This window comes from Carcharhinus amblyrhynchos, chromosome 1 (assembly GCF_965287045.1).
Source record: "Carcharhinus amblyrhynchos chromosome 1, sCarAmb.v2.hapA, whole genome shotgun sequence".
Classification (NCBI taxonomy): domain Eukaryota; kingdom Metazoa; phylum Chordata; class Chondrichthyes; order Carcharhiniformes; family Carcharhinidae; genus Carcharhinus; species Carcharhinus amblyrhynchos.
In genome coordinates, this window is record NC_137324.1 from 129,938,401 (window position 1) to 130,082,579 (window position 144,179).

General features: G+C 41.8%; 1 protein-coding gene, 1 long non-coding RNA gene and 1 other non-coding gene across 4 annotated transcripts; 2 read left to right on the plus strand and 1 right to left on the minus strand.

Moving 5' to 3' along the window:
* Nucleotides 1-12,092: 12,092 nt before the first annotated feature.
* Nucleotides 12,093-60,146, minus strand: LOC145350285 (uncharacterized). The gene is made up of 3 exons (XR_013888172.1): nt 60,057-60,146; nt 55,299-55,394; nt 12,093-12,406 (listed from the first exon to the last, which is right to left on the minus strand). It is a non-coding gene; the product is annotated as an uncharacterized LOC145350285 (long non-coding RNA).
* Nucleotides 28,141-28,339, plus strand: LOC145351023 (U2 spliceosomal RNA). Its single transcript, XR_013888297.1, has one exon. It is a non-coding gene; the product is annotated as a U2 spliceosomal RNA (small nuclear RNA).
* A 99-nt stretch (nt 60,147-60,245) lies between the features above and the next one.
* On the plus strand, nt 60,246-97,577 carry rnf175 (ring finger protein 175). 2 transcript variants are annotated; one of them, XM_080192563.1, is made up of 9 exons: nt 60,246-60,375; nt 65,102-65,142; nt 67,631-67,772; nt 74,038-74,192; nt 86,099-86,206; nt 86,811-86,931; nt 87,037-87,170; nt 93,835-93,936; nt 95,760-97,577. In XM_080192563.1, the coding sequence occupies exons 1-9, from the start codon at nt 60,325-60,327 to the stop codon at nt 95,878-95,880; spliced, it is 975 nt and encodes a 324-aa protein (XP_080048689.1). In that variant the 5' UTR covers nt 60,246-60,324; the 3' UTR covers nt 95,881-97,577. The 2 variants fall into 2 exon arrangements, with proteins under 2 accessions (XP_080048689.1, XP_080048698.1); XM_080192572.1 differs by lacking the exon at nt 86,099-86,206.
* The last annotated feature ends 46,602 nt before the right edge of the window (nt 97,578-144,179 follow it).

Below are 144,179 nucleotides of genomic sequence, written 5' to 3' on the forward strand. Positions count from 1 at the left end.
CTACGACACGGACGTGCTTCCCACTGCATGTTGCCCAGCATTGAATACAATTCTCCAGCAGAGGCCTAGTTACAGCTTTAAAAATTTTGCATAATTTCCTTGTTTTTGAATTCCATTCCTTCATGATTAAGATCTTATATTTTTAAAAACAACCTTCTAATGTCATGTCACCTTCAAATATTTATGTGTATAAATTTCCAGGTCTTTCTGTTCCTGCCCCACTTTGCAATTGCACCATTTAGTTAATATAGCCTTTTTTCATTCTTCCTACCAAAATGTAGCACCTCATAATTCCCTGTGGCAAATTCAATTGACACATGTCTACCCATTTTGCCAATCTATTACATAGGATTATATTGCATAGGATAAGTGGCATAATTCTTCCTGATAAGTTTGTGCTGGTGTTCATGCTCCACTCAAGCCTCCTCCAATATTTCCACATTTAAATCTACCATCCACAACAAAAACAGAAAACATTGGAAAATCTCAGCAGGGCTGACACATCTGGGCAGAGAGAACAGAGCTAAGGTTTTGAGTCTTCATCAGAGCTCATAACCATTTATTTCCTGCTCCCTTAAATGCATCAATATTGTTCACTTCAAACATTCCCTGTGGTAACAAGTTTCACATCCTAACCACTTTTTTGTCACAAAAGTTTCTTCTGAATTCCTTCTGGGATTTCTTGGTGATTATCTCACATTAATAGTTTTTAATTATGCTCTTCCCCACTAATTCTCTCTATGTCTTCCTGAAGTCTGTTACTTTCCCCTTTCTTATTTATTATACTTTTGAGTTTTATATCATCTGAAAACTTTGAAATTATACTCTGGAAACCCAAATCCAAATATATATACCAAAAAGAGTAGTCATCCTAATATCCAGGGAACAGCACTGTAGATTTGTTTCTAATTTAAAAAAGAACCTCTGCTTTCTGACCCTTATTCAATTTTATATACTCACTGCCATTGTTTCTTTAACTTCATGTACTTAACGGGTTAAATTCATCTATTAAGTTTATTTAAGTGTGTCAAAAGTAGGCTTACATTAATAGTGCAACGAAGTTACTGTGAAAATCGCCAAGTCGCCACACTTCGGTGCCTGTTCGGATACACTGAGGGAGAATTTAGTATGGCCAATGCACCTAACCAGCATGTCTTTCAAATTGAGGGAGGAAACTAGAGCACCCAGAGGAAACCCATGCAGACATGGGAAAAAGGTGCAGACTCTGCATAGACAGTGACCCAAGCCGGGAATCAAATCTGGGTCCCTGGTGCTGTGAGGCAGCAGTGCTAACTACTGTGCCACCATGCTGTCCACAATGTAGTGAGTGGATGGAATTGATATAGATAAGCAACGACCTAACTGAATGGGGAAACAGGCCTATTGGGCTGAATGGCTCACTTATGTTCCTATGTTCCTATTAAGAACAAACTGAAGAAACAAGCCTTATAGCCAAATTAATCTGACCTAGTGCTCATACTTAAGAAATCTCCTCCCATTTGATCAGCCTTTTCAAGTTTGCTGATGACACCAATGTGGTCGGTTGAATCTCAACAATGATGAGATGGAGTACAGGAAAGAGATAGAGTGTAATGAGAATAATCAGTGTCAATGTCAGTAAAAGGAGACAGTCATCAACTTCAGGAAAAGTAGTGGAGGACAAGGCCCCCTCTACGTCAATGGGGAACGAGGTGGAAATGGTCGAGGGCTTCAAGTTTCTAGGTGTCCAGATCACCAACAACCTGTCCTGGTCCCTCCATGCTGACACTATTGTTAAGAAAGCTCACCAGTGCCTCTACTTTCTCAGAAGACAAAGGAAATTTGGCATGTCCACTAGGGCTCTCACCAACCTTTACAAATGCACCATAGAAAGCATTCTTTCTGGCTGTATCACAACTTGGTATGGCTCTGTTCGGTCCAAGACCGCAAGGAGCTACATAGAGTCATGAAAGAAGCTCGGTCCATCATGCAAACCAACCTCCCATCCAATGACCCTGTCTACATTTCCCGCTATCTCAGAAAGGCAGTCAGCAAAATCAAGCATGCCACTTACCATGGACATACTCTCTTCCACCTTCTTCCATCAGGAAAAAAATACAAAAGTCTGAGGTTACATACCAATTGACTCAAGGACAGCTTCTTCCCTATTGCCATCAGACTTTTGAATTGACCTACCTTGTGTTAAGTTGATCTTTTTCTACACCCTAGCTATGACTGTAACATTATCTTTTGCACCCTCTCCTTTCCTTCCTTAGGTGCGGCATGCTTTGAGGGGGTTGAGCTGTGAGGAGAGGCTGAATAAACTAGGCTTGTACTCGTTAGAGTTTAGAAGAATGAGGGGAGATCTCATTGAGACGTATAAGATGATGAATGGGATGGATAGGATAGAGGTGGAGAGGCTCTTCCCGCTCAGAAAGGACAGTAGGACTAGGGGGCACAGCCTCAAGATAAAGGGGGGGCGGTTTAGAACGGAGTTGAGGAGGAACTTCTTCACTCAAAGGGTGGTGAATCTCTGGAATTCTCTGCCCGTTGAGGTGGTGGAGGCTGCCTCGCTAAATATTTTTAAGATGCAAGTTGATGGATTTTTGATAGGCGAGGGGATTAAGGGTTATGGGGAGAGGGCGGGAATGTGGAACTGAAACATGACAGATCAGCCATGATCTTATTGAATGGTGGGGCAGGCTCGAGGGACTGGATGGCCTACTCCTGCTCCTATTTCTTATGTTCTTATGTTCTTTGTCTGTATAATGTACAAGAAATAATACTTTCCACTATACATTAATACATGTGACAATAATAAATCAAATCAAATCAAAGCCTCATGTCAGCCATCAATATAAACTTCTTTTCTCCTTCACTCAAGTATCTTGCTTTTAAAAACATGTAAGCTATCTGCCTCACCAAGATCCTGTGACAGCGTATCTCATATTTTTCCCATTGAATTCCTCCCTGTTTCTCTGTAGGGTTTATTAGTAATTACCTTGTTTTTATGGCCCCAGTTTTTGGATTCTCCCACATACTCTCCATATGTACCTTGACCTCTACCTGGTCATCTCTAAATCTTCTCGTCTTCAAAGAAAAAAAGCCAACTTTTTCAGTCTTTCCTGATGGCTTTAATTTTTAGTTCTATTGCCATCCTTGTAAATCATTTTCACACTTTCCCTTGTGCATCTATGTCCTTTTTAATGGTATGGGGTCCAGAAATATGTACAGTGTTCCAACTGCAGTCTGAGCAGGGCTCTATACAGCTTAATATAACTTTCACACTTTTGAATTGTACACCCTTAGAAATAAATCCCACTACATTGCCACTGCAATTTTAATTGCCTTGCTGACTTGTGATGCTGCATTTAATGATTTAATTTACATCCCAAGATCCCTTAGCTCTTTTTCAGCCTTTTTTCTTTTCTAAAGTCTCGGTAATGTTTATATTGCTCTTACTAAAGTGCATGACCACACATTTATCTCTGTAAAAGTTAATTGGGATAATATAATCTCAACTCCATGTGCATTGTTTTTTTCTCAGGGCAATGGAGAGATGAACACTTTAATGAGCTGTGATCAATTACAAATCAACATGTGGATTCATTTCACAAATAACTCCTGGATAAACAGAGTATATTGCTTTTAAAATCTATCTGATAACATAAATCACAACAAAACAAACCTTACTAACCCTATAAACAAACTATTTCTTTTCTGACCACTAGTTTTCCTGAAACTGTTCACCATAAAGCTCAAATTTCCTAACCCAGCGAGAAGCCAAAAGCTTGACCTTTGACACATCCTTACATTTTTCTGCCTGGTGATTTGCTGGCTAAGGTGCTCATCAAACATCATCCTAGCCTAGTTGATAAGTTAGTGAGTACATCCAGTTTCCCTTTGGCATCCTGTGTCTCATGAAATGATGGTTTGCACCTTAATGTCAACTCTATATTAAACATGGCCAGGTATGGCTGAGGAGCCCCACATGACCCTGGAATGGTGACCTCTGCTTTCATTGCTGCAGTGAGCTGAGAAGGTGAACATTTTAACCCACCCATATATAGTCTGATGCAGTTTGACACTGGCACACTACATCATGCAAACACTGTACCATGTAAAGTTGATGTTTATAAAGTGGTATTTAAAAAAAAACTATTAGCAGATGCCTTGGAAGAAATACATTTGTACTCCCATTGCTTTTAATCGACCAACACACATCACAAGCAAATCACAGCGAACCCTGATATTGTGGACAGGGAGAAGCAAAATACTGCAGATACTAGATATTTGAAATAAAACAGATCAGGCAGCAATTGTGGAGAAAAAGGCAGGGTCACTGACCTGAAACATTAATCATATCTATTCTCTCTCCAATGCTGCACTAATTGCTGACTGTTTGATGACATATCTGTATTATGTCTGAGATACAGACTCCAGAGTTCATGTCTCTCACGTGTCCCTCCAAGCAGCAGTGTGATTTCCCAGTCTCCAGGAGCCCTGTTCTTCTAGTTGGATTTGTTTATAAATGACAGCACCACTCTCATTTTAAACAAGTGTTAATATTAACTAATATGCAAACACAGTAACAGTTTGCCAGCCAACTCCAAACAAAGTACCAGCATATGCTGTTACCAGTTTAATCCCACTGACATACAAAAGACTTGCTGTAGCCTCTGTGAAGGGATGAGGGTGTAGAAAGCATATGCTGGATTGGCATATGTAGGAGGTTGTCTACATTATGATCTTCACTGGGATGGGAATGCAATGGTTTGGTGCTAACCTGTTAACACGCACGTGGCACTGCGGAGGTGCATGTATCTCAGCTTGGGTTGCAACTCGACCTCTCCTCACCGCGGCCAGTTCATTTCTAAAAATGCAGCAGAAATTGGGTTTGGAGTAACCTCCGGACATCCTGGCTGAAAAGAGCACCAATCTCTGGAGAAGTCCTTGGGTTAATTCTCCAGGACCAAAATTGATGTGCAGTGGGATTGGTGAAGACTGGAATGTTTTAGAGAATAAATGGGAGAAGGACACATTCATGCCAGTTTGGTGATTTATCAATAAACTCTGGTCTAAAACCGAAAGCTCTGCCATATTAAGCATTTCGAAATCAGCTCAGAAAATATCTGGAAATAGTTCAAGAAATGGAAATACCATAAATATGTCCCATGTGTACATGTTACGATTTATGAACTCAATTTACAGACAAGGAGTAATCCCCCAAATTATTTTTATGAATGAAGGAGCAAGGTGTTTTGAATTAGTGAAACGCAGATGGCAACAATAGATAAAATACCCAAACCTTCAAACATCACATCAAACCCGATAGTCTCAAAAGATATTCATTCAGCTATCTGTTTTGACTGGCTGATGCGGCTTGACAGATGTATTGGAATATTTCCTAAGTCGACACTATGCACGGCAGAAAAGTAGTGATTTGAGAGTCCAAGGACACAAATCATCAGAAGACAGTAGACTGGTACAGAAAGCGATCAAAAAGCTAGTGGAATGTTGCTCTTTACTTCTGGGGGGCTGAAATGCAAGAAAGGAAGAAGGTATGTGTTGTTCATACAGATCCTCCTTCAGTCCGCATCTGCTCAGTTTTGAGCACCGCACATCAGGAAGGATATGCTGACTCTGGACAGGGTGCAGCACATCAGAACATAAAGAGGGTGAAGTGTGCCATTTGACTCTGGTCCTTCCTTAGGTAAGGAAATGAAAAGTGCACACTTCTCCAGCTGCGGCCTCGCCTTGGCCCTGTATAATTGTAATAAGACTTCTTTATTCTTTACTCTGATCTCTTTGTAACAAAAGCTAGTATATCATTCGCCTTCCGAATTCCTTTCTGTACCTAAATGCTACCTTTCTGTGTTTCCTGTGTAAGAATACCCAGGTCCTCTGAATGCAAATATTTCCCAAGCTCACGCTATTAAAAAAAGTCTGCTTTTTAATTTTTCCTACCAAACTGGATAAATTGACATTTTGCCACATTTTATTCTACCTGCCATGTTCTTGCCAACTCACCTAACCTGTGTATTTCCCCTGCAGTCTCTTGGTATCCTCCTCATCACTTGCTTTCCCACCCAATTTTATATCATCAGTAACTTGGATAAGTAATACTTAGTCCCCTCATCTGAGTCATTAATAAATGATTGGAAAGTGTTGGGGCCCAAATACTGATCCTTGTGGTACCCATTATCCCAACCAGAAAATTTATTCCCATATACTTTCTGTCCATTAACCAATTCTCAATCCATGTGAATATATTACTCTATATTCATTGAGTCCTAATTTTGTGTAATTAAATCTTACGTGGTACCTTATTGACTGTTTTTATAAATCCAAATCTACCACATTCACTGTTTCTCCTTTATTCATCTTACTGGTTACATAGTTAAAAAACAACAGACTCATCAAGCACAACTTTCCTTTCATATATTCTTCTTGACACTGCTTAATTATATTATATTATTATTTCTAAGTGTGGTAATTGTTACCACACTCAAACAATAGATTCTAGCAATTTCATTATTATTGATCTTTGGTTAAATAGCCAATAGTTCTCCATTTTCTTCTTCCTCATCTCTTAAATAGCCAGAGTTAAGAGTGCTACTTTAACATTCCTGGGAACTGTTCTACAATCTGAGGAATTCTAGAATGTCAATACAATGCATCCACTACCTCTACAGCTACTTACTGAAGGGGTGGCACGGTGGTTGGCACTGCTCCTCACAGCACCAGGAACCTGGGTTCAATTCCTGGGTTGGGTCACTATCTGTTTGGAGTTTGCACATTTGCCCTGTGTCTGTGTGGGTTTCCTCCAGTTGCTCCAGTTTCCTCCCACAGCCCAAAGATGGGCGGGTTGGGTGGACTGGCCATGCTAATTTGCCCCTTAGTCAGGGGTACTAGCTAGGGTTAAATGCATGGGATTTTGGGGATAGGGCCTGTGTGGGATTGTGGTCAGTGCAGACTCTATGGGCTGAATGCCTCCTTCTGCACAGTAGGATTCTAGGATGTGGGTTGTTGGGCCAGAGGATTTGTCATCACGCAGTCTGATTAATTTCTCCAATACTATTTTTTTGCTTTTACTGATTTCTTTGAGTTCCCTATTCTTGCTTGGCTACCTATTATTTCCAGAGTATTTTTGTGCTTCCGGATGTGAAGTATTTGTATTATGCCTCTGCCACCTCCTCATTCAATGTTATAGAATAGAAACATAGAAACTTACAGCATAGGAGGCCACTGAGCCCATCATATCTGCACTGGCTGAGAAGTAGCCAACCAGCCTGATACCAGTTTTCAACTCTTGGTCTATAGCCTTGTAAGATTACAGCACTTTAAGTTCTTACCAAAGTACTTTTTAAATGTTGTCAGGGTTTCTGCCTCTATTACCCTCTCAGGCAATCAGTTCCAGATCCTCATCACCCTCTGGGTGAAAAGATTTCCCCTTAAATCCCCTCCAAACCGCTTACCTCTTATCCTCAATCTATGCCAGATGGTTCGGGACCCTGTACCAAAAGGGATCAGGGCTTTCCTATCCACTCTACTGAAACTCTTAGCATTTTACACATTTCATGAAAAGAGGGAGCTAGAAAACTGGTGAACACAGGTCAGTTAGCCTGACATTGGTCATCTGAAAAATGCTGGAACCTATTTTTAGGGGAGGTTGAACAATGCATTCAGAAAATCGTAATCTGATCAGCCGAAGTCAACATGATTTTACAAATGGGGAAACATGTCTAATAAATTTATTAGTTTTGTTTTAGGATAAATGTTGAGGATAAATAGCCTGGTTCTCAGGCTTCGCCCCATCAACAGTTCTGCTGGAGATAGACCTGTGGTTTAATGTGGGGTACTTCTGTATGCTAAGAAAAATTGGGCTATTTTAGTTTCCAAAGAGGTTGTTTCTTCGAACTAACCTCAGATGTCTGGACTGTCTGCTCAGCCAGTTCATTTGAAGAGGGATGATACAGTGCAGTTCTGATATGCTTTATCCCATTGGAAAACATGACATTTTGAAATCCAGCGTTTGTAGAGCCCATGCCACTATCTTTTTTTGTTGAGGAATGCTTCAGCAGTCACGGCTATTCAGCCTCTGATCTTTGTGTAAGTGTTCTCCAAGGCGGCCTTCACGACACACGACAATGCAGAATTGCTGAGCAGAAACTGATAGCTAAGTTCCGCACACGAGGACGGCCTCAACCAGCATCTTGGGTTCATGTCACACTATCTGTAACCCCCACGACTTACCTGGGCTTGCAAAATCTCACTAACAGTCCTGGCTGGAGACAATACACATCTCTTTAACCTGTGCTTAACCCTCTCTCCACTCACATTCTGTACCTTTAACACTTGATTACCTGTAAAGACTCGCATTCCAATCATTATCTTGTAAATTGAGTTTGTGTATTTATGTACCCTGTTTGTGAACATAACTTCCACTCCCCAATGAAGGAGCAGCACTCCGAAAGCTTGTGGCTTGTGCTATCAAATAAACCTGTTGGACTTTAACTTGGTGTTGTGAGACCTCTTACTGTGTTTACCCCAGTCCAACGCTGGCATCTCCACACTGTGTTTCTAGGGACCAGTGCCTCCTTTATTGCCCTCACTTTCTTCTCTGTAAAATGCAATCCCTGGGCATTGACATAGTGGCCAAAGCTACTTCACTGCCCTGGAAGATGGCTCTTCCCATTGAATTAAACAAATTGTAAAATCATAGAGGGCTTAAAGTGTTAGTGCCCTTTTACCAATTGCACAATTTCTGTGAAGGAGCTTGAATTGGGCTTGTTTGGGGACACAATACTGCGTATCAAATTATAGGTTTGTGTCTCACACATACTTAGTAATATCACCTTCTTCTTTCACTCCTCCTCAATCATGTTAACTTTGAAAAAATACTCTAAACACTCAACATACTGTATCCAATCTTCATCAGAGGAGTCAAATGGATCCAATCTTCCAAATACGAGAATCCTTGCAGTTCTTTTTTTAACCTCACAAGCTTGTGATTGGACCAGGTTCTATGCTGACAATGTTGCAAACACACTTGCTGCTTTTTACCTTGTTGCAAAATGTAGTAACTTGGCTTAACAGTTATTAATGAACAAAGAACATTTATTCACCATATCAACTCTGTAGAGCTAATGCAGATTTAATGCTTACAGTCATGCATCCAGAATCTAACTGCTGGGACAAGCCCAGACACTTTGAAGCCCCAACTCGGTGCCTGATTATTTAGCCCAGATCATGGAACCCTTTCAGAGATCACCCCTTAAAGGGATCAGACACAACACACACTGATTCCCTCCATCCACCATTTTCTCTGGGTCAGGAAATGTGGTGGGTCGTGAACTGATGTTCTCGTAAAATTGTATCAGTTTCACTATTTAACTGCCTGCTCCAAACACAATTTTCCCACAGGTTGTCATCTCCATGGAGGCCAGTATGTTTTCGAAAGCTGTGGGACCCATGCCAGATAAGCCAGTTTGTGAACCATGGGGGAAGCCTGTGAACCATGGGGGAGTCAAAGTTAAACATTTTTGATGACTGCAACTGTCATAATTAGATGCTGTTTGAAAAGTTAAATGTATTATTAATGCAGTGATAGTGACCACTAGTACTGTGCAAGATGCATTTACAGTACCTTATCTAGTTGATGAATTCCTCTTTTCCATTCAATGGTATAGCAAATCAGATACTAATGTATGCAGGAGATCCTATGGTCTGATTTTCACATTCACAGGACACAGATGTCCTGACATCTACTGAAACTTTGAAACACTCTTCCATTATACACGATATAGGGGACCAATGATATCATATAATATCACTGGCATGTCTTTGAAAAAAAATCAGTCATTCAAAATTTCCTTGGAAAACTTGCCCTCCTTACAGGCTCACAAAACTGTCTATCAAGCTGCCACTGAAGCTCCCATTAAAAAATCATTTTATCCACTTAACATCTCCTAATCTTGTCCAAATAAACAAAAGGACTCAAGTTGCTCCGCTGCCACCCAGTAATCTCCCGATGGTGTCAGTCTGCTCTCACATCCACTGCTCTTTGGTGTCCCTGCTGGTCTCAGTTTGTTCTTGCTCATGCTGCTACCAGTGCTCTTTTATCTCATGCTGGTCTCCCTTTTGTTCTCACTTTCACTGCTCTGCTGCTGTTCTTTAACCTTCTCACTAATGTCGCTCCATTCTTGCAGTAATGAAAGAATTTAGTGGGGTGTGGTAGTATAGTGATTCTATTTTTGTTCCAACATGCCCTACTTCTTTTCAGTTTTAACAATCTACACCTTTTTTTAACCTACGATGATAGTAAAAGGTAGTTCATTAGTTAGTGGACAGCTTGAAACTGCAACCATTTCAGCTGTAAAGAAATCCTAACTTAAATGGCATTCATTTTATTAATTGTAATAAATCATAAAATAAAACTGTAGCCTAACAAAATTAATATGAAACAGAAATCTAGCAAAGCTTTAATACTGACCAAGAGAGTTGATTAGTACACATGAATACATCCTGGAGTGATAAGAGAAAACAGTATCATTAATCACATGTCTCAAACAAAACAACATATAGCTATAGTTCACCATATCATCAATAAACTGTGAAATTAAAAGATTCCCCCATTCTCCCTTTACCTCTAACCCCATTCCTGTTAAGTATTATTTCTCTCTAGTCTTCAATTGTGCCAATCCAAATACTATGTTGCTCTTTTTTGTAACTGCTCTGCCCTGTGCCAGTGTATTCCTGAAAAATCTGATTGTTTCAATTTTGGTTATCTGTGGAGTTAAGGGTCAAGACAAGGTGATTTAAAAGAGTGTCTCACCCTTCTGAGCCACATTAACCATTCATATTGTGCTGTTGTAATTGAGCACAGCAGAGACCAGTTCTTCAGTGCAAATTCACCGTGCATTTCTGAAAGTTCATTGTCATGATCCTTGGCTAGACCCCAAGTTGTTGATGAGGTCCAATTAGGGACCAATAACATTTTGTTTGAGATTCAAGACACTTACTAATAGAATAAAGATTCTATGGATTTGAATGAACAAAAATAAACTTTACTTAACAAGATCAGCAAGTTAAAACAATTTACAATATCCTGTACTATAACATTCACAATATGAGGCATATATGAATTAAAAGGTAGACTGTGGTTGGACACACTATATTACACAATAAACGGAAGATGCAACCAAGCCAGATTTCATGGATTTCTCAGCAACTCACACAGTTGTTAGTTAAACTGTGATTCAACCAATCTCACTGAAACTTCATCTCACTCACAAGGGTTTCTAATCTTTACCTTCAAAGATCTCGCCTTGGAATTCTCTCCAAATGTCGCTCCAACTCAGACAACATCAATCACTGCCCACCCTTCAGGATTTCAATCTCGCCTTCCAAGATTCTGTTCCCCTGGATTCCCAAATATGTACTCACACATCAACTCACAGGCATAACTTGAATAATTAATTAATGAAAAGCCCACTTAGGATGCAAGATAGAAACAGGAAAATTTTGCCACAGAATGGAAAACATTCTCCCTTTATCTGGGCGCAATTAACTGAAAGAAAGTAATGTACATCCTAGTGGGGAAGTCAGGAAACTTTTCTATTACCATTCTGTCTCATGATAGCCTTGGAAGAACTTTAATGTCCAATTGCAATATCTTTAAAACAAGAATCAAACACTTAGTGGTCGGCACGATGGCACAATGGTTAGCACTGCTGCCTCACAGCATCAGGGACTGAGGTTTGATTCTGGCCTTGGGAGACTGTCTGTGTGGAGGTTGCATGTTTCTCCTTGTGTTTTCTCCAGGTGGTCCAGTTTCCTATCACAGTCAAGTTCAAGATGAGTAAGTAAGGTGGATTAGCCATGGTAAATGCATGGGGTTACTGGGATGGAGTGGAGAGGACGGTCTGGGTGGAAAACACTTTTGGAGGGTCGCTGCAGACTCAATGTTCAGAATGGCCTCTTCATCACTGTAGGGATTCTATGGTTCCATTCCCAATTTGGCCAAACTATTTACAAACATTGCTTGTTTGTTCTATATTTTAGAGGCCCTTATATTTTTCACAAAATAATCTGATGTACAATGTCTCAGTTGATTTTATTCACAATGTTTCCAAATCAAAATCACAGTATTGATTTTCTCAATTTACAATTCATACACAGTAGTGAGCAGGACCTCCTTGACTGCTTTTAACTGGTTTATTTTCATATAACATTTAAATATTCCCCTAAAGTAGATTTTTGGTTCAAATGCTTGAAAATAACAACTCATATCAATTTACCTTCATCAGTTCCAAACTCAGAAAAGAAGTGATGCCCAGGCTTGGTGATTTTGCATGGTGTTTGAGATGGAAGTGCTTGTATTTTGATGGTAACAACACTCGGTCTTGAAAGGTAATAAATGATTCTGAAATAAATAAGTAAACACTTTCATTCATAATGATCATCATCATCATCTACATTTTAAGAGGTTTTACAATCAATGAAGAATTTCTAAAGTGTATTTAGTGTTGTAATGTAGGAAATGTGGTGGCAAATATGCATTCAGCAAGCTCCCACAAACAGCAATTAGATTATGACTCAGATAATATGGTTTTGTGATGCTGATTGGGGTATTAAAATTGGCCAGACCACCAGGAACAACTCACTGCCTCTTCCTCAAACTGATGCCATGGGATCTTTCACTTTGTATGTTTGTGTGCACTTTCACCCAAGCAGGAAGATGGGATCTGTTTCGGAGTTTCATCTAAAGATAGCACCCCTGACATTGGAATGCTTCCTTAGTGCTGCACTAGTGTGTGAGCCTTGATTTTTGTGCTCAGAATAGATTCAATCCAGGTTTTTTTGGCAGGCAAAGCCTATCCAAACTAGCATCATGCTGTGATAGTTAATCTCAGTAGGTAAATTATTAATTTCCTAAATCTCTTGCATGCCATCAATATTCAGGCAGTGCTCACCAATTTAACAGCATAGAAAACAGAGAATGCATTATGGTTCTGCTCAAGAGCCCAGTGAAAAAGGTTAACTTATTTGCATGGATATAAAATATATAGAACACATTGCATGACAGAGGGAGATTCAATTGAGGCTTTCAAAAGGTAATTGGATAAGCACCTGAAGATAAAGTATTAGCATTGTTATGGGGAAATGGCGGGGGAGTGGGACTAGCTAAATTACTCTTGCAGAGATGTAGCAGGAGGTCATCGGCAAAAGGCTTCTTTTTGTGCTTTGACCATTCTCTGGTTCTATAAGATATCATCAGGCACAATTCTGTCATCTAACATAAATTAAAAAAGAACTTTTTCAATTGAAAAAGAAGCAACCAACAATTTATTTTTTGTTCCAAGTCCTTTTAAAATTTGCACATTTGTCTACCACTAGAATTGAAAATATTCTCACATCTGGAAGTAGAGACTCCCAGATAATGTAAAATAATAACCAGAATGTTACTGTAATCAGCATTAATTACGGGATGCCTGACATTTACAGTCCATCTATTATCTGATATTGTTTTGCACAGGTTACACTGATTTCCATTGTCCAGCATATATTGTAATTCCTTCCCTGGTTTCTGAAAAGCAAATTTGATTTGTTTCTCCTCATTTATCCATAACATCATATGGACATCCTAGTTGGCTTCACAGCAACACTCTGACCCCACCTGCACCCCGAACACCCCTATCCTGATCCCTCACCACCAACACCAGTTTAAGTTTTTTAAAGCATTATTTGATCACTAATTGTGTTATCAATGTAATGAATTGGGTGGCAGCACCTATCTTCTCCACTGCATGTGGCTGAGATAATCAAAAGCCTCATTGGAGTCTAGAGAAAGTGTTTGTGAGTATGATGAGTTGTAGTATAGACACCAGGCAAGGCGGTGGTTCAATCATTAGTCTTGACTACATCACAGATTCCCACCTCTGCAGCTTTTTGTACCATTTTTAGAGAAGGATTAAACCATTCTGACCAGGAATTTCCAGTCTCAATGTAGATGGGATTGGGAAAATTCAGCTTCATCTTTCCATTACTAGCTTTGGAGGCAGGGGATGTAGAAATATTGTTGTCCAGTGACAAGGCAACTGAGCTGTTGCATTCTCTCTGATCATTGTGTTCCTGCAAAGTAATGGAAAGATGAAGCTGAATTTTCCCAATTCCATCTAAATTGAGACTGGAAATTCCGGGTCAGAAACAAATCCAGAGCTCCCTAGATGATGAAAGAAATGGAGATTAAGATGAAGCAAAAAAAAGGTGCATTTGACAGATGTCAAATACAGCTGAAAAGCAAGATCAACGTGGAAGGTTCGGAGAAGATTTGAAAAAGGAAGTAAGAGCAGAAAAGAGAGAGTATCAGAAGAGACTGGCAGCTACCATAAAAGAGAGTCCAAAAGTCTAGACACATAAATAGTAATTGAGTGGTCAAAGGAGGAGTTTGGCTGATGAGGGACCTAATAGTTAAATTAAACATCGAAGGAAGGAGCATGGCTAAGTTACTAAATTAGTACTTTGCACCTATCTTTACCAAGAAAGAAGATGCTGCCCATGTCATGGTGAAAGCGGTGGTGGTTGAGTTACTTGATGATGTAAAAGTGATAAGGAAGAGGTATCATATAGGCTTTCAGTACTTTTAGTTAATAAGTCACTAGGACCATATGAGATGCACCCATTGAGGGAAGTAAGGGTGGAAATACAGAGGGACTGGCCATAATTTTTCAATCTTTCTTCAATACAGGGGTGGTGTTAAACCCTTGTACAGAAAAAGGTGCAAGAGTAAAAACCCAGCAACACTAGTCAGACAGTTAAAATTCAATGATGAGGAAGCATTAAAAATTATAATTCAAGAGAAAATTAATAGTTCCATGGGCAAATGCAGGTTAATTAAGGAAAGCCAGCATAAATTCATTAATGGAAAATCATTTTAATGAACTTGCTTAAGCTTTTTGATCAGGTAACAGAAAGGATAGATGAGGATAATGTTGTTGCTGCAATGTCCCTGGACTTGTAAAAGGCATTTGACAAAGGGCTGCACAACAGATTTGTGAGCAAAGTTTGAGCTCATGAAACAGTAGGAACAGGAGCAATATGGATTCAAAAATGGTTGATGACAGGAAATGGAAAGCAGTGCTGAGTGATTGCTTTTGATTTGGAGGAAGGCTTATGTGAGCTTCTCCAGGGATCAGTGCCAGGATCCCTATTCTACCTGTTATATATTGGAATGACATAGTTCTTGGTGTAGAGGACACAATTTCAAGATCTGCAGATGATATGGACCTTGGAAGTATTGTGAACTGTGAGAAGGATAGTGTTAAACCTCAACATTATATTGGGCCTAGACAGGTTAGTAGAATGGGTGGACAAGGGGCAGTTTAAATTTAATACTGAGAAGTGTGAAAGTGATTCACTTTGTTAGAAAAACTGGGGAGGGATAATATAGAGAGTCCGATTCTAAACGAGGTGCAGGAGCAGAGGACCTGGGAGTATACATGCGCAGATAGTGAAGATGGCGCGGCAAATCGAGAGAATGATTAATGAAGCGTCCAGGATCTGTGCTTTTATAAGGGCAAAGTACAAAAGGAAGGAAGTTATGATAAACCTATCTATAAAACATTTGTTCAGCCTCAACTGGAGTATTACGTTGAGTGAAAGGATGCAGAAAAGATTGATGAGAATAGTTCTTAGATGAGCACCTTCTGTTATGTTGATGGATTAGAGAGGTTGGGACTGTCTGCCTTGAAGAGGTTGAGAAGAGCTTTGATAGAGGTTTTTCAAATCATGAAGGATCTTCTGGACAGTGGAGATAGAAAGAAGCTGTTCCCATTTGGTGGAAGGATTAAGAATTCAGAGGGCATTGATTTACGGCGATTGGCAAAAGAAGCAATGATAACATGAGGAAAAACATTTTAGCACTGTGAGCGCTCTGCCTGCAAGTATGGCTCAGTCAGGCCTTTTAGAGCCACATGTGTGCAGTTTTGGTCGCCGTACTTACGCAAGGATATTTTGGCCTTGGAGGGAGTGCAGAGGAGGTTTACTAGGCTGATACCGGAGTTGAGGGGGTTGAGCTATGAGGAGAGGCTGAATAAACTAGGCTTGTACTCGTTAGAGTTTAGAAGAATGAGGGGAGATCGCATTGAGACATATAAGATGATGAATGGGATGGATAGGATAGAGGTGGAGAGACTCTTCCCGCTCAGAAAGGACAGTAGGACTAGGGGGCACAGCCTCAAGATAAAGGGGGGGGGCGGTTTAGAACGGAGTTGAGGAGGAACTTCTTCACTCAAAGGGTGGTGAATCTCTGGAATTCTCTGCCCGTTGAGGTGGTGGAGGCTGCCTCGCTAAATATTTTTAAGACGCGGGTTGATGGGTTTTTGATAAGTGAGGGGATTAAGGGTTATGGGGAGAGGGCGGGAATGTGGAACTGAGCCACGACAGATCAGCCATGATCTTATTGAATGGCGGGGCAGGCTCGAAGGGCTAGATGGCCTACTCCTGCTCCTATTTCTTATGTTCTTATGTAGGCCAGACCAGTTAAGAACTGTGATGACTTCAGCGAGGCTAATGAGGTTGGCTTGCTAGAGTATGAACTACCTGACGAGTCCTAGCCATCAACAAGTCCAGCCAGAGGATGATCGACGGGGTTGTCCATCCTAATTGTCTGCCCCTCTACTGTGGCTACATTCGCGGCCTGGTGTCCCTGAAGAGGAAGCATGGGGTGTCCACAGGCGCAGTTGACACCTTCCGCGCCCACTGGGCACCACAGGGGCTGGGGTGCATTATCGACCCTGATAATCACCTTTTGATTTAATGTCTTAAGTTTCCTTTTGACTTTGGTTTTTGTTTGGGCCATCCCCCCTTCCTTTCTGGGGGGCTGCCCCTTCTAATTTGTCCCTAAATTAACTTGAGTTCGTTTACTTGTTGGATATGCAAAAGAGCTATCTGATAAGCCCTAATTGATAGTTAAATCAGGGAGACTCGTGCTCTCTATTTAAAGCAGGTGCGTCAGTCTCCCAGCTGCATTCTGCAGGGAGCAGCTGGAAAACTGCCTGTGTACAGATGTACGTGTAAATAAAGTAACTTGGTGATGGGACTTTTGCCTCTGTGGAGTTATTACAGAACGACAAATTTCCTTCCCCCAAAGTGACAAAAATTAAACAGCAATTCTCATCCATAAGACCATAAGACTTAGGAGTAGAATTAGGCCACTCAGCCCATTGAGCTTGCTGTGCCATTCAATCATAGAAACATAGAACATTACAGCACAGTACAGGCCCTTCAGTCCTCAATGTTGTGCCGACCTACGTCCAATCCCAAGATCAAGCTAACTCCTCTCTATAATTCTGGAGTGCTCCATGTGCCTATCCAATAACCGCTTGAAAGTTCCTAAAGTGTCTGATTCCACTATCACAGCAGGCAGTCTATTCCACACCCCAACCACTCTGAGGAAAGAATCTACCTTGGACATCCCTCCTATATCTCCTACCATGAACCTTATAGTTATGCCCCCTAGTAACAGCTACATCCACCCGAGGAAATAGTCTCTGCACGTCCACTCTACCTATCCCTCTCATTATCTTATAAACCTCTCTTAAGTCGCTTCTCATTCTCCTCCACTCCAAAGACAAAAGCCCCAGCTCCCTCAACCTTTCCTCATAAGACCTACCCTCCAAACCAGGGAGCATCCTGGTAAATCTCCTCTGCACTCTCTCCAATGCTTCCACATCCTTCTTATAATGAGGTGACCAGAACTGAACACAATATTCCAAATGTGGTCTCACCAACGTCCGGCATAGTTGCAGCATAACCCCACAGCTCTTAAACTCAAACCTCTTGTTAATAAACACTAACACACTATAAGCCTTCTTCACGGCTCTATCCACTTGAGTGGCAACCTTCAGAGATCTGTGGAAATGAACCCCAAGATCGCTCTGTTCCTCCAAATTCCTTAGAACCCTGTCATTGACCCTGTAATCTGCATTCAAGTTTGTACTACCAAAATGAATCACCTCACACTTATCAGGGTTAAACTCTATCTGCCACTTTTCGGCCCAGCTCTGCATCCTATCAATGTCTCTTTGCAGCCTGCAAGACCCCTCCACTTCATCCACTACTTCACCAATCTTGGCGTCGTCAGCAAATTTACCAACCCACCCTTCAGCCCCTTCTTCCAAGTCATTGATAAAAACCACAAAAAGCAGAGGATCCAGCACTGATCCCTGTGGTACACTGCTAGTAACCGGCCTCCAGTCTGAAAATTTTCCCTCCACCATAACCCTCTATCTTCTATGATGCAGCCAGTTACTTATCCAATTGGCCAAATTTCCATCAATTCCACATCTCCTTATCTTCTTCATGAGCCAACCATGGGGAACCTTATCAAACGCCTTACTAAAATCCATGTATACAACATCCACTGCTCTACCTTCGTCCACACACTTAGTTACCTCCTCAAAAAATTCAATCAAATTTGTGAGGCAGGACTTACCCCTCACAAAACTGTGCTGACTCTTTCCAAATGGTCATAAATCCTATCTCTCAGGACCCTTTCCATTCACTTACCGACCACCAAAGTAAGACTAACTGGCTTATAATTACCAGGGTCATTCCTATTTCCTTTCTTGAAAAGAGGAACAACATATGCCACTCTCCAGTCCTTTGGCACTATCCCTGTGGATAGTGAGGACCCAAAGATCAAAACTAAAGGCGCTGCAATCTCATCCCTCGCCTCCCAAAGTATCCTAGGATGTATCCCATCTGGCCCAGGGAACTTATCCACCCCTAGGTTTTTCAAAATTGCTAATATATCTTCCCTCAGAACATCTATCTCCTCCAGCCTATCAGCCTGTATCACAAACTCCTCCTCAAAAATATGGCCCCTCTCCTTAGTGAACACTGAAGAAAAGTATTCATTTAACACCTCACCTATCTCTCCTGACTCCATGCACAAGATCCCACTACTATCCTTGACTGGCCCTAACTTCACCCTCGTCATTCTTTTATTTCTCACAGAAGAGTAAAAAGCCTTGCGGTTTTCTTTTATCCGACTCACCAAGGACTTCTCATGCCCCCTCCTAGCTCTCCTAACCCTTTCTTTAACTCATTTCTAACACTCAAGCGACCCAATTGAACCTTGTTTCTTCATCCTTACGTACGCTTCCTTTTTCCTCTTGACAAGTCATTCAACCTCCTTTGTGAACCATGGTTCCCTCACTCGGCCACTTCCTCCCTGCCTGCCAGGGACATACCTATCAAGGACACATAGTATTTGTTCCTTGAAAACGCTCCACTTTTCATTTGTGCCCATACTTGCGTTTCTGCTCCCATCTTATGCTCCCTAATTCTTGCCTAATCGCATCATAATTACCCCTGCCCCAATTATAAACCTTGCCCTGTCGTGTGACCCTATCCCACTCCATTGCAATAATGAAGGACACCGAATTGTGGTCACTATCTCCAAAGTGCTCTCCCACAAACAAATCTAACACTTGGACCTGTTCATTACCCAGTACCAAGTCCAATGTGGCCCCACTTCTTGTTGGCTTATCCACATATTGTATCAGGGAACTCTCCTGCACACACCGTACAAAAAGTGTCCCATCCGAACTATTTGACCTATAAAGGTTCCAATCAATATTTGGAAAGTTAAAGTTGCCAATGATAACTACGCTGTGACCTCCACACATATCCATAATCTGCCATTTCCTCCTCCACATCTCTATTACCATTTGGGGACCTATAGATAACTCCTAACAATGTGACCAATCCTTTCCTTTTTCTAACTTCAGTCCATATTACCTCAGTTGGCAGATCGCCCTCGAAATGCCTTTCAGCAGCCATTAAACTATCCTTGATTAACAATGCTACTCCTCCACCTCTTTTACCGCCTTCCCTACTTTTGCTGAAACATCTATACCCTGGAACTGCCAACAACCATTCTTGTCCCTGTTCTAACCATGTCTCCGTAATGGCCACAACATCATAGTCCCAAGTACCAATCCATGTTCCAAGTTCACCTACCTTATTTCTGACTGATATCTTTCTTATCCCCATTCTCCTGTCTTTTCCCCATAACCCCCGATTCCCTTATTAATCAAGACCCTATCTCTGTCTTAAAGACACTCAAAGACCAGGTCTCCACAGCCTTCTGCGGCAAACAGTTGCACAGATTCACCACTTTCTGGCTGAAGAAATTCCTCATCATCTCTGTTTTGAAGGATTGTCCCTTTAGCCTGAGGTTGTGCCCTCTGGTCCTAGGTTTTCCTACTAGTGGAAACATCCTCTTCACATCCACTCTATCCATGCCTCAAAGTATCCTGTACCTGTCATCCTTCTAAAGTCCAAAGAGTTACAGACCCAGAGTCCTCAAACGTTTCTCATACGACAAGCTCTTCATTCCAGGGATCATTCTTGTGAACCTCCTCTGGACCCTTTCCAAGGCCAGCACATCCTTCCTTAGATATGGGGTCCAAAACTGCTCACAATACTCCAAATGGGGTCCAACCACAGCCTTATCAGCCTCAGACGTACAACCTTGCTCTTGTATTCTAGCCCTCTCAACATGAATGCTAACATTGCGTTTGCCTTCCTAACTGTCGACTGAACCTGCACATTAATCTTAAGAAAATCTTGAACAATGACTCTCAAGTCCCTTTGTGTTTCTGATTTCCTAAGAATTTCCCATTTAGTAAATAGTCTATGCCTCCATTCCTCCTTCCAAAGCGCATAATCTCACACTTTTCCATATTGTATTCCATCTGCCACTTCTTAGCCCACTCTCCTAACCTGTCCAAGTCCCTCTGCAGCCCCTCTGCCTCCTCAGTACTACCTGTCCCTCTAAATATCTTTGTTTCATCTGCAAACTTAGCAACAGTGCCTTCCTCCAAATCATTAATATATATTGTGAAAAGTTATGATCCCAACACTGACCCCTGAGGCACACCACTAGCGACCGGCTGCCATTCCGAAAAAGTTCCATGTTCCGCACTAATAAGGACGGCCTCAACTGGGATCTTGGGTTCATGTCACACTATCTGTAACCCCCATGGCTTTCCTGGGCTTGCAAAATCTCACTAACTGTCCTGTCTGGAGACAATACACATCTCTTTAACCTGTGCTTAACGCTCTCTCTACTCACATTGTTTGTACCTCAAAGACTTAATTACCTGTAAAAACTCGCATTCCAACCATTATTTTATAAATTGAGTTGTGTCTTTATATGCCCTGTTTGGGAACAGAACTCCCACTTACCTGACAAAAGAGCAGGGCTTCGAAAGCTAGTGGCTTTTGCTACCAAATAAACCTGTTGGACTTTAACCTGGTGTTGTGAGACTTCTTACTGTGTTTATCCTGAAAAAAGTCCCTTATCCCCACTCTCTGCCTTCTCCCAGTCAGCCAATCCTCCATCCATGCCAGGATCTTACCCTTAACACCATGGGTGCTTAACTTATTTAACAGTCTCCTATGTGGCACCTTGTCAAAGGCCTACTGGAAATCTAAATAAATCATGTCCACTTGTTCTCCTTTATCTAACTTCCTTGTTACTTCTTTAAAGAACTCTAACAGATTTGTCAGACATGACCTCCTCTTGACAAAGCCGTGCTGACTCAGTCCTACTTTATCATGCACTACTTTATCAAGCACTCTGCGATCTCTTCTTTAACAATGACTCTAAAATCTTGCCAATGACCGAAGTCAGGTTAACTGGCCTACAATTTTGTGTCTGCTGCCTCCCTCCCTTCTTAAACAGTAGTGTTACATTAGCTACTTTCCAGTTCTCTGGTACCCTCCCTGCCTGCACTGATTCCTGAAAGATCACCACCAATGCCTCCACAATTTCCTCAGCTATTTCTTTTAGAACGCTGGGGTGTAGTCCATCTGAAAATGTATTCGTACATTATGACCCCAAGAAGGAACTGGTACTCACCTGTGACACATCCCCATATAGAGTTGGTGCTGTCTTGGCTCCCCACTCACCTGACAAAGGACCAGCGCTCCGAAAGCTAGTGGCGTTTGTTACCAAATAAACTGTTTGACTTTAACCTGGAGTAATGAGACTTCTTACTGTGTTTACTCCAGTCCAATGCCGGCATTCCCACACAGGTGGCAGAACAGACAAGAGTGGCCAATAAGTATGCCTCCAGGACCGTGACAATGGCAGAGTGAAGATATGCCCAAATTGAAAAGGAAGGACAGGCAGTAATCTTCACAGTTTAAAAATTTCGCCAGTATTTATATAGGCGAAAATTTACTATCATAACAGATCATAAACCCTTGCTGGACCTACTAAAGGAATACAAAGCAGTGCTGCCGATAGCATCAGCCCAAATCCAGTGTTGGGCATTATTGCTGGCGGCATTTTAGCATTGATTGGAGCACTGACCAGGGACTAGAGTGGGCAAATGCCGATGCCTTAAGGTGGGTACCATCACCGGACACCCCACCATTGGTACCCAGAATGGAGGAGACCATGATGACATTAAACTTTCTGGATACCCTTTCGGTGGATGCACACAATATGCCAGTGGACACAGAAAGAACCTGTATTGGTAAAGGTACTGGTGCTAACAGGGCAGCTGGAAAGACTGCTCCATTCACAGTTCTACCCATACTGGAGCAGGAGGAAGCAAATCACAGCGGAACACGGGATCCTGCTGTGGGAAGTACAGGTCATCATCCCAAGGCGGGGCCGTCGGGACATTCTGGCCGAACTACGCCATAGACACCCTGGAGCATCTAAAATGAAGGTGCTGGTTGGCCAAGTCTGAACACAGACATAGGGACACCGGTAGGGCAATGTCAGAAGTGTCAACGGGGCAGAAGGCGCTACCGACAGCCCCGCTGCACCCGTGGGAATGGCAAGAAAGAGTATGGTCATGACTCCATGTCGGTTTTGCAGGCCCGTTTATGGGGTCCATGTTTCTGGTGATAATAGATGCCCATTCCAAGTGGTTAAACATCTACAAACTGAACTCGGCAAACATGACGGCAACCATTGAGAAACTGCGCACCTTGTTCATAACGCACGGGATCCCAGAGGTATTAGTTTCTGATAATGGTTCAGTGTTCACGAGCCTAGAGTTCACCAAATTTATGAAATCAAATGGGATCTGGCTCATCTAGATGGCACCTTACCAGCAGGCATCAAATGGGCTAGTGGAGAGAGCAGTCTAAACGTTAAAGGCCGGGTTGAAAAAACAGTCAGCGGCCTCGTTACAGTCGAAACTCTTGAGGTGATTATTTGACTATAGGACTCCACACACCACCACGGGAACTGTGCTAGCAGAGTTAGTGATGGGCAGACAGCCCTACACCAGACTGAGCCTGTTGTTATCAAACCTGGGACGAAAAGGTGGAAAGACCAATGCAGGAGCCATAACAACACGCGCTGAGAAAGGCATTTTGAAGCAGGGGAGAGTGTTTGGGTCAGAAATTATGCAAAGGGACCTGCCTAGGTAACCGGAACAGTTGAGTCGAGGACTGGACCAGTATCCTACAGAGTACGCGTAGGCGCGGCAGTGATAAGGAAACACGTGGACCAGTTTTGGGCCTCAAGCTCTCCACCTGGGGGGAAGGAGTGTGATGACTTCAGCCAGGCTAATGAGGTTGGATTGCTAAAGTCTGAGCTACGTGATGAGTCCTAATTGATGGTTAAATCAGGGAATCTTGTGCTTCCTATTTAAAGCAGGTGTGTCAGACTCCCAGCCTGCATTTCAGTAGGGAGCAACTGGAGAGCTGGCTGTGTACAGATGTATGGTATAAATAAAGTAACTTGGTGATGGGACTTTTGCCTCCATGGAGTTATTACAGAACGACAGATTTCCTTTCTCCATAGTGACATTAGTGAACCAGATGGATTTTTATAACAATGGTTTCATGGTCATCATTATACTTTTAATTCCAGATTTCTATTGAAATCAAATTTCATCATCTGCCGTGATGGGATTTAAACCCAGGAACCCAGAGTATAATCCTGGGTCTCTGGATTACTATTCCAGCAACAATACCACTACGTCGCTGTCTCCTCTTTTGAATAGTAAATCTGCCTGGTTATTACTGTCAGCTAACTCCCGATCATTGATGTGCCTTCACCTTACAAACAGCAATTTGTCCTGGATGCTTAGCAACAATATCCCAAATCTTTGGGGGTTCAGAATGTTAAGACTTCCCTTCTTCTGTGCAGAAGTTGCATTTTTGACAGATAGATATGGGAATTCTGTGAGGGAACAAAGCTACCGCCAGAATTAATGGTGATTTTATTGTTGGCGATGCAAAGGCACAGCAATAATGTCAGTGTTTTGGGGCAGAGTATTGCAATGGGCATTCAGTGAAGATACATCATGTTTTAAGTTTAAGTTTATTTATTATTAATGACAAGCAGGTTTACATTTACATTGTAACTAAGTTACTGTGAAAATTCCCTAGTCACTATACTGCGATGCCTGTTCGGGTAAGCTGAGGGCCAATTTAGCATGGCCAATGCACTTAACCTATATGTCTTTCAGACTGTGGGAGGAAGCAAAGCACCCAGAGGAAACACACTCAGACACAGGGAGAACAGTGACCCACACCGGGAATCAAACCCAGGTCCCTGGTGCTGAGAGGCAGCAGTGCTAACCACTGTGCCATCATGCTGCTCTGGAATCCAACATATGGCAACAGCATAATACTGTTATTGTCCATAAAACCAGAACCCATTTCCATCAATCCTAGCAGAGGTTGATTATGGTGTGGTTTTAACAGAAACGCAGAATACTGTAGATGCTGGAATACTCAGCTTTGGTGAAAGGCCATCAAGCTGAAGCAACAACTCTTCCTATTTCCACAGATGCTGCCAAACCTTCTGGGTAATTCCAGGATTTTCAATTTTTATATGGCTTTAATAAGTCATTTGGGCACTGCCTTTTCCACCTACATATCGCTGGAAGCCAATGGGTAACTGTAAGATTGCAAGATTGTAATATCTTTGCTTTGAGACTCCATAATCTACTTATTTCAATTTATTAATTGATAATCTTTTAACTCGGCCCTTTATTAATAATGTCACTGGTGTATGTGGGGTGTGTAGAATTCCGCCAGGTACTGTGTTCAACTAATCAGTGAATATCTAATCTCTGCTCAGTATACTCATCAAACGATCTTTCCACAAGGGTTAGTGAATGTGTGAAATATCCTGCTGGAATACTTCCTACACGCACCTCTTGCATTACTACAACAGCTACACATTATTCTGACACTGTCGCTTCTGCAATGAAATGAGTGAGGAATCGGAGGTCCATACGGCTGCAGTTAGCGGAACAGCATTTTACGACTTTCAAAAATGCTGGAAGGAATCCTGAGACCCAACTCTGAAGAGTGAGTCTTGAGCAGAGTCATCCTGTAGATGGCACTAAAAAGAAGCAGCGATCTCAGTGAAACCCTGCATAAATTCTGCACGTCCCTCAATACCGAGGAAAGGCCGCGAAGCTACAAGCGGCGCCGGTGACTTGAGTTCTCACTAATCGCATCTTGGCCGGTTTGCGGCTTTTTTCTCCATGTTCAATTCTGACAACCGGCTCCCATTCAGCTCTGTGCACAAAACTCAGCTTTCCTCACACTAACCTTAAACGCCGTCTCTCCTAATAGGCTCTAAACATCTCCGAAAAGAAAATAATTCCTCCAGTGACTCGAACTGCACCAAAGTGTCATAAACGTACTGAATTATATTATTATGTTGTAAACATGACCGCAATACATCTACCCTACATCAAAGAAACAAAGCGAACAAGTTGTGAAACCCCGCAGGTAGGGAAATTATTCAAGCCATTATCCCCTGATTCATTGAGAATTAATCATTTCCCCAGGTACAAGTTCAGCTTCCTTTGTAATCAGTACTGCTTCTAACGGAGTGCACCCTCACCATTAACTGGTTCCACCATATTCTTCACCCACAATCATGCTTATATTTTGCCAAAGTTTTCTGTTGTTTCCAAATTATATCTGTGCGATATTGGATGGACATCAATGAAGTCTCAATGATCCCATGAAGTTCATGGCATCAGGTAAAACATGGGCAAGGAAACCTGCTGCTACCTACCAACTCCCTCAGCTGGTAAATCTATTCTGTTCTATGTTGCACATCACTTGGAAGAAGCACTGAGTGTGGCATTGGTGCAGAATGGATTCTGGGTAGCGGACTTCCATGTTCATCACCAAGAGTGGCTCAGTAGCACCATGACTGACCGAGCTGGTAAAGTACTAAAGGACATAACTGTTAGACTGGCTCTGTGGCAGGTAGTGAGGGAACCAACAAGAGGGAAAAATATACTTGACCTCGTCCACTAATCTGCCTGCCTGCCATAGATGCATCTGTTCATGGTATCAATGGTAGGAGTAACCACTGCATAGGCTTGTGGAGACAAAGCCCTGTCCTCATAGTGAGGATACCCTCCTCCATCATGTTGCCTAGAACTAGCACCGTATTAAATGGAATAGATTTTCAACAGATCCAATAACTCAAAACTGTGCAACCATGGGGTACTGTGGGCCATCAGCATCAGATAATATGCAGGCTTGGGCTGACAAGTAGCAAGTAACATTCACACCATACAAGTGCCAGGCAATGACCAACTCTAACAAGAGAGAATCTAACCATTGTCCTTTGACATTTAATGGCATTACCATCACCAAATCCCCCACTTTCAACCTTCTGGGGGTTACCCTTGACCAGAAACTGAACTGGGCTAGCCATAGCTACAAAAGCACATCAGAGGCTAGGAATCCTGCGGCAAATAATTCATCTCTTGATCCCCCAAAGCCTGTCCACAATCTACAAGAAACAAGTGAAGAATGTGATGGAATACTCTCACTTTGCCTGGATGGGTGCAACTCGAGCTCGACACCATTCAGGACAAAGCAGCCACTTGATTGCATCCCATCTACAAACATTAAATCCTTCCACCACCGACACACAGTAGGAGCAGTGTGTACTATCTACAAGATGCACTGCAGGAACTCATTAAGGCTCCTTTAACAGCACCTTTCAAACCCATGACCACTATCATAAGGAAAGGGCAGCAGATATATGGGAACACCAACACCTGGAAGTTCCCCTCCAAGTCACTCACCATCCTGATTTGGACATACACTGACCTTTCTTCACTGTCACTTGATCAAAATTCTGGGACTCCCTGACAGCACTCTGGGATAGGACCTGAGTGGGATTGTCAATGGCCTCCTTCTACACTGTGGGGATTCCATGATACACCCCCACATGGATTGCACTGGTTCAAGAAGATAGCTCACCACTTTCTCAAGTGCAATTAGGTAATAAATGCTGACCTTGCCAGCCCTATGCCTTTTACAATAAATACATTCTATTTGTAGAGATATGTAAAATGAGGAACCATCATGGCTGTTGAAAGGAGTCAAATATTCTGTCATTGGGCATAATACAGTATTTGGAGTCAGTGGAATGAATGTGTTTTTAATTGGATGCTTTCCCAGATGATTCAAATTCCAGTGAAGGCAATCAATATGACAAAGGGGGTTTACATATCTGGCCTCTCAATGCAAAATACTGTGAATCTGGCATTCCAACTTTGGAATTTGCAAATTATTTCCTTTTTCACATTCCTGATGTCAAAAGCACTAAAGCCCAAACTATAACAGCATCAGAACAAAATACATTGTTATTAATGAGCAAATCGACTAGCATTTTATGGCAGGAAAGCAATATCCTGTGAATTGTGAATTGCCACAAGTTGCTGGCCAATTTGCACCTCTATTATTTCATGAAAACAGCATCTTGTCCTTAACCAACCCATGCCTTCATGCATTTTCACTTGAATTGTCCATTAACCTCACAACAGAGAGATAAGTCTAGTAATTTACAGTGTTAGCAACCATTTAATGATGTGATGATTGCTAAAGATTGGTAATCAACCTTTCCTGCCCAGAAAACGAACAATTCTAAGTGTGGAGATACATTCCACATGAAATATTAAAAATGTCAAATTTTAAATGTAATTTTTCAATCCAGTCTTTCTTTCCCTTTCGTTTAGTCTTTCTGTAGCCAATTTGACATTAACATTGCTTGTCTGACCTGTAGTTCACCAAGGTTCTAGATGCGGTTACCCTCCTTGCACTGTTATCAGCTTGCACTTTCAGCAAATCGCTTCTCAGCCTTTTGGCTAAGATAAAGTGTAGTATCGACATCCTGCACTTGGTTGAAGTCATTAGGTTACATTTCAGCTTCTTTTGAAACAATTTTTTCAAGCGGCATCTCGGGCTTTTGGCACAGATGCAAATAAGATCAAGCCTTGGAGGAGGAGCTACACCTACTCCAATCAGCTTGGATCATGTAGATCAAACCCAAGACAGGAGGTGAGAGCCCCGTCTTGTCAGCTTGGATTGGGAATGTCTCAACTTGTTGGGACTCTGAATTGGCTTTAATTTGACAATTTGATTGGAATAAAGTAAACAAAAAAAAAACGTAGTGATCAAGCATTTTGAAAAGTTTACTATCCATAAACAATTCTAATTGACAGGCAGCTGTGAGGTACACCATTCCAACAAATGATGGGCCATTGTGTAGCTGGATCTATAATGTTATTTTACTCTCCTTTATTAACTACAACCTGCTCAACAGGGGCAATTCTCCCATCCCGCTGCACCAATTTTTTTGTGCAGCAGGTTAGGAGATTTAAGCGATGCCAGTTTAGCGCAATCCACGCTGAGTGTTTGGGCTCGAGAGCATCTCCAAAGGCTGATTTTCTGGCGTGGATCTGCATAACATATACAGCCCTACATTTCAATATTATTTAAATGGCATTAACAGGCTCGGGACTGAAATCTCTGGGCCTGCTAGCTTCTCCCCCCCAACAGGAGTATTTCACTCCAGCAGGGATTATTATAGTTTTCCACTCCTGACACCGCTGGAGTAAGGAGGGGGCAATCAGGGCCCCCTAGAGGGTCAGGCAGAAGGGAGGTTGCTCCCTGGGCAGGCCTGCCAGTAGAAGGGGGAAGAATTGGTGGAGGGGAGATTGTGGCTGCATGAAGAGGATTTGGATGGGGCATGTCTGGGGGACCAGCGATCAGGCTGTGGGGAGGATTGCATGGCCTGCATTGCGGGATCGCGGAAGTGGCCAGTGATCAAGCTGGCCTGCAGTCGGGAGGCCCGCAGACAGGGGCCACTGTGCACGCACTGATCTTGGTGCTGACAGGCCAGCAGAAGCACAGTGGCCCTCTCAGCGCTATGCTGCCAGCATCCCAGGCGGGAATAGGTCCAGCCCCCGGATTTTTTATGGGATTTATGCTAGTGTACTCAGCAATGCACAGAGTGTGGGAGATTCTTCTCTAAACTTCCACTGGAAAAAACAGCGTGATTTACTCCAGGTTTCACATGAATTCGACATTTAGAATTTTTTGGGAGAATCACCCCCCCAATATTTCTGTATTCGGTTCTTGCAGATTCTATGTTAGTGGGATTAACAATGACACTTTGACGGTAATTTGACTGAATGTATCATGATTTTCTAAATGTCCTGCTACGACTCCCTTGATAATGGATTTTAGTGCGTTCCTAAAGGCAGATGTTAGATTAACTTGTCGATTCTTTAGTTTCCTGCTTTCTGTCAAACTCTCTTGAATAAGGTATTTACATTTGTGGTTTTCTAATCTTGTCTTCATAACCTTATTTTATTTAAGTGTAAGACTCGAGTTTCAGATCAATGTTTCTCATCCTCAAATTGAATGTGAAATTTTACCATGATCTGATCACACTTATCTAGTAGATCTTTTACTATGAGATAATTTATTAATCGTATCTTATTATACATTATCAAGTCTAAAATAGTCTATTCCCTGGTTGGTTCCAAAACCTAATAGGCAGAATTTTGCACTCTATGCAAAGTGCTGGTTGCTGGCTGAGGCAGGAAACTGGCCTGAGCTGAGTTTTTTCTCCAGATTCTACGGCATTCCGTGCAATGCCAGCTCCACAGAGATTGGAGTGCTCTTTAACGTGCACTAAGATGATACTTCCCTCCCATCCCATGAACATGGAAAAGCAACAATTCCCAGCACCCCCCACAACCCCTGCACATAAGCAGGGACAATCCCCACAACCACTGGGGCAGCCCCCTGCCCCCCGCGCCCCCTCTCCACCCCACAAACACTGGGACAACACACTGCCCCCCCCCCTCCAAAATAAGGGGAAATCCTTCCCACAAGCACCAGGGCAACCCCCTCCCTCCCTCCCACCCACACATAAGGGAAACCCATAGCAATGGAGCTCCCGAGGTGGCACTGCCAGGGCACAGTCCAGACACATCTCCCCAGGAGCTATTCCTAACTTTGTGTCCCCAGTAGGTTCCCCTCAGCTGCTCAATATTTTTAAAAACTTGTTTTAAAACCTCGCCAACATGGCAATACATCACTGGGGGGGAGTTCTTTATATGGGCGTACATATAGCAGGGAAACCTTTTAAGTACATGTATATTGACTAAAATAGATTTAAATGAGGTGCCTGCCCAGAACCTCATTACGTAATTGGTGAGTGATGACGAAAATCACAGAATTCTTTGCCTGCAGCAAATTCTATCAATCCCCCACCCCCTCCGTACTGTTCTAAGAAATTGTCCTGAATCCATTTTAACAGCTTATTTTCCAAGCTAACTTTGGCAATTTGATTCATCCAAACTATATGAAGATTACTGCAAAATATGCCTACAAGCTCCTATTATATCTTGATTTTTGCTCCGTCCTACAGTGCAGCGACTACCAGGGAGCTTATAAACCACTTGAACCTGCAACTTCTTTTGCTATCTATCCTCATCCAAACTGATTCTACTTTGATCCTCTGAACCAAGATCATTTCTCACTACTGTACTGATCTCATTCTGGCTTAACAGAGCTACTCCACCACCTTTTCCTTCCTGTCCTTCCTGTCAAATGTCCTTGAATATTCATGTGCTAGCAGTGGTTTGCAACCATGTTTCTGTAATGGCTATCATATCATGCTCATTTATGTCAATTTGTTCGATTAATTCATCATCTTGTTATGAGTGCTGTGTGCGTTCAGATACAGTCGTTAAATTTGTCTTTTTACCAGTTTATATTACTCTGGCCTCATTTGCTAGTGCATGCTTATGTTCATATGCTCCATCTCTTCATGTCACATTCTGGTCATTGTTATTTGTAGCAATAACCTGTTTTTGCTAGGGCACTTGTCCCAGTGGCATTCAGGTGAAGACCATCCTAATTGTATAACTCCTTCTTTCCCTGGTACTGGTGCCAATGTCCCATGGGTCAAAACCTATTTCTCCCACAACAGTCTTGAACCATGTTTTCAACTCACTGATCTTGTTGGTGCCGTGCTAATTTATTCGTGGCTCAGCTTTGTGTTTCTGCTTTTTAATTTAGTTCTCAGCTGCTCATACTCCCTTGGCAGAACATCTTTCTTAGTCATATCAATGTCATTGGCACTAATATGGACCATGCCAACTTGATCTTCCCCCTCCTCTCAGAATTTCTCTGCAGCATTGCAGAAATGTCCTTAACCTTGGCACCACATCCTTCAGGACTCACTGTCAGTTGCAAAGAACAATATCTATCGGGCCCAATTTTACCATCAAGTTGCACCCGTTGTCAGGCACAAAAACTTGATAAAGCTGGGTGTGAGGTGAATAGCGCGATCCAAGTCCGCCTCCATGCCGGTTCCCTCTTTACCGTGTCCCAAAAATGGCCGTGAGCGGGACCGCGCCCAAAATGGGTGCAACCAACATTTAGACGCATTTGCATGCATTTAAATTGACTTAATGGTCTGCACACCTAACCTTACTGGCACTATTCCTTTACTACCGTGTTCGCCCATCCAGAATTGGCATGAAACGGATATGCTTCACAAAAGTCCGATTCGGGCACTCCAGTTAATGAGGAGGTAAGTGCCAAGCATCCAACGGCACTCTGCTTGAGATCAGTGGGGAGGGAGGGGGATCTGCTGTCACTCTGCCCGAAATCAGTGAAGGGGAGAAGGGGGGTCCACTGCCATTCTGCCTGTGATCAGTGGGGGGAGAGAGGGTCCACTGCTACCCTGCCTGTGATTAGTGGGGGGAGAGAGGGTCCACTGTCACCCTGACTGTGATGAGTGGGGGGAAAGGGGGAGGGGCTCACTATTGGTCTGGGTGGCAAGAGGGGGTGGGGGAATAAGGGGGTCAGTAATGTTGTGGGGATGGGGCAATGGGGCCAGGGGAGGCATTATCCGGCCTAGGAGGAATGTGGCGGGGAGCCACATTCTGTCATTTCTTTCCTGCGCATGTGCAGTTGGAGGTGCCGAACAGAACTACAGGATTTTAGGCGCGATAAGTCCCACCCACAGGCTTGTGCAGCGCAATTCAGAATCGCTGATATTTTTTCAGGCAGAGTACGTATGGGGGCATCTCAAAATGGGTCTAAAAGTTGGATCTGAAAATCTCCCAGTTTCAAGTCTGCCTAGCACTTAGAATCAAAATGGTAAAATAGGGCCCATCCTCTCTAACTACATTGTTCCCTCTAACAACTACATTTTTTTGTTATTCCCACTTGAATAACCTCCTGCACTATGGTGCCATGGTCAGTTTGCTCATCCTCTCTGCTGTTCCTGCTCACCACCATGCAAATTGCAAGAACCTTAAACTCGTTGGACAATTGGCCTCTCCAATGCTACCTTCTGGGTCCTCATATCTGCCTCTCTTAAAATCACATCTTCCTAGTCCTGACCACAAACCAATTACCTGGGCTAAGGCATGTGATTGCCTGCATGCATAAAGTGTACAGGTAAATTGCCCCAGCCCTGATGAATCACAATGTCCAAATCTCAGACTCCAGCTCAGCAACTCAGAGCCCAAGTTCCTGGAGCTGCAAACACTTGTGGCAGATGTGGCTGTCATTGATCAAACTGGAGTCCACCAGCTCCCACGTATTACTGCAATGCGTCACCTGCCCTGCCATCTTGGTTTTGTTTGTACTTAACTAATTAACTTTCAAGTTTAGAAAGCGGCCTGGGAGGGATTGTGATTGGTGCAGGCTCAATGGGCCTCTTTCTGCATAGGGATTCTATGATTATTGCTCAATGATTATCTGTAGTGAAATTATGGAGTTAGCTAGTTATCCCCTAAATTTAATATACATATATTTCCCCAGTACCAGGTTAAACTACTTTAGTGTGGGAAAACACTTAAAACTCACCAACTATGTACCTGCAAATCTAGGTAATGCCTTCATTTTAGATTTCTGATAGACAAGGGAATTAAGAGTTATGGGGAGAAAGCGGGAAAGTGGAACTGATCCACTTCAGATCAGCCATGATCTTACTGAATGGCAGGACAGGCTCGAGGGGCTAGATGGCCTACTCCTTCTCCTATTTCTTACGTAGTTATGTTCTTCACCTATCAGCTCTTGAGTCTTGTTCTCTCAGCTCCCTCTTGGGCCATTTCTTCTTTGTAAAAGGCTTGAACAACACCTCCCCACTCACTGCATAGAATTCCTTTACTTAGAAATTCCTCGCGTCTTTCAGCATTCAATCTCCAGCTGCCAACTCTGTGCAACTTATTTTATGCATATTTATACATGTTTAGCTTCCACAGAGAGGAGTCAGCCACTGCTGGCTAGGGAATCAGTTTAAACTAGTTACCTAATGAACTACACTGTGGGTGCCATAAGGTAGGGACTTTGTTTATCACAAAGACTGAAAATAAACTACAATTTATTATTACAGTTAAGTTAAATGCTAAGTGAAAACTTGATTATATTATTGAAAGAGTTCAACCCCTTGTCACGGCCTCCACACAGGCCTTACCTCCTTGGCAATGCCCTGGCACACTTATAGCACCCAACCAGCACTGATCGGTGACTGGTGGCTATTGCCACTGTGCCTGATGGGCACTGCCAGGACATCTGGTGAGCACTGCCAGCAAGTCAGGTGGCCACTGTCCAACAGGCATCACCTGGCCATGCCCTCAACCACCCAAAGGCTTCAATGGTCTCCATCGCCGCTTGTGGGAACATTCCAGGAGGGAGGACAATCACATGCTGAACTTACTAATGAGATGGAAATCCAGTCATCTCATGCTAACGTGCTCTGGGCCCTTTCTGGGTGTGATCCAGTTTGCGCCAGTAGAAGGGGACTGGGACAACTGCAAACCATCTAGTGCTGGTTGCAGAACTGATTTTTAGGCCCGCACACTATTTTCTGAGATTAGGGCGATCTGAGTCAGTCGTGGCGAAGTGGGAAGGTTGCCCCCTCAATCTCATTGCACTCCTTTTCCAGTTACCTTTAGAAAAACTCACTTCACAGTTGCACAGAACTTAATAATATTGCTGGTGATTAAATGCAAAAAGAAGTTGAAAATGCTTATACTTATATATTTAACGTATTCAGCCTGAGAAAAATCTCCTAAAATGATAAACAATGGGGGGTGGGGGAGGGTGAGGGGGAGTCGGGGGGAGGGGCACGCAGGGTGGGAGTGGGGTTGAATTAGACTATCATGGCTTTGCACTCTTGCCTTTCAGCCTCACTTCTGTATTTGGACACAGTTTATCCAAAGAAATGAAAGTCTTTTGTTTCTTGGTTGCAGGGCTCCACTGTATAATGTGTTTTGGCTGTCTCAGCCTGGTTCCTATTGTACTGGGCTTGGATTCATAGTACAAAATTGCCACTAATTGACAATTTCACTCAGAAGCATGTGGAATGGAACAAAGCAGCTCAGGAGAGGGTGTTCTTCTGAGGTTGCAGTTAAGACACAGTATCCAGGAAATTACGACGAACAACTAGTAGAAATCCTTATGTATCACAATTTCTCTCTTTTATTCTAACAGTGGCATTTATTTTAAATGGGACTGCATCTGTAGTGAAATAGTGGAGAGCAGAATTTGATATCAATGCATTTGACGTTTATTTGATAACAGTAATTTCCACTCTTTCTAAGTTTGGAGTAAGTGTAAAGCTGCTCATAATACTGTACATGTACAGAGAGTTATTGTGGCTGAATGACTAAAATACAATTACAGTTTTACTGCCTAAGCTCAGCACTAAAATTCTTCGAATAAAACAAACATTTTTCTTTCAAAACATAATGGATAATCTCTCAATTGGACTTCTCTACCTTTGCTTGTTGAAAAATAGATTAGAAAGTTCAAGTTGCAGTGCCTAATGTCACTTTGATAATTGACAAATCACAGAATCCTACAGTGCTGAAGGAGACCATTCAACCCATCAAGTGTGCCCTTACCACAGTCCCATCCAGACCCTACCCCGATATATTTACCCTGATCATCCGCCTGACCCTAAGGGGCAAATTAGCATAGCCAATCCACCTAAGCCGCACATCTTTGGACTGTGGGAGGAAAGCAGAGCACCCACAGGAAACCCACGCAGACGCAGGGAGAACGTGCAAACTTCTCACAGACAGTGAGGCAAGCCAAGAATCGAACCTGGGTTCCTGGCGCTGTGAGGCAGCAGCGCTAACTACTGTGTCACTGTGTTGTGCAACTATACAGCTACAGACAAATACAGCTTCTACACTCACGCATTAGAAAGAGATTTGATTTTATGTTTCAGTTGTTTCCGAACACATATTTGATCATTCTAAATAATATTAGTATATATCATTTCATGATGTGCAATGGATGGAAGAGGCAGAGTAAGAACCAGTTGGGCCAAAATTAAAGAGATGGCACTAATGCTCAAACAGTAAAGTCAGCCAGTCAGGATGGGATGTATCCGAGATTATTGATGAACGTAAGACTTGAGATGGCAGCCTTCCTTAACTATGCAGCAGCTCCTGAAAACTGGAACACTGCAAATGTTATATCCCTGCTCTAGAAATGGATAAATATAGTAACTACAGACCAGTCAGATGAATTGTAACAGTGCAAAAATAATCAGAGACAAACTTGTCACCGAATATTATGGGTTAATAAATGACAGATTGCATGAATCTGTTAAAGGTAATTTATATTTGTCTCACTTATTACATCTTTGGTGAAGTAACAAAGGAGGTTGTTGCAGGTAGTGTGGTTGATGTTGTGGATGATATTGGAGACCTATCATCTCAGCCCCAAGACATCTCTGCAGGGCTTCCACAGGGCAGTTCCACTGGGTCCAACTATCTTCAGATTATCTTTTCTCCATTATTAGGTCAGATGTGGGGATGCTTGTTGATTTCAGTGTTGCAAGTTCTCTCCAAGCCACACACAATCCTGACTTTGAACTGTATCACCATTCCTTCATTGTCACTGGATCAAAAACCAGGAATTCTCATTGCAAGATCAAGTGGGTTGGTGGGGGAGTGGGATTTCCAGCCATCTGCCCTCTCACCCACCCCAAGCCTGTTCCCCCATATAATAAGGTTGGGTATGCTGTCAGACCTTAGGTCTACTGAGACCCCTAAGTGGCCAATTAACTGCCATTTAAGGGCCTCAATCCATTTCTACCACAAATTTTTGGTGTCCATGGGAAGAGGATAGGACTTAGGAGCAGGAGTAGGCCATTCGACCCTTTGAGCCTGATCTACCATTCAATAAAATCATGGCTGATCTGGTTGTGGTCTCAGCTCCACTTTCCTGTAGGCCCCCAATAATCCTTGATTCCTTTGTCTAACAAAAATCTGTCTAACTTAGCGCTGAATAAATTTAAAGATCCAGCCTCTACTACTTTCTGCGGAAGAGAATTCCATGCTCTAATAATCCCGAGAGAAAAAAAATCCTTTTCTCTGTATTAAAAGGGAGATCTATTTTCTTAAAATGTACCCCTTTGTTTCAGTTTCCCCACAAGAGGAAACATCTTCCAGGCAGCCACCTTATCCAGTCCCCTCCCTTGATTCAGATTATAAATAACTGAGGACGCAGCACTGAGCTCTGTGGCAGTCACTAGTTACAGCTTGCTAATCTGAAAAAGCCTCATTTATCCCTACTTTCTGCTCCCTATTAGCCAACCAATCCTTTATCCATGCTAAAATGGATGTACTCTTATCTTATATCTTATGTAGCAACCTTTGAGATGGCACCTTATCAAATGCCTTCTGGAAATCCAAGTACACTGCATCAACCAGATCCCTTTTATTCACTTTGAATGTTACTTCATCAAAAAAGGCTACGTGAAAACAATTCCCCTTTCACAAAGCTACGTTGGCTCCATCCTTTCTTTAGTCAAGGAACTATTAACTATTTTCTAATCCATTGAAATCTTCCAGAAGTTAAAGAATTTTGGAAGATTGTAACCAATCCACCTATTATCTTTGCTGCCAACTCATTTAAGACCTACAGTGCAGGCCATACAGTACTGGAACTTGTCAGCCTTTAGGTCCAATAGTTTTCCTTGCATCATGTTCCTGAATCCCTATAGTGCAAATGGAGGCCATTTGCCCATTGAGTCTACACCAACTCTCTGGCAAAGCATCTAGCCCAAGCACACCTCCACACCCTATCCCCACAACTCCACGCACTTACACATTCATCCCCCTAACATTTTGGGACACTAAGAGGTAATTTGCATGGCCAATCCACCTAGCTCACACTTGTGGGAAAAAAACCAAAGCACCCAGAGGAAATATACAAAAACACAGGGAGAATGTGTAAACTCCACACAGACAGTTGCCCAAGGCTGGAATTAACGGCAGGTTCCTGATACTGTGAGGCAGTAGTGCGAACCATTGTGCCACCCTCTATATTGATGGTGATTGTTTTTGGTTCATCCCTCCCAATCACCTCTTGATTTTCAATTATCTTTGGGAAGTTTTCTAAATCTTGTGAAAACAGACAAAAAGTATCTATTTTTGTTTTCCATTATCAACTCCCCCGGCGCATTCTCTAGAGGACCAACACTAGCTTAGCTACTCTTCTCTTCAAATACTTGTAGAAACTATTAATATTTCTTTTTATATTACTCAAGTAGTTTTCTCTCATATTCTGCTTTCTGCCTCTTTATTATCTTTTCAGTGATTTTTTTTGCTGGTTCGTAAAGTCTGTCACTAATTTAATACTATCCTTGATTTCCTTATTTAGCCACAGACCTTACTTTCTCACTTCCTCAGGTTTGGGGGTGCAAAGGGGGGGATACCTTGTGCCCATCAGGGGCATCCTCCCAAGAACAAACACCTCCCCTACCCCTCCCCAGGGCCTCTCTAACCCAACCCACCACCCCACTTCCCCACCCCTCACTGGTCTCTCCCAGTTGGGTCCACCCAAAATCCCTGGATTTATCTCAAGTCCTGAAGACGGCTCTTCTTCTTTTGGACCATTTGTATTTCCAGCAGTGGCCAGTTGTGGTGCAGCTGGGATTACAAAGCTGCCAACCAATCAGACTGGCCAGCAACATTCCCTCAGCACTGCACTGACCTAACAGTTTACAATGGGTTCTCAAGTCCCTGAACGGGGCTTCATGACACAATCCTGACTCGACTTAAAATGCTGGAGGACCAAACACAAGTAAGTTCATAATGAAGTAAAAGCTCTTTTTACAACGAATTTTAGTGCATAACAGTGCTAAGAAATTACTGCACTGAATTACATTATAGATAGCTACATATTTAAATTGTCATGAATATTAATAACAAATAAATGTTCTAAATCATAATAGGCAGGGCAACATCCTGTCTCACTATAATCCTTGCCAATCTCCACAGATGTAGTGTTGGTAGTCTTTCCCAAATGAGTAGAGAAATATTTTATTTTCTTTGGCACTGTGCTCTGAGAGATTGCAATTCTCAAAGCTTCCTATTGCCTTTGCCATATTTAGAGATGTAAGCAAAAATTTGTAAATTTCAAAACGCCTTGCCTTTCATTATAATCCTCAATCATATACTTTACCCCACATTATGATGTCAACAGTCATATCGATCCAGTGATCATTAAAGGTAAAATGTAAACTGAATAATCAATCTCCAGATTTAAAAAAAATCATAGAGTAGAACCATAGAATCCCTATAGTGCAAAAGGAGGCTATTTGGCCCATCTCGAGTCTGCACCGACAACAATCCCACCCAGGCCCTGTAACTCCGGTAACTCCACTTATTTACCCTGCTACTCCCCACTGACACTGGGGTCAATTTAACGTGACCAATCCACCTAATCATGAATTCCGACATATAAATATAATATTAAGAGAAAAAACAATAAGGCAGGTGGATAAATCATAAACCTTGTGAGGAACATTCGTTGAAAGACAGAAGGTGAGTTTTTAACCCCTGGACCATCTTACTGCAGCTTTGCAAACAAGACTGCAATGAGGCAGCATGATGGCACAGTGATTAGCACTGCTGTCTTACAGCGCTAGGGACCCAGGTTTGATTCCCAGCTTGGGAGCACTGTCTGTGTGGAGTCTGCACGTTCTCCCCGTGTCTCCTTGGGTTTCCTCCGAGTGCTCTAGTTTCCTCCCAGTCTGAAAGATGTGCTGGTTAGGTGTATTAGCCATGCTAAATTCTCCCTCAGTGTACCTGAACAGGTGCCGGATTGTGGCGCATAGGGTATTTTCACAGTAACTCCATTGTAGTGTTAATGTACTTGTGACACTAACAAATAGAACTTTAAACTTTACATCGGGCCAGTTCCAAATATTATATGCAATGCTGGTTAGCAGGCCTTTTGTGGATAAACTATTATAAATAGCACAATATTTTCCAGACTTCAATGTGTATTGGGCAATTAGGTTTTAGCAAATAGAAAAATGTAATTAATAAACTAAAAGTAGAAAATGCTGAAAGTACTTAGCAAGTCCCACAACATCTGTGGGAAAGAGAAACAGAGTTAATGTTAATGGGTGGTTTGGTTCTGGAGGGGGTCACTCCACAATTTAAGAGTTGGCAGGCAGGGAGGGAATTGCTCATCGCCAGATAGACAAGGAGGACCAGGCAGGTAATGCAAAGCATCTTATAGGTTGTTCTCACTACTACCAATGTGCATTGGTGAAGTAGGGATTGAATGTTTTCCAATCAAACAGGATGATTAGATTCTCTCTTGTTGGAGATGGTCATTGCCTGGTAGTTGTGTGGTGCGAATGTTATTTGCCACTTGTCAGCCCAAACCAGCATATTGTTTAGATTTTGTTCCTTTCGGACATGGATTATTTCAGTATCTGAGCAACAAATGGTTGGATATTATACAATCATCAGCGAACATCCCCACTCCCGACCTTATGGCGGAGGAAAGATTACTGATGAAGCCACTGAAGATAATTGGGCTGAGGACATTACCCTGAGAAATTTGTGCAATGATGTCTTGGAGCTGAGATGACTGATCTTCAACAACCACAACCATCTTCCTTTGTGCTAGATGTGAATCTAGTCAGCGGAGAGTTTTTCCCGATTCCCATCGATTTCAGTTTTGCTAGGGCTCCTTGATACCATAGTAAGTCAAATGCTGCCTTGATGTCCAAGGCAATCTCTCTCATCTTACCTGTGCAGTTCAGCTCTTTCATTGACCCTCTGTCAACTGAGTGGTTTGCTAGGCCATTTCAGAGAGCATTTAAGAGTCGCATGTAGGCCAGGCTTTCCTTCCCTAAAGGACATCAGTGAACCAGATGGGTCTTTATAACCATTGCCAATGGTTTCATGGTCATCATTAGACTTTTAATTCCAGAGTTTTTTAATGACTTCAAAATCTACCATCTGCCACGGTGCAATTCGAACACAGGTCCCCAAAGCATTATCCTGGGTCTCTGGATTAATAGTCCAGTGACAATACCGCTCCGCCACCACCTCCCCTTCCTCATTGTTTGCCACTGCTCCCAGCTCGGTATCATCACATGGTAAGAGTTGATAGTCTTTCATGCTGAACAGTGCCAGAGCCACTTTAAGCTGTTATTCCAGGATCTAGACATCTATTGAAAGATTTTTATTATGATATAATGTCTACTTGTACGCATCTATGTTTTAGCACTTACTTAGCTTTTAAGATTGGAATTAGTAAAATTGGATGAAATCTTAAACTGAGGCCATTTCTGCCCTCTCACATAAAATATTTATATGTGTATATTATACACATAATAGGTTCCATGATATTATCTGAAGAGAAATCTCCTGAGGTCTTGGCCAATATTCATCTCTCAACCAACACTAGTGGAAAGAGATAATCACGTCATTTATTTTGTTGCTGTTTATGGGACCTTGTGGTGCAAGTTGGCTCTCTACATAAGAATAATGACTATACCTCAAAGGTTCTGCATTGCTGTGAAGTGTTTTGGTGTGACCTGAGGACATGAAGGGGGGGTTTTATGTACAAGTTTGTTCACTCATTCAAGATGTGGTGGTAGTGGTGGTGGTGGTGGTGGTGGGGGTGTGTGTGTGTGTGTGTGTGAAGACTTGTTTTCTCATAAATAAAGCTATCACTTCATTTTAAACGACTGAGTAACCGATCACAAATTTTGCCAAATTAGAATTGGCTTCCATTGCAGGTCCACAATCCTTCATCCTGACTTTCCTCCTTTTAAGAACATAAGAACATAAGAAATAGGAGCAGGAGTAGGCCATCTAGCCCTTCAAGCCTGCCCCGCCATTCAATAAGATCATGGCTGATCTGTCGCTGCTCAGTTCCACATTCCCGCCCTCTCCCCATAACCCTTAATCCCCTCTCTTATCAAAAACCCATCAACCCGCGTCTTAAAAATATTTAGCGAAGTAGCCTCCACCACTTCAACAGGCAGAGAATTCCAGAGATTCACCACCCTTTGAGTGAAGAAGTTCCTCCTCAACTCCGTTCTAAACCGCTCCCCCCTTTATCTTGAGGCTGTGCCCCCTAGTCCTACTGTCCTTTCTGAGCAGGAAGAGTCTCTCCACCTCTATCCTATCCATCCCATTCATCATCTTATATGTCTCAATGAGATCTCCCCTCATTCTTCTAAACTCTAACGAGTACAAGCCTAGTTTATTCAGCCTCTCCTCATAGCTCAACCCTCTCAACTCCGGTATCAGCCTAGTAAACCTCCTCTGCACTCCCTCCAAGGTCAAAATATCCTTGCGTGAGTACGGCGACCAAAACTGCACACAGTACTCCAGCTGCGGCCTCACCAATGCCCTATACAGCCACAGCAAGACCTCCCTACTTTTATATTCAATCCCCCTCGCTATGAAGGCCAGCATCCCATTCGCCTTCCTGCCCACCTGCTGCACCTGCAGGCTGGGTTTTTGCGACTCATGCTTTGAGTTCTACCTGTATGATATACCACACTAAAATTCTAAACAGAAAAACCTGCCCTAAAATCTAACATTAGGATGCCATCACCACCACTTCTGTATTGCTTCTTAATTAATCTGTCTGCTTAACCACTGTTTGATTACTTCACTATTTAGAAAGTGAAAATGTCAAATCTCATTACAATTTGCTGCCGTTCTATTATTGTCTTTCGGTATGTATTTAGCTTGAGATGGTGATGAATAGCTACTATTAATTTGTTGTTTATTGTTATTGATTTCAAACCACTCTTTAACAGTCTTCCCTTCGGCTTTTACATGCACCTTGTACTTCTACTGCTCTCCTGTGTAACTTCACAGCTAAATGTATTTGCAAGAAAACAGAAGGTGACTTCCCTGGAAATTAAGATTTCTGTAGAAAACAAAAGGGAGTGGAAAGAGGAAATTATGTGTGCAATAAATTTCATCACTGGCATAAAAGCAACTTACTGCGGTTGCCGGAAAATAAAACCAAAAGAGAAAATCTGGAAAACCTCAGTAGGTCTTGTAGCATCTGTAAGGCGAGAAAAGAGCTGATGTTTTGAATCCAGATGACCCTTTTCAAAGCTGAAATGCATAGAAAGTGGCCGATATTTATACTGCAGGGTGAGGGAATGAAAAATGAGTCATAGCCGCAAAAACAAAGGGAAAGGCTGCTAATGGCAGTCCACAGAGAGAATAGAAGGTGTGAATGGCCAAACAGCAGAGAAGCTGAAATCAGAGGCATACAGAAATCCAGAGAGAACAGCAGTACTTCTTCGGGGTAGGTATTCCTGGAAGAGAAGTGGCAGTGAGTTACACTGGATAAAAGCAAATTACCGCAGCCGCTGGAACCTGAAACAAAAAAAGAAAATGCTAGAAAATCTCAGCAGGTCTGACAGCATCTGTGAGGAGAGAAAAGAGCTGAAGTTTCAAATCCAGATGACCCTTTCCTCTCCTTACAGATGCTACCAGACCTGCTGAGATTTTCCAGCATTTTCTCTTTTGGTTTCAAAAGACAAACCAAATTAAATCCAGGTCTGGATTTAATTTGTTCAGACTTATTTTATTGTTGTACTGTTTACTGTTGAACTGTAAGGGTTCTTCTTGAAACAAGAGTTTGGGCAGTGGCTGTCACAGGCTGTCACAGTCAGTTATAAAAAATAGCAATGTCAGTCAAGTAGAGCTAAAAATATTTGGTGCTGCAAGTGGAGAAGTTATCACACTGGTACCATGGGGGTAATAGGTACTCTTCTGACATTGCAGCTGAGCTCAATTGATAAGGTAGAGTTGTGGAAGCTTTATTTTCTGTCCAGGTCTTTGATATCTGGCCTGCAAGTGCTTGATCATGAGAATAGATCCCTCAAGTTGAAAGCCTTCTAACCTCTAGCAGCAGCATTCCAGATCTTGTCCAACGCAGCAGAAGGTGGTAAGAAAGAGAAGTGGAAACAATGGTGCTCCCTTGTTGTCAAGGAAATGGGAAGACATCTAAATGGATGAAGGCAGTGCAGAGTTAAACTAGAATGCGAAGAAGAAATTTCATCACTCAGAGTGGTCAGAATGTCAAACCCATTTCTAACCTGTGCCTAGTAGATGGTGGTCAGGCTTTGGGGGTTAGGAGCTGTCCTCTGATTACTGACCTTTCTATCAATGGAAGAGTTTTTCTCTTTCTACTCTTTACAGACCTTTCATAATTTTGAACACTATTGAATCTCCTCTCAACTTTCTCTTCTCTAAGGAAAACCAGCCCAACCTCTCCAATCCACCCACGCCACTGAAACCCTCATTCCTGGAACCATTCTTGTAAATCTTTTTTGCACCCTCTCTAAAGCCTTCACCACCTTTTGTTAGGAGAAGTGTCCATAATTGGCTTCAATACTCCTGTACTGGATGAGCAGAAATTTCCTCCAATTGAATATCGAGAAGATTGAAGCATTGTTCTTGGCTTCATTCCAAACTTTGTTCCCTAGCTACCAACTCCAACCCTCTCCCTGACAACAGTCTGTGTTTAAGGAAGTCCTTTCACAATTTTGGTGCCACATTTGACGCTGAGATGAATGTCTGACCTCATATTGGTGCCATCACTAAGACTGTCTATTTCCACCTCCATAACATTGCTCGACCTCACCCCAGTTTCAGCTCATCTGCTATTGAAACCCTCATCCATGCCTTTATGAGCTCTAGACTCAAGTATTCAAATGCATACCTGGGCTGGTCTCCCACTTTCTATCCTCTATAAGCTTAAGACCATCCAAAACTCAGCAGCCCATGTTTAATCTCGCCATAGTTCCTTCTCCCCTATCGTCCTGTGCTCACTGATTGACTTTGGCTCCCAGTCAAGCAATGTCTTGATTTTAAAATTCTCATCCTTGTTTTCAAATTCTTCCTTGACCTCACTGCTCTCTATCTCTGTAATCTCCTCCAACTTCTACAACTGTCCAAGTTAGCTGTACTCCTCTACTTCCAGCCACTTGTACATTCCCAATTGTAATTGCTTCCCCAGTGGTGCCATGCCTTCAGCTGTCTAGGCCGTAAGCTCTGGAATTCTCTCCCTACATCTTGGCCTTTCTACCTCACTTTTTTCCTCTAATGCTTATGTCCTTGGTCATCTGATCCATCTATTTATGCAGCTCAGTGTCATTTGTTGTTTTATAATGCTCCTTTGAAGTGCTTTGGGGCATTTTGTTATGTTAAAAGGTGTTAAATATAAGTTGATGCTGCTGCTGCCTCTGAACCAGAGTTTTACATAGGGTCATCATAACCTCCTTCCTTGCTTTTGTACTTGGAAATATATCACCATTCCTTCACAGTCGCTGGGTCAAAATCCTGGAATTCCCTCTCTAACAGCATTGTGGGTCAACGCACAGCACATGGACTGCAGTGATTCAAGAAGGCAGCTCACCACCACCTTCTCAACGCAACCTGGCATGGACAGTAAATGCTGGTCAGCCAGCGATGCCCACGTCCCACCAACAAATTTAAAAAAGTATGCCTCTGTTTCCCAAGATCTGTATGTCTTTCTCAGTCTGCTCTGCCACCTTTGACAATTTTGTAATACTTAACTCCAGTACATCAAGTATCTGGTCTGGCCAGAATTCCCAACCAGTTCAATTGATTAATTAAGCTTTCCAATTGTTATTTCTTTAGATATAACATAACTTTTCTGCGATGACCCAGTATAATTAAGCTGGATGGGAGTAAGATGCTTCAAATAGGATTAAAATTATTCCAGACTTACTTTGCTTAATATTTAAACAAATATTTTTGAAAGTCTCACAAGCCTTATGGACAAGTTTAGATTTTGCTCTACACTTATTAAAAACACATTTCTCAAATTTTGCAGTAGCATGTCATAACTTACATCAGGAAGATGCCTGAAAGTTTTCATTTATGATGCCAATAAAGCATTGCAGAATCTAATTATAGTTGAACACAAACTATTTTCAGCAATACAGATGTCAGCGAAAAATACCAGGCCTCGGATACATCATTCAGGCTGTAGATGCGTTAGTTTAATTTTCATAGTTTTCCTCCTGCATCTACTGTCTCCTTGAGTGGTTTCAGAAACTCTGCATTGGTTGGAGTCAAATCAGCACAAAGAAAGGTGGTTGTGGTTGTTGGACGTCAATCATCTCAGTCCCAGGACATCACTGAAGGAGTTCCTGAGGGCAGTGTACTGGACCCATCCATCTTCATCTGTTTCATCAATTACTTCCTCTCCATCATAAGGTCAGAAGTGGGGATGTTCAGTGATGATTACACAATGTTCATTCGCATCATTCACAATTCCTCAGCTACTGAAGCAGTTTGTATCCATATGCAGCAAGACCAGGACAACACTCAAGCTAATAAGTGACAAATAACATTTGTATCACACGTGGGCCAGGCAATGACCATCTCCAATAAGAGAGACTCCAAGCATCTCTCCTTGACATTCAATGACATTACCATTGTTGAATTCCCCACTATCAATACTCTGGGGTTATCACTGAGGTAAAACTGAACTGGACTAGCTATATAAAAATGGCAGCTACCAGAGCAGGTCAGAGGCTTGGAATTTTGCAGTGAGTAACTCACTTCCTGATTCTCCAAAGCCTGTCTACCACCCACAAAAAAACAAGTCAAGAGTGTGATGGAATACTCTCTATTTGCCTGGATGAGTGTGGCTCCAATAACACTCAAGAATAAAAGCAAATTACTGCTGATGTTAGAATCTGAAACAAAAACAGAAAATGCTAGAAAATTTCAGCAGGTCTGACAGCATCTGTGGAGAGAGAATACAGCCAGTGTTTTGAGACTGGATGATCTTTTGTCAGAGTTCAAGAAGGTCAACACCATTCAGGACAAGTAAGTCTGCTTGATTAACCTCTCACTTACTACTTCAAATATTCATTCCCTCCACCACTGGTGCACAGTGGCAGCATCTACAAGATGGGCCAGGAACTGGCAAATGGAATTTAATGTTGGCAAGTGCGAGGTGGTCCACTTTGGTAGGAATAAGGTAGGAAGGACTATTACTTACGTGGCGAAAAATTGCAGCAGGCGACGGTGCAGAGGGACCTCGGGGTCCTTGTGCATGAGTCGCAAAAACCCAGCCTGCAGGTGCAGGAAGGCTAATGGGATGCTGGCCTTCATAGCGAGGGGGATTGAATATAAAAGTAGGGAGGTCTTGCTGCGGCTGTATAGGGCATTGGTGAGGCCGCAGCTGGAGTACTGTGTGCAGTTTTGGTCACTGCACTTACGCAAGGATATTTTGGCCTTGGAGGGAGTGCAGAGGAGGTTTACTAGGCTGATACCGGAGTTGAGGGGGTTGAGCTATGAGGAGAGGCTGAATAAACTAGGCTTGTACTCGTTAGAGTTTAGAAGAATGAGGGGAGATCTCATTGAGACATATAAGATGATGAATGGGATGGATAGGATAGAGGTGGAGAGACTCTTCCCGCTCAGAAAGGACAGTAGGACTAGGGGGCACAGCCTCAAGATAAAGGGGGGGCGGTTTAGAACGGAGTTGAGGAGGAACTTCTTCACTCAAAGGGTGGTGAATCTCTGGAATTCTCTGCCTGTTGAAGTGGTGGAGGCTGCCTCGCTAAGTATTTTTAAGACGCAGGTTGATGGGTTTTTGATAAGCGAGGGGATTAAGGGTTATGGGGAGAGGGCGGGAATGTGGAACTGAGCCACGACAGATCAGCCATGATCTTATTGAATGGCGGGGCAGGCTCAAAGGGCTAGATGGCCTACTCCTGCTCCTATTTCTTATGTTCTTATGACCCTGCAGATATTCACCAAGATCCTTCGATCGCACCTTCCACACCCACAACTTCTCCATGTAGAAAGACAAGGGCAGCAGATGCATGGGTCACCACCCCCTACAAGTTCCTCTCCAAGCTAGAAACGATCCTGACTTGAAACTATATCACCATTCCTTCACTTTGGGCGGTTCGGTGACAATGGTTAGCAATGCTAACAGCGCCAAGGACCCAAGTTCGATTCCAGCCTTGGGTGACTAGCTGTGTGGAGTTAGCACGTTCTCCCTGTGTCAGTGGGGTTTCTTCCGAACGCTCCAGTTTCCTCCCAAATTCCAAAAATTACAGATAAGTGGATTGGCTGCGATTAATATGCAGAGATTACAGACTTAGGGCAGAGGATTGGGCCTATATAGGGTGCACTTCCAGAGGGTTGATGCGGACCCAATGGGCCAAATGGCCCCTTCTGCATTTTAGGGATTCTACTCTATGATTTACTATCGTGGGGTCAAAATCCTGGAACTCCCTTCCTAATGGCATTGTGAGTGTAACTACTACAGAGATTCAACAAGGTAGCTAGCTCATCACCACCTTCTCAAGGACAGTTAGGAATGTCCACATCGCATAAACAAACAAACAAAATAAGCAGACACATAACTGGTCACAATTTGGCATAATATATATACCTTACACAGAATCACACAATTGTTGCAGCAGGAGGCCATTCTTCATGTCTGCACAGACTCTCCAAATGAATAACTGACCTATTGTCATTCTCCTGCTTTCTCCTTATAACCTTGCACATTCTTCCTTTCCAGATAACTGTCTAATTCCCTTTTGAATAGGATAATTGAACCTGCCTCCCCTTATCTCTCAGGCACTGCATTCCTGACCCCAACCATTCATGGCATGAAAGAGTTATTTCTTATATTGTTTTTGCTTATTTTTCCAATTGCTTTAACACCCACTTTTCTTCAATCCTTTCACCAGTGGGAACAGTTTCTCCCTATCAACTACATCCAGATCCCTTGTGATTTTGAATACTTCTATCAAATCTTCTCAGTCTTATTTTTTTCAGAGGAAAGCAGTTCTAACTTCTCCAATTTATCTTCATAACTGAAATTCCTTGTCCCTGAAAACATTCTTGTGAATCTTCTCTGCACTCTCTCAAATGCCATCACATTTTCCATAAGGTGAGATGCCCAAAACTGGATACAATACTCTACATGAGGCCAAACTAGCAGCTTATCCAAGTTCAACATAACCTCCTTGTCCTTGCATTCAATTCCCCTATTAAGGATACTGTATGTTTTATTACCCACTCTCTCAAACATCCTGCCATCTTCAATAAGTTATGCAGACATATATTCACGTTCCTCTGTTTTTGAACCCCTTTCAAAATCATATCCTTTATTGACATTGTCCTTCAAAATGAATTTCTTCACACTGAACTTCACTGTACAACCATTCCACCAACTTGTCTATGCGCATTTGAAGTTCTACATTACCTTCATCACAGTTCACAATGCTTCCAAGTTTACTAATATCTGCAAATTTTGAAATTGTTTCCTGTAAACCAAGGACGAGGCCATTAATATATATCAGGAATAGCAAGATTCCCAACACTGATCATTGGGGAACTCCACGACGAACCTTATTCCAGCCAGAAAAGCATCCATTAATCATTGCTCTCTGTTTTCTGTCACACAGCCAACTTGGTATCCACGTTGCTACTTTTCCTTCTATTAACAAAAGAACAAAGAACAAAGAACAACCCAGCACAGGAAACAGGCCCTTCGGCCCAACAAGCCCGCGCCGCCGCATCCTCCTACACCTACCCTGCCCTGCGTGTCTGTGAGTGGAACCCCTAACTTAGCCAGATTCAGGGGATCATAGTGTCAGTTTGGGAAACCAATCAGCCTAAGAGCACATCTTTGGGGTGTGGGAGGAAACCGGAGCGCCCGGAGGAAACCCACGCAACCACAGGGAGAATGCGCAAACTCCCACAGACACAGGCCCAAATCCATGTATCTGCACAGCTAGCAGTGATAGTCACTGAGCTGTTGCGGCGCCCGTCTACCGGTCCAGGATCAAGCACACACACCGGCACGAAGTACTAGGCCACTCCCGGAACCTCCAAGAGCAGCCCACGCACGACCCACCGTGTGCATGCCCCTTGTTTGACAACAAGGTGGACCTCCACCTGCGGAATAAAAAGACAAAAACGTTAACATATAAGTCTGCATTTCCGGTGTCTCCCAAGGCTCTGACCCTATTTAATACCCCCTACTATAACCCTCCATCCTTGATTTGCTCATGTGTCTATCTAAGTAAACCTTAAACAAGTCCAACGTTCCTGCCTCCACCACCCTACTCGGTAACGCGTTCCATACCCCCACGACCCTCCGCGTGAAGAACCTTCCTCTCACATCCAAATTATACTTCTCCCCCCTCACCCTTAGATCATGACCTCTCGTAATTGTACCCAGTCTAGGGAGCAGCCTCTCACTACTGACTCTATCTATTCCCTTCAGTATCTTATATACCTCTATCATGTCTCCCCTCAATCTCCGTCTTTCCAAAGAGAAAAGTCCAAGTTTCTCCAACCTTTCCTCGTAACTCAGTCCTTCCATGCCAGGCAACATCTGGTAAACCTCCTCTGCACCCTCTCCAGAGTCTCCATGTCCTTCCGGTAGTAAGGTGGCCAGAACTGGACGCAGTACTCCAAATGCGGTCTAACCAACGTTCTGTACAACTGAAGCATTAGACGGCAGCTCCTATACTCTATACCCCTTCCTATAAAGGCTAGCATTCCATAAGCTTTCCTCACAACCTCCTCCACTTGTGTCGCAACCTTCATAGACTTGTGAACCTGCACTCCCAGGTCCCTCTGTATTTCTATACTCCTAATCGGTCTACCTTTTATCACGTAGCTCCTCTGTGCATTATTCCTTCCAAAATGCATCACCTCGCATTTGTCAGGACTAAATTCAATCTGCCACCTATCTGCCTAATGTACCAACCTATCTATATCCTGCTGTATCACCTGACATTCCACCTCAGTGTCTGCCAACCCTGCCATCTTGGTGTCATCCGCAAACTTGCTGATCACACCACGTACGCTCTCTTCCAAGTCGTTTATGTATACTACAAAGAGGAGAGGTCCCAGTACTGAGCCCTGCAGCACACCACTGGTCAGTGGCCTCCAGCCCGAAAAGGTCCCCTCAACAACTACCCTCTGTCTCCTATTGCCCAGCCAGTTCTCAATCCACCTAGCTACCTGTCCTTGTATCCCATGCGCCTTAACCTTTTCTACCAGCCTACCATGAGGGACTTTACCAAACGCCTTACTGAAATCAATATAGATGACATCAACGGCTCTCCCATCGTCAACCGTTTTTGTCACCTCCTCAAAGAATTCTACCAGATTCGTAAGGCAAGACCTCCCTCTAACAAAGCCATGTTGCATATCCCTAATCAGATCGCAACGCTCCAAATGCTCATACATCCTACCCCTAAGTATTTTTTCCATTAATTTCCCTACCACCGATTCTATGGATTACGACTTTGCTCACAAGTCTGCTTGTAGCACTTGTATCAATTGCCTTTTGGAAGCCCATGTACATCACATCAATAGCACTGTCCTCATCAAACCTCTGTTATATCATCAAAAAACACCAGCAGGTTGATTAAATATTATTTTCCCTTAACAAATCCATGCTGGCTCCCTTAATTAATACATATTTGTCCACATGACTACTAATTTTGTCCCAAATTATTGTTTCTAGATATTTCCCCACTACCAAAGTTACACGGACTGGCTTGTAGTTATTAGGCTTTTCTCTACATCCTAGTCTTCCATAACATACACCATAAATTTAAGGAACACTAGAATATTATGGCCAGTGCCTCTGCAATTTCCACCCTCATTTCCTTCAGTTTCCTTGGATGTATCTCATCTGGTCCAGGTGCCTGATCAACTTTAAGCCTATTTAATACTATTTCTTCCCCATATTAAATCCTTCTAGGATATCAATTACCTTCTTTTTCACCCTGGCCTGGGTAGTACCTTCTTCCTTGATAAAGTATTTATTTAATACATAGCTATTCACCCTGCCTCTGTGCGAAAATCCCCTTTATGGCCCCTAATCAACCCTACTCCTCCTTTAACACCCTTTTGCTGTTTATATGCTAATTGAAGACTTTTGGATTCCTTTCTATGTTAGCTGTCAGTCTCTTTTCATAGTTGCTCTTTGCTTCCCTCATTTCTTGCTGTCTGCCAACCAATCAGTCGCAAAATATTGGCACTGAGGCAGTGGAAAATCTAATCTCTTGCGGGGTAATCATACTTTTTTTTTGTAATTTAAACTAAATATCTTTTTACTTTAATTTAGTATCTGCATTAACTACGGACATGGGGGAGGGATGAATGAGACAACAATTGTTGTGACAGACACAGGAGCCAATTTTCCCATGCCCATTTCTCGTAGAGGATGAGGGACAGACCATGGAAAAGTCTGTTGAACTCGGATGGGATCTTTCAGTTTCAGAGTAAGCGTGGCCGGAAAATCCTACCCACTGACAGCTTCATTCAACATGTGCACAATGTTGCCAGGATAATAACTCTGTCTTAAGTTCAAATCATTTGCTTCACAATACATTTGCCATTTACCCTGGTAAACCAAAATGTTTAAAATTCAAAAAGTAAATGTTTCTTACATAGAGGAAGAAAACAATTAAGTCCTGCTAGTTAATGTGCTTGAATATTGGTATTGGCAAACTAAAATTGTAGTTTAACACACTGCCAGATGGGAGGAACAACCAGACACCTGCAGAGTATTTAACTGTGGTGTGGTTGTGTGGGGGGCAGGAATTTGGCTGAATGAACAACCATTGTTGAAAACTAAAGCAAGGGCGTAGCATTAATATGTATGTTTTCAGGACTTTGCAATTTTTTGTGTTTCAAGCTTGTGTATCCATCCATCTAGGAGGTAGCCAGTATTCATGTACATGAGCAATTTTGAATAATTATGTCATACTCTCTTTCCATTGCATCTTTTCTTGTATCTGTGCTAATCTTTCTCTCAATACTCTTTCCCATGTATCTGTTATTCTATTTCCCATTCTTTCCTGCTGCTCTATTTTTGCTACCCTCCTGTTTTTTTAAAATATCCTACTTATCCTGGCTATTCCCTAGATAATAGCAGAGAATCAGTGGAGAAAGCAAACAGGAGGGCATGAAATGGCCAGATGGAGCCAGCTGTGGAGAGGCCTGAGGGAGGGGAATTATCGATATGTCTGTTATAAATACATTACTGACATTCAGCCTGACCCTGGAGGAGAAAATTGTGGACATATGTGATGCTATCTGCAAGCAAGATTCGGTGTACCCAAGGCTGAGAATATTGATTTATATGGGGGTTGGCTGAAAGGTGAGATATGGTAATTTATAGGTAAGTTTGTGAATTGAGTGTTTTATGTGTTTCTTAAAACAATTAGTAGAGACTGCCATGTCTGAGAAACCATCACGACAGCTGCAAATTTCCTGATCTGCAATGTGAATGTTCTAATTTAATATGATTGGACAGAAAATATTGTGGGTAAAAATATTTTGCAAAATATGACAAGTAAATAATAAAGCAAGTTGATGAGGGCGAAGAAAAAGACTTCATCATTGAATAGGAAAGCAATAAACATAACCAAGAAGTAGTGATGGAAGTTGAAGCAGAAAACTGACAGATGTTCCCAACAGACATTTTACTATTTTACAATTATCTCCAGTATCATATGTGAAAGATCTTAAATCTGTCTGTCAACCTTTCCCTTATAAATTCCCATGCCCATAGTTATAATGGAAACTGCTAAAGTAAATTTGTGATGCTATAATTATACCCTTCTGCCAGTTTTGGCAATATATCACTTCAGTCATATACTTCCCAGGTTAGCCTGCACTGTTCAGCATTTCAATGCTCCCAACAATTTAATTGCCAAAATTGTTGTGAATGTTGTATTTACCATTAAAAATATCAAATCGAAGTATTCTTGTCAGTGTGCGATTTCTGACCATGTTACCACAAGGGGACTTCAGTGTAATATATGTTAAACATACTAGTTCTGAGCTAAACTTGACAACTGGCATTAAGTTTAGTGTTCAAGGAAGTCTACAGGATACCCAATGTTACACTAACAGGTTTTCAGAGAGAAGTCTGTAATGACTCTCCCAAAATAATAAGAGGACAGAACTGCTTAAGAACATAAGAAATAGGAGCAGGAGTAGGCCACCAAGCCCTTCGAGCCTGCCCCGCCATTCAATAAGATCATGGCTGATCTGCCGTGGCTCAGTTCCACATTCCCGCCCTCTCCCCATAACCCTTAATCCCCTCGCTTATCAAAAACCCATCAACCCGCGTCTTAAAAATATTTAGCGAGGCAGCCTCCACCACCTCAACGGGCAGAGAATTCCAGAGATTCACCACCCTTTGAGTGAAGAAGTTCCTCCTCAACTCCGTTCTAAACCGCCCCCCCTTTATCTTGAGGCTGTGCCCTCTAGTCCTACTGTCCTTTCTGAGCAGGAAGCGTCTCTCCACCTCTATCCTATCCATCCCATTCATCATCTTATACGTCTCAATGAGATCTCCCCTCATTCTTCTAAACTCTAACGAGTACAAGCCTAGTTTATTCAGCCTCTCCTCATAGCTCAACCCCCTCAACTCCGGTATCAGCCTAGTAAACCTCCTCTGCACTCCCTCCAAGGCCAAAATATCCTTGCGTAAGTGCGGCGACCAAAACTGCACACAGTACTCCAGCTGCGGCCTCACCAATGCCCTATACAGCCGCAGCAAGACCTCCCTACTTTTATATTCAATCCCCCTCGCTATGAAGGCCAGCATCCCATTAGCCTTCCTGACCACCGGCTGTACCTGCAGGCTGGGTTTTTGCGACTCATGCACAAGGACCCCGAAAAGGACAGTTAGTACTCATTTTACTTAAGTTCTATCTATCTCTTTTGAGGCACTCCTTAAAACCTACTTCCTTGACCAAGCCATTAGTCAGTCCTCCTAAAATCTTGGTCTCTGGCTCAATGTCAAATTTTATCTAATTACTCTTTCTGATGTACTCTGGGACATTTTCCTATCTTACAAGTGTCATATAAGTGAAGGCAGTTGATATTGTTCTCTAGGTTCACCCAGCTATGCAATTAATAATATTGATTTGTATCAAGCCTCACCATATTAAGTGATTGTTTGGTCTACCCTAGAAGTGTTTTAGCAGTGCTTGTAAATTTGTACAATGACATAAAGGCAAGGAGAGAATATATGGCTTTAAAACAGAGACTGAATGAGATCTGCACATCAAAGTTTGATTATTCCCCACTTAATAAGACTGTTCCACCTGAAGACTATATTGAATCACTGATACTGCATTACTACAATTTAATAGATCAAGTGTTGTATTTAATTTATTGAAAAAAATGTCATATGTGGATGGAGAAACTGTATACTGCCATTGGTAAGAAGGAACTTAAATATCTTTTCATTGTTTACTCACCCAGTAGCCACAATGCCTGTAAAGTACTCCACACTTAAGATGTTGACATATGGTATTACTTTAAGAGGGTGTTAAATGTATGCATACTTTCACAACATTTCAGCATTTATAAGCAACAACATCCACACAGGCTTCTGATGTAATGCCAGTGCAAGTGACTGAGTCCACATCAAGTTTCATGAGAGCAATATTCAAAATTACAATGATACTGTACCAGTGCAAGTCAGTAAAAATGGCTTCCATCTTAAGCATTCAGGGCTTGTTCATCCTAGTATTCAGGAATTGAACTTATTTGCCCCCAACACAGTTAAACAACTACAAGTTTCAAATGATAATTGTTAACTGCTGAACGATCACTCACCCTTGCATCATTGGTCAAGTTGCAAAGAATTATCAGATGAATTTGGAAGATGAAACAGAGCAGATAGAAACAGACTGTTCCTAATGATTATCGAACCTGAAAGAGGGGACACACACATAAGATTAACGATCAGAGATCTAGAAAAGAGAGCAAGATAAATATTTGTACACTAGATATTGTGACTGATTGAAATAGAAACCATGACAACATTTAAGAATAGATTAGCTGAATAAAGTTAAAGGGATAGACAATGTAGCGGACATGTGAGATAAAGATTAATGCTCACTGGAGGATAAACACCAACATGGACAGGGTAGGCCATATGGCTGTATTGTAATTTCTGTAAAACTCTATGATTTGAGATGAACAGAAAGCACAGCAAAGTCTGACACTGAACCATATACACATTCTGTTATAAGAAATAGGGGGAGACCTCACAGCCCATAAAGCCTGCTCCACCATTCAATGCGATCATGTCAAATCTGTTATCTTGTTTATGAAATACTGACTTATAATTTGTCTTTATGTGATGTCTGAATTTAATGGACATTAACTGAATAATAGATACTTATTGCTATTCAGTGCAAATACCTGGAAAGTATTACTAACAGAACTTTCGAAGTTGTTACTCACAGTGAGTGGAAGAATATACCACTTAGTAATCGGATCACTTTGTCATGAAATACATATTATGAAATGTGAAAAGAATGGGAAAAGACCATTAGATTCAATAAAGCATCTTTCAATACAACCTCTTAAAAAGCCAAAAGAAAAACACAGGATAGTCTTTTACACGGCAACATCTTCACCAATCCCCACCCCACAACTAAAACATCCATAGGGAGCCCCTGCACACCAAAAAGTTGCCCCCCCCACACCACCGCCGCCAACGCCACCACTGCCCCTGCTGCCGCCACCACCACCACTACTGCCAATTACCTAAGTTCTAAACTTTCACATGTTTCTGAGGAGGAAGTCTCATTTTAAAGAGCTGCCAACCAATCAGATTGACCAGTAGCTCTGTGGTACCAGCACTATCAGCTTTGAGCAGTGATGATAATGTGACTGCAGGCTGTCCCCAAACAAAAGGAAGTTATGGAGCTAGACTTGAAGGTAAGTCCAGAGTTTTGGCAGGGCATGGTTGGCAGACCCTGATGAGAGAAGTTCAAAGCTGGGTTTGAGAGACTGGAAGGAACAGTTCAAGAGCGCAGGGGGCCCCTGAAGGAGGTGGCCTTTTCTTGCCTAACACCAGTCCACAGAGCGAAAGCTGACAGACTACCCGCCTGGTGCGGGTTCCTCCTGCCATGGGTAAAATAACAGCTGAGGTGGAATTTGGGTCTGAATAGGTCCAAGGGTAGGTGGACTGCATGACACCTCATCCATCCACTCTAAACTGGAAGACAGGTTCAGGGTGGGTAGAAAGGCCAGGTGAATGCCACATGCTGCATTTTATGAGCACTCTCATCTTTAAACAGTGACTACAGTTCAGAAGTACTTCATTAGCTTTAAAATGCTTTACAAATCTGGTGGTTGTGGGACATACTGTATAAATGCAAGAACATTGGAAAAAGGTAACATTAAAGCTTATTTATTAGTCATAGATAGGCTTACGTTCACACTACAACAGTTCTTCATCCAGACACACGGAACAGCCATGGGGACCAAATTCGCACCTCAATATGCCAACATCTTCATGCACAGGTTTGAACAAGACTTCTTCACCGCACAGGACCTTCAACCAATGCTATACACAAGATACATCAATGACATTTTCTTCCTTTGGACTCATGGCGAACAGTCACTGAAACAACTATATGAGGACATCAACAAGTTCCATCTCACCATCAGAGTCATCATGGCCTACTCTCTGGAATCAGTTACATTCTTGGACACATGCATCTCCATTAAGGACGGTCACCTCAGCACCTCATTGTACCACAAGCCCACGGATAACCTCACAATGCTCCACTTCTCCAGCTTCCACCCTAAACATGTTAAAGAACCCATCCCGAATGGACAAGCCCTCCGTATACAAAGGATCTGCTCAGATGAGGAGGATCGCAACAGACACCTCCAGACGCTGAAAGATGCCCTCATAAGAACAGAATATGGCGCTCAACTCATTGATCGACAGTTCCAACGCGCCACAGCCAAAAACCACACCGTCCTCCTCAGAAGACAAACACGGGACATGGTGGACAGAGTACCCTTCGTTGTCCAGTACTTCCCCGGAGTAGAGAAGCTGTGACATCTTCTCCGGAGTCTTCAGCATCTCATTGATGAAGACAAACATCTTGCCAAGGCCATCCCCGCACCCCCACTTCTTGCCTTCAAACAACTGCACAACCTCAAACAGACCATTGTTCACAGCAAACTACCCAACCTTCAGGAGAACAATGACCATGACACCACACAACCCTGCCACAGCAACCTCTGTAAGACATGCCGGATCATTGACACGGATGCCATCATCTCACGTGAGAACACCATCCACGAGATACACGGTACATACTCTTGCAACTCGGCCAACGTTGTCTACCTGATACGCTGCCGGAAAGGATGTCCCGAAGCTTGGTACACTGGGGAGACCATGCAGATGTTACAACAACGGATGAATGAACACTGCTCGACAATCACCAGGCCAGCTCTTAGGCTGATTGGTTTTACCAAATTGACACTATTCTCCCCTGAATCTGGCTAAGTTAGGGGTTCCATTCGTAGACACGCAGGGTAGAATAGGTGTAGGGTGATGCGGCGGCGCAGGCTCATTGGGCCGAAGGGCCTGTTTCCCGTGCTGGGTTGTTCTTTGTTCTTTGTTCTAAAACTGTTCTCTTCCTGTTGGGGAACACTTCAGCGGTCATGGGCATTCAGCCTCTGATCTTCAGGTAAGTGTTCTCCAAGGTGGCCTTCACGACACACAGCAGCGCAGAGTTGCTGAGCAGAAACTGATAGCCAAGTTCCGCACACGTGAGAACGGCCTCAACCGGGATCTTGGGTTCACACTATGTCACACTATCTGTAACCTCCACGACTTGCCTGGACTTGCAAAATCTCACTAACTTTCCTGTCTGGAAACAATACACAACTCTTTCATCTGTGCTTAAAGCTCTCTCCACTCACATAGTCTGTACCTTTAAGAATTGATTAGTTGTAAAGACTCACATTCCAATCATTACGCATGTAAATTGAGTTTGTGTTTTTGTGTCCTGTTTGTGATCAGAACTCCCAGCCACCTGACGAAGTGACAGCCTGTTCCGAAAGCTTGCGGCATTTGCTATAAATAAACTTGTTGGACTTTAAGTTGGTGTTGTGGGATTTCTTTCTGTCCAGCCCACCTGCCTCAGAAGTGCCCGCCAAAGCAGGATCTTAATTGCTGGAGTCCAGGTGCGAGTTGAGGTTGGGCTAGCTGCCCCTAAAGAAGTGCAGAGGCTGCTGGGTGCCATGGTGGTCTGTTCAAAAGGCCCACCTCCCTATCATGGAACTACATCCCAGTGGAAAATTCAGAAAGGCCTTCCATCCATGACCTCCCTTTATCTTTCAAACATTTCCCCTGTTACCTTATGCCCCATCGCTATGCCCCTTATACCACCATGTCAGACTATGCTCTTTCAACCATGCCCTATGTCTCTTATGTGTATTTGGCTGAGAAACCAGATATCCATTAGAATAACACAACACCTGAGCCCCAGAGGCAACATTGTTTGACAACTCAGGCTCTCCAATCTCTGCTGTCAATTTTGCCTTGTGCACCTGTTATAAGTGCACATCTATCAAACCTCCACTGTCCTAACCTAACCTTATAGCTAAATTCCCTCGTCCCTGTAATCATTCTGGTAAATCCCCCCTTCACCCTCACCAAGATCTGCACATCTGCCATAAACTGTGGTGACCACAGTCAGACAAAAAAAAACTAATCAGAGCTCCAGAAGAGTTTAGATTTTGTACTCAATGGCTTTGATTATGAACAACTTGTTCTTGTTAGGTTCGCCATTCTATTTTGTTTACATTTCCTTGTGCCCCTCATCTGCAGTGTCTCGTATATTCAGGAGCAAATGTACCAGAATCACTTTGTCTTCCCACCAACAAAAATTAAAATGCTGGGAAATCTGAGCAGGTCTGACAGCATCTGTGGAGAGAGAACAGAGCCAACATTTTGACACCTCAGAGGGAAGGGGTGCCCCTTTAAAATGGAGATGAGGAGGAATTTCTTCAGCCAGAGGGTGGTGAATCTATGGAACTCATTGCCACAGAGGTCTGTGGTGGCCAGCTCATTGAGTGTCTTTAAGACAGGGATAGATAGGTTCTTGATTAATAAGGGAATCAACAGTTACAGAAAAATACAAGAGAATCATAGGCCCCTATAGTACAGAAAGAGTCCCTTTGGCCCATCAAGTCTGCACTGACCACAATCCCACCCAGGTCCTAACCCCATATCCCAACATATTTTACCCGCTAATCCCTCTAACCTATACATTTTAGGACACAAAGGGGCAATTTTAGCATGGCCAATCAACCTAACCTGCACATCTTTGGCCTGTGGGAGGAAACCAGAGCACCCGGAGGAAACCCACAAAGACACGAAGAAAATGTGCAAACTCCACACAGACAGTGACCCAAGCCGGGAATCGAACCCAGACCCCTAGAGCTGTGAAGTAGCAGCGCTAACCACTGTGCTACCGCGCCGCCAACAAGAGAATGGGAATAGGTATCATGTCAGCCATGATTGAATTGCCGAGCAGACGCGATGGGCCGACTGACCTAATTCTGCTCCTATATCTTATGGTCGTTTGGAATCTGGATTTCGCTTCATCAAAACTAACAGCAAGAGAACCTTCCCACCAACTTGCTCCGATCGCCAAAATCCTTAATGCGCACGCGCGCCGCCGGGAGCCACGCAGCCGCTTTGCATGGTCGAGCGACGCGCAGGCGCCGTGGTTTCCCTGGAGACGCGCAGACACCGTGTTTCCTCGAGTGACACGCAAGCGCTGTGACGACGCAGTTGCTGCCCTTCCTCCCCGGGTTGGAGATGGCGGTCGTGGCAGCTCAGGTGCTGGAATTGGATGTCGAAGAGCAACAGGTAAATGTGGGCCTGGCCGGCGGTGCGACCCGAGCACTGAGGCCGTCCTACCCCCTCCAGTCGCGCTCCTTTAGCGGCAGCGAGTGTCAGTGTCCCGAGGCCGGGAATGGCGCCTCCGGCTTCAGAGCCTGGGCTGCTCCGGGGAGGTTTCCCCGGCTTCACCGACTGAGGTTTAATGTTACACAGATAGAAGTCCTCAAAGCCCAGGGATTGCGCTGGTAAGAGGAGGGGAATGGGCCAGGCTGGTGAACCCCTCCGTCCTGGACTGTCACTGTCAGGCTGCTGGATATGGCTCAGCTCCTCCAAATGGATATGGCTCATCTCCACCTTTTCCGTCATCAGTAACTTCCAAGATCCGCTTTATTATTTAAAAATCAATCGGTTTTATATCCAATTTATGGACGTTGAAGACAACTGTGCTCAATAAACATACCAAAAAGCTATTTAGTTCCGTATCACAAAATGCAACCCATGCTCAAACCATCAGAGTTTGTCCTTTTTAGATTTTCGTCCATCTTTTAAGTTTAGATGAAAAGTTTAATTGGACCTTGTTTCTATGCTGTTGACAGTGATAGCGTACATTTCGGATAAATAGTTTCTTTTTGTTCCTTCTGGAGGGTTTGTTAGTTTTATGGTGTCCGTTTGACTCGGATGGAAGTACAGCAGCCTGTCGACTCACATTAGGACTTGACTGTGCACTCTAGGCTGACGTTTCAGTGTATTGCGAGAGCGAATGCTGGAAGAATTGTCACTACATTGAAAGACACATTCACCTTTGCACATCCTACCGCTTTCATGTGTACGTTTTATTGTCGATGGTGCACTTGAAATATTTGAGGTAGAAGTTGCTTGATGATTTTTCATTTTATCTCCTTATATTAAATATGAATAATCAGTATGATCGCCGGGGTCGTCCATCCCGACTGTGTCTCTCAATAGCGGCTACATTCGCGGCCAGGTGTCCCTGGAGAGGGAGCATGCAGTGTCCACGGGGGCAGCTGACGCCTTCTGTGCCCGCTGGGCACCGCAGGGGCTGGGGTGCGGTATAGACCCTGACAATCACATTTTGATTTGATGTGTCTTAAGTTCCCTTTGTACTTTTGTTTTTGTTTGGGCTGTTCCCCTTCCTTTTGGGGAGCTGCCCTTTTTACTTTGTCCTAATTTAGTTTGAGTTTGTCTATTTGGTTTGACCTTAAAAGAGGTAGAAAGTGAATTGAAATAACTACATTTGGTTAGTACATAATTTCAAATATTCTTTGCTCTTTTTAATTTGTGCTATGAATAGATAAGCTTTTAATCATTTGAAGTGAACAAATACAATTATTTCACTCTATTGGTACTACGTATCACTCATCTCAAAATATTGCAGAAATTTAGCAAAGATTTTTGATTCTTATGACGGTTTAAGCTGTAAAAGTGGAAACTGAGGATTCATGTAGTCGAGAATGTAATATTTATGCGGCATTCTGTGATGCTTCCTTTATACTTAATTGACTTTTGAGTTAGTTCCAATTATTGAGGCTTTGTAGTGATAGCACTGCATGAGTTTTTAATATTTTGAATAAGAAAAATCTGGCTGAATTTTTTTTCCTTGAGTATACACACAATCCCATTCAAGCTTTAATAATGCATTAAAAGTTGCACAAAATTCCCTAGCCCTTGTAGGTTCCGAGTAGACTTTTCCCATTTAAATATAAGACCGTAAGACGTAGGAACAGAATTAGGCTTTCAACCCATCGAGTCTGCTCTGCCATTCAGTCATGGCTGATGTTTTTCTCATTCCCATTCTCTGCCTTTTCCCCATAACCCCTGATCCCCTTATTAATCTCTGTCTTAAAGACACTCGACGACCTGGCCTCCACAGCCTTCTGTGATCGAGTTCAACAGATTCACCACACTCTGGCTGAAGAAATTCCTCCTCATCATCCCTTTAGCTTGAGGTTGTGCCCTCTTGTTCTAGCTTTTCCTACTAGTGGAAACATCCTTTCCACACCCATTCTATCCAGGCCTCGCAGTATCCTGTAAGTTTCAACAAGATCCCCCCTCATCCTTCTAAACTTCGAGTGCAGACCCAGAGTCTTCAACTGTTCCTCATACAACAATCTCTTCATTCCAGGGATCATTCTTGTGAACCTCCTCTGGACCCTTTCCAAGGCCAGCACATCCTTAGATATGGGGTGTAAAACTGCTCATAGTACTCCAAATGGGGTCTGACCAGAGTCTTATACAGCCTCAGGAGTACATCCCACTCTTGTATTATAGCCCTCTTGGCGTGAATGCTAACATTGCATTTGCCTTCCTAACTGCCGACTGATCCTGCACATTAACCTTAAGAGAATCTTGAACGATGACTGCCTTTGTGTATATGTAATCTATTCATTTATACATCATTAAAATCCAACCACTGATCAGATTTATAAAGCCAACAGGAATACTAAACTGCATCTTGTACATATCAGAATGTACTTATACATGGGAAATACAGAGGTAAAGAAATGGTGATGATTCAAGCTACGAAGAATTTTTTATTATATGAAAATGTTAAAGTTGGGTTCACTGGTAAAAAAGGGCTTGAGATGAATTTGTTTCATTTTTAAAGTTCTATAAAGATGATTAATGAAGTTAAAATAGAAAGCTTGGAATTATATCACACATTTCAGGACGTTTTGAAATGTTTCAACAGCCAATGGAGTAGCTCTGATATCTAGTCATTGTTGAAATGTAGAAAGCAGCCAAGTTCAGACCAACTGTCATGGCAAGGAGTTCAAATACTAAGTAGGCAAATTAAAACTGGGAAGTCAGGTGTAGAAGGGATGCTGGGCTGGACCGCTTACATTGGTGTGCAACAAGAAACCAATGTCTTCAGGACTGGAAGAAAAGAGAGGGTGTTGGGAGAAGGAGAAGGAACAGTGGTAGTTAATGGTCCCACATTCTTAGATGGTATATCTATAAACATCTTTCCTATTTGTATTTTATTGTAAAAAATGACATCTTGTAACATGCTTGTAACTGTTACTCCAGAAAGTGAGAACACTATGGTATAAAGAAGGAAAAAAATGTTGTTATATTTGGCAATGTAACTGTAGTTTTCATATTTATTGAGAGAAAATGCACTTTTGGTTGTGTTCTCATAAACCGCTGAACAAATGAGTTGTGCAGTTTTGATTGCTTTATCTTAATACACCTTATGTTGACTGATCATAGTTTATTTGATATCTTAAAGATGGTGACAAACTAGTTTTATTCTTGGGGTACTGATCATTATAAAAATGTGTTCCACAATAAGACTTACTGTGCTGTGAAGCTGTGGGAATGGGATTAACTTGCTCATACATTGTAGAATAGTAACTTCAGGGATGAAGTAATGTCAATTTGAATTGGAGTATATCTATACTCCAAACAAGGAAAGGTTCCTAATAGACTTTTCTCATTTAAATATATGCATGGAGATCTTGTTCATTTATACATCATGACAGTCCAACCACTGATGAGATTTCATAAAGGCAACAGGAATATTAATCTACATCTTTTATGTGTCTGTGATGATCTTGTTACAACAGTGCTAAACATGCTGGATAACTGGGGCATGAAATCAATAACAACAATTCTAGTTAGCACAGTGGGCTAGGGAATTTTGTGCAGCTTTTAAACAGATAGGCAATTCCTCTGATCTAAAAGTAGGCCTTAAAATGACTCAAGTGCTTGATGCTGAGAGTTATGACACCCAAACTGCCTTCAAAGGTGTGACAATGTAACAGATCCCAAAGTATGTTACATTTTAACATTTGTAAATTACCACGAGCTGAACGGCAACAAAAATAAAACTGCAGTAAAACAGAATGGTAAAATTAAACGTATAATTATCAAAGTTTATGTATTATGGATCAACGGACAGTACAATTTCTGTTATTTGGCATGTTTTGAGAATGGGAGATGCTGGTTAGTTAAATATGCCAGTTAAGCGAGCTATAAGGTAAGCTCTACATTTTCACCCAGTCAAAAAGCTCCTGGGTGATCCTGTTTTGAGGCAGGTATTGGGGTCCTTCGAGGATAGGAGCACGTGAATCTAGTGAGTAACACCGAGAGAACATTGTTGCTGCAGAACAGTGGGAGGACAAGCTGCCATTAACAGCTACCTGTGAGCTTGACAATTATTAACAGTTGTCTGAAAGTGAGACTGTTGGGGAACAAATATTAGCACAATTTCTGAGGGATGAGAGACATTCCAGTCAAAAAAACAGACCTGACTCCAGCATTCCGGTTGCTGAAGTTTGAAGCCATCACTCACCTCCCTGATGCAGCCACCCTATTCAGTTGGTGACTGAGTTAGATTTGCTGGCCTCTGCCTGCGCCATGTTGTTGAACTCCTACCCCAGAATCCTAGATCAGTCCCTGAATAATTTTGTCTTGTAGGTAATACTTTAATTTTTTGTTGTCTTATTTTGATAATCTGTTATTCAGGAAGTTGGTTCTGCACGAGGTACCAGTGGAAGTATAAATTCTCTTCCTATGAGCATGCATCACCAGTTTTATTTTGTTTGTCTCCTGGTTTTAAAAGCCAAAATGCGAAATATCACATTTGTAGCTGAAAACTTTAAAAACATATATAACCAAACTACATGCTCACCTACAGTGACTGTCATTCAATATCTTGTGAACCTGAGCCTATTTTTGTTTTGACTTCACTGAATATTTCACCAAGATAATCAATTGTTTTTGCCTATAGGTGGATCTTTTAAAATTTCCTTCAGATGAAGACCAATGGAGGTAAGCAGTGCTGTGATTAGTACATAATTTCCACTCATTCTTATTGTGCTGTAGAGTTTTTATTGTATTGGAGCTCATTTAGTGCAACACGTAGCAATGCAATATTAGGCTAATCCATGGCATTTCATTACCTCATGTAAAACTTCAGTGAACGTTTCTAATTGTGAGAAATCTCTTTTAAAAATTGTTCATCAGTTGAATGATTAATTCAAAACTTGGAAGTGTTTCTTCCCCAACCCTATTTCTATTCAAACAAAGTGGTAGGCTCACTGATTTGAACTTTTTTTTACACAATGTGCTATTTTGATTTTCACTGCTTCTGTTATCTGTGAAGCGATTTAAAAATAATTGTAGATTAGTTTTTCCTTTTGTTTCAGAGTATGGTCCTTTTGCCATAAAGATTTATTGGTGCTGTAAGGGTTTGTCACTCAATTAGGGGAAGGGAGGGGGGAGGAAACAGTTCCCCTTGCATAGCTATTTCTTTTAGGCTTTCTTGCCTTCCTCTCCCCATATTTGCCTTCTTTGCTCTGCCTATTCTCCTTCTTTAACTTTTCTTGCTCACACATTACTCCCTTAGGAAATACTTTGCGCGGAATATTAATATAATCATGACATAACCATAAGATATGGTTACACTTGGTTTGAATTTGCCAGCTACATAGTGTGGAAAATAAAGCTTGGCTGAGGAAAAATTCGCTGTTTGTGTGCCATATGGACGGCAGGGGATTATCAATTTATGTGATTATTGCTTGTTTGTATTTCGTTATCTCTAGCCTTGACTATCCCAACACATGGTTGGTTTGCTGTCTTCTACACTGCAAAATACTGCTGCCCTTAGTCCTAGTGTATCAAATCTCTTTCACCCACGACCCTGTGTTCACTAGTCTATCCAGGTTCCCTGCCCAAAAATAACTCAGCTTAAAATTCTCATTTTTGTTTTCAAATCCCTTTCTAGCCTGCCTATTCTTCATAGCCTATCCCCTCTCTTTGTAACTTCCTTCAATCTCACAATCCTTCGCAATATTTCTATTCCCTCAATTCTGGCTTCTTGCGCATCATGATTTCAATTGTTCCACATGGAGGCCATGACTTCAGCTGCTGAGGTGCTTTACTAAACCTCTACTGGCACTCTATCTCGCTGTCGTCTTTTTAACACTCTCATTAAAACTTAACTTTTTCATAGTTTTTTTGCCTTAAATGTATCTCTGTGTGGCTTGGTGCCATATTTTGTTATCTTTTCTATAAAACACCTTGGGATGGCTTACTCTTAAAGTTGCCATATAAATGCAAGTTGTTGTATTGTACCTTGTTGCCAGGAAATGTTGTCAAAAGTAAAATTGCAACTTGGTCCTCACTGAATAAACTTAATAAAAACTTGTGAAATATGGAGCCAAGGTTATTGCATCAAGTTAGATGAAGTGAGCAATGGGAAACAGAAATGGTTCTTGTGAGGCTAAAATGAACATTATTGAACCAGAACTTTAAACTACATCTGACCCATACTGTAAATGTACCAGAGCTTGATGCTTACTCTTGGTGCTACAAAAACAAAAGGCACTGATTCCTAATAAATATCCCTTACCTTGTGCACCGTGTAAGAAGTTACTGTGCTGTTATATAATAAGAGCATATGACAAATTCTTTTACTTCCATTTTTAAAATCTTGGATGTTTTAGGATTTATTTCAGAAACATTATATCCAGGTGAAACTTGACAAAATACTGGCATTAACCAAGTCATTGTAAATAACCTGTAGGAATTGTTTGTTTCTGCTGGTGTCAGGTGTCATAGAATCCCTGCAGTGTAGAAGGATGCCATTTGGCCCACCTAGTCTGCACTGACTCTCTAAAGCATCTTACCCAGGTTCACCCCCTGCCCTATCCCTGTAATCCCATACATTTATTCTGCTAATCCACCTAACCCGCACATTTTTGGATTGTGGGTGGAAACCAGAGCATCTAGGCGAAGAACATGGGGTTTGCATGTTCTCCAGGGGAGACAGTCACCGAAGCTGGAATTGAACCCAGGTCCATGGTGCTGTAACTCAGCAGTGCTAACCACTGTGCCACCGTGCCATCCAAATGTGTCTCCAGTTGCTTATATTTGCCATGTTTGCTTATATAGTGCCACGTCCTAAGTTTCATCCCCCTCCTGAAATAATTTTTGCTATAGAAAGCATTGTAGTAATGTTGGTAAAATGGTTTTGTGACTGGTGGAAAGATACCTTCAAGAAGAATGGTTAGGAGAAAGAGTATTGAGAATAAACAGGAATCATTCCACAACAGTCATCTAGAGTTGTGTGAAAATATACCAGAATTTTATGCATTTTTTTTGAAAACGGGGGCCTTCACAGAAATACTATATATTTAATTCATTTTCAAGTTTTTAGCTTAGTATGCTTAAAACATTGTGTTTAACAGTTTTTTCCCCCTAAACAGTATACACACTTCAGCATTAAAATTATATTTTGCAAACTTCATTTTTGTAGATTACAACATGCCAAGATACATGCAAAACACCGCGGACATGAAGCTATGCATGCGGAAATGGTGCTTATTCTTATTGCCACCCTCGTAATAGCTCAAATTGTGCTAGTCCAGTGGAAACAACGACACTGTAGATCATATAATGTGAGTTTGACCATTAACGTTACACGTTCAAATCCGTGAATTGTTACACAAGTTTAAACAATTCGTTTGTCTTAAATTAGCAGATTTGCTCTCTAGATCAGTTAAATGTGGGGATAAGGCAGATTGCTTTGGCAGTGAAAAAGAGAGTTTTGTCTTGTGTTGTATCTGATCTTGAATTGACTAATGGTGCCATGTGGTACCCAGTTTTGGCATCCTTCACCGAGGTCTCAAATTAAGGTAAGAACATAGGACTTACTTAAGAGCAGGAGTAGGCCATTCAGCCCTTTAAACCTGCTCCATTATCCAATAAGATCTTGGATGATCTAATTGTAATCGCAACTCTACATTTGCCTCCTTATCCCCAACTTGTCTATCAAAATCTATCCAACACAGCCACCACTGCTTTCTGGAGAAAAGACAAACTAACAACCCTCAGAAAAAAGTCCCCTCATCTCTGTCTTAAGAGGGAAACCTCTTATTTTTAAACTGCATCCCTAGTTCAAGTCTGCACCACAAGAGGAAACATCTTCCCTATACAGTTCCCTCACATATGTTTCATTACCTTTCAGGATCACCTTTCATTCTTCTGAATTCCAGTGGTATAGGTCCAACCTGTTCAATCTCCATAAGATAAATCTTTGATCCCAGGAATGAGTAGAGTGAACCTTCTCTGAACTGCTAATGCAATTATATCCTTTTTCAAATAAGAAGACTGCAATGTAGTTGGCACTACAGATGTGTAGATTAGGTGGATTAGCCAAGGCAAGATGTGGGATTATGGATAGGGCAGAGGGGATGGCCTGGGTGCGTGCTCTTTCAGGGAGTCAGTGCAGACTCAGTGGGTTTGATGACCTGCTTCTGCACTGTAGTGGTTCTATGTGATCTTACCAACGCCCTGTATAGCTGCAGTGAAACCTCTCCACTTTTATCATCCAGTCCCTTTGCATTTATTTTTCTAACCATCTGCTGTACCTGAATACTAGCATTTTGTATTTCATGTACCAGCATGTACACATTCCTTTATATCACAGAGTTCTGCAATCTTTCTACGTTTAAATTGTATATTATTCTTCTTACCAGAGTGGACAAGTTCTCACTTTCCCACACTAAACACCATCTGCCAAATCTTTGCCCACTCATCTAATCTATCTACATCCCTTTGTGGACTCTACCTCCTGCTGAGAGCTCTGGAGCCACACGTTGGCCAGACCAGGTAAGGACAACAGATTTCCTTCCCTAAGGACATTAGTGAATAGATGGGTTTTTCCGACAATCGACAATGATTTCATGGTCATCGGTAGACTCTTAATTCCAGATATTTTTTATTGAATTCTGATTCCACCATCTAGCATGGCAAGATTTGAACCTGGGTCCCCAGAATATTAGTTGAGTTTCTGGATTAATAGTTTAGCAATAATACCACTAGGCCATTGCCTCCCCACACACTCATGCTCACCTTATTTCCTCTTTTCCTTTTTAAATTAGTGTCTGTTTTTACTTTTAGCTAGCTTTCTCTCATACTCTACTTTCTCCTCTTTTCCTAGACTTTCTTGGCTAGTTCTTAAAACCTGTTCAACCTTCCAACTTGTCGCTAACCTTCACAGAATTGTACGGTATTTCTTTCAATTTGATACTATCCTTAACTTCCTTATTTAACCATGGATGATGCATCTTTCTCGAGGAGCTTTTTTTTCTCATTGTGACAAACCTTTAGAATCATACTGTGCAGAAAGAGGACCTTTGATCCATCATGTCTGCTCTGGCCATCAAGCACCTCTCTATTCTAATTCTGTTTTCTAGCATTTGATCCATCGCCTTGTATGCTATGGTATTTCAAGTACTTATCTAAATGCTTGATAAATGTTGTGAAAAACATTAAAAACAGGTAGTATGAGTTTCTACAAGTGTTTGCTGAAAGTTATTAAATATCTCCTTAAAAATCTGCTGCTGCATTCCTGGTGTCATACCATTTAACCTAGTTTCCTAGTTCACTTTAGCCAGCTTTGCCTGAATATCTTTGTAATTACCTTTATTTATTTAAAACATTAGTGCTTGGCCCACACTACACATTTTTAAACCTCTGCTGTCACTTAGAGGCTCCTTTACTATGAGCTTATTGATTAATGCTATCTCATTGCTCATCACTAGGTCTGGCATGCTAGGCTTTCTTGTTGACTCTAGAGTATACTGCTGTAAGAAATTGTCCCAAATACAGTCTATGAACTCATTTTCCAGGCTACCTTTGTCAATCTGATTTGCCCAGTCTACATGAAGATGAAAGCCACTCATGATTAGTGCAATGCTTTTTTTTTTACATGCCTCATTTATTTCTTACTGTATGCGCTGTCCTACACCGTGACTACTGTTAGGGGCCTATAAACTACTCCCACAAGTAATTCCTTACTGTTCTTATTTCTTAACTCCACAAGCTGATTCTACGTCTTTCTCTTTCAAGCTAAGGTCATCTCTTTCCTGTCATTCCAAAATGTCAGATACCGTTCAATTTTCAGGTCCTTGCCTTAGTCACTTTTCAACCATGTCTTTGTAATGGCTATCAGATCGCACAGATTTATTTCTATCTATGCGAGCTGTACCTTCATCTTGTTATGAATGCTGCGCACACTCAGATACAGAGCCATTAACTGCCTTTTTACCATTTTTGCAATCTCGTGCTTCTTCTACTACTTGAGTATACTGTCCTTTACTGTTACTGTGTTCCTACTCTCCTACCTTCAACTCCACTTTAGCGGCTTTCTGTACCATGTTACCATCTTCATCTTATGCCATGATCCTTCCTGCCACACTATGGTTATCATTACTCAAATTCCTACCCCTGCTCTAATACCTTGTATCTCTTTTACCATATCCAATGTGACGTGATCCCTCCCCTCTATTATTTATTTTAAAGCCCTCGACAGCCCTAGTTATATGATTCATCAAAATATTGGTCACAGCATGGTTCAGGTGAAGAGCATCCCATGGTACAGCACTTTCTTCCCCAGTACTAGTGTCAGTGGCTAATGAATCGAAAGTCTATTAATCGACATCAGCTTTGAGCAATACATTTAACTTTCTAATCTTATTTACCCTACTTCAGTTCAGATGTAGCTTGGGTTCAGTGTGGCTAAATACCCCAGAGATTAATTACCTTTGTAATTCAGCTTTCTATTTCAGCCCTTGGGTGCTCATAATTTTTAAGCAGAACCTTTCCCTTGTTCTACCTTACTGGTACTTACACGGACCATGACAACTGGATCCTCCCCCTCTTACAGCAGGTTCCTCTCCAGTCCTGAATGAATGTCCCGAGCTCTGGCACTGAGTAGGAGGCAACGCAGCCTCCTAGACTCAAACGTTTGGCTGGAGAGCTGTCTCTATCTTCTTGAGTATACTGTCCTTTCCTAACCCCATTTTAATGGCTTCCTGCATCACGTTGCCGTGGTCAGTTTGTTTATCCACCCCAAAATATCAGAAGTCTGTATGCACATTTCTCCTATTTGTTTAATAAAGATCCTGACTATTCATGTTGAATCATATTTATAAAATGACTGGGTGTTTTGAGCACATTTTTACATTCCTGATCAAATCGTGACTGTAACAAGAAAAACAGGCACAAGGGGTCACAGACTGGATTTTGACGTATGATCAAAATTATAAGATTTGTTTGCTCTTGAATTATTAATTTTCAAATGAGCTATGATAATGCACCTTGTTAACTGTACACATACCAGAGTTTGTATAGATTTGAAAATATACATATTAGATGCAGGAATGTGTGAAGGCCGCTATGAAACATATACGCACTGATTTTTATAAACTCAATGTCTGTGCAAATGAAATATATATTAAATATATTCCCTTCATCTTTCTCCCTTTGCCTGCTTCATAATTTACACTTGTAAATACCTAACAATGCTCCAATTTGGTAACAAGAAACTTTAACTATGTTCAAGTCTCCCTTGAGATAGCAGGTGGCTGTAGACAAATTACTAAAATATACCTGCTCCTAAGCTAAATTTGAACATAAAGATTCAATTCAGATCAAGTCATCTGTTATGTTTTGTTGTTACTAATGATTTGAATAAGAGCAGCCTGTTTGTATTTTGGGAATTTTCATTAGGCTTTGTGCAGCTGCCACCTACAAACTTATAATCATAATGGTGTGAAGCATAGATCTTAATTTATGTGCAGTTTGGTACTCCTATTTCAGTTACAATGTAATGGATTTAAGATGGCTGCTGCTATCATGAGGTTAACAGATTATTTTGGCTGTTGTGAAGCAATATCTGCTCTTATAGCTTGACTTTTCACAGTCACATGCATTGTCCATTTTTAATGCTGCTCCTGTTTTAACAAGTAATTTAAATTAGTTTTTGTAAAAAATGACACTTTAATTCTTGTTTTGAAATCTAGTAATAAAAGGAACAGGCTTACTTAATGTAGAGGAAATTGGGAGAGAATGCCATCTTATTTTCAGACCTTTCTGGATAGTAATAATTGCTGCCATTTAAATTAAGAATTATTACAAAGCTGTAGGATAGTAAAATTGTGTGGCCCATGGCAAACTGTGACCTGGCAGATTGCAGACTTCACTCAAGCACTGTAAATTGTAAAACAAACTTTTGAGTGATCCTTGATTCTTAAATTGTAAACTCTTTATTAAAAAATGGGACAGAGTAAAATCTGAAAGCATTAATTTTAAATATGTGCACTGTTTGATTAACCCTGTTAGCTAAATTTGTATTATGTTGGTGCAAAATGAGGTAGGGATGGTAGAAGTGAAATCTCATTATCCTCTTATTAACCCATGACTTGCTGATCATTTAGCACATTAAATATGTATAAATAAAGGTTAGCGTAAAGCAATTAAAAACGTGAATCGCAGCTGTTATTTCTGTCTACGCACTGGCCGTACTGTAAATTCAGTCAACTTTATGAACTTCATTTGTAAGACAAGCCAGACCAAAAATCGGTAGTGATAAATTAAATGTCCTGCTGCCTTCTAATTATTTAGACCCCCACTTTAGGATTTGCTTGAGGTCCAGGTCCTGTTTAGCTCATTTAAGCCTTTTAATGAGAAAAACATTTAGCCTTCGGGCAATAGTCTGATTTGTCAGGAAATTCCAAGGGATATGATGTATGGATAAGTAAAATTTGTGCTAATATAATCCAGATGGTAATGGTGCCATTAAACAATAAAGTAGATGATGTGTTTTTCTATATATCCAGATGTTGACTGTACCAGCACTAGTATTATTAAGACTGCAGACGCACAACTGTGTTTTGTTTTATCAAACAACTACTGAATTTTGGAGTCCAGCTGAATAGCATGTCCACAATACTTTAATTGTTCTAAAAATGCTTATTGTCACTTTTCTAGATTATATTGTATAATTGCTGTATTTCATCAAATAATTGGAATAAATTTGTCCAAACCAAATTTAACTTCCCAGGGTTATGGAGTGAAATCTATTAGTAAGGGACTTTTAAGTAGCAATCGACTTTCTGAATGTGAATCTAGATTTTGATGAAAAAAGGAAAGTCTAATTCGAAGTGATCTTAGTTTCAGAAGTTTTTAACTTTCTCTTCAATTTAATATAGTCAGTTTTTAAATTGATCAGTTCTTACTAATGGAGTTATGCTACAATTAACTCCATAAACCGCGTCAACAGCATCTGATCCAGATATAGTTCTGATCTGGGCATAGAATGTGCTATAATCTATTGAATGCTTTTTATTAATTTAGAGGAAATATTGCCCCAAAAAGTTCCAGTTTTTCTGATGGTCATTAAATTACTTGTGCAGACTGAAAATAAAAAGTACAAGAGTAATCCAATGTTCAAATGAAGTCTATATTACTGTAGTAGTAAAATGCTTTGTATTTTTCATCAAAGTCTGATTGATTTAGACAGCAGTTTATTAATGAGTGAAGGCCTCATTTTAATGTCGTTCATTGAATTGTGATTCATATTTGTTACACCAGCAAGCTAGCTGTATGTTTATTAGAATTTAGCAAATAGATCTTCTATAATTTTACTGTTAAGACTCTTAGAAATTCCTGACTAGCTTCACCACAAGGTGAAAATTCTGACTGTGACGTTGTCTTACTATAAATATAATGGTACGGTAAAGCTGGAGCATTAACAATTTTTCTAATTTGTCATGCTATGAAAATAAACTGCATTTACTACTTTTATTTAATGATATGTAGAAATTGTGCTGTGGGCAGATAAATGTTTATAATGAACTTACGCATTTTCTTTGACAGCTGGTCACCTTGCTGCAGATGTGGATTGTTCCTTTATATTTCACAGTAAAACTTTACTGGTGGCGCTTTCTCTCCACATGGGGGATGTTCTCTGTTGTTACCAGTTATGTCATCTTCAGAGCTACCCGTAAACCCCTTTCTGGAAGAACACCACGGTATGTACTCAAAAATGAAAATAGGATTTTTTTCGCCATACGTTTGTTCTGTCTTACTAATTATGGTTTGTGTGACTAAAATAGTGAGCAATTTATTTTTAACACTGTGATAGGCAGATACAGTTTAATTGCATATCTAGCATGTTTCTCAATTTTTCATGGAATAATCTGACATCTGTATTGCATATACATGAACTGTTTATTGTTAACACAAATGGCTTCCTTGAAGAATCTTTAATTTTGTGTGTATAGTTTTCAAATTCTTCTTTACAACAGCTTAATCATCAAATATAGTACAAAAATGCAATCTCCATTGTTAGCAAGGTACCAGGCATGAAATCAACATTAGCATGTTAGAATCCAATGTGCAACATCTAGTTGATTTTTTTATTACAGATGTGTGTACTTTTTCAAAATTGAATTCTGTACTTTTTTTTAGAGTCATGAGAGAATGCGCAATTTATGCTCACAAACTTATATGAAGCAGCCCCAATTCCTAATCTTTGAGTTTGAACGAAGTTTCAACTTTTTTCTGTGGCTTAATCCTTTGTTAGCTTCTTTCTGTAAAACAAAATCTTGTAGTGTATCCCTCCAGTTACTTGATTAATGTATGTGTGCATCACAGAATCTTCCAACATGCAATCACTGAAAGCTTGCCACTAAGATTTGATTTATAACACCAAAAAAAATCAGCTGTATGCATGTGTGTGTTTCCATTTGTACGTATTCTGAGATATTGTTCTGAGTTAAAGGATATATAGCTTGCTAACGAGGGATTTTTATCTCATGTAGGCATGAACATTTCAGCCACTAATCTACTGTGACTAAATAAATAAATGTTTTGCTTTTTGCCTTCAGCCCTACAACCCTCCAAGAACTTTGTATTCCTCCAACCTTGTTCTCTTGTACACCCCTGCTTCAGTTGACCCTCACTGACAACTTTCTAGGCATAGGAGCAAATGAAATAGGCACAAGATAGACACTATGGCTTCTTTAACCTGCTCAGCTATTCACCAACATTGTGGCCGATCTGCAACCTCATTAAAAGCTATTCTGAAACAATGCCAAATAACTGACCGTAAATGGGAACAATTTGCTTAAGTTAAAGTTTCGAGGATAACCATCCATGAAGGCCTTGATCAAAAAAAGATTTACTTCAGATAATTTTAATTTCAGAAGTTGTTTGTTTTTTACTTCCAATTAACATCGTCAATTTTTAAATAGATCAGCTCTTACAAATGGAGTTGTTATGCATCAAGTACTCTAAATGGTATCAGCAGCATTTGATCTACATATAGCTCTGATCTGGGCATAGAATGTATTGCAATCTATAAAGTGCCTTTACTGATTCAGAGGAAATATAAACTCCTTTGCTCCAAAAAGTTCTAGTTTTTCTGGTATTCATTAAATCGCCTTTTTATACAGACTGAAGTTCAGAAATACAAATGAATCCCTATGTTAAAATAATATCTATTTAGCTATGGTGTTGAAATGCTAAATGAGTTGCTCATTCGGTGAGCTGGCACAGGCGCAATGGGCCAAATGGCTGCCACCTACACCTTTACAATTCTGTGATTCTGAAGAGCAAAGTTAGATTCATTTGGGCAATAACTCATCAATGAGCTACGGGCTTATTTTTTGGTCCGCATTTGTTGATACTGAAAGTAAATGCCAGCTAAGGAAGATATTGAAGACAGCCAGAATATTTTCTCTCTTAATTTCTTTGTGGTTGGTTTTTTGGTGGCTGATGAGGAGACGCACCAGGTTGAGAACCTTTTTTGTTTTGAAGCAACTTCCTCAACTGACATTTACTTTCAGTATTAACAATGCAACAGGCTTTGAGCACTCTTTATATTTCATTTGCCAAAATAAATCACTTCTCATTTATCAATGCAGCATAAAAATCATCTTTGGAATTAGTTCATCATATGTTTACACTACATAGTGTGATCATCTTAACTGTGTCTTCATGATCACAATATCTGAACTGGCAAATCATCCTTTTTCTTACCATCAGGTCTTCGTTAGTATCTTGCATGCATATGCTCATGTAGAAGCTGACCCACAAGAAAGGATGCCCTCTGCTACAAAAGAAATCCAGAACACATGATAAAAGAGTCAATATATAAATCACTCATTTACCAAAATTTGTCCTTTTTTCTTTTTTTTCAAACAGTACTTGTGCCATCTGTTTTTCTGCTTCAGCCCTCATTTTTGATAGTTCTGACTCTGCTAAACCTCTTTTAACTTCCTTCATGTTGACCAAATTTCTTCAGTATTAAATCAATATTAGAGTGCGGAGGGTTGCAATTTAAATATCTTGTCAGTGGAAGAGTAGAGGAGCAGTTGATAGGCGTACGTTTCACTGCTTCTCAACTGTAATTATGGCTAATATTGCTGAAGTAAGGCTGTTACCTTCCTGTTTTCATAGATTCAATTGAACTAGCCTTTTCAACTTGTTTGTCTTTGCCCTTCCAGAATATTAACCCCATTGTCTTTCTATTCGAGGTGAGGCCAATAACGTGTTTTCAACTACCCTTCTGGCCAACGAATTCAACTACAGCCAGACCATTTTGCTATCCCTTGGAAAACCAGAAAGCATGGTCACGCCAGAGTGAACCTCGCTTTTCAAATCTCATGGGTTTTTAACCCCACTCGCCGATCCCATGTATTATTCTGTTTTATTATCTGTTATTTTGTATTTAATTTTCTGTCTAATCTCAAAGATCAGCTCTGATTTACATAAATGAGAAAAATGTGTGTGAAAACAAGTTTTATCTCGCACATGAGCCCAAAATGGGGAAGTAGATAGCACTTAAGATAAACAGGGTAAAAGAGGCAAATAAAAATTCAGTTACAGGAAAAGCACAGAACTTCTTCAAACTGGGCATTCCTGAAAGAGAAAAGGCAAAATACTGTGGACGCTAGAAAACTGAAATTAAACAGATCATGCTGGAAACATTCAGCAGGTAAGGCAGCAACTTCAGGTTGTCGGAGTCAGGGCATACGACCCAAAATGTATGTGTGGATCCTGCAGCAGTCCTGAAGTACTGAGCTCTGGCAATTGCCCAGGGAGTTTGAACTCCTCTGGACCATCCACAAAGTCTTGATTCTGAAGTACATTTGGAGACTTGAGACAATTCCAACATGCTTAACTGGATAGTTACCAAGGAAATGCTAAACAGGAAAATCCTAATCTAAATGCTGGATAATCTCATAATTGACCCTTGATAAATCACACTGACCCCTGACTCCCCTTTCAACCCCATGATTACCCTACTCTGATTCCCAGCTAAGTCTGCCCGAACTTCCAACTAAACCGCCTAACAATCTTCCCAAACACAATAACACACAACCACCAAATTGCACCCCCCTGCCCCAAACAAGACCTGACTAGGCCCTACCACTCGACTACCCCTTGACCTGACAATTATTCTCCCTAACCATTACACCCGCCACACCCAATCTATCCATCTCACCAACCTGTCCATCATACCCGCTTACTAACCACCCTACTCCCTCACACAGCCACCCACCTACCCATTCAACAGCATTCATACTGGGCATTTAGAAATGACTTTCGAACAGCTTGTGCAGTAAAAAGTGAGAGCATTCTGTTCTTTCCCAACCCAAATACTACAGGCAGAGTTCTTGGATGGAAACTTTGCTGTCCATTTCTGAAGATGCCAGGTTCAGAAGACCTGGCTAGAAATGCAGAGTGTCGGGAAGAGCAAAAGTATGAGCAGAGTGGCAATGCAATGATTGCCAAGCTGCGGAAGATATGGTCTCATATCTCAGTAAAATGACCTTTCATTGGAATTGGAAGATGTTGGTGATCAGCAATTTTATAGGAAATGGAAGGCCAGAAAGGGGTGTATGGGAAGCAAGAAAGAGCAGAAGGGAGAAATTTATGATAAAATGAAGGCAAGGGTGAGTTAAAGTACAGGGTGGAATCTTACCAGAATTTGCAAAGTGTCATTTCTGGTGAGAAAACCAGCATGGAGCTCTGACTCTGACTGCAGAATCACTCTAGTGGAGTGGAGTCTCAGTCCGCAAAACCGGCTGCATGGTGTTTTTAAAAGGTGCCCCGATTCAAACAGTGTGTCATTCGTTTTCCCCCCACCTCCTCCCTGGCCCCGAAGGCATCAGGTTCTCGCCCATTATGGGTGTGATTACGTTATTGGCGATGGTCGATGAAAACCGGAAAGCACGGTCACTCCAGAGTGAACCACATTTTCCGAATCTCATGGGATTTTGACCACATTCTGCTGATCTTGCGCTCGGAGAGTGCCAGGTCAAAAATCCCCTTCCAAAATCATTATAGTTCAGGCCAAATTGAGGGGATAATGGTGCATTATAGAAACAAAGGATGTGTCTGGAAAAAAAAGTGAAGGCTTCCATGACCCAGAAATTTGTCAGAAAAATTAACCTACTGAGAAAAGAGCATATTAAATGAGTCCCACTTCAGTTTCTTCTCCACCCTCCCAATCATACTCTACTTCAAATAAGTAAATGTATTCTCGTATATCTTTTGTACTTTGGATTATTGTGTAGCTTAATTTTCTACTTGGAGACCTGACTCAGTTTTACTGCACAGCAGCTATTAATATAGTATCTATAACAAATAAAATGCTCCAAGGCAGTTCACTGATGTGTAACAAAATAGAAAAAATTGACACTGGAGCAAAGAAGTGAGTAATAGGCAAGGCAAATGAAAAACTGGTCAAAGCGGTGAATTTTAAGGATGGTTTAAAGACAGACTTCATGAGCACAGGGCACTGGTATCAGCAGGCACAGCTATTAATGAGTGGGGTACAAAGGAAGAGCCATCCACAGGCAAGAGTTAAAAGCAGTTGAATTGCAGGGCTGGGAGGGATGAGTTGGAAATCTTGAGGTTTGAGGTACAGATGGTTGACAGCATGTCTGAGGATATAGATGTTTTGCATTGGTCAGAAGTTAAAACTACCTTCAAGTATCATGCAGAAATAATGGCCTAGGTTTAGTAGTGGTGATGACACAAAACTGACAGCAAGTTCAGAGAATAATACAAAAATCTAGAAGTTGTAGTCAATGATTCTACTCTTCAGAGGTCTTCATGTTGTGCAGTCCCTAAAAGGGAGGCAATGTAGTATTGTCACTAGTACAATGTTCTGGGTTTGAACATCATGGCAGATGCTGAAATTCTGTAACTAAAAGTCTAATAATGGCCATAAAGCATTGTTGTAAAAACCCACGGGGTTCATTAATGACCCTTACCTGGTCAGGCCTACATGTGACTCCAGATCCACAGCACGACAATGTGGTTGACTCTTTAAATGCCCTCTGAAAATGGCCTAACGTTCCACTCAAATCAAGAGCAAATAGGGATAGGCAATGCATGTTGGCCCAACCAGCAACACCCACATTCCCTGATGGAATAAAAAAAACACTCAGTGCATTGACATAAAATTCCACTTGTATGCTGTAAGTCATGCTGTAAATACACTTACAATTACACCTTGTAACTTCATAATTGCCACTAAATAACCTCACTGGCCAGGAAAAGCTGATTTGCGAAATATCAAATTTCTCTGAAGATATATTTCATAATTCATTTATTTTACCAACTTAAAAATTAAATTAAAAGTGAAGGGTAATCAGTGCTTTTAATTTTCTGATTTGCAGTCAGTCAAAGTGTTTCAGTGCGACTGGCTGCTTCATTCTATGCTGATCTTATTGTTGCTAGGCATCTGGAGATCCCCGTGACTTTGCACCAGATTTAAACTACCACCAAACAAATCGCAGTCTATGCCAAAAAGATCTCTACATATTTGTAGGCAACTTTTCTCAAGGTCAGTGACAAGCAACATTGCTTTACCGCTGACTGCAAAATTCAGCCAGATCTGACTTCCTAACAATGAGAGATGTATTTCTGAGATATTTTGGGAAAACTAATTATCTTTTGCTTAAAATTATTTTTCTTAATTTTGCTTTTTCATTGAATAGCTTTTCTTATTTATTTCATTCTTGAAAGTGTCTGATTCCATTAACCACTCAAATTTAAGCGTACAGCCACAGAATCTTAAATCCTTTTCTCCATCAACAGTGATCAATCTAAAATAGATATGTTACCGGTAAAGAGATAATTAGTGAAGAAAATCATCACACATTAGACCTCAACTAATAATGGACCTTAAAAATAGCCAGGTCATTCTGCATTTGCTTGATAAAAGCACACGATGAGTATCTACTACCAGGTGACAAATCCTCTAAAACTGCTTTGGGTTTCAATAAGTAATGATGTCTGTAATAAGCGATGCTCATTCCAAGCTTTCTTGTTTTCAGATCCCACTATGGCCTCCCCTTGCCCCTCTCTAACTGCCCACACCCACCATAATGTCTGCTCTCCTGTAATTGTGGCTCCTTATTCATCTCTGGTGGCCATGTCATCAGCTGCTTATGCCATAAGCTCTGGAATTCCCTCTGCTTCTTACCCTTCTCTCTGTTAAGATGCTCTTTGAAACTTATTTTCTTGAACCAGCTTTTGGTCATTTGTTCTAATATCACCTTTGTGGCTTGGTGTCAAGTTTTGTTTTATAATGTTCCTGTGAGCTGCTTTGGGATGTTATTCTGTAAATAAAAGTATTAGATAACTACTAGGTGTAATGTGCAATATGTATAATCCCTATTAGTGTTTTGTTTCTGTAAATGGGAATACATTCCAAATTTTAAAAATTGAGCTCCAGTTACGTCAGTCATGATTCATGTCATGGGCAGCACTCTTGCCTCTGAACCGGGTGCTCAAGCCCCACTCCAGGATTTGCACATGTAATTTGGCTGACATAAAGTATCAAGGGAGTGCTGCACTACCAGAGTATAAGCCTAATAGAATAGAATCCTTACAGTGCAGAAGGAGGCCATTCAGCCCATCAAGTCTGCATCAACTTGCTGAGAGAGATCCCACCTAGGCCCTTTCCTGTAACCCCACGTATTTAACTCGCTAATCCCCCTAGCCTACACATCTTCAGACACTAAAGGGCAATGGCTAATCCACCTAACATGCATATCTTTGGACTGTGGGAGAAAACTGGAGCACCCAGAGCAAACCCCCACAGCCACAGGAAGAACATGCAACCTCCAAGTCTGGAATTGAACCTGAGTCCTTTGCGCTGTGAGGCAGCAGTGCTAACCACTATGCCACCCTGAATAATAATAATAGATTGCATGTTAGTACTTGAAGAGCAGGGAAGTTGTCCAAATGTCCTGGCTAATATTTAGCCTTCTTCAGGTATCACTAAATTAGAATATCTAGTTATTATTTCATTGCTATTTGTGGGACCTTACTATGCTCAAATTGTTTTCCCATTACAATCACATTGAAAGTAATTTAATTACAAATCATTCTGGCACATTCTGAATTTCTGAAGGGTGCTACATAAATGCAAGTTTCTTCATTTTTTAACAGAACTCTATTTACTTGGGTCATGTTACTTTGGTATCAAATCATATGTCTGTTTCATTGGCGGCAGTGTTATTACACATCCACCAACTTTGCAGTTAGATTACATAGCTCGTAGGAGGAGGAGGAACAGTCACAAGTCGTGGTACACACCAGTACCAACAACATAGATAAGAGAAGGGACAGGGATTTAAAACAGGAATTTAGGGAGCTAGGATGGAAGCTGAGAGCCAGGACATGCCATGTTGTCATCTCTGGTTTGTTGCTGGTACCACGTGCTAGCGAGTTGAGGAACAGGGAGAGAGTCCAGACAAACACGTGGCTGCAGGGATGGTGTAGGAGAAAGGGTTTCAGTTATATGGATAATTGGAGCACATTCTGGGGAAGATGGGATCTATACAAACAGGACGGTTTGCACCAGAACCAGAGGGGCACCAATACCCTGGGAGGGAAATTTGCTACAGCTCTTCAGGGGGAGGGGTTGGGGGGTTTAAACTAATTTGTCAGGGGAATGGGGAAACGAGCTGTAGTCCAGAACATAAGAACATAAGAAATAGGAGCAGGAGTAGGCCAACTAGCCCTTCGAGCCTGCCCCGCCATTCAATAAGATCATGGCTGATCTGTCGTGGCTCAGTTCCACATTCCCGCCCTCTCCCCATAACCCTTAATCCCCTCTCTCATCAAAAACCCATCAACCCGCTTCTTGAAAATATTTAGCGAGGCAGCCTCCACCACTTCAACGGGCAGAGAATTCCAGAGATTCACCACCCTTTGAGTGAAGAAGTTCCTCCTCAACTCCGTTCTAAACCGCCCCCCCTTTATCTTGAGGCTATGCCCCCTAGTCCTACTATCCTTTCTGAGCGGGAATAGTCTCTCCACCTCCTCTATCCTATCCATCCCATTCATCATCTTATACGTCTCAATGAGATCTCCCCTCATTCTTCTAAACTCTAATGAGTACAAGCCTAATCTATTCAGCCTCTCCTCATAGCTCAACCCCCTCAACTCCGGCATCAGCTTAGTAAACCTCCTCTGCACTCCCTCCAAGGCCAAAATATCCTTGCGTAAGTACGGCGCCCAAAACTGCCAGTGTTGAGTGTAGTGAGGTACTGAGGAGGGTATCAAAGTCAGGGGTGTACCGGCAGACAGGAAGGTGGGTTGAAGTGTGTCTACTTCAATGCAAGAAGCATCCGGAATAAGATAGGTGAACCTGGAGCATGGATTGGTACTTGGGGCTACAATGTTGTGACCATTATGGAGACATGGTTAGAACAGAGACAGAAATGGTTGTTGGAAGTTATGGGGTATAGATGTTTCAGTAAGAGTAGGGAAAGTGGTAGAAGAGGTGGAGGAGTAGCATTGTTAATCAAGGATAGTTTAACGACCGCTGAAAGGCGGTTTGAGAGGGATCTACCTACTGAGGTAATATGGGCTGAAGTTAGAAATAGGAAAGGAGCGGTCAATTTGTTAGAAGTTTCCTATAGGCCCCCAAATAGTAATAGAGATGTGGAGGAAGAAATTGCAAAGCACATTATGGATAGGTGTGAAGATCACAGGGTAGTTGTCATGGGTGACTTTAACTTTGCAAATATTGATTGGAATCTTTATAGGTCGAATAGTTCAAATGGGACAGTTTTTGTACAATGTGTGCAGGAGGGTTTCCTGATACTATGTGGATAGGCCGACGAGCTGGGGCCACATTGGACTTGGTACTGGGTAATGAACCAGGCCAAGTGCTAGATTTGTTTGTGGGAGAGCACTTCGGAGATAGTGACCATAATTCAGTGTCTTCCATTATTGCAGCAGAGTGGGATACGGTCATACAGCAGGGCAAGTTTATAATTGGGGGAGGGATAATTATGATGTGATTAGGCAAGAATTAGGAAGCATAAGATGGGAACAGAAACTGTCAGGGATAGGCACAAATGAAAAGTGAAGCTTATTCAAGGAACAAATACTGCATGTCCTTGTTAGGTATGTCCCTGGCAGGCAGGGAGGAAGTGGCCGAGTGAAGGAACCATGGCTCACAAAAGAGGTTGAATGTCTTGTCAAAAGGAAGAAGGAAGCGGATGTAAGGATGAGAAAATAAGGTTCAGTTGGGTCCTTGAGGGTTATGAGGTAGCAAGGAATGAGCTTAAAAAAAAGGGCTTAGGAGGGTACATGAGAAGTCCTTGGTGGGTCAGATAAAGGAAAACCCCAAGGCTTTTTACTCTTTTGTGAGAAATAAAAAAGAATGACCAGGGTGAGGTTAGGGCCGGTCAAGGATAGTAGTGGGAACTTGTGTGTGGAGTTAGAAGAGATAGGAGAGGCAATGAGTGAATACTTTTCTTCAGTGTTCACCAAGGAGAGGGGCCATGAGGACCAGTATGTGACACAGGCTGATAGGCTGGAGGAGGTAGATGTTCTGAGAGAAGATTTTGAAAAACCTGTCCCCTGGCCCAGATGGGATATATCCTAGGATTCTTTGGGAGGCAAGGGATGAGATTGCAGAGCCTTTGGCTTTGTTCTTTGGGTCCTCATTGTCCATGGGGATAGTGCCAGAGGACTGGAGAGTGGCGAATGTTGTTCCTCTGTTCAAGAAAGGAAATAGGAATGACCCTGGTAATTATAGGCCTGTTTGTCTTTCTTCAGTGGTCGGTAAGTTAATGGAAAAGGTCCTGAGGGATAGGATTTATGACCATTTGGAAAGATGCAGCTTAATCCGGGATACTTAGCATGGATTTGTGAAGGGTAAGCCTTGCCTCACAAATCTGATTGAATTCTTTGAGGAGGTAACTGTGTAGATGAAGGTAGAGCAGTTGATGTCATATACATGGATTTTAGTAAGGCGTTTGTTAAGGTTCCCCATAGTAGGCTCATGAAGAAAGTAAGGAAGTGTGGGATAGAGGGAAATTTGGCTGATTGGATAAGTAACTGGCTATCTCATAGAACAGAAAGAAATTCCACAACACCAGTTTAAAGTCCAAACAGGTTTATTTGTAGGAAAAGCTGCAAGCTTTTGGACAGCCTGTCCCTTCTTCAGGCCCAGCCACCTGAAGAAGGGACAAGCTGTCCCGAAAGCTTGTGGCTTTTCCTACAAATAAACCTGTTTGGTCTTTAAACTGGTGTTGTGGGATTTCTTTCTGTTTTACTTCAGTCCAACGCTGGCATCTCCACATTATATCTCATAGACTGAGGGTGGTGGTGGATTGAAAATTTTCAGACTGGAGACCAGTTACCAGCACTGTACCACAGGGGTCATTGCTGGGTCCTCTGCTTTTAGTGATTTTCATCAATGACTTGGAGGAGGAGGCTGAATAATGGGTCTGTAAATTTGCTGATGACACCAAGATTGGTGGAGTAGTGGATGAGGTGGAGGGCTGTTGTAGGCTGCAAAGAGACATTGATAGGATGCAGAACTGGGCTGAAATATGGCAGATGGCGTTTAATCCTGCTAAGTGCGAGGTGATTCATTTTGGTAGGACAAATTTGAATGCGGATTACAAGGTCGATGGCAGGGTTCTGAGGAATGTGGAGGAACAGAGACCTTGGGGTTCATATCCACAGATCTGTGGAGGTAGCCGCTCAAGTGGATAGAGCCATGAAGAAGACCTATAGTGTGTTAGTATTTATTAACAGGGGGTTTGAGTTTAAGAGCCATGGAGTTATGCTGCAACTGTACAGGACCTTGGTGAGACCGCATTTGGAATATTGTGTGCAGTTCTGATCACACTATAAGAAGGATATGGAAGCATTGGAGAGAGTGCAGAGGAGATTTACCAGGATCATGCATGGTTTGGACGATGGGTCTTTTGCTGAAAGGTTGAGGGAGCCAGGGCTTTTCTCTTTAGAGCAGAGGAGGATGAGAGGTGACTTAATAGAGGTTTATAAGATGATGAGGGGGATAGATAGAGTGGACATTCCGAGACTATGTCCTTGGGTGGATGTAACTGTTACTAGGGGGCAAAACTATAAAGTTCATGGTGAGAGATATAGGACGGATGTCCAAGGTAGGTTCTTTACTCAGACAGTGGTTGGGGTGTGGAATTGACTGCCTGCTGTGATAGTAGATTCGGACACTTTAGGAACTTTCAATCAGTTATTGGATAGGCACGTGAAGCACACCAGAATGATAGGGAGTGGGATAGCTTGATCTTGGTTTCGGACAAAGCTTGGCACAACATTGAGGGCCAAAGGGCATGTACTGTTCTATGTTCTAGTAATTGGGTCAGAGTTGATGACCTTAATGTGCATTTAATCATCACTTGCTGCATACTGCTGTCTTTAACTCATATGGAGTGTATAAACTACATTCTTTCCACTTTTGTAACCAGATTTTGGCAATTGTTTCATTGTTGTGGTTTTGTATGTGCAAATTCTAAATGTTTTAAGATTTTTCACATTGACCATAGTTGAATTTGTCTGTTTTTTGTTAGTTAAAATCAAATGGAAATGTCTTACGAATTTTGGTTTTGTATTAAATCAACAGAATGGTCTACAAATGGTTCCTTCTCATCTACAAATTAAGTTATGCAGTGGGCATTGTGGGATATTTGGCTGTAATGTTTACAATGTTTGGCTTCAATTTGTTCTTCAGGTATGGAACTTTTAGATGTTTTATTAACACAATTTGAAATGACTGCTAATAAATGCAAAATATATCAGCTAGCATCTTACACTTGTTTCAGCCACAGAACTTAGTGAAGTGTTGATTATTTCATGAGGTTTTTTCTTCAGTGAATCAACTTGCATACATTTTTCTTTCAGATCAAATTACAGTTCAGTATACTTGCAACAGATGCTTTTTGATGTGGTTTCTCATTCATTGTCTGGTTTTTGGGTACAGAACTTATAACTAGTTGTCCTTCATTAAGAATTTATGTGCCACCAAACACATGGTTTGGGAATTATTACATGTGCTGTAAATCTGTACAGGGCATTGAGCAAACTCATGTCTACACAGGTTTAGCATTTATTGGCTTTACAATAATATCAGTCAGGACAGTTTATGTGAATTGTAGGACAGAGCCAGGATGTTTTTGTTGTCTGTTAGGCAGGGATAAAAATTCAGCTTTGGATACATCGCTTCTGAAAAAGCAGCATTGCCAATTGAACCACTGATGACAATGTTATCTTTTCTATCAAACAAACCACTAGAACTGAAAAGTTAATGGCTCAATTTCCTTTCTCATTGAACATAGAATAAAGACAGAAGATTCGATGGATTTTGGTGTAATTTTGCTGTTCTATGGCTTGTATTATGGAGTCATGGGAAGAGATTTTGCTGAGATTTGCTCTGACTATATGGCTTCCACTATTGGGGTAAGTAATATTTGCACAGCAAGAAGGCTTTTTTTTAAAGAAAAAGATTTTTTGTATTTTTTGCTTCATATGTTAAATGCTATTGTTTGTGACTTCTCTTTCCAGTTCTATAATTTTGGCAGTATGCCATCCAGGAATCTTTCTGACGACATTTGTGCTGTGTGTGGTCAAAAAATATTTGTGGATATCAGTGAAGAAGGAATAATTGAAGACACGTACCAACTCTCCTGTAATCATGTGTATCCTTTTTTTAGAATGTGTATCCTTGCAATCATCATTGCAAAACGAAATTTTATTAGTATTCATTAGTAGAAAGGGTTGTCAACAGTGACATCAAGTGGCACTTAATTCAGCAATAACTTGCTCATTGCTCAATTTGGGTTCCACCAGGATCACTTGACTCCTGATTTCATTACAGCCTTGGTCCAAACGTGGACAGAAGAGATGAACACCAGAGGTGAGATGAGAGTGACTGCCTTTGATGTCAAGGTATTATTTGATCGAAAGTGATATCAAGGAGCCCTAGTGAATTAGAGTCAAAGGGGAAAACTCTCCACTGTTTGGAGTCATACTTAGCACAACAAAGATTGTTGTGGTTGTTGAAAGTCAGTCATAGCAGTTCCAGGACAGAACTGCAGGAGTTCCTCAGGGCTGAGTCCTAAGCTCAACCATCTTCAGCTACTTCATCATTGACTCTTCCTCCATCATAAGGTCAGAAGTGGGGATGTTTTCTGATGGTTGCACAATGTTCACCGTTTGGAACTCATCAGATACTGAAACAGTCCGTGTCCAAATGCAGGAAGCTCTGGACAATATCCAGGTTTAGGCTGATAAATAGCAGGTAACATTCGTGCCACACAAGTGCCAGGCAATGTCCATTTCTAACAAGAGAAAATCTAACCATTTCCCATTACCATTGCTGAATCCTCAGTTATCAACATCTTTGGTGGAGGGGTTACCATTGACCTGAAACTGACCTGGACTAGCCATATAAATAATCTGGCTACAAGAGCAGACCAGAGTCTGGGAATTCTGTGGCGTTTCACCTCCTGACTCCCCAAATCTGTCCACCATCTAGAAGGCTCAAATCAGGAGTACTCTTAACTTGCCAGGATGAATGCAACTCCAACAACACTTGAAGCTTGTCACCATCCAGGACAAAGCAGCCAGTGTAATTGGCACCCTATCCACCACCTTAAATATGCACTGTCTCCTCCACTGAGGCACAGTGGCAGCAGTGTGTACCGCCTGCAAGGTATACTGCACCAACAGCACTTTGCAAACCCATGAACACTAGCACCTTGGACAATGGCAGAAGGTGCATAGAAAAGCTACCACTTGGTAGTCCCCCTCCAAACCATACATCATCCTGATTTGGAACTACATCATCGTTCTTTCACTGTCGCTGTGTCAAAATCCTGGCACTCCTTTCCTAAAAGGATTCTGGGTGCACCTATATCACATGGACTGCTGCAGTAAAAGGAGGCAACTCTTAAGCAATTAGGATTGGGCAGTGAATGCTGGCCTAGCTTGCGACTCCCACCCTCTCATAAAATAATTCTTTAAAAATCCATTGAACGTTTGGGGAGCAGAAAAAGCTTTATTTCCACTACAGCAAAATGTTCAAGATTCAAATTGCTGCAGTACTGATTTCGTTTCTAGCTGTAGTGCTGCTAAGCTATCAGAACTCTTTCTCTGTTATTACAGTTTATTTTCTTGAGTCCTGTATTTTGAGGTCAACATCGAAGTTTACATTGATATAATACTCTGTAGTTTAACTATATTCATAAATGGGACACATTGGTCTGAGACCAACTTTTAGTTATTAGGCGACCTAAAGGCGCCATTAAGCTACAGTTACTGGTCTCCAAGTATGATGAGCCTGTAGATTGTAGTGTGCTGTTTTTAGAATATGTAGAGAGCTCTGCACAAGCATTGTTAATCTTTTTATATTAGGAAAGTCAACAGCAGCTTGGATTTTCTTGTAACTAAAAATAAAAGCAGGAAATTAAGTTTTAAGTTACCAGGCCATCCACATGACAACCTGGAAGGTTTTAAAGATAGCTTTGAATCGGGCTGCAGTTAACAATGCATCTGGTGTGAAGGCCAAACAATTTAAGACTTTTTATTCATTCGTGGGATGTGGGCATTGTTGGCAAGGTCAGTGTTTGCTGTCCTTCCTTAATTATTCTTGAGAAAGTGGTGGTGAGTTGCTGTTTGGGTAGACGGTTCCAGAATAAGAACTGTCCATCCAACAGCAATTCACCATCTCAAGAGCAATTAAGGAGTGACAACATGTCCAAGTCAGGGCGAACATGGGTTGATGTTCCCAAGTGCCCGCTGCCCTTGTCTTTCCAGATGATAGGGATTGTGTGTTTGGGAGGTGTAATTGAAAAAATCTTGGCAAGATGCTGCTGTACATCATGTGTATGATACACACTACAGACTCTGTACACCAGTGGTGATGAATGTTAAAGGTGATCAATGGGTGATCAGGCTGCTGATGGAAAGGCTTTGAGGAATTAGAAACAATGTTCTCTCTAAGCTGTATGGTTGCACAGCAATCTGGAAGTTCCCATTTAGGCTGCACACAAGTTGGCCTCTTCAAATTATTGTGAATGTGTGGCTGCCGAGGAAAATTTAAAGGAGCTGTGCATTTAAATTGCTATGCTCTTCCATTCATGGTTGCTTCTGGGCTTCATACTCCCCATTTCCCTCCAGTCTCTGACAGATCAAAAATCTGTCTGTGTCATCTTAAATGAACTCAGTGATGGAGCATCCACTGAGAAGTTCAAAGAGTCACATCTCTTTGAGTGAAGTAATTTCTTCTCATCTCTGTCCCAAACGATCAACATCTTATCCTGACATTGGTGTCAGTTTACTGATCAGAAGAATCAATCTCTCAGCATCTACCCTGTTGAGCACCTTCAGAATCTGTATATTTCAATGAAATCACCTTTCTTCTCAACTGCGGAGTATAGGCCCAATTTACTCAAACTGCTACCAATGCCGTCGTGAGCAGATACATCTGAAATGTGTAGACTGGGGAGGACGAGTTGAAGTAGGCTTTTCTCTTAGGTTGATTCTCTTGCCACCCGCCACAGAATCAGCCCAACAGTTGTATACTTCACATCTCAGCTAACTCATTGGGTAGTGGTGCCATTGAGTCATTTCTGATGGGCACTGGAGTCACCGAAATATTTTGTATACCCTTCCTAATTACTTGATGTAGCTGCATACTAGCTCTTTGCGTGTAATCTTACTAGCCATTCACACCATGCTCCTGCTGCAGTGAGATCGGAGAATGTGGCGCCCAGCCAAATCTCCGTTCACTGCAGTGGGATGAGAAAATCCTGCTGGCGTGAATGACCGTAACATTCTGGCTTTTTATAATTCACATGAGGACCCCCAGATCATCCTGTACTGCAGAATTCTGCAGTGTCTCTATATTTAAACAACATTCTGCTTTTCTGTTCTTCCTACCAAAGTTGCCAGTGCTGCATTCCAGGTACCAATGTTTTGCCCATTGACTTAGTTTATCTACATCCCTTTGCAGAATCTTTTTATCCTCCTCACAAATTGCTTTCCTCGATCTGTGTACCATCATCAAATTTAACTGTAATACAGTTAGTCCCTTCATCAAGGTCATTAATATAGATTGTAAATAGTTGAGGCAGTGACCCATTTATCCCTATTCTTGTTTCCTGTTAGTCAGTCCTCTTTCCATGCTAATATGTTATTCCCAACATCATATTCTGTTGTGTAGCAACCTATTATGTCGCACCTTAGTGAATGCCTTTTGGAAATCCAAATGTAGTACATCTGCTGTTTCCCTTTATCCAATCTGTTGGTTGTAACTTCAAAGTTTTCTATATCCAGTAGCATGTGTCACCAGGAGCAATTTGGAGATTAATCCAGAGCTCTTGAGGCCCTGCTTTCTGTTTTCTTTCCTAGTTCCTTAAGCTCTACCTGTAGCTGAAATCCCTTTTTCTGTCTATGCCATTGTATCACGAATAATGATTACTTGTCACCCTTCCTCTGCAACCGTTCAGTGACATCCTTGACCCTGACATCAGGGAGGCAACATACCATTCTGGATTCACACCTGCAGCTGCAGAAATGCCAGTCTGTTCTCCTAACTGTCGAAAGTCCAATCACTTATTGCTTTTCCAATCATCTTCGTCTCTCCCCATGCAGCTGAGCTAGCTGAAGTACTATGGACTTGACTGACTGCACACCCCATCACTCTCACCAGTATTCAGAATTGGAGAATTGCTTGATCTTTCCTGACAGTCTGGTAGTCATCTATTCCTCTTTATCTTAATGCCTTTAATCTGTGCAGCGATCACATTTATAAACTTACTATCCACAAACTTGTCAACCTCATGCATGTGTTGGAGAGACCCCAGCTGCTACTCAGGCTCCAAAACTCAGAGCTTAAGCTGCTGAAGTTGATAACACTTCTGTATCTGGTTATCTAGGGTGAGTAGCTTCTAGAGTTTTCACATGGAACAGAATGCACATTTCATGAATCCAAAGAAGTTAGCCTCCTTTACTTGCAAAGTACCTGACATTTAGAGCAAAACCTTTCCTTTTCTAACAATTTATTTCCTGAATGGGCTTAATTAATTTCTGCTTTGTTATAAACCATTGTTTCTATTCAAAATCCTTGTCACTGCTACAGTCTCCAATTTGAATTGAGTGCTTCTGGCATATTTAAAAATTCCTTCTTGGTTATGGTGTCAGCTGCAAGGCCAGTATTCATTAAGCACCTTAATATAGTCTTTTTTTTAATCTTGTATCTTTGGAACTGGACTACTAAAAACTTACAGTGCTTTTTTTTACATGAGCACATTTCAGAAACTGTTTGCATTGATGTGAAATTAGTAATGTAATGATGCTGTCAGGTTCATTTATATATAAATTAATGTATGCTTCTTATGAAGCCACCCTTGAAAATCAAGTCTCCTCTTCCTCCTCCAAATTTAATTACAAACAATTTTAATGTTTGAATAAGAGTAACTAGTACCTGTCTATCTTTAGTTCTTGATAATAAATGATTATTGGGGCAACTGTGTTTGTTGATGTGCTTAATTTGTACTGAATGTGAAATTTAGCTGTATGGGCTGAATCTATTCAGTCACATTTGAGCAGAGAAATCACAAAAGATGTGTTACGTTGTAATGCGTTTGTCTGGATTAAAAAATGAAGCGAATCATGCAGGTAAATTTAAAGTTTTTTTGCAAGAAGCTGTGTAGATAACACAGTGGTTCACCAATAACGTTTTCAGTTCACCATATTTGGTGTAGCCATTCTACCCTTTATTTTATTGCCTTCAGGGGTGTTGTAGCGAGGTAGTGGTGCAGGCTACCTCACTAAATATATTTAAGTCACAGGTAGATAGGTTTTTGATGGACAGGGGAATTAAGGGTTATGGGGAGAAAGCGGGAAAGTGGAACTGATCCACTTCAGATCAGCCATGATCTTATTGAATGGCGGGGCAGGCCTGAAGAATAGATGGCCTTCTCCTGCTCCTATTTCTTATGTTCTTATGTTAGAGTTTGATCATAATATTTTGACTGCAGTTTTTTTGTATGGCTGATAAGAGAATTACAAGTAAACTGAATCAACACCATGTTAAGTTATTATCCCAAAGAAGAAATGTCATCTTCTGGAAGGTAGCTGACAACTTGAAAAATTCATAAAGTCAGGCAATGAATGATACTAAATCTTGGGCTTCAAACTTGCAGAATCAGCACTCAGGCTCTTAGCCAACTGTGCTATTGTCATTTAATTGTATCCTGGTGTCTGGCTGTTGAAATATTGCTTGTTTTGCAAAGATTGATTGGAGAATACACTTCTTAACACATTGAGGCCAAAGTATTTTAATTTCCAAATGGTGATTCATTCTGTTTTTTAAAAAAATCTTACCCACTAATGGTCTAGCACTGTCAAAATTTCAGAAAGCGCTTACTCTGCTGTGTGAATAGAACACTGTGATATGTCATCAGTTAACTCTGAGCACCAACTACACATCTAAAACTTCACCATCTATTTACATCTGGGAACAGAATTTTGGAATGTCATACTATAGGAGGAATCTTCACAAAATTCATAAGTGTATTGGTTTTAAACTGAAAACTGGCTTTTAACAATTTAGCTGCCTAGCTATGTTTTCATTCCAGATTCCCTGACACAGTATTTGTGGTCACTCTGGTGGGGCCTGATTGCGCTGGCAAGATTAGAGTGCCATCTTTAAAGAGCACCCCAACTTGCACAAGAAATGAACAGTACCCCCTTCCAGTTTCCACAGACAAGTGCAACCCACCCCCAAAGACACCAGGCCTCCCCCCACCACACAATGTGGCTCTGCAGAGGACCTCTCCCAGACTGCCAGCTTTGGGGCAGTGCCAAGGTACAAGGCATGTCCTTCACCACCCAAAGGCTATCCTTAACTGTGTACCTTCCGGGTGGTCTTCATACCTGGTTTTCATTTTTGAAAACTAATTATAATTTGCTCCAGCGCAATGTCATGCCAGCTGAGGGGGAGACTACATTTAGGGCACGTGTAGTGGTGTGAAGCTGATGAGATTATAATGTATACTAATACATGCTAATCAGGCTTAAGCACTTCCTGGAATGAACATAATCAAATCAGTGGATTGGGGGGAGGGGATGGAGTGGAGGGGATGTGGGGGAGAGGGGGATGTTACAGGATTTGTATTTGCAACTGCTAAATTGCAGTCTGTGCATATGAGCCATTCTCATTATTAGCACCTTGTGTTTTACACATTAGAAATGTTTGTTGTTTTCATCCATGTTGGTAATTAAATAGTGGATCAGCACAAACTGACATTTACTTTATTTCCAAATAACAGAATATCCTTAACTTAACACATTCAGATTTCATGAATTCTGCATTCGTGGTTGGTGCATTGTAGGTAAAAAGCAGACCTGCCCATACTGTAATGAGAAGGTGGACCTTAAAAGAATGCTGAGTAATCCGTATCCTTTAAAATTTTTGTAGAAGTTTCAGATGAAATAAATTGAATAAGAGCTACTTGGAACCATTTCACTTGTAAATATTTCACAATTTGTCATTGAGTAGTGGTTTTGATTTCAGTCTGCGCAAAAGAAGTTTACAAATGTCTGCCACAAAATACAATGCAAGCGTGCTATAGAATATTGCATTGATATTGAAATTTCTGTTCTGCCTTGCTCTTATTTGATGTCAGATACTCTTTGAAGTTGTATCTTTGCTAACCACGGGATGTGTGAATGTTCCAAGTGTGTTTGTAAAATACTTTGCAATTCTTTCCCCTCTTGGCCAGATTATGGTTATTAATTTACATATGTGTATGATCCTCCCCAAGGCTCCTCGCAATTTTTTTCTTTAAAGCTATGATCCCCACTAATGTCTGTACTGTTGTAAAATAATGTCTTTCCTGAGTCCCCACCAACTCTAAATTATTGTCATAGTGGGTATTTTAGCAGGTGAAATACATATATACACCTTACTCAATTTCGATGAGTATCCTTGAGTATTGTAGTATCATAGAATCTTACTGTACAGCAAGAGGCAATTCAGCCACCAAAATTGTTCCATTTTTTGACAGCGAAATTGAACTTAGTACAACAACCCTGCTTTTTGTCTGTTCCCTCGAGTTTCCTCAAGTTTCTATCCAACTCCCGTTTTAAAATTATTTATGGAATCAGTTTTTAGCACCTTTTCAGATGGAGCGTTCTAGGTTCTGACAACTTTTCCTCCTCTTACCTTCAGGTCTTGGTTGATTTTTAAACTATTACTTCTATTTATTAACCAATTCACTAGAAGAAAAATGTTTTCCCTGTGCCCTCTATCAAAATCTCTAATTTTGAAAATTCCGAGAGTCACCTTTTCACCTTCACTGTTCCAATGAGGACAGTCCTAACCTTTCCAACCCCTCATTTCTAGAATCTCTACTAACATCCTGCTAAACCCACCATGTATCTTTTTAAGGTACTTAAATCATTCCTGGAAAGTACATTCTCATTTTGTGCTTCTGCAGAATGATACACAAGCATTTAAGTATTAATATTAACTCGAGCTGCACCAATTTTAATTAAATCACCAGCCGTATAGTGCTGATTATTTTGGCATTATTGTACAGCCAAGAATGCCTTCACCCATTTAAATATTATGCCCTTATGAATATTTTAATTACAAGATTGGGTCTTGTGGTTAAGAGTTGATTATGGGAAGATTTGTCTAGTCCTGGTAATATTTTTGATTTGCCAATGTTGTATGCATTTGAAATTAGATGATATATAACCGGATGGCACAGGACCAGGAACCTGGGTTCAATTCCAGCGTGTGTCTGCATGAACTTCCTCCGAGTGCTCCAGTTTCCTCCTATAGCCCAAAGATGTGCAGATTTCATGGATTGGCTATGTTAAATTGTCCCTTAGTGTCCCAAGATGTGTAGAATAGGGGGATTAGCAGGTAAATATATGGGATTATAGGCTCGAAGGGCTAGATGGCCTACTCCTCCTATTTCTTATGTTCTTATTATGGGAATGGTGGGGGGGAACGTTGGTCCTGGGTAAGATGCTCTCAGAGTTGGCGCAAACTGGATAGGCCAAATGGCCATCTCCTATGAAAAGCAAGTCTGGTCAGTATAATAGAGGTGAATGCTCATTTTCCTTTGAATGATAGTAAATATTAGCATTTCCAAAAGATGTGCATTAAATGTAAATAAAAATTCTCATGTAGTTTCTAAGCAGTAAAATATTAATAAATGTTGTTTTCATGTTGTGTGTATAGAATATTTTCTTTAACTTCATCACAGGTGGGAACGCACACATGTTTTATATGGCCAACTATTAGATTGGCTGCGATACCTAGTTGCATGGCAGCCAGTAATTATAGGTCTTGTACAGGGTATTAACTACGTTTTGGGTCTAGAATAATACCCTCATACTTTTTTGGGGATGTACATTATAAATGAAAAGAATAGGTTTTAAATTCTGTATATTCTGTACTTTATTGTACAAAAGAAGTTTACTCTGAATTAGTTAGCTAGCATTAGATAGCTGTGACATGTCTTATGGGTACATTAATTACGTATTATTATGGTAATTATCCTGTCACTTAAATGTGCAAATTTTTTTAAATGAAGGAAAGCCAGATTTTGTAAAAAGACCCCCAGGTTGCTTCACAAAAAAAAAATGAAGCCCCCAACAACAACGATGGTGAAAAGAATTGAAGCAAATGTTTACCATGCTACATTCCTATGATGCATTGTTGATTGTAGCTTAAAATGTTGATTTGAAAATTGTGAATATCACTTCAAAGAATGAAGTTTGTCATTCCTGTAATGTCAATTTTTCTTTATCAATAACATTATTTGGCATAATCAGGTAATGAATCTACATCATTTTAATTCATGTCTCCATATTGATTTTTCTTGCATTTACCAATGCTGTATTTACTTACAGTGGGTTGTATTTTTTCTTGATCTATATTTATTCTCCAAGATGTGGTTCATTTACTTCAACTAGTAATAAATGCCATATTTCTTGTTCTGTTACAGTGCAGATATTCCTTTGTTTAATTTTAAAGATATTCATCTTTTTGGTATTTATACTTCTGAATTTAGTTCATCTGAAATGTTATTTTTCCTTCATCTTAATGTAGTATAAAAACAATAACTTGGGTTAATTTCACATGGAACTAAACATTACCATCTCTATTTTTGATATGTTTTAATCCAGAAAGCTTTGTACAATCCTGCAAAATTATATTCAGAAGTATTTTGTGTCCACTAAAGCTCTTTAAAAAATTGTTTTGCAGTGTTTGCACCTTTTTGTTAATTTAGAAGTATTATCTAAGCCATGAATTATAATATCACAGATGATTGACCAAAATAATTATTGCAACTAAGAATGAGACAGAAATGAATCAACAGGTTTGAATTGCTGTGCCTAAAGATTGTACCATGCAATAAACTTGGAGAATTTTTAATATCTTTTGATAGGCAAGAAAGGAATTGAAGCTTGGTTTTGGATATTCATGGAAAGAAGACTTCCTTTATTTCTGTCACTTGGGATAGTCAGTACTCAAAACAGCCATGATTTATCTACAATTGGATAGTTGGTTGATTATTTTGGTGACCCAGAATTACTTCAGAAATTAATTGATCAAGTTTGTTTATCCAGGCAATTATTTCTTTGAAAGATAGGCATATGCAATTTAGATACTGGGTGGAGTGGACAAATTCATTGTCACCAATGGATGGGGCAGAAAGATACCTGGGGAGCAAGATAATTATCTCAAGATGAACATCTTGGAAGACATACCTTGGTATAAAGATATTGTCACAGCTAAAAGTTCACTTCACTTCAATCGTTTTGTTCTGGAATTGATACTTGGGTCTCTGTGCAGGGAGCAGAGTATCCCCCCAGCCCCTCATACATACAAATTTCAAATTTGAAAGTTTCAAAAGACTGATTCGGCTAATAGTTTTGCTGATTATTGGACTATGCAAGAAATGTCCCAATCAAGACACAACTTCTTGACTGATTTTGTCTTTGGGTTGTAAGTATTTGTACCTTCAGTATCATGCTTCTGTGTAATTGTCTTCTAAATAAACCTTATTTATTCTGAATGTAGTGTCTGACAGTATGATAATTGTCATCATTCAGAGAATGAAGGAGAACTTAGTGGGTATTCAGTTATGGTACTGAACATATTGTACCATCCTAAAAAGGCGATTGTTCGTCTTGTGACGTGGAGTTCCTTCAATGATGTGGATAAATGTATATTTTATCTCATGGGAAACTCAACAGTAATTTAACTTTTATCACCAAACAAAAAGCAAGTAGTATCCATTTTATACTCTGCCCATTGAAGTCAGTGGAATCTTGGTGGTAAGTTCTTTAGCATTTGTATAGTAGGCTTTGCACATCTTGTGCACATTAGTTTATTACAAAATTAAGGTATAGGTTGGAATTCTGCCAAAAAATTTCTAAGTGGCATAAGGATGAGAATAACGGAGTGGTCCATCCTGGGGTCTCGAGTGCGCTGATCGCAATCCTCCCACACTCGTCACTTCTTGGAATTAGGAGTTCTGTGCCGGTACTGGGGGGTGCTGGCCTACACATTGAAGCCTGACTTCAGAAGGCTTGGATGTCATTTGCAAGGGCCCGATCTCAGTGAACTGGGTGACCTTCTCCCTTACCCTGGACATTGGGACCCCTCCTCTCACTGAGCATGTTTCCCCCATCCCCTCGCCAACACATCACCAGCACTGGGGCCTCTCAAAACATAGAATATTGTGTACAGTTTTGGTCCCCTTGAGGAGGGATGTAGTTGCGTTGGAGGTGGTTCAAAGGAGATTCACTAGATAGATTCCAGAGATGAGGGATTTGTCTTACAAAAAGAAATTGTGTGGTTTAGGCCTACACTCACTACAGTTTAGAAGAATGAGAGGAGATCTAATTAAGGTATATAAGATAATGAGGGGGATTGACAAAATAGATGTGGAGAGGATGTTTCCTTTTGTGGGGCAATCTAGAACAAGAAGTTGTAGTTTTAGGATAAGGGGTAACAGATGAAGAGAAATTACTTTTCTCAAAGGGTCATGAGTCTGTAGAATTCACTGACCCAGAGCATGGTGGATGCCAAGACTTTGAATAACTTTAAGGAAGAAGTGAACAGATTTTTAATTTGTGATGGTTTGGAAGCTATGGAGAATGGGCAAGAATGTGGTGTTGAGGCTGAAATAGTCATAGAGGTTTACAGCATCGAAACAAGCCCTTCAGCCCAACTTGTCCATGTTGCCTTTTTTTTTGAGATCATATTGAATGATGGAGCAGGCCCAAGGGGCTGAATTGCCTCCTACTCCTAGTTATGATTATGAAATATTTCTTTACCATTTAAAGTTGATAGTTCAATTAAAAGATAAATGAGCATTTTCTATAATTCATTATGAAATATTCAACAAACATATTTAATCTTATTCATGGGTCATGGTTAGTAAATAAGCTTGATTTCAATCTTGCAGCCCACAGATGGAGGGCCACTCATGTGGCTCACTCACTAGCCAAGGTTGCCCATCACCGGCTTATAACAAATTTCCATTTCTTCCTGAAACTTGGTACAATATGTCAGGAGTATATATTGTATATAACTGAGAAAAATGCTGTTCTTCAATAGTTTAAAGCGCAGGTTTATTTTTCTTCAGAGAGGATATCTAACCACTAATGTGTTATTAATTAGTGACACATGCTTGGAAAAAAATGAAGACGAATCAGCCAAGTTTTTAAAAAGCTGAGAGACCTTGAGAAGGTGTGGGGGGAGAGGATTTGGGCAATTTTGGCTGGTAGACTGAATTGTAAAAGTGTGCCTCTTTTCTTTGGGCAAAATGATATAGGCAGGGGAAAAGACTGTGCCACAAGCCAAATTCTTGGCTTGTGAAAAATGGAAAATAGAACATGCAGGATTTCCATAAATTTTCCCTGCGCTGAACTTGAGTAATTACATGGCCTGGTCTACTTAAATAGGATTTATAAAGGGAAGTGATTGCTATTGCATTTTCTTGAAAATGATCCTTTTATAGTAGGAATTGTCTGCTTTTGTTACGTGTTTTGTTCTGTGTTGTAAAAACTGGGGAAAGTGACATAGTTGTAATTTTGTAATCTTTTGGCAGTGCTCCTATGGTCATGGCTTCTACTGAAGTACACTCTTCTAAATGTAGTGTGACCAATAATTTATTTTGGTTTAGGATTACCCATTTGCTTTTATACTCTGTACCCCTATTTATAAAATGTAGAACTTTGTATACTTTGTTTAATAGCATCATCTGCATGGGTTTCCTCTAGGTGCTCCAGTTTCCTCCCACATTTCAAAGATGTGTAGGTTAGGTTGATTGACTATATTAAGTTGACCTTTAGTGTTGGGGGTTAGTAGGGTAAATAAGTAGGGTTATGAGGATAGGGCCAGAGTGGGATTGTATGATTCTCTCATTTAAAGAATTGATCTATCCATGCCTGTCTGTCTGCTACTTTGTGCCATTTAAAGTTTGCAATTTAGTGTTTGCCATCTTCTTCCCAAAATATATCACTTCACATTTCCCTTTTTCAAGTATATCAGTTCAATTTGATTACTCACTTCATTGTTAACCATACTTCCTTTTTTATCATTTGCATTTTGCTGCCCACTGCCCACATCCAGATCTATTATATGTATGTTTTTTGAGCATGCTAATGGTGCTGGGAGACACCATACTACTCCAGCCTGAAATAGCATTAATTAGTAGTTGACTGATTTCTATCCTCTAGTCAGCTTCCTAGCCATGTTGCTGCATTCCCTTAAATATGCTTTAATTTTTAACAAACCATCTATGAAACATTCTTTAAAGTCCTTTGAAGTGATCAGTATGCAGAGCATTTACTTAGAATAAATTTTAATCTACAAAATATTACTAAGCCTAATAATTGTCTCAATTCTATTTGCCCCCATTTAAAGCCACTTTTCTTTAAGTCTGCACATCTATTTACATTTGAATCTGGCTGTATATCTGATCAATGAACCCATTAGTTTAGTTGCCAATACAAGCCAAAACTTGTGTTATTTAGTGAATAAAGATGACATTCAAAATTGGGCAGTTTGCTGTGGGTGAGTTTGGTCCTTACCATGTTTGAAGCAGGTTTGAATAATTTCTGAAAGTGCTGTGTACTCCCTCAGTCTATAAGGTACTGCTATTTGTGGAGTAGCAAAAATGGTTGAGCAGAATAAACATTTCAGAAGTAATTAATTTGCTGTGAAGGTCTTTGAGATGTTTTGAGGACATGAAAGATGCTAAATAACTGGAAGATGGCTTGTTTGGTACCAATCTGTCTGTGCCCTGGATTCAAGTGGTCATGGATTTGGCAAGCAGTGTGTATTGCTTATAATTTTAACAAGTGAAGCTGAATCTTAGCTGCATATAAATATTGTCCAAGTAAATCCTTATTAACTTGGTACACTGTGATTTTACAATGACTTAATGTCCAAAACAAAATATTGTCACTATTTTATATACTTTAAAAGTTTGGACCCTTAAATTTAAGAGCAATATAATCTAAATCAAAGTGTTCTTGCATCATTTATGTTCTATAAACAATTAAGTGCTAAACTTGGGCATTACTAGAACCTTTCAGCCAGTCAGATACAGATCATCTGTAAATAACTATATCTTCTAAATGCTGGTCACTGAAGCTTTGATTCTGTGGTAAATGTCCCTGTTCCAGCAACACATGTTTCATCAAATATATTTACTTAACGTTTTGAGTTTGTAAGATGGTAGCTGAATGCATTGCAAATATATCTACAAGATCTGTATTTTTTTCAATATCGGTAATCTGTAAAGGATGAACATACTGGGAATCTTTACTCTTCAGAAGAGAACACGGAGGGGTCATCTGACAGATCATTAACATTCTGAGCAGTTTTAATAGGCAGAGACAGTGTGTCTCTACTTTAGGAGAAGTGTAAAACCAGAGGCCACCAATATAAGCTGCAGTAGTTCAAGAATAGGGAATTCAGTAGTACCTTTTTGTGGACAGAGAAAAATGACTGCTATAATCATTTAATAACAATAATGGCAATAGTGGCTTTAAAATGGCTATTCTGGCTGACAGCTATGCATGCTAGGATTTTGGCCAACTTGTGGATTAAACCCAGGTGCAGGTCAAAGAGGCTCATCTGGGAGCTGTGACCTAAAGTTTCCTGTGTTGGCCCAGATAAGGAAGTTGTCTACGTTAACCCAGACAGTGTGGCTTTGATTTATATGGCTACTATGTATGGAGCATGTCAAATGAACTAAGCTTCATGGTGTCATTCAAAAGTAATTTCACTGGATGTTTGAGCCATGTGATGGGTTTCTGGTTACACAGGTGGCTGGATGACTGAATCTTCCAGAAGCAAGGGGAAAATTGTGGATAAAAGACACTGCAGTCCTTTGCTTGGCAGCGATAACTTGAAGAGACCAACCATCACAAAAAGAAAACTTGTGCCCTGAATGATGCTTCAGAAAAGGAGGCAATAGATTCTGCATCGAGGATATTTCTTGGCCTAGGTTTTCCAAAAATTGGTAGTATTTGTGTTCAGTTAAATAGTTAAAATTGGTGTTCAGTTAAAGTTAATATGCAGTTTGAGTTAAAGTTCAGTTGAAAGTTGATGTTTAGTTAGAGTTAAAATTCAATAGAGTTAGAGTTGCAACTGTTTGTGTTTGAGTTGTCACTAGAAGTGTTAAAGAATAATTAAATTACTGTCCTTGTTTATCTTATTAAACTGGAATGCTTCGAAGGTATTTAAATTAAAGCTGTATAACACTACTCAGAGAACAGTGCAAATCTGGAACTCTGCTTGGGAGCAGTTGAGGCGAGTAGTGTAGATGCATTCAAGAGGAAGTTGGGTAAGCATACAAGGGAGTAGGAAGTAGTTATGTTGATAGATGAGGATGGTGGTAATAATCTCAATCAACACCAGTAACTTGTTTTGGAAAATAAATCCTAAATATCACTAAGAATGAAGCCACAAGGTTTTCACAATACAGGAGTTAACAAAGTAAACACTAAATATTATCTTAGCTAAACACCATACATTAAAAACCCCAAGTCAACACAAGTTAAATGTGAATTACTAGGCAAATTGTGGTTGATTATAAACTATTATACATTAAATGACAGATACAACTAAAATGATTTGCAGTCCAATCATTCCATATGCCATCAATTTCAGTTAGTCATTCAAAACTCTCTCTCCCAAAAAAAAATTCCGTTCCTCTTCAAGTATTGATATTGATCAGCAGCACACAGCCTGAGTTTCAAAGGCACAGTCTTCAACCAAAATGGGACATGTCTGCAGAGCCTCTTCAATTCACTATAACCTACTAAATGTTATCTTCAAGTAGCAGAAATGGCTTGCAGCAGTTATACCCTTGCATATTTTTAGTTTCTGGATTGATGCACTACCACCTTCAGCCTGCCTATACTATACTAATGGACTCATCATTTACTACTGAGCCCTGATGTCTATCTCCCTTTTATCATGGTAAAGAACCATCTCATAAAGATGCTGGTCAACAGAGATGCGGTTGTGTGGTAAATATACCTTTCTGTATTCCACCAAGAGAGATTTCAACTATTTTTGGCTTTTGTTTCCAGTCTGTTTCGTGAGCAACTGACAAGGTCAATTTCTGCTCTCTGCCCCTTTTCTGTTTGAGTCAGTCTCAAAAAAAAACAATCTTTAAGCATAGATTCCATCATGCTTCCACCACCATCCCCTGTCCCCATCTTGTGGATGTGGTAAAGGTTTCTTTATAAGTGTCTTGAAAAAGGCAATTTCTCATCGCCCTGAGCATTTTAACAAAAGCAGGTAATGTTTTCATGTTGCACAATTACACATTATAAAGGCTTGACCAAAACAAAAGCAAGTCATGTTAGCAATTAGGATTAGCATATTCAAACAAAGAATTGTTATAACTCAGAGCCTATAACTCTAGACAGAGCATCAGCAATAATACTGCTATTCCCAGCATAGTTTGAAGGGCTGTAGTTATCAAACTTCAAGAAAACTGGAAATGCAGAACTTTTCCGAAGGCACCAGTGGATCACGATCAGTGTAAATTTTCTTTCCGTGGTTATTTGAATTGTACGCTTTGATTTAAGTCAAGCCAAAGCTTAATGTTTTCTTTTTGATTGTGGAATTTTTTTGATGATACGAAGTATCCTTGTGAAATAACTGGCTGGATACTTTACACCCATATCATCATCTTGTAGCAACCTTGATCCTGTGCCATCATCACTAGCTGCAATAGTTATGTTGAATGGTTTATTGAAGCTTGGCATGACCAAAACAGGGTTATTTATTTATATGACCTCAGACAAGATTCTATCTGCTGAACTCGTATATCTTCAAGTTTGTCAATGGTGCGATTACTGCACTGAAGCTCAGGATGAACTTCCTGTAAAATGCACAATTCTTCAGAATGTGTAACAGTTCCCATTTTGTTTTAGTAACAGACATGTCCTTAATTACTTAAACTTACCTTCTCTGAGCAACGCTTGACTTTGTCCCATTTCATGTTCCAAAACAGTGACTTTGGCCTTGGTATTCTCACTCTTCACGAAATCTAAAATCACCTTTTCTTCACCTATCAACTAGTGCATCTAAACTATCCTGTGTGTTCTTCTCAAATGTTATTGTAGACCAATAAATTGATGATCAACACAGCACAGTTGTGGAATTTGGAAATTACATGGTTTGTCAATCTTTGAAAGGTAACTGGCGCAGTTTTCATTCCAAATGGCGTAACTTTACATTTTGTTATAAACCATCAGGGTTTATGAAAACAGAGTGGAACTTGCCAATAACCTTTGAGCAAATTAACCTTGCAAAAATAAAATCAAAATTTATCGCTCTATCAATGCAATCATCAAATTGAGATTAGGTGAGAATCTGCTTTTGTTACAGCATTAACAGTCCTGTAGTCAATGCAGAATCATAGTGATCCATTTGGTTTTGGTGCCGTATGACTAGATAGCTCTAGTTACTGTGATTTAGTTCACTGATATCATTGCCCAGCATAAATTTAATTTCCCCTCTAACTTGAGCCAATTTTTTAGGATTGACCTGGTGGTTACATCAAGTGGCATGAAGGTGGCAGAGCAAATTGAGAAAGTGGTAAATCCACAAGTCATTTTGGGTGGCATTTGTCACTTGGTTTCAGAGTGTGGGTATTTGACCACATTTCACCAGTTGGTTTACATGGACTGTGTATTTAACATTAGTGTATGAGATGTATTCTGTAACTTGTTTTATCTTTACAAAGCTGTATATATCTGTAAAGTATAGCTGGGGTAAAGAAGAAAGAACAGGATATGGCACTCAACTCATCAATTGACCGTTCTGATGTGCCACAGTGAAAAATCGCACCAACCTCCTCAGAAGACAAACACGACACGGTGGACAGAGTACCCCTTGTCGTCCAGTACTTCCCCAGAGTGGAGAAGCTATGACATCTTCTCTGGAGCCTTCGTCATGTCATTGAAGATGAACATCTTGCCAAGGCCACCCCTACACCCCCACTCCTTGCCTTCAAACAACCACACACCCTCAAACAGACAATTGTCCGCAACAAACTACCCAGCCTTCAGGAGAACAGTGAACGTGACACCACAGCAACCTCTGCAAGACGTGCTGGATCATTGACATGGATGCCATCATCTCACATGAGAATACCATCCACCAGGTACACAGTACATACACTTGCAACTCGGCCAACGTTGTCTACCTGATACACTGCAGGAAAGAATGTCCCGAGCATGGTACATTAGGGAGACCATGCAGACACTACAATAATGGATGAATGAACACTGCTCGACAATCACCAGGCAAGAGTGTTCTCTTCCTGTTGCAGAACACTTCAGCGGTCACGGACATTCGGCCTCTGATCTTCGGGTAAGCGTTTCCAAGGCAGCCTTCATGACAGACGACAATGCAGAGTCGCTGAGCACAGATTGATAGCCAAGTTCCACACACGTGAGGATGGCCTCAACCAGGCTCTTGGGTTCATGTCACACTATGGGCAACCCCCTCGACTTACCTGGGCTTGCAAAGTCTCACTAACTGTCCTGGCTGGAGACAATACACATCTTTAACCTGTGCTTAACCCTCTCTCCACTCACATTGTCTGTACCTTTAAGACTTGATTACCTGTAAAAACTCACATGCCAACCATTATTTTGTAAATTTGAGTTTGTGTGTTTATATACCCTGTTTGTGAACTGTAACCCCATTCACCTGCTGAAGGGGCAGCACTCTGAAAGCTATTGGCTTGTGCTACCAAATAAGAACATAAGAACAACATAAAAACATAAGAAATAGGAGCAGGAGTAGGCCATCTAGCCCTTGGAGCCTACCCCGCCATTCAATAAGATCATGGCTGATCTGTCATGGCTCAGTTCCACATTCCCGCCCTCTCCCCATAACCCTTAATCCCCTCGCTTATCAAAAACCCATCAACCCGCGTCTTAAAAATATTTAGCGAGGCAGCCTCCACCACCTCAATGGGCAGAGAATTCCAGAGATTCACCACCCTTTGAAGAAGTTCCTCCTCAACTCCGTTCTAAACCGCCCCCCTTTTATCTTGAGGCTGTGCCCCCTAGTCCTACTGTCCTTTCTGAGCGGGAAGAGTCTCTCCACTTCTATCCTATCCATCCCATTCATCATCTTATATGTCTCAATGAGATCTCCCCTCATTCTTCTAAACTCTAACGAGTACAAGCCTAATTTATTCAGCCTCTCCTCATAGCTCAACCCCCTCAACTCCGGTATCAGCCTAGTAAACCTCCTCTGCACTCCCTCCAAGGCCAAAATATCCTTACGTAAGTGCAGTGACCAAAACTGCACACAGTACTCCAGCTGCGGCCTCACCAATGCCCTATACAGCTGCAGCAAGACCTCCCTACTTTTATATTCAATCCCCCTCGCTATGAAGGCCAGCATCCCATTAGCCTTCCTGATCACCTGCTGCACCTGCAGGCTGGGTTTTTGCAACTCATGCACAAGGACCCCGAGGTCCCTCTGCACCGTTGCATGCTGCAGTTTTTCGCCACGTAAGTAATAGTCCTTCCTACCATTATTCCTACCAAAGTGGACCACCTCGCACTTGCCAACATTAAATTCCATTTGCCAGTTCCTGGCCCATTCACTCAGCCTATCTAGATCCTTCTGCAGACTCTCCACACCCTCCGCGCAATTTGCCGTTCCACCAATCTTGGTGTCATCAGCAAATTTCGACACCATACACTCGGTTCCCTCCTCCAGATCATCTATATAAATGGTAAATAGCTGAGGCCCCAACACCAACCCCTGGGGCACTCCACTCGTCACCAACCGCCAATCCGAATAGCACCCATTAACCCCCACTGTCTGCCTCCTATTTGACAACCAGTCCTCTATCCACGCTAACACCCTACCCCCAACTCCATGCCCCCTTACCTTCTGCAATAACCTCTTGTGAGGTACCTTGTCAAACGCCTTCTGAAAATCAAGAAAGACCACATCCACCGGCTCTCCTCTATCCACCGCCTTAGACACATCCTCAAAGAAATCCAATAAATTTGTCAGACATAAACCTATTGGACTTTAACCTGGAGTTGAGAGACTTTGTTCTGTGAAGTAGTAGTCCAATATAGTATATTTTCTTGTTCAATAAAGGTTTTATCCTTTTGTTAAAAGTGAATCCTGTGACTGTTCATCCATAAAACAAAAAATAAATCTTTCAAGTTTGGTTTCATTCTGGGATCTGACTGACCGGTTGTAACATCAGCTGGGATCATTACAATAGTTCCAACCAGAAGCTTTGATTTCCAATTTTTGTCTTTAGTTTCCTTAGCAGATGGTTAGTTTCCTTTCTCAGTTTCCCTTTTCAGTTAGATTATGGCAAAAGCACAATCTTCGGCCATGGGTTCCATAACAGTGGATACAAGGAGACTTGAGCAGATCATAAACACTGGCATTGACTGGTTTGACCAAATAGCAAGTGTTTGTGCTGTATGTTCCATGTAATTTTATTCTGTGACACTGCTTCAGTAAATTTGCTGTATTAATTAATGAACAAGTCACTGTAGACCACTGTCACATGTAGACCACAGGAGGAATGTGGTGAACATGAGAAATGAAAATTGCAGTTAGAGAAATGGTATCCATCTTCCAAACCGTTCTCTCAGCAACCAAGGTTGGGCAAAATATACCTCAGCAACGTTACCCACATTGTGCAAGAAAGCTGATATTTAGGAATGTAATTGTAATCCTGGCTTTGCCATGATTCTTAATGTTTTACCTTTCTTAAATTATGTGATCTGCCATCTAGTACTGTTTCACGCTAAACTAGTAAAGAAGTTAACTTTTTTCTGTATTTGGCAACTTTAACCATTGCCAGTTGTCACAACACTGTCAATACAGTGAGAAAAAAAGTCTTTACTGCTTTCTGCAAGTTACTTTTGAAAGTTAAAGATGTTGGAAGACAAAGAGCAAAAAACAAAGCCTTAATTCTTTGTGGTTTGCAGTTGGCTATGTATGTCTGCACTTTCCTTGGCATCACATTTTGATATTTGAATGATTTCCAGATCCTTCCACATCTACAATTTTAATGATGTTTTATGAGCATTGCTCACTTTGTGGCTGTGTTTTGGTGGGATTTCAGAAATTGCAACTGCATGTGAGTTGATGTGGAACTCAGGAGTTTAATTTGGTGAAACACAGAATCTGAACAAAGGAGAATCAGACAGAATCTCTCCTTTCTGAGCTATAGATCCTGACTTAAGGGAAGCTTGCCCAGTCCTTACTAGAACTTAAACATCTCTGGCTTTTCAGACTGTTCTTGCATGAATCTAGAATATGTCATGTGGCAACATAAATGTGAACAATAAAACTGGCAGATGTGTCCACCATAAAAATTACAATGTGGCATTTACGCAAAATGTTTTCAGAAAGCGCAGCAAAACAGTTGTTCTGTATTAGCACATGTTTAAAGGTATTTGGTTAGATCTGAACTTTGATAATTTTTGAATTATAACCAAGGTATGTGAAGAAACCTGCAATCTATCTGGCCAGAATTTACAACTGGTGTTGTGTGTTCCAAACAAGCAAAACACGATTAATGTTGGAGTGTCCCTGAGACTTAAGTTAGTTTACAACAATCTGGATAACTCAATTTTTCTAGCTGTAGATATATGCCAGCATAATTTACGTCTTTTGTGTTAATGCCAAGGAATCTGTTTAGGCATGAATACCCTGGAAAGTATTGGTGAACATTGTTTTAAACATATTTTGACCCGATTATTCTTCACTGGCTTTCACATTTACTTTCCTTGGTGGTCTTCCATTTTGACTGAGTAAGCCTCTAATTAAAGGATGCGGTGTGAATCATTTTTGGATATTTATTTTAAATGGTTTGGACTAGATTTTTGACACAGCCATTGCACTCAGTAGTTTTTTGCAATGTTTAATTTGATCTTGCCTATTACTCCCTTGTGCTTTGATGTACATTGGCTTCCAGCCAGGCAATATCTTGATTTCAAAACTTTAAAACCACTCCATAGCCTTCCTCTCTGTGATCTCCGCCAGCTCCACAACCTTCCAAAGCATCAGCCATCTGATCACAGCCAATCAACTGCCTTCATTTTAATTGCTCCATCATTGCTGGCCATGGTTCCAGATGCCTGGGTCTGAGCTCCAAAATACCTTCCCTAAATTTCAGCCTTTTCCCCATAAGCCCACAAGTGCATATGTCCCCAAACGTGCATCCATCAATTAACTCTCAAATCCTTACTAGCTGCTTCCTGCTACAGGGCCAAAAAAGCAGCTTTTGTTTCAGTTAAGATTGATATTTTTAACTCAACATTTTAGATATGGAATGAGTTAAAAAAAAAACCCAGTTTGAATAAATTAGCCTCTGAATCACAACCGTTAGTTTAAAAAAATGTACTGTGGCTACATAATTATAGACAGTGGTAAGTAAATGAGCTATTTTAATTGTGGAAATTGTATAATTTTCATAAGCTATTTGAATGTTGCTTTTGTGCTTGCATCTCAATATCAAATTAAGATCTTATTGCTCATTCCAAAATATGCAGAATTTTCCATGTACCTGCCATTCAAAACACAAATATTTGTGGTGGAAGGGAGTTTTTTTTAAAAAAAAGAAATAGACATCACCGTCTAATAATTTAAAAGTGGTTTCCTGGTTAACTGCAGCCATTGGAACCAGTGGGCAATACTCCAATTAGGTATAATAATTTCCAACAGGAGATTGCTTAAAATCTCTAAATTGCACTTTACATATCTGTATTCTGTGCAACAGATAAGGCTGAAAGTAAGCTCTCTATGGTCAACTAAATATACATAACCAGATGGTTGACAGCAGCCCTGATAGAGGCACGGCGGCTGAGTGGTTAGCACTGCTGCCTCACAGCACCAGGAACCTTGATTCAATTCCCGGTTTGGGTCACTGTCTGTGTGGAGTTTGCACATTCTCCCCATGTCTGCATGGGTTTCCTCCGGGTGCCCCAGTTTCCACCCACAGTCCAAAGATGTGCCAGTTAGGTTGATTGGTCATGCTAAATTGACCCTTGTGTCGGGAGGCTCAGCAATGTAAATATGTGGGGTTGTGGTTGTAAATAGAGCCTGGGTGGGATTGTGGGAATGGGCCCATTTGGCCTCCTTCTACACTGTAGGGATTCTATGATCGAGGAATTGTTGGTTTGCCAGACTGAAATTAATTAGTGACTTATGACCGTTATTAGAATGCCTAGCAGTGCAGCTGTAAACTATATCTCGTTAATGAAAAGGAGGGGCCAAAGAATTACAGAAATCTTAAGTACATGTTTGAAACTATTTTGATCTTTTGCATGATTGAAAATAATATTTTTTGAGGAGGTAACAGAGAAGGTTGATAAGGGTAAAGATGTCGATGTGGTGTACATGGATTTTCAAAAGGCATTGATAACTGCCGCATAACAGACTTGTGGGCAAACTTCTACCTTTTTAGATTGGAGGAAGGTTTGTAGTGGCATTCCCCAGGAATCAATGTTTGGGACCCTTGCTCTTCCTGATACAAAGTGACCAAGACCATGGTGTACAGTGCAGGATTTCAAAATTTGAGGATGGTACGAAGATTGGAAGCATTGTCAACTGTCATGAGGATCTTCAAAAGGACACAGACATTTTGATGGAGTGGGCAGACAAGTGACAAATGAGTTTCAATTCGGGTAAGTGTGAGCTGATTCATTTTGGCTGGAAGAATGTGGGGAGACAGCATGAAATAAAGGAAGAAACTTTAAAAGAGGTGTTGACAGAAAGGGACTTTGGTGTATATATACATAAGTCATTGAAGGTGGCAAAGTATGTCGAGAGCTGTTAAGAAAACACTTGGTATCCCAGGTTTTATTCATAGGAGCATTGAGGATAAGAATAAGGAGCTCATTTGAACTTGTATAAACATTAGATAGGCCTCAGCTGGTGTACTGTGTCCAATTCTGGATGCCCAACTTGAGGGAGGATGTGAAAGCATTGAAGAGGATACAGGGGAGATTCACAAGAATAACTTAAGGGATAAACAACTATCTATAAGGATACGTTGGAGGCGTTGGGTCTGTTTACCTTAGAAAGAAGCAGGCTGAGAGAAGACTTGACAGGGGTATTCAAGATTCTGAGGATGTGGACATGGTAAATAGTGAGATACTATTCCCTGTCAAGAAAGCATCAAGATCTAGAGGACACAGATTCAAAATAATGGGCAAGAGGACTATAAGAGATGATTTTGTTTTCACTCAGAGGGTGGTTGGAGTCTGAAACAAATTTCCTGAGGGTGGTGGAGGCAGGTGTAATTGAGGTATTCAAAAGAGAATTGGATTGCTATCTATTGCAACGTTATAGGGATAGGACAAAAGAATGGGTAGAATGCTCTTTCAGAGAGCTAGTACAGACTCAATGGACAGAATGTCCTCCTGCACTGTAAAGATTCGGTGATTCTATGTGCAGTAAGGTTAAATAGATGTGCATTGTAAATATAATGTGTTGATGTTTTTAAGATTTAATTGTTACTGTGGGATATTTTACTGAGATGTGTTTTATAATGCAGTATTGTATTTAGGGTGGAAATGCATATAATTCATGGTTGCTGCATTTCACATTTCCACGATGGTATTGTAGTGAACTATGCAAGCAAATGGTATCAGAAAATATGTATGATATAAAGAACAAAGAACAACTCAGCACAACATAAACATAACAGGTATCATTAGAGTAACAGGGGCTTACACCATAGAGACAGGCCTTCAGCCCAACTTGTCCATGCCGCTCCTTTTTTTAAACACCTAAGCTAGTCCCAATTGTCCGCGTTTGGCTCATATCCCTCTATACCCATTTTACCCATGTAACAGTCTAAACACTTCTCAAAAGACAAAATTGTACCTGCCTCTACTACTACCTCTGGCAGCTTGTTCCAGACATTCACCACCCTCTGTGTGAAAAAAATTACCTCTCTGGACCCTTTTGTATCTCGCCCCTCTCACCTTATACCTATGGCCTTTAGTTTTAGACTGTCCTACCTTTAGGAAAAGATATTGACTATCTAGCTGATCCCTGCCTCTCATTATTTTATAGACCTCTACAAGATCACTCCCATGCCTTCTTTGCTCCAGAGAGAAAAGTCCCAGCCTCTCCTTGTAACTCAAACCATCAAATCCCAGTAGCATCAGAGTAAATCTTTTCTGCACTCTTTCTAGTTTAATAATATCCGTTCTATAATAGGGGGACCAGAACTGTACACAGTATTTCAAGTGTGGTCTTACCAATGTCTTGTACAACTTCAACAAGACATCCCAACCCCTGTATTCAGTGTTCTGACCAATGAAACCAAGCATGCCGAATGCCCTCTTTGCCACTCTGTCCACCTGTGACTCCACTTTCAAGAGGGTATGAACCTGTACCCTAGATCTCTTTTTTGTTCTATAATTCTCCTCAGCGCCCTACCATTAACTGAGTAAGTCCTGCCCTGGTCTGACCTACCAAAATGCATCACCATGCATTTATCTAAATTAAACTCCATCTGTCATTCGTCAGCCCCACTGGTCGAATTGATCAAGATCCTGTTGCAGTTGGAGATAATCTTCTTCACTATCCACCATGCCACCAATCTTGATGTCACCTGCAAACTAACTAACTATGCCCTCAATATTCTCATCCAAATCATTAATATAAATGACAGATAACAGTGGGCCCACCCTGAGGCACACCGCTGGTCACTGGTCTCCAGTTTGAAAAACAACTCTACAACCACCCTCTGGCTTCTGTCAAGAGGCCAATTTTGTATCCATTTAGATACCTCACCCTGGATCCCATGAGATTTAACTTTATGCAACAACCTCCCTACCACGCAGTACCCCGTCAAAGGCCATGACGTTGACCATGTAGACAACATCAACTGCACTGCCCTCATCTACCTTTTTGGTTACCCCTTCAAAAAACTCAATCAAATTTGTGAGACATGATTTTCCACTCATTCCATGCTGACCATCCCTAATTAGTCCTTGCATCTCTAAATGCCTGTAGATCCTGTCTCTCAAAATACCTTCCAACAATTTACCCATCACAGATGTGAGGCTCACTGGCCTGTATTTCCCATGCTTTTCCCTGCAGCCCTTTTTAAACAAAGGCACAACATTTGCCACTCTCCAATCTTCAGGCACCTCACCCATGCCGCAGCTGGAGTACTGTGTGCAGTTTTGGGCGCCGCACCTGCGCAAAGATATTTTGGCCTTGGAGGGAGTGCAGAGGAGGTTTACTAGGCTGATACCGGAGTTGAGGGGGTTGAGCTATGAGGAGAGGCTGAATAAACTAGGCTTGTACTCGTTGGAGTTTAGAAGAATGAGGGGAGATCTCATTGAGACGTATAAGATGATGAATGGGATGGATAGGATAGAGGTGGAGAGACTCTTCCCGCTCAAAAAAGACAGTAGGACTAGGGGGCACAGCCTCAAGATAAAGGGGGGGCGTTTTAGAACGGAGTTGAGGAGGAACTTCTTCACTCAAAGGGTGGTGAATCTCTGGAATTCTCTGCCCGTTGAAGTGGTGGAGGCTGCCTCGCTAAATATTTTTAAGAAGCAGGTTGATGGGTTTTTGATAAGAGAGGGGATTAAGGGTTATGGGAAGAGGGCCGGAAAGTGGAACTGAGCCACGACAGATCAGCCATGATCTTATTGAATGGCGGGGCAGGCTCGAAGGGCCAGATGGCCTACTCCTGCTCCTATTTCTTATGTTCTTATGTTCTTATGTAAATATCTCAGCTAATTTCCTCCCTAGCCTTCCACAACATCCTGGAATATACTTCATCAGTCCCAGGAACTTATCTACCTTGATGAGCTTTAAGACTTCCAGCACGTCCTTCTCTGTAATATGTACACTCCTTAAGACATCACTATTTATTTCCCCAAGTTCCCTATATCCATGCTTTTCTCAACAGTAAATACTGATGAGAAATATTCATTTAGGATCTTGCCCATCTCTTGTGGATCTGCACAGAGATTACCTTGTTGATCCTGAAGAGGCCCTACTCTCCCTTGTTACTCTTTTGCCTTTTAGAACATAGTGCAGAAAGAGGCCCTTCGGCCCATCGAGTCTGCACCGACCACAATCCCACTCAAGCCCTACCCCCATATCCCTACATATTATTCCCACTAATCCCTCTAACCTACGCATCCCTGGATACTTATGGACAATTTCTTAGCGTGGCCAATCAACCTAACCTGCACATCTTTGGACTGTGGGAGGAAACCAGAGTACCCAGAGGAAACCCACGCAGACACTAGGAGAATGTGCAAACTCCACTCAGACAGTGACCCGAACCAGGAATCAAACCCAGGACCCTGGAGCTGTGAAGCAGCTGTGCTACCGTGTCGCCTTTATGTATAGAGTAGTTGAGAGTCAACTACATTGCTCTGGATGTGCAGTCACATGTAGGCCAGACCAGGTAAAGATGGCTGATTTCCTTCCCTAAAGGACATTAGTAAACCAGATGGGTTTTTCCAACAATCAACAATGATTTCATGGTCTTCAGTAGATTCTTAACTTCAGATTTTTGTTTAATGAAGTCAGATTCCACCATCTGCCTTGGTGGGATTTGAATTTGGGTCTCCATAACATTAGGTGAGTTCCCAGATAAATAGTCTCGTGATAATACCATTAGACCATTGCCTCCCCTTTCGATTTTGAAGCAATGTGCTCCATTAATCATAGCATTAGGAGAATACCAAAACGGAGTAGCTTGCTAAAAGCAGTAACGGTGCGAATGATGAGTGTAGGAATTCAGTCTAGAATGGGCAGGAGGTACTAAGTGATTTAAATGAAATGGCAATAGTAAGTAAATCCTATTACCTCAGGAATTTTGCATTGCACAGACATGATGAGACCAGCAGAGGGCATACACCCAGCGTAAAACTAAAGAGCTGGAACTACAACCAATGGGGAGGATGAAGCTAAGAAACTGTAGTTTAGAGTTTGGGCTGAGTGTTTCACAGAAGTGTTACGGTGGAGGGAGAGGCCATGTGGCTCATTGTGTCTGCACCGGTTTATTTTATTTGTTAGTGCATTTATTTGTTAGTGCATTTATTGCTTGATGCATTTAGTCAGTAGTGTTTTGGCGTGAACTAAACAATTAAATAGCTATAAAGCTATTTAGAGCAATTTTAAAGAACTATATGGCAGGGCAGCTGGAACTTCTCACACGCACATCCTGTGCCATGGGGGAACTCCAGAATATTCTGCGTGTTCTGGCAAACCACAGGTCCAGGAAGTGTGGACAATTGCTCACGCTTAGAAACTCTGAGCTTGAGAGACAAATGCAAATGGGAAAGTGAGCTTCCAGAGGTAGGTGATCACCCTTCTACTTCAGGGCCGAACAAAAGAAAAGGTGGCCAGTAAAAAGAAAAGGCAGACATCAGGTAGTGTAGGAGTACCCTGGGAGTAAAGTGCTCACACATTGGTATTCCAAGCCGGAGTTCTCTGTGGAGGCCTGAGATCCCACCGCCAGAACTGGAAGCAGGTGCCATGGGCTCTTGCAACCTGATGCCCAATTGGAACACAATCACCCACCTGCTGGCCAATTAGTTATTGACAGGTGGGGGACACGGGGAGTGGTACAAGGGGGCCACCAGTCCCAAAATGGGAGTGAGCGATGAGAAGGCTGTCAGGGTGTTCGCTGATATAACTGGAGTTTGCGGTGTTATTTTTAAAGGGCTGCCAACATTCTGGCAATATTGCTGCGTCTTGTCCAGGAGCCTTGGTCTGCCTTGAAGCCTCTAATCTTTGAAGATCTAGGGGGCATCCTAGGAGGTGTGCAAACCCTAACTTGGACAGTGAAGAGGTCCACTCGAGCCATGTGTGCTGCCACTTCCCTTTCATCAATTGCAGAGCCTCCTCTACTGAGACTCTGGTGACTCTCTTGAACCGCCAGATCCAACAGGCCACTCAGTGGATGCAGGAGATGCACGCAGACCTTCTCCTTCACCTTCTCCCCAAGCTCAAGAGAGGTGGAGGCAAACAGAGCCCCCACCAGGTCCTTGTCAGGGTTAGGGGTGGGAGGGTTGTGTAAGTGCACCTTACAATAGAGGAAGAGTGGCTGCCTTCTGCCCTGAGGGTTCCTGTCAATGTTCCAAGAATGGCCAGCTGCTTCTCGGCATCTCTGTTATTAACCCCTGTGCCTCAGATTTCCATGACAACAAAGGAGGTGCAGTTCTTCTCACTGTGCTTCTGCCCTTTATAAAGTGCAAATCTGATGTGATAGCCCCCACGCAATATCATGTTGTGCCCCACTGTCCCCCCACCTCACTCCCCAACCAACACCGAGGCCATCCTCAAAGGATTCAGTAATTCCCAGCCTGAGTGCTGAATACCAGTAAGGGTGGTGACTTCTCAGGGTAGAGTGGCCAGAAGCAAATCCATGACACTGTGGAAAATTCAGGTTCACAGGGGGCTGCAAAAGGCAGCACAAATATCATGATTGGCACTCAAGTGCTGTACTGAGGATGTGTTGTATCTTTGGAGGTGCATCCTTTCAGGTGAATCACTAAATTGAGGCCTGGACTTGCCTCTCATATGGACGTAACAATCCTATAGCAATATTTCAAAGAAGTGCAAAGAAATTAAGACCCAAGTCCTGGCAAAAATGTATCCCTCAATCAACATCACTGAAATATTATTTCGTCATTATCACATGAGGTAACATGAATACCTAGCACTTGCATGGTAATGTCCATCTCCAACAGAAGAGAGTCTAACCATTTCCCTTTGACATTCAATGGAATTGCCATCACCAAATCCCCTACTATCAACATCCTGAGAGTTTCCATTGACCAGAAACTCAGCTAAGATCAGCCATATAAACACTATGGCTGTGACAGTACGCCAGAGGCTGCAAATTCTGCAACAATCAATTCATCCCCAAGTTCCCCAAACGTCTGCCCACCATCTAATGAAGCACACGTCAGGATTGTGGTGGGGTACCCTCCACTTGCTTGGATGAGTGCAGCTCCAACAACACCCAAGAAACTCATCACCAAACAGGGTAAAGTAACCTGCTTCATTGGCCTCCCCTTCCACCACCTTAAACATTCACTCCCTTCACCACCGACACCATCTACAAGATGCACTAGAGCAACTCACCAAGACTCCTTCAACAGCACCTTCTAAACCCACAACCTTTACTATCTGGAGGGACAAGAACAGCAGATGGGAACATCACCACATGTACAATCTCTTCTAAGCCACACATCATCCTGGCCTGGAACTTTAATTGCCATTCCTTCACTGTCACTGGGTCAAAATCCTAGAACAGCATTGTGGGTGTAGTTGCACCACATTGCCTTGAAACACTGCTGTCAATGGGTCACCACCACCTTCTCAGGGGCAATTAGGAATGGGCAATAAATCCAAATCTATCAAACAAATTAAATTAAAAGAAATCAGATAAATAAATAAAATCTGCCACTCCAATCCAGTAGTTCTTTCATGTACCTAACAAGTAAAACAAACTCAAATTAACTTAGGGACAAATTAAGAGGGGCAGCCCCCAAAAAGGAAGGGGGGGACGGCCCAAGCAGAAACCAAAGTCCAAAGGAAACTTAAAACATTAAATCAAAATGTGATCGTAAGAGTCTATAACACACATCAGCTCCTGCGGTGCCCAGCAGGTGTGGAAGGCGTCAACGTGTCCGTGGACACTGCATGCTCCCTCTCCAGGGACACCTGGCTGCGAACGTAGTCGCGGTAGAGGGGCAGGCGGTCGGGATGGATGACCCCATCGATCGCCCGCTGCCTGGACCTATTGATGGCACTCCAATCCAGTATAACTAAATCAAGCCAAATCAACGAAATTTGATCAATCTATACTAAATTATATCAATTTATATCAAGTCAAATCATACCAAATCTAATCCTATGCAAATCAATCCAATTAAATCAAATTGAGTAAATCAAGTCAAATCTAATAAAATAGAATGAATCAAATCAAGTCTAATCAACACATTGAATCAACTCAGTAAAATTAAATGAAAACAAGTTAAGCAATTCAAACCAAATTAATTCAAATAATATTGAATATAATCTGCAATCTAGTGCAAATCCCATCCAATCCAATCATAGCAAAACAAAATTAAATGAACTCACTTCAATTTATATTAAATGAAATCAACTGCAATCAAATCAAATTGATTAAGTTAATCAAGGCAAGTTATGAAACAAAATAAAATTTAATCCAATCAATTCAATGAATCAAATCAAATATATTCAAATCAAGTCAATCAAACCCAATAGAATCAAATCCAATCTGATCCAGTCTAATTTAAAGCAATCCAAATCCAATCAAATCAATTAAAATCCACCCCATCCCAATCCAATCAAATCCAAACAATGTAAAAAAAAATCAGATCACATTAAAACAATGAAATCAAAACAATCCAATGGCTACAATTATTACTCAACAACATCTCTGGCCCTGAAAAAACAATTGTTTATTTATGGAATGCCAAATTTCTCCATTATTAGTTTTAAAAATAAATAGATTTTTAAAATAAAGCATTTTTAAAACTTTGATTATTGTTATGATCCTGGATCAGACCCCCAAGATTTTTGTTTCGTCTGGTTAGGAATCAATAACTTTTTTCTTGAAGCAGGCAAAATTTGAGCTTGCTAAGAGAATAAAGCCAGAAGAGTGCATGTGTTTCAAAGAATAAACTTTATAAGCCAGAAATAAAAAACAATTTATGACATCTATTGCATATTCAAGGTTAATATGAAGTACATGTGAATTAACAGACAAACTGTGGTTAAGCACCCCACACTGCACAATAAATGTTAGATGTGACTGAGACAGATTTCATAGATTTCTCATCAACACACCCAGACATCAGTAAACTGTGCAAGTCAACCAATTTAGTTGAAAATCTGTCTCTCTCATGAGACGTTCCAGTCTCCACCTTTGTAGATCTCACCTTGGAATTCGCCCCAAAAGTCAGTCCAACTTGGATGAAGTCAACAGCTACCCAGCTCACAGGATTTCAATCTCGCCTCCATGATGAAAAGTGAAATCTACACCATAGAGATAGCTACATCTTTCTGGGCAGCTTTCCTCAAGATCAGCAGTGAACACCATCACTTTACCACAGGTCATAAAATCTGGGGCATCATTATCCTGTGTTAGTCACATAACATGTGGCATCAGCTCATTTGCTACAGTACATTGATGGGTAAATTGTTATGTTTCAGTTCCTGCTTGAGAAATGAGGACTAAAGTAATTCAGTAGGATGTCTCATTGCCACTTTTTCAAAGCAGTCAATGATAGTCATTTAATACCTCATCAGATTCCAGCACCTGCAGTAATTTGCATTTGTTTTAATACCTTATCAGTGTCATTCATACCTTAGAACAAATGAAAACTTTTTCTTAAAATCCCGGCCTTAACATGAGTAATGCTACAAAAAATGTTATTTCCTTTTGAAGATTTTTATTGATTTCAAGTGATACGTGGGAGTTGTACCAGCCTGTGAAATGGATCTATGTTCTCCTACATTGTTCTGTTACCGAGCCTCAAAGAATTAAATATGCGATAAAACCTTTGTTTTTGCCTTTGGCAGCTTAGACTATTGGCAATAGCCTCAACACTGCTGACACAGCAAAAACTAATGCTTTACAACATTCTCAAAATTAATTTTAAAGTTATAGAAATTGGGGGAGATGGAATACAAATTGAAACAAAGCTTTAATTCTTTGCGGTTTGCAGTTGGCTATGTATGTCTGCACTTTCCTCAAATCATGTTTTGATTGATATTTGAATGATTTGAATGGCTCCTTCCACGTCTACAATTTTAATGACAGATATTTTATGAGCATTGCCCACTTTTTAGTTGTGGTTTGGTGGGATTTCAGAAACTGCAACTGCATGTGAGTTGATGTGGAACTCAGGTGTTTAATTTGGTGAAACACAGAATCTGAACAAAGGAGAATCAGACAGAATCTCTCCTTTCTGAGCTATAGATCCTGACTTAAGGGAAGCTTGCCCAGTCCTTACTAGAACTTAAACATCTCTGGCTTTTCAGACTGTTCTTGCATGAATCTAGAATATGTCATGTGGCAACATAAATGTGAACAATAAAACTGGCAGATGTGTCCACCATAAAAATTACAATGTGGCATTTACGCAAAATGTTTTCAGAAAGCGCAGCAAAACAGTTGTTCTGTATTAGCACATGTTTAAAGGTATTTGGTTAGATCTGAACTTTGATAATTTTTGAATTATAACCAAGGTATGTGAAGAAACCTGCAATCTATCTGGGCAGAATTCACAACTCTTACCATGTGTTCCAAACAAGCAGAACTCAATTAATGTTAGAGTGTCCCTGAGACCTAAGTTAGTTTACAACAATCTGGATAACTGAGAATCCAAATTGTGACAGATATACACTAACTTACATTAATGTTCAATAATCTCTTCTGTAATGATAGGCAATAAATATTCAATAAGATCCACCAGTCTTTGGGACGTACGCTTACATACCTAGTATCAAATGGCATGCCCCACCCACTGTTCACCATAAGCAAGGTAATCGCTGCTTCCATCCAACCCATGCTTGAAGAACATAAAGCACAGTGGGGGATTTGTGTTCCTGTTTGCAGGGGGCAGGACAGGCAGAGAGGATGGAGAATCATCATGGGAGTCCCAAAACGATTTTTACACCAGAGGGATTTCCCCGATCAACTGTCCCCCATCCACTGCCAATGATGTAATGGAAATCTTGTTTTTAAAAGTAAGAATCTTCATTAAGTACATTTAAGTATCATTATCAGGCCTTCACACCTGATAGGATGCCCACGTTAAATTGTCACAACAGGTCATCTATGATGTGCACCTGATCAGCAGAACCCACTGGAGGTACACAGGTGAGTACAACACAGCTCTCAGGGGACAGAATCATGCCTGGGCAGTTCCAAGGCAAGTGTCAGGGGGTATACCATGGGGGAGAGGTTCCATGAAGAGGTGCTGGTGGGTTTCCATGGTGGGGTGGTGTGGGGGGGAGGCTAGTTCTGTAGGGAAGGCTGTTCTATGGAGACAGGGAGGGGAGTTCCATATGGTGGGGTGAAGTTCTGTTGGAGGGGTGTTTCTGTTTCTATTTTTTTTAATCGGGGCACCCTGCCAGTGACATCATGGGATCCATCCCTTCACTTTGCTTTTGGCAAAGTGTTTACATATATAGCAGGAAAACCCACAGCACCATTGAATACCCTCCACTTTCCCGCCCAAAATGACATGGACCAGAAAATGGCAAATCTCCACCCATAGTGTCCAACATTAGATGTGATTCTGCAATTGGATGGCACAGTAGCACAGTGGTTAGTACAGCTGCCTCACAATGCCAGGGACTTGGGTTCGATTCCCGGCTTGGGTCGCTGTCTGTGTGGAGTCTGCATGTTCTTCCCGTGTCTGCATGGTTTCCTCTGGGTGCTCTGGTTTCCTCCCACAGTTCAAAAATGTGCTCGTTAGGTGCATGCTAATTTCTCCCTCAATGTACCCGACTAGGTACAGGAGTGTGGCGACTGGGGGATTTTCACAGTAACTCCATTGTAGTGTTAATGTAAGCCTACTTTATAATAAATAAACTAAAAGAACTAAACGTTTGCTAAATAATCCTCATTGTGCTAAAAATTTCACTGACAACCAAAGATTGTCGGTTGGGTTCACAGTCGCAAGCAACATCTATTAATGTACGTGGCCCTGTTCTTTGCAGACAGAGAGAGCACACATATACGTTGTGCCTGTTTCAGATAAAAAAAAATAAGTAATAGCCATTCACTTGTTAATTCCTCAGGACAATCCTTTATCAAATCAAAGACAAGCTGTCTGGTTTAAACTTTCAAACAATTCTTGGCAGTTAACTGTCAGTCTCCATTAACCGACAAGGTGGTTATCTCTGGGCTACTGCCTGAACCGTGTGCAGATGGGCGTAGGGTTGACAGGATTAAGGAAGTGAATGGGTGGCTCAGGGATTGGTGTGGGAGGAATGGGTTTGAATTTATGGGGCATTGGCACCAGTGTTGGGGTAGGTGGGACCTGTTCGGGAGGGATGGGGTTGGTCTGAACCGTGCTGGGACCAGAGTGTTGGCGAATCGAGTAAAGAGGACTGTAGACAGGGCTTTAAACTAATTAGGGGGGGGGAGGGTGTGAGGGTAGGTGACCTTACGAGGTCTAAAGTTAAGGAGAGTGTACATGTAAGGGAAGAGGCCGAGGATGTCCCAATAATAGAGGGAGTAGGGGGCGTGAGTATAGTTGGTGGCGTGAAGGCTGGGATGAAAGCGCTTTATCTGAATGCACGAAGCATTCGGAATAAAGTGGATGAGCTGATGGCGGAGATCGACACAAATGGATACGATCTGGTGGCCATTACAGAGACGTGGCTGCAGGGTGACAGGGACTGGGAGCTGAATGTACAGGGCTATCAAGTGTTTAGGAAGGATAGACAGGAGGGAAAAGGGGGGGGCGTAGCTATGCTGATTAAGGATAGCATCAGGGTGGTAGCAAGGGATGATATTGGAGCCAAGGAGCAGAGGGTGGAATCGTTGTGGGTGGAGATTAGGAACAGCAAAGGGAGGAAGACGCTGGTGGGTGTCGTCTATAGGCCCCCGAATAATGATCTGGAGATGGGAAGGGCTGTTAACGCGCAAATAAGTGCGGCGTGCAAGAATGAGACGGCCGTAGTTATGGGGGATTTCAATCTGCATATTGATTGGTCGACCCATGTTGGACGTGGGGGGCTCGAGGAAGAGTTCTTGGAATGCTGCCGGGATAGTTTCCTTGAACAGTGTGTGTTGGAGCCGACGAGGGAGCGAGCTATCTTGGATCTGGTGCTATGTAATGAGGCGGGTAGAATTAGGGACCTTGTGGTGAAGGATCCTCTTGGGGAGAGTGATCATTGTATGGTGGAGTTTCTGGTGCAGATGGAGGAGGAGAAAGTGGGTTCCCGGACACGCGTCCTTTGTTTGAATAGAGGGGAGTACGGTAGGATGAGAGAAGAATTGGCGAATGTGGACTGGGAGAGCGCGTTGGAGGGAGGGTCTGTTAAGGAGCAGTGGAGGATCTTTAAGGAGATCTTTCTTGGTGCTCAGCAGAAATTTATTCCGATGGTCAAAAAGGATAGTAGGAGGAGAGGTAATAAGCCGTGGATAACAAAGGAGGTGAAGGAAAGTGTTAAACTAAAAGCGGAGGAATTTAGAGTAGCTAAGAGTAGTGGGCGAGAAGAGGATTGGGAGAGGTTTAAATGTCAACAAAGATTGACAAAGAAGTTGATAAGGAAGGGTAGGAGAAACTATGAAGCTGGGCTAGCGCTTAATATAAAAAAGGATAGCAAGAGTTTTTATAAATATATAAAAAGGAAGAGGCTGGCTAGGGTGAATGTTGATCCTTTAGAGGATGAGAAAGGGGACCTAGTGGTAGGGGATGGGGATATGGCTAAGGTATTGAATAATTTTTTTGTTTCTGTCTTCACGGAGGAGGACGTGAATAATTTGCCGGGTGTTAGCGATAGAAAGGTGGTAGGACTGGAGGGTCTTAATGACATTACTGTTACTAGAAAGGCGGTGCTCGACAGACTGGAGGGGCTGATTGTGGACAAGTCCCCAGGACCGGATGGAATGCATCCGAGGGTTCTGAAAGAAATGGCGGAGGTGATAGTGGATGCCTTGGTGGTTATTTTCCAAACGTCGCTGGATTCTGGGGAAGTGCCGGATGATTGGAAAACGGCTAATGTTACGCCGTTGTTTAAGAAGGGTGCCAGGCAAAAGGCGGGGAATTATAGGCCGGTTAGTTTAACATCTGTTGTAGGTAAAATGTTAGAATCCGTCATCAAGGAGGAAATTGCGAGGCATCTTGAAGGGAATTGCTTGATAGAGCAGACGCAGCACGGTTTCATTAAAGGGAAGTCGTGTCTGACAAATTTACTGGAGTTCTATGAGGATGTGTCTAGGGCAGTGGATAGAGGAGAGCCGGTGGATGTGGTCTTTCTAGATTTTCAGAAAGCGTTTGACAAAGTGCCTCACAAGAGGTTATTGCAGAAGGTCGAGGGACATGGAGTTGGGGGTAAGGTGTTAGCGTGGATAGAAGATTGGTTGTCAAATAGGAGGCAGAGAGTGGGGGTCAACGGGTGCTATTCGGATTGGCAGATGGTGACTAGTGGAGTGCCCCAGGGGTCGGTGCTGGGGCCTCAGCTTTTTACCATTTATATAGATGATCTGGAGGAGGGAACCGAGTGTAGAGTGTCGAAATTTGCTGATGACACCAAGATTGGGGAACGGCAAATTGTGCGGAGGGTGTGGAGAGTCTGCAGAAGGATCTAGATAGGCTGGGCGAATGGGCCAGGAAATGGCAAATGGAATTTAATGTTGGCAAGTGTGAGGTGGTCCACTTTGGTAGGAAGAATGGTAGGAAGGACTATTACTTACGAGGCGAAAAACTGCAGCAGGCGACGGTGCAGAGGGACCTCGGGGTCCTTGTGCATGAGTCGCAAAAACCCAGCTTGCAGGTGCAGCAGGTGGTCAGGAAGGCGAATGGGATGCTGGCCTTCATAGCGAAGGGGATTGAATATAAAAGTAGGGAGGTCTTGCTGCAGCTGTATAGGGCATTGGTGAGGCCGCAACTGGAGTACTGTGTGCATTTTTGGGCGCCGCACCTGCGCAAAGATATTTTGGCCTTGGAGGGAGTGCAGAGGAGGTTTACTAGGCTGATACCGGAGTTGAGGGGGTTGAGCTATGAGGAGAGGCTGAATAAACTGGGCTTGTACTCGTTAGAGTTTAGAAGAATGAGAGGAGATCTCATTGAGACGTATAAGATGATGAATGGGATGGATAGGATAGAGGTGGAGAGACTCTTCCCGCTCAAAAAAGACAGTAGGACTAGGGGGCACAGCCTCAAGATAAAAGGGGGGCGGTTTAGAACAGAGTTGAGGAGGAACTTCTTCACTCAAAGGGTGGTGAATCTCTGGAATTCTCTGCCCGTTGAAGTGGTGGAGGCTGCCTCGCTAAATATTTTTAAGACACGGGTTGATGGGTTTTTGATAGGAGAGGGGATTAAGGGTTATGGGGAGAGGGCGGGAAAGTGGAACTGAGCAGCGACAGATCAGCCATGATCTTATTGAATGGCGGGGCAGGCTCGAAGGGCTAGTTGGCCTACTCCTGCTCCTATTTCTTATGTTCTTATGTTCTTATTAGCTGCTGCATTCTTTATGGCAATGCCTCTCCCAATCAGAATCTACCTGCCAACCAACTAATACTTTCTTCTCGTACAATATAAAGTTGTTGTTTCCCCTGACATTTTGTATTCTTGCAATTGTCCTGGGTGCAAAATGCAAAGCTGCAACAAAATATATTTTTCTGACAATATTCTCAAGTTCTGTGCTACCGAATGTTTAATATCATTGTTGTATAGATGTGCATTGATGGTCAGTTTATTTATTTGGCTCAACGGCTAGTGTGTGCTGCAGAATGACGCCAATGGTGTAATCCATGTACCAGCTATATTAGTTCATGGAGTCCTGTTTCCACTTGGTGTGGAGTGGGGCCCTCAAGTTACAAAACCACTTGTCACCCTTGAACAGTGAGAGATGTCCATAGTCCATACATGTGGACCATGGCTAATTATCATTAATGCTAAAAACAGCAAAAGTTTTGTTGCTTTCTGCATTGGCTTCCAATGTAAGAATAGTTTGAATGAATTCTTTCACTTCTCAATAAATTTACACAGTGTAAAGGTGTTAAATGATGTCAGGTGAAGTGGAATGAAAAGAAAGCACACTTATGCTCCAGGATTAGCTCTCAGTCAGTGCTGAAGTGATGGTACTTTCTGCTAATGCGGAAAAAGCTGCCCACCAAGAAGTAGTATGTTTGTGGTTTTGGTTTCTCTGTTTATGTCAATTTAATTCTGGTATTTTCTATATGGGATTGCTAAAGTCCACGAACAGTGAAGTTATTAAGCAGGTTCAACAGTCAATCTAATTGAAAAGCTTTCACGGACTCAAGAAGTAAAAGTTGTAAAATCTTATTCAGTTTTTAATCATTTACAGAGAGTGAAATATTAAGGTGGAAGCTGAAATATCATTAACTTCAAAAAAATATTTATTTTCACTGTTCAAACGATCTATGGAATATATGTCTTGGAATGGAGGGAATAATACTCTAGACATCTAAAAAGGATTTTAGGGCCAGATAAACCACTTAGCAATAACTATGTCTTTGTGAATAATGTGGTTAAGGGATAGATCAATAAAGGTTCAGTGGCCGACATTTCAGAATCTACAGAATAGACACATTCCAGTGAGAAAGAAAAATTCCATGGGGAGAGAAATTTCATGAGGAAAGTTTGGAGAGATTAGGGGCAGGGTCTTACCAGTCACTCATCACCCACTACTGCTGTAAGTGAGGATGGAGAATTTGGCACTCAGCCAAATCATCTTTTGCTGCAGTGAGATCAGAAAATTGCACCAGTGTGAATAGCTGGACAATTCTACCTTAGCTTTGTACTCACTGGAGTTTAGAAGAGTAAGAGGGACCTTGATCAAAACCTTTAAGACCCTGAGGGGTATTGACAGGGCGGATGTTTCCTCTTGTTGGAGAATGTAGAACCCAGGATTATTGTTTAAAAATAAGGGATCACTCATTTAAGACAGAGATGAGGAGAAACATTTTCTCTCAGAGGGTTATGAGTCTTTGGAACTCTCTTCCTCAAAAGGCAGTGGAAGCAGAGTCTTTGAATGTTTTTAAGGCAGAGCCCCATAGATTCTTGATTAACAAGGGGGTGAAAGGTTATCGGACAGGTAGGAATGTGGAGTTGAGGTTGCAATCAGATTAGGCATGATTTTATTGATTAGTGGAGCAAGTTCGAGGGGCTCCTAATTTGTATATTCTTTTGTAGATATGCATCATTTACAAAGTTAATTATACGTCATTAACCAAGGCTTAACTTCTGCTATGGTTTTTATACCGGAAATTGTGCATAAAATGTTGAAGTTCACATCATATCACTGGTCTGCAATAGTGTATCCCCTGTTAGGGAGCAGGGTGCCACTGACAGCAACTTCCAGATTTGTACTTTTAACTGCACCAGAAGATACTGTTAGTTCTGCACAGCATGGAATTACGGATACTGACAGTAATGCCATTATAACTGCAAATTCCAGATACCTTTAAACAAATTCACACAGAGCTCCAAAAAGACCTAAAAAAAAGGTCTTGTGGGTGGCCACCAATGAGGGTCTGAAGGGATTATTAATTTGTAAGTTAAGCAGGTAGGCTCACCATTCACTAACCTACTACTAAATCTCCTGAGTATTAAAAATGTGAATTTAATGGTTATGTGTGTCTAAGTGGTGCAAGCACTTAATGCACAGCCTGTGGTTTTTGCTAATTGCATTGGTGGCATTTTAAACAAACTCAGCCTACACTAGCCCTGGGCCGCTTAAGTATCAACATACAGACAAATATAAACTCATGTTCCTTGGCCAGCTGCGCTCACTTGTGAAGATTGCCCTTGGTATTTCTGTGTCCAAACCTCAAATTCGGCTGGAATTATAAGGAGAGTTGTTTAGGAATAGAACGATGTACATGATCTTATTCCCCAGCTATAGACCAATGTAAAACACCTGATAGTGATGCTGGAAGCCCTATCAATGTCCAAGGGTCAGGAGAGGGAGGGGGTGCTCAGAGCACAGAGCAAAAGGGCCCATGTTCAACCTGCAGCTTTTCATTTGTCGTTACCGGCAACAATACCCCATCCCCCAATCTCATGTGCACAAGTGCGAGGTGGGCACTCCACTCCTGGTGAAAGAGATTTGATTAACCTGGAGTGAGAAGCCAAGCCTGTGCAGCCATTTATTTTGATAGGCTGCATTTTGGGTGATGCAGTCCCCCTTGGCCTACACTCTCACCTTCCCATGCAAGAGAGTGCCAGGGGATAGTGGGAGGGGGGAGTGGGGGAGAGTTCAGTGGGTGAGAGAGTGGAATCAAAAGAAAGTATACTTATGCTCAGTGATGGCACTTTCTGCCAATATTGGAAAAAGCTGCCCACTAGCAAGTAACATGTTTATGGTTTTGATTTCTCTGTTTATGTCAATTTAATTCTGATGTTATCGATATGGGATTGCTGAGGTCCAGGAACAGTGAAGTTACTAAGCAGGTTGAACAGATTGAAGAATTCCCAAGGAGTCATTATTCCATTTTTAATAATTTACAGAGAGTGAAATAATGATTGGGACACACATAATATCAAGGTGGAAGCTGAAATATCATTAACTTCAAAAAATATTTATTTTTACTGTTCAAACAATCTATGGAATATATGTCTTGCAATGGAAGGAATAATACTCTAGACATCTCAAAAGGATTTTAGGGCCAGATAAACTATTTATCAATAATTATGTCTTTGTGCATAATGTGCTTAAGGGATGGATCAGTAGAGATTCAGTGGCCGACATTTAAAGAGATATTTCAGAATCCACAGAATAGACACATTCCAATAAGAAAGAAAAATTCTGTGGGAAGGGCCTGTCATCCATGGTTAACTAAAAAAGTTAGAAACAGTATTAAACTTCGTGAGGAAAGTTTGGAGAGATTTGGGGGCAGGATCTTATCGGTCGTTTATGACCCACTGCTCCTGCAAGTGAGGATGGAGAAACTCAGCCAAATAGTTTACGTCACTTAAATGGGACAACCACATTGGGTTTGCAGTTATCTTGTCTGATTGGCTCATCTGTCCCAACGGAGTTGCTCCAAGCCAGATGCATAAGGGTAAGATTACTGAGAATAGCAGGAATGCTGCATGAAGAACAAGGAGACAAAATATCTTCCTTAGTTTGCAATTATTTAAGAGTAACACATGACTAGAAGTTCACTTGTAAGAGAAGTTGCAAGTAACTGCAAGCATCAGGACAGATATTGCAAATATACCATGGAAGATTTAAGGAAGTGAATATTAGGAAGGATGAATTTTAAAACTGATACTGGAAGATATCAGGCCCGGAATGACACAGATAAATTTCCCCTGCATGGCTGACATTCCTAAGAATGGATTAATAGTAACTAGAACCCACATGAGCCCCAGTATGATAATGTTAGAGTTGAGATTGCCTTGGTGATGTTTTATTCTATTCAGCTCTGTGTAAGCCCCAACAGAGGATCTCGAACAAATGATCTGCATGAAGGGAAATGCAGGAGGAGAGGTTGATGAATCTTAGCCAAATGTGGGGAGGAAATGTTGGCACAGGGGAAATATGAGAGGTCCCTTATTTTTAAATTTGTCCTCTGTATCTCTTAATATCTTAAATTTTATCAAATCACTTAACCTACCAAATTCACAAAGCCTAGTTTGTGTAATCGTTCCTTGCATTTTAACCCCTGTAGCCTCATACCATTCTAGTAACTCTGCACTGCCCTGCCTACAAGGCCAATATATCCCTCCTAAAATCTGATATTCAAAACTGTTACATTAGATACTATCTAACCAGGGCTTTGTATAACTGAAGCATGGATTCAACCCCATTATGTTCTATCCCTTTAGGTACAAAGACTAGCATTCCAATAGCATAAGAACATAAGAAATAGGAGCAGGAGTAGGCCAACTAGCCCTTCGAGCCTGCCCCGCCATTCAACAAGATCATGGCTGATCTGTCTTGGCTCAGTTCCACATTCCCGCCCTCTCCCCATAACCCTTAATCCCCTCTCTTATCAAAAACCCATCAACCCGCGTCTTAAAAATATTTAGCGAGGCAGCCTCCACCACTTCAACGGGCAGAGAATTCCAGAGATTCACCACCCTTTGAGTGAAGAAGTTCCTCCTCAACTCTGTTCTAAACCACCCCCCCTTTATCTTGAGGCTATGCCCCCTCGTCCTACTATCCTTTCTGAGCGGGAAGAGTCTCTCCACCTCTATCCTATCCATCCCATTCATCATCTTATACGTCTCAATGAGATCTCCCCTCATTGTTCTAAACTCTAACGAGTGCAAGCCTAATCTATTCAGCCTCTCCTCATAGCTCAACCCCCTCAACTCCGGCGTCAGCCTAGTAAACCTCCTCTGCACTCCCTCCAAGGCTAAAATATCCTTGCGTAAGTACGGCGCCCAAAACTGCACGCAGTACTCCAGCTGCGGCCTCACCAATGCCCTATACAGCCGCAGCAAGAGCTCCCTACTTTTATATTCAATCCCCCTCGCTATGAAGGCCAGCATCCCATTCGCCTTCCTGACCACCTGCTGCACCTGCAAGCTGGGTTTTTGCGACTCATGCACAAGGACCCCGAGGTCCCTCTGCACCAACGCCTGCTGCAGTTTTTCTCCACGTAAGTAATAATCCTTCCTACCATTATTCCTACCAAAGTGGACCACCTCGCACTTGCCAACATTAAATTCCATTTGCCATTTCCTGGCCCATTCGCCCAGCCTATCTAGATCCTTCTGCAGACTCTCCACACCCTCCGCACAATTTGCCTTTCCACCAATTTTGGTGTCATCAGCAAATTTCGACACCCTACACTCGGTTCCCTCCTCCAGATCATCTATATAAATGGTAAATAGCTGAGGCCCCAGCACCGACCCCTGGGGCACTCCACTAGTCACCATCCGCCAATCCGAATAGCACCCATTGACCCCCACTCTCTGCCTCCTATTTGACAACCAGTCCTCTATCCACGCTAACACCCTACCCCCAACTCCATGCCCCCTGACCTTCTGTAATAACCTCTTGTGAGGTACCTTGTCAAACGCCTTCTGAAAATCCAGAAAGACCACATCCACCGGCTCTCCTCTATCCACTGCCCTAGACACATCCTCATAGAACTCCAGTAAATTTGTCAGACACGACTTCCCTTTAAGGAAACCGTGCTGCGTCTGCTCTATCAAGCAATTCCCCTCAAGATGCCTCGCTATTTCCTCCTTGATGACGGATTCTAACATTTTACCTACAACAGACGTTAAACTAACTGGCCTATAATTCCCCGCCTTTTGCCTGGCACCCTTCTTAAACAACGGCGTAACATTAGCCGTTTTCCAATCTTCCAGCACTTCCCCGGAATCCAGCGACATCTGGAAAATAACCACCAAGGCATCCACGATCACCTCTGCCATTTCTTTCAGGACCCTCGGATACATTCCATCCGGTCCTGGGGACTTGTCCACAATCAGCCCCTCCAGTCTGTCGAGCACCACCTCTCGAGTAACAGTAATGTCATCAAGACCCTCCAGTCCTACCACCTTTCCATCGCTAGCACCCGGCAAATTATTCACGTCCTCCTCCGTGAAGACAGAAACAAAAAAGTTATTCAAGACCTCCGCCATATCCCCATCCCCTGCCACTAAGTCCCCCCTCTCATCCTCTAAGGGACCAACGTTCACTCTAGCCAGCCTCTTCCTTTTTATATATTTATAAAAACTCTTGCTATCCTTTTTTATATTAAGCACTAGCCCAGCTTCATAGTTTCTCCTACCCTTCTTTATCAACTTCTTTGTCAATCTTTGTTGACATTTAAACCTCTCCCAATCCTCTTCTCGCCCACTACTCTTAGCTACTCTAAACGCATCCACTTTTAATTTAACACTTTCCTTCACCTCCTTCGTTATCGACTGCTTATTACCTCTCCTCCTACGGTCCTTTTTAACCATCGGAATAAATTTCTGCTAAGCACCAAGAAAGATCTCCTTAAAGATCCTCCACTGCTCCTCAGCAGACCTACCTTCCAACGCGCTCTCCCAGTCAACATTCGCCAATTCTTCTCTCATCCGACCGTACTCCCCTCTGTTCAAACAAAGGACGCGTGTCCGGGAACCCACTTTCTCCTCCTCCGTCTGCACCAGAAACTCCACCATACAATGATCACCCTCCCCAAGAGGATCCTTCACCGCAAGTTCCCTAATTCTACCTGCCTCATTACATAGCACCAGATCCATGATAGCTCGCTCCCTCGTTGCCTCCAACACACACTGTTCCAGGAAACTATCCCGGCAGCATTCCAAGAACTCCTCCTCGAGCCCACCGCGTCCAACATGGGTCGACCAATCAATATGCAGATTGAAATCCCCCATAACTACGGCCGTCCCATTCCTGAACGCCGCACTTATTTGCGCGTTAACAGCCGGCCCCCACCTCCAGATCATTATTCGGGGGCCTATAGACGACACCCACCAGCGTCTTCCTCCCTTTGCTGTTCCCAATCTCTACCCACAACGATTCCACCTTCTGCTCCTTGGCTCCAATATCATCCCTTGCTACCACCTTGATGCTATCCTTAATCAGCAGAGCTACGCTCCCCCCTTTTCCCTCCTGCCTATCCTTCCTAAACACTTGACACCCCTGGATATTCAGCTCCCAGTTCCTGTCACCTTGCAGCCATGTCTCCGTAATGGCCACCAGATCATATCCATTTGTGTCGATCTGCGCCACCAACTCATCCACTTTATTCCTAATGCTTCGCGCATTCAGATAAAGCACCTTCATCCCAGCCTTCACCTGGACCCTATTTGCTGGAACAACCTCCCTTATTTTCTGTACCCATTCATAACATTTTAATGGTCCTTTTACCTAGATCCCAAGTCTCTTGCAACACGCAGTGGGGCAAATTTTCCATTCCACCTACCACAGGAGTTGGAGTGGGCAAGGGGTTGGTCATGGAAAGGTTCGTTGACCTCGGGCAGGATTTTCTGGTTTCAGGGCGAGTGCAGATGGAAAATCCCACCCAATGTTTCCAGTTTTTCACAATTTAGTATCTAACCAATTGACTTGAATTTTACTGCCTTGCCAGCCCCAGAGTCAGGGTGGGCGAGGGTCGCAGAACGGAAATCCCTAGGGCGGGATTTCAGAGTTTCGCGCGAGCAAGATCATAAAATCCCACCCATTGTGTTCATTTTAGATCCAAAGTGAATGACTTCACATTTGCCAAGACTAAAATCTATTTGCAATTTTTCCCATTCATTGATCTATCAATAGTTCTTTATTATTTTAATCTATCATCTACTCTGTTTATAATCTCACTGTCGATGCACCATCAGCAAATAGGATACGTGACTATTAATCCCATCTCCTAAGTTTTGAATTATTTCAGTGAATACTTGAGGCCCTATACACAGTGTATGTAAATTGATGGGAGAAACAGAATCATCATCAGACACTGCAAAATAAGAAACTGAATGGATTAAAAGAACAATGGAGCCTAGGAACACAAATGAATAAATCATTAGAAGTAATATTGCTGTTTAATAAAGTAATTAAAAATGCCATGGATTTATTTCCAAATGTACAAACCTTTGCTTATCTGAACCTCAGTCTGCCTTGCTGACAATACAGTGGTACTCAGCAGATTCCTCTTTCACATAACTCTTGCTGACTTCCTTTTAATAGAATGTGGAAATGCCAGGGTTGGACTGGGGTGGGCACAGCAAGAAGTCACCAGGTTAACACCCAACAGGTTTATTTGGTATCACGAGCTTTCAGAGCACTGCTCCTTCATCAAGTGAGTCAATAACACGCAGTGGAATCTGTGCAGCCAGGGAAAAATTAAAAGGCATTTTCAAACCCCCCTCAATTGACTGCTTAATATTTCCAATTCTGAAGAATTTAAAATGAGGGAATATATGTGTAATGTGGAAAGTGGTGGCGTAGCAATATTGTCACTGGACTAGCAATCTAGACACCTAAGATAATATTCTGGAGACCCAGGTTCGAATCCTACCGTGGCGGTCAGTGAAATTTGACTTCAATAAAAATCTGGAATTTGAAAGTCTAATGATGACCATGAAATCATTGTTGATTGTTGGAAAAACCCATCTGGTTCACTATGTCCTTTAGGGAATAAAATCTGTCATCTTTACCTGGTCTGGCCTACATGTGACTCCAGACTCGTAGGAATGTGGTTGGCTCTTAACTGCCCTCTGAAATAGAGAGATGGGTAATAAATGCTGACCCAGCCTACGATGCCCACATCCTGTAGGTGAATTTTTAAAAACTCAGAAGTTCAAAAGGGAAATAAGAAAAAAATCCTTTAGCCACAGAGTGGTTAGAATGAGGAAGTGGCTACAGGAAGAATATGAAACAAATGGCAAATATCATCACTTTTGATGATCTAGGCAAGTCCATAAAGAAATGAAATAAAATGTTGAGGTGAGGTTGATGGAATAGGAGACTCATGTGGAATATAAACAGCAGCACAGACTAGTCTGGCTGAATAGCCTGTTTTTATGCTGTATATTTGATGTCATTTGATGTAGTCCACACTGTTTATTGAGCCACCTAAATCAGTGTCGGCACCAAATTCAGATACATGCTTCTTTACTCCCCATTCAGCTCAGATCATGGTTACTGATAACTGGGCTCTGTAAGGAAATTTGTACTCAATATGTAAGCATGTTAGTACTTAGAGAATTTGTACTGAACAATTGTACCTAAACTGGGTATGAAATATGGAATCACGGATAGTATTAGAGTGTCTTCCTTGAAGTAGAATTGGGATGGGTAATCAAGTATAGCTGATTTGTAACCTAATATAATCAAGTGTAGCAAATGTGATCAGAGCAGGAGACCCAGAGAAGTAGTATAGCAGTTACTTATTAGCAAATGCAAACAGCAGTCACTTGGGGAGACAATGGGTACTATACAGCTGTCCAGCTTAATATATGATCGTAACAAGCAAGAAAGAATAAAGTGAGCATGTTTTTCTTCACATTCGGCCTAAGTCAGCTAAACCACTATTGTTGTACAAGCAGAGTCGTAAAGATAAGGGCAAAGGATGTAACCACCATGGTTTCGAGAGGAAAAGAGACGTAACAATGGGTGACCAATCTCAAGCAAGGTAAATAAGGGGTCAGTACAGAAACAATGGTGGCTAAACGAGGTCGCATTGTAAAGACAAGATAAGAATCTTGAGATATGGAGCTGAAATGTGCATAAAAAGACTGTAAGCCGAGGGCTCTGTGGAGTGTTCCGGACCTCCCGGCTTTATTCTCTTGTACTGGAAAATAAAGTCTACTGCTTGGAAGATTACAACTCAGACTCTCTGTTTCAATCGGGTTAAATAAGTTGTCGTCTTGGGGAACCACGACAAAATTGGTGCTGCGAGCAGGGTGTTGTGGGAAATCGCCCAGAAAATAGCATCTGGAAGGAGTAGCGGAGACGGTGGTCCGACTGGGGCTGGACATCCCAAAGCCGGCATTCTGACAGCAAGGTGAGCAGACTTATATTGCATGTAAATCCTTGTTGTCGGAAAAAGGGATCTCGAGGCCCAGCGCACCCGGCTCTCTGCTGGTCCTGGATCTCCCCAACCCAAAGAACATCCTGCAAAGGTAAAATTAAATTGGGGAAAAACATTTTGAGAGACTGAGTCTGATCTGAAGGGTAGAGTTTTGCATGCAAAGCGCGCTGCGAATACTGTGTTGTCTGTGAATGGGTAAAAAGTGCGACGCAAAAAGAACCGAACGCTAATCGATGCAACTAGGTTAAGTCAAGCGGTTTGGAGCGGGATTCCAGGTTACGACTTGCCCAAGGAGAGTAAGTGTAGGAAGGCCTGCCAGTCCGAACCTACCCAGGACCTCGGGGAAAAGACGTCAACCGAGAGGGAGAGAGGTCTGTGAGAGATTGCTCTCTTACCTAATACGGTAGTTAAAACTAAGGGGAGGTTATGTGATGAGGGAGCAGAAAGAGTAGAGAGAAGTATGTCAATGGAACTGGGAACCCTGACATAGGCTTTTACTGAGGTGCGGGGTGAACGCTAATAGCAGTTATGTATTTGGAATTGTGCATGACTATATGACTGTTTGAGAGAGAAGGGGATTTGTCACGACATGAGACACCCATCAAATTTATTAGAGGCCAGTGAGCTCCCACCAGTAAAGGGTTAAAAAAAGAGACAAGCAGGCTGACTCTGTATGGTACAGAGAGAGAGAGAGAGACAGAGGGTGGAACTGTGTAATTGAGACCCTCAGGTGATGTAATAGGTATAGCCAATCAAAGTGAATTGCTTTAAGTTTACTAAATTATGCAGGGATCGGACAGAGATTTGAATTCTGCCAAGTGGGAAAGGTGGCATTACATTGCATCTTAAAGTTGTAAGGAGAGTTAACCATTTAGGCACACAGTAGATTTGATTTTGTACTTGCCTGTGTTGGTTACAAAGGCAGAGCTGTAGAAATAATTAAACATGTAAATTGCACATTAGAATGCTTTCAGTATTTCTTCGTGCATCTGTGTTCCAAGTGATGTTTTGTTTTATTGTACCAGAATTGTAAGAAGGTGCAAGGGTCTTGATTTAGTGAGGATATTTAATGGTGATAAAAATAAATCTTATTTTGGATTTTCTGAATCAGGCTTTAGTTAATTAAACTGCTGTACTTTGACTCACAATTAGTCTCAGAGGTATCTTTACCTACAAGAATTGGTGCTGAAACCTGGGATCTGTTTACGGGTCCGGTTGAATGGCCACAACCGGAGCTCCGGAATAGATTACCGAATTTAAGGGAGTGAATCAAAGTACAGTAGGTGCTCATCTGTGATGAAAGAGTGTGAGAGTGTGTGAGAGGTCTGAGCTGAGCACGTGCAAATAAGGAGGTGTCTGTCTTTACACCCAGCCTTAGACCAGTTGTTAAGAGGGGTAGCCCCCTATGCGAAGCTCAGAAGTTTGAAGTGAGTGTAAAGGCTAGAAAAGGATGCCTGGGATGTGATGTTTAGATGAGAGTAAGAAAGAATCTGTCTGAGAGATCGCCGGAGTAGAAGGGAAAGCCGGCTTAATAGTGTGAGCTTAAGGGTGTAAGCCCACGAGTGTAAGCGGTGGTACGGAGGGGACTGATCACCCCTGATAGGTACCACCGGACTGTGATAAGAGCGACCTAGGGGTGGGATCCATTTCACCCACTAGATCAACAATGGAAATGATTGGGAAAAAAGGACGGAACTAAGATAATTGGAATTCTCTTAGTTTGAATTAATTAAACAGGTTTAAACTGGATTAATTGAACACATCTCAGTCTTGGGTAAAAAAAAACTTGGGCTGACGACAAGGAGAGAATTGAAACGTCAGAATCACAGATTAGAGAGTTAGAAAAGAGAAACCAAACAAAGAAAATAGCAGTATTGTTAATACATCAGTTAGCTGGACTAATTGAACAAGTAGTCACTTCCACTAAGAAGTGGAGTGGGGATAAAAAAAAAATTCAGAAAATAGAAGGGTGGACATGGAAGCACCCAGAGAGAGAAAGAATAGAGGAAGGGATGGAAGGAGGGACAGAAGAAAGTAGTGTAGAGGAGGAGAGACAGTCAGTGTTAGGGGGACGAAGAAAATCAATGCGGAAAAGACACCAACCTGTAAAATATCCAGCAGTGGATCAAAGAGAGAAAGGGATGTTCCCGGTGATTCTGAAGGGTGGCAGACTGCAATATATCCCTTGGTCAGGTCAGGACTTGCCTTATTTAATTAACGAATTACCCAATATTTTGGACGGAGCCGGAAGGTGGATTGGACAGCTGGAGGCTGGAATGATGGGAAAGAGGATGGCGCTGGGTGACATCAAAGCTCTCCTGACAAAAGTGTTAGGAATGGACCAAATGGCTGAAGTAATGAGACGTGCTGGCATCCCGACCGCAGCCTATGACCCGGATGTGGATGGAACACTAATGGATCCATACCGCCACGACATTTGGCAAGCACTACGAGATATGTACCCCAATCGGATGGATATAAAAACTCTGAGAGGGGAACCGTTGGGTGAGGAAGAGAATGCGGCCGTGTACATAGAAAACCAATTAAGAAGGTGGAGAAGGGACACGGAGAGGGACATTCTGACAGATCCACTAACCAACTCCCTGTTCCGAGCCGCAATCCTAGAAGGCCTGCCGACTTCAGCTAAGGCAAGACTGGAAGAAGTGGTGGGCCTGGATTCGAAAAACTACCGAGAGTTTGTGGATTATGTTGCCCATGCAGTGGAGAGACACCGCAGGGAGGAAAAAATGCAGACAAACAGTTGAAGGAGATACAACGCAAACTCCTGCAAGCCCAGCTGGAAGAAATTAAAAGTAAGGAAAAGCTGAAAGTGAAAGAAGACCCCACACTCAAGAAAATAGCACCGATGGTGGTGAACCAAAAGACAGAGGAAATACCTGCACCGATACTAGGGAGAAACGGAGATGGAGGCCAGCCCATCATAACCTACAACATTTCTGCCTTCCTGCTGTCCATGAACCCAGGAGGCTATGGCTCACATTATCAAAACCCTTATGCTCCACAAAATCAGACTGACTGGAATAGAAATGGGAAAGGACAAGGAGGTGGTAGGCCACCCTATCAGAATCAGAGAGGACAGGGACAAGGAAATCAGCAGCTTCTAAGGCAGGGACCGCCGCCTGGCCCTCCAGGCGTATGCTGGGGGTGCGGGGAAGCAGGACATATAAAAAGAAATTGCCCACAGAACTCTTACAGGCAGGGAGAAAACCAGCAGCAGATAGGCCAGCAAATGCCGTTGAATAACACCCCTGTACTGCAGGGACCTGTGAATTTTCACAGCTCCCTATAGGGGGGCCCAGAGAACCCTGAAATGGCAGGACAGTACGTACAAATAACAGATACAGCAGATCAGGAACCCATAATTGGGGTTAGAGTAGGAGGGGTTGAGGTCCCCATGATGATAGACACCGGCGCCACGTGTACGTGCATACAAACAAAATATGCGAATCACCTACCATTATCAAACCAGTTTGTGAAAACTGTGGGGTTCTCGGGGAAAGTAACGTTAACTCAGATGACAACGCCGGTACCTGTCACCATTGGAAGCAAAACTCCTCATGTACCTATATTAGTGTGTGATAGAACGCCATTAAATTTATTAGGAAAAGATGCAATCCTAGGTTTAGGACTAAAATTAGAATGTACAGAACAAGGAATTGATTTGATGGGAGTGTATTTACTCGGAGTACCAGGAAAGGAAGGGGTTAATGTGTACTGGTTGGGAGACATAGAGGAGCAAGTTAAAAAACAGGTATGGGAAGTTTGGGGGGAGCTGATAGATACTTGGGTTCCACAGGCCGAATGGCCAAGGACAGAACTACACAGCACAATGATATTTGATGAAGAACAGAAACCCGAGATACAGGAGAAATGGGAAAAGGAGGCAGGACGAGAACAAGAGATAAGGTCAAAAAGTATTTTAGTTGGCCCAGAGGGAGCGGCCCTCGCGGTTGTGAGGGATGAATGGGTTAACAAATGGTTCTCTGTGTCTGGGTCGGAACCACATGTTACATTAAAAGTGAATCCGGGACACAGATCAAAAGACCTAGGACCAATGGTACTGAGGGCATGGGAATTAGAATTTGTTTAGACAGAAAACGTAGATATTTGGATGTCCAGTAATGGACAAATGTTGAAGATAATCGTGGATGTTAAAATGATCGGGAAGCCAAAACAGGTAAAAATAGAGGCAGAGATTGAGAAGCAGGAGTGGAGAGAGAGCTTAGAAAAGGATTTGAATTCCCTCCCACAGGAGTTGTGGTCCAGACAGGACACTGATGTGGGGAGGGTTAAAAATGCTAATCCAGTGGAGGTTAGACTAAAGACCGGACGACAAGGACCTTACAGACCACAGTATCCGATTAAGGCAGAAGCAATTGAGGGAAATATCGGAAGGACAAAAAAGAATAGCTTCACAGCAAATAGAAGCAGTACTAAAAGTTCCGAAACCCCAGACGGTGGGGCAAATGATGACATTTTTGGGAATGACAGGATTCAGTTCAGAATGGGTGGAAAGCTATGCAGAAAAAACACAGGCACTACGAAAGATAATGAAGGAGGCAGGGTGTGACGAATTAAAAGCCAAACTAAAATGGGACAAAGATGCTTCAGAAGCATTTGAGAATATAAAGAAAGAAATGGCACAGGCACCAGCATTGGCTTTACCAACCTATGACAAACCTTTTGACTTATTTGTGAGTAACAGAGAAGCAGGGTTTGCTACAGCAGTGTTAATGCAGGAGAATTGCAAGGACAGACGAAGGCAGGCTGTAGCATATTACAGCACCAAGCTAGACGACGTAGCAATGGGGTATCCTCCTTGCTATCAAGGTCTGGCAGCAGCTTGGTGGGCATACGAAAAGGCAGCCACAGTCACAATGGGATATGGAATTGGCTGGACAATATGTTAGGGAGATGGGGGGCCTGGTTTGCTAAAGCTGGAGTTGTGGCAGCCATGACAATAACCATCCTGGGATTAATATTTTGCTGTTTTTTACCTGTCTTGAGATCCCTCCTTGCCAGATTGGCAGTGCGACAAATGGTGACACAAGTGACAAGCAACCCACGTTTGGGAGGGACAACTAAGGAATGGGGAAACATTGAACTGCCCCCGCTGGATGAATTCACAATGACCCTGGTCGAAATTGAAACCTGTCAGTTTGCGAAATAGCTGCACTAGTGGAGGATCGTTCTACAACCTCACCGATGCCTACGGAGACCAAGAGACTTAGTCTGTACACAGGAATCAGTCTTTTTCCCTTCCCTAGACAAGGGTGGGAAGGTTTTTGGCTGATGACTGTTAGGGGCAGGCAATCTGGGGGAGCAACCTAAAAATCAGGACTTTTGCTAGACAAGCCATGATAAGACTAGAATGGGGACATTGATCCCTGACCAAAGTACTTGGCTCCCCCACGTTGCCTACAAGTGTGATTAAATATGTGCATGTGAACAGGGCCAAACAAGGGGGATTATCTGAGCTGGCCTTGGTAATTGGGATGAGACTAGGGGATAGTCTCAAAGGGGGGATATGTAAGGAAATTTGTACTCAATATGTAAGCATGTTAGTACTTAGAGAATTTGTACTGAACAATTGTACCTAAACTGGGTATGAAATATGGAATCACGGATAGTATTAGAGTGTCTTCCTTGAAGTAGAATTGGGATGGGTAATCAAGTATAGCTGATTTGTAACCTAATATAATCAAGTGTAGCAAATGTGATCAAAGCAGGAGGCCCAGAGAAGCAGTATAGCAGTTACTTATTAGCAAATGCAAACAGCAGTCACTTGGGGAGACAATGGGTACTATACAGCTGTCCAGCTTAATATATGACCGTAACAAGCAAGAAAGAATAAAGTGAGCATGTTTTTCTTCACATTCGGCCTAAGTCAGCTAAACCACTATTGTTGTACAAGCAGAGTCGTAAAGATAAGGGCAAAGGATGTAACCACCATGGTTTCGAGAGGAAAAGAGACGTAACAATGGGTGACCAATCTCAAGCAAGGTAAATAAGGGGTCAGTACAGAAACAATGGTGGCTAAACGAGGTCGCATTGTAAAGACAAGATAAGAATCTTGAGATATGGAGCTGAAATGTGCATAAAAAGACTGTAAGCCGAGGGCTCTGTGGAGTGTTCCGGACCTCCCGGCTTTATTCTCTTGTACTGGAAAATAAAGTCTACTGCTTGGAAGATTACAACTCAGACTCTCTGTTTCAATCGGGTTAAATAAGTTGTCGTCTTGGGGAACCACGACAGCTCTTATCAGTGATTGCAAAGAAGCACAATGAGAAATGTTTCCACTTCAAGCAGCAGAATTTCTTGTAATAGAGAAATAATTTATGGCATCAGACTTCTGCCTTTCAAAAGATAGAAAACAGTTTATAAAGAGGAAATCTGTGGCTACACTTGTGCCTGCTCTTAGTCAGGACCAGGGGTACATTGTATCACAGGACACGGTAGGGCACAGGGCATGTGGAGCACAGGACATGTGGAGCACAGGACATGTGGAGCACAGGACACAGTGGAGCACAGGACATGTGGAGCACAGGACATGTGGAGCACAGGACATGGTGGAGCACAGGACAGGATAGAGCACAGGACAAGGTGGAGCACAGGACACCCTAGGGCACAGGACATGTGGAGCACAGGACAAGGTGGAGCACAGGACACCCTAGGGCACAGGACATGTGGAGCACAGGACAAGGTGGAGCACAGGACACCCTAGGGCACAGGACATGTGGAGCACAGGACATGTGGAGCACAGAACATGTGGAGCACAGAACATGTGGAGCACAGGACAAGGTGGAGCACAGGACATGGTGGAGCACAGGACATGGTGGAGCACAGGACATGATGGAGCACAGGACATGGTGGAGCACAGGACACCCTAGGGCACAGGACATGGTGGAGCACAGGACAGGATAGAGCACAGGACATGGTGGAGCACAGGACAAGGTGGAGCACAGGACATGTTGGAGCATAGGACATGTGGAACACAGGACATGTGGAGCACAGGACAAGGTGGAGCACAGAACATGTGTAGTACAGGACATGCTAGAGCACAGGACATGGTAGAGCATAGGACATGTGGAGCGCAGGACAAGGTGGAGCACAGGACACCCTCGGGCACAGGACATGTGGAGCACAGGACATGTGGAGCACAGGACACCCTAGGGCACAGGACATGTGGAGCACAGGACAAGGTGGAGCACAGGACACCCTAGGGCACAGGACATGTGGAGCACAGAACATGTGGAGCACAGGACAAGGTGGAGCACAGGACAACCTAGGGCACAGGACATGTGGAGCACAGGACAAGGTGGAGCACAGGACACCCTAGGGCACAGGACATGTGGAGCACACTGAAAGCAGCATCAGGAAGCAGACATTACAGATCTATCACTTGCTGTCCTGTGGAACAATTGAATGGGTTCAGGAACGACCACATTGGAGTTATGTTATAAACCTGATTCAGAGTGGCAGACTGTGGGGTAGGAGCCAATGTTTGTCTGCAACCTTGATCAACCCTACAATCAATCTGTTATTTCCAACTCTGGTTTCTTGTGCATTACACACTTCCTTCAAACTCACCACTGGTGGGCATGTCTATATGTGGATATGCCAGTGTTGGACTGGGGTAAACACAGTAAAAAGTCTGGCAACACCAGGTTTAAGTCCAACCGATTTATTTGATAGTAAACTCACTAGCTTTCGAGGTTTCCCTCTTCGTCAGGTGAATGGAGAGTTCTGGCCTCAGACAGAGCATATAAAGCACAGACAGTTTACAGATTACTGATTAGAATGCGAATCTTTACACCTAACCTGCTGTTCAAGACCTGAAGTGGCTGACAATGTGAGTGGAAGGAGCACTGATCACAGGTTAAAGAGATGTGTATTGTCTCCAGACAGTACAGTAAGTGAGGTTTTGCAAACCCAGGCAAGTGTTGGGGGTTACAGATAGTGCGACATAAACCCAAGATCCTTGTTGAGACCGTCCTCATGTGTGCGGAACTTGGCTATCAGTCTCTGTTCAGCGACTCTGCGCTGTCGTGTGTTGTGAAGGCCGCCTTGGAGAATGCTTACCCGAAGGTCAGAGGCGGAATGCCCGTGACCACTGAAGTGTTCGCCAACAGGAAGGGAACAGTCTTGCCTGGTGATTGTCGAGCAATGTTCATTCATCCGTTGTCGTAGCGTCTGCATGGTCTCCCCAATGTGGAGCGCACACATGAGGACGGTCTCAACCGGGATCTTGGGTTCATGTCACACTATCTGTAACCTCTGTGACTTGCCTGGGTTTGCAAAACCTCACTCACTGTACTGTCTGGAGACAATACACATCTCTTTAACCTGTGATTGGTGCTCCTTCCACTCACATTGTCAACCACTTCAGGTCTTGAACAGCAGGTTAGGTGTAAAGATTCACATTCTAATCAGTAATCTGTAAACAGTCTGTGTGTTGTATGCTCTGTCTGAGGCCAGAGCTCTCCATTCACCTGACAAAGAGGGAAACCTCGAAAGCTTGTGAGTTTACTATTAAATAAATTGGTTGGACTTAAACCTGGTGTTGCCAGACTTTTTACTGGGCATGTCTACAGCAGAGCTTAAGCTATGGAATTCCTCTGGAAACTATTTCACCTCTTCTACTTAATTTGTCACTTGCTTAAAGCGTTCCCATCTGATTTATCCTCACGCTTCCTTCTTCGTGAAGCAGCTTTAGAAGCATAGGCCCCATATAAATGGAGAACTACCACAGTGCAAACTGCAGAGAGACAGGAAGGTCTTTAACAACATCCTCAGTGAAAACAGATGGTACTGGAGGGCAATGATAGGCCTGTTGCCCCGAGAACATAGACGTAATGCAAGAAGAAATTTACG

Bases quoted from the DNA above. Each gene is read 5' to 3' on its own strand.
- rnf175 (XM_080192563.1), top strand. From the start codon at position 60,325: ATGGCGGTCGTGGCAGCTCAGGTGCTGGAATTGGATGTCGAAGAGCAA. The intron at 86,207-86,810 runs GTATGGAACTTT...CATTGAACATAG, and splicing joins GGCTTCAATTTGTTCTTCAG to AATAAAGACAGAAGATTCGA. The intron at 87,171-93,834 runs GTATCCTTTTTT...TAACACATTCAG, and splicing joins CAACTCTCCTGTAATCATGT to ATTTCATGAATTCTGCATTC.